Source organism: Agelaius tricolor, unplaced genomic scaffold (assembly GCF_023055355.1).
Source record: "Agelaius tricolor isolate 1412-34295 unplaced genomic scaffold, bAgeTri1.0.p SCAF_3, whole genome shotgun sequence".
Taxonomy (NCBI): domain Eukaryota; kingdom Metazoa; phylum Chordata; class Aves; order Passeriformes; family Icteridae; genus Agelaius; species Agelaius tricolor.
This window is the reverse complement of record NW_027269263.1, coordinates 62,719,829-62,827,727: the sequence shown is the minus strand read 5'-3', so window position 1 is coordinate 62,827,727 and position 107,899 is coordinate 62,719,829. Positions and strand designations below refer to the sequence as shown.

Genomic DNA, 107,899 nt, shown 5'->3' with positions numbered 1-107,899 from the left:
GATGACTGTGAAAATCTATGTTTTAAACTATGATTTTAAAAGGGGAGAGAGAGAGAGAACAACAAGCATCTGACAGCAATGTTAATCATACAACTTGCAGCAACAGGGGTTTTTTTAATGCATCAGGTCTTTGTGTAGATTTCTGATGGATCAGTCTACTCATTGGTATTCTGGAGGGGATCTACAGGAATTCAACTCATATTTCTTCCATCAACACGTTTTTTCAGCAACTTCTTAGCATGTCTGACGTATTATGAATATATTGTGGAATGAAAAATATATCAGGAGTGAGACATACACTTCTGACACTTGCCATATAAGCTGAAGGTATTTTACTCTCATAGGAGTCCCAGCATCCTTTTGAGAAATGTCACTCATAAGAAAAGAGAACCCTCTACCTTCCCTACCAAGCCTTTTAAATATCAAATATAGCACTTAAACATGTAATTAATTTCCTCTCAGTGCCAGTAGCTCATATAATGCTTCTTTTAATTAGCAAAATGTATTATTTTGCTTTATTAATGAGGTTTGCAGTGCTGCAACTATGAACACAACAAAATCTTGTTTGCATTCAGTTTTATTTCCATATAACCACTTTCTACAGAGATGAACCCCAGAAAAACCATGGACTTTTCCCCTATCAGTTTTTATGGGGAATAAAGGTTTTTAAGCAAATTTGCTCTGTGCTTTCCATGGAAATAAAATGACTTCTTAGAACTTAGTGAATTTCCTACTGAAAAACCTGTATATTATCAACACACCCTCACAGATTAGGGAGCAGCAGGGATGGAAGCTGGAGTTAAATGTGATTGCCTGGGTAAAATCTCTTTATAGAAATGCTGAATATGCTGGCTTTATAATGCAGTAGCATCTTCATAAATCCAAGGTACTTTTCAGATAGGCTTCCTCTGCTACAAGGTCTGGTTTAGATCTTGCTGTCAAGTGATTACAGATTTTTGTGCAGCTTGAAAAAATGTCTTTGGTTTGCCCAGAGAAAAACTGTTGAAGGTCCTTCAGGCTCAGTTTGAACAAAATTTCCTTTGTGAAGGAAGGAGGCTGTGCACTGAGTGTTTCAAAGGCAAGCTGGATGGAGGAGGCTGGACCTGTATCAGCTGGAGAGATGACTTAGCTCAGCAGTTCAGCTTAAACTGAAGGCTCAGGCTTCCATTAACACCAGGCTTAGCTTGTTCAGGGAATCAGTCATCCCCAGAGAGCTGTACCTGTGCCAGTGCATCATTTCCCCACCTCATATTTGGGCTGGAGCCCTTCCTCTGAGTCATAAAACCTTGGAGCTGATAAAAGCCTCCATGGGCCCCTGCAGCAATGAGGGCGAAGATAACATTCTTTAATGTGAAATGCAAAAATGTATATTTTTACAACAGATAATGCTGGATATTAAGAGAGGAGATAGGAAACTGAGTTCCTTACCTCCACACCACCAGCAGCACAGTCACTTCCAATCTCTCAATGCCTCTGGGGCATCTTGTCTAATAGCCCAGGATGGGTGTGTTTGCTGTGGATTTGACCAGCTTACTTTCAAACCCAGTTTAACTTTGGATTCCTTAATAACTTGTGCAACTGCCAGACTTTCAGCAGTGTTTTGAGAATATTTCTTTGCATTGCTCATTTAAGATATTCTTCTTATTCACTTTGAAGGTGACCCCTGAGCACTGTGCAATAAAAGCATGAGGTGGATGCAGGAGCCAAGGCCAAAGGAGAGTCCATGAGTTTTCCATGGAAGAGGACAAGGGTAGGACATGGAGAGGGTTATAAATCACCCCTGAGTACTTTCCCAGACCCAGAAATATGAAACTTAAAGGCTTCCTGACTCTGACTCAGTGTTTTTGTGTTATAAGGTTTTTAAGGAATTTTTCTTCCATCAACTTGTCTACTGTCTCTTTGAGCTCCTGAAAATTTTCAACATCATCCTGTAGCAAGGAATCTGACAATTTAAATCTATGCTGTGTGAAAAGCAGCTCAGTCCCTCCAGTGCATTTTGCTGCTGCTCACTCTTAGTGCAGTGGTTTTTCATGTGTCCTTCAGCTGGCTTTCAAAAGCCTGGAACCTGCAGGTCTCTTTTGGTGCAATGCTTGCCACCCAAAGAGAAAACAGCTGTGCCTCAGGCACCTTCTTCTTTCCACTGGGACACTACAGCTTTGCTCACCCCTCTGGCCCCACAGACTCCTCCCTTCCAGCTAAGAACACTCAGTTATTCTGTACCCTAAGCACACCTAAAGAGCTCTGACACACCTGTGGGGAATGATTTCTCTCTACAAAAGTCATGCCTATCCCTTGGATACAGCTATCTTTGTGTCCACTGATTATTTTATATTATAACTTTAAATTATTTTCCTGGTGTGGAAGTCAAACACACTCATCAGGTACACTAGCAAACAAAGATATTTGCACTGGTACAGCAAATAGCTATTTCAGTCCAAGGAATAGTTCTCTGGACTCCCTTGAGTCCTTTTTAATGTAGAACTGATTTTTAACAGAATTTCTCTGCTGATATCCCTGCTGTAACCAGTGATAGGTTACACACCCCTGCAGGTAGTTCAGCAATTTGCTATTGGAATTCCTTTAAACTGAAATCTTCCTTTGGCTCTCTTCCATCCACATACCCTTCAGAAGGGCTGTAAACCAGGAGTTTGGGGCTCACTGAAGGTGAGCTTGTGCAAATCACAGGGTCCTTTCTGTTTCTAGACAGAATCAGTGGTGGTGGCAGAGCTTGTGTGTCCTCCAAAAGGAACCCAAACTTTGCACACCAAATCCAATATGAAAACCACTGCAAATCCTGCATGGGGGCTGCTGCTGGGGGATTCACTTCCAAATCTCACCAAGGCTTGAGAGCAAATGGGTAATGAAGTTGAAGCTTTAGACTACATGGATGAAGAGTTTTAACTTACCAAAGCAAAGCTCTGACCCTTGCTGGGGTCTCTCCATGCTACTTTGGTACACTTTAAAATACTGAAAATGCCCCTGTGTCCTTTGGAAGCAATGCACATGTCCAGTTTTGATTCTATTGATGTAAACTAAAATAGGAATAACTCAATTTCATTCTCCAAAAAGGGCTACTGGATCTGTGTGGCTGGAGGTTTAAGGGGTTTCTTAAACTGCTTGTAGAAACATTCCCAAAGCTTCTGCCTTCCAACAAGCCATTGCACAATATCTCCTTTATGTTGCCCAGAGCAGTGTGAGTGTGTCTCACAGGGTGTCTGTGTCTCCCATGTCCCCTGTCTGGAAGCTGCTCCTGGTGTGTGGCTGCTCCTTTGCTGGCTGGGAAAGGCAGTGGTGACTCCCTGGAGAAATGGCTTTGGAAAGGAAGCTGGAGAGACTCCAGGGCACAGCCCTGTCCCTGCCCTGCAGCACAGCAGCACTGGCAAGAGTCAGAAGCCCAGTTTTGTTCTTCCCCAAGGCCTGTGCTCCTGCAGCTGTGGCCATCTGGGTGGCCCTGGCCTCCCTTGTGGAGGGAGAGGTGGGCTCAGCCCATGGCCAGGATGAGTCCTCATGGCTGGCAGATGTCAGGAGTTTGCTATTCTGCTCTTTTGACCAGGCAGGAGGCTTGGGGCAGCAGACTCTGCAAACCCAAACAGGAACATGAGTGGAAGCAGGCTTTCTTTCAGATCTCTTTTGTCCCTACAGATGGGGATGTTTATAACAGACTAAACAGAGCCACAGTTTCCTCAGGGGGCATCCTGGGAAGAGGGACTTGTGTGCCACCACCTATCACTGAACCCCTCACACTAGGGACACATAGGATACAGCTCTGAAGGGTATTTGGCCCCTTTAGCCACTGGATTAAACCCCATTTGCTACCTTTGCAATCACCCATGGCTGCAGCCAGCAAGGCAGGGTACCATGAGCCTCACTCCTCACTCTGCATGGAAATGATAGCCAATCACATAAGAAATAATTACATCTGCACACGTGGGAAAGATCAAATTGGGTTGTACCACCAACCCTGCCCTCTCCTAGTTTGAAGTGCCCAAATTAATGTTCCAAATTTTTATTTGATATGCAGTGTGTGAGAGCCAGATATTCACACATCCACCCTTGTCTCTCCATCTCAAGGGAATAAGTCTCTGTGTGTGTCAGATATTTGGACACTGTCTGGGGTCACAAAGATGCCACACACTGACCCCTCTGACTCCTTTGGAGAAATGCCCTCATCAGGGGAGGAGTGCTGACAATCACCAAGGACAAAGCAGCTCTGCTGCCTCCTTCAGCCCCCACACCACACCGGTGTCCTCTTAAGAGCAAGACATTTGCAGATGACAAATAGGTGAGGGAAAAAGGGAGCATAATGAGGGGAGGAGGTGTGTGAGGGGGAAAAAGCAAGCAGCAGTGCTCATTAGAGGCACGGGGAAATGATGCCTTTCATACCTGCTCTGCTCCCTTTTGCTCTCTCCATTCTTCAGACAGACGAGAGACCCTCGGCGCACGCAGCGCGCCTCCTCAATTATTAATGGCAGCTGCTTTGTTTTATTTAATGCCGTGCTTTTGATTAGTTTGTTCTCCAGGGACAGGCTTTTCCTTCTCCCCTCCCTTATCTCCCTGTTTTCTCCTCCTTTCTTCCATCCACCTCCATTCCATTATTTTTTCCCCCACAGGAATGGTGCTTTGCTCACCGGGCCTCAGGTGAGGCAGGCAGGCACAAAGGGCCCGGCACTGCCACAGCCCCTTCCTGGGAGAGACTGAGCCTTGCTGGAAAATAATGAGAACTGGCAGGTCTGATGATCCAAAGCCGAGAAACATATGCCTGGGCTGCCTCTTTCATCTCTGTAATTGGGTTTTTTCTACTCCTGTCAATTAGGGCCTTTTTCCTCTTCCTCCTGGCCCGGTGAGTCTCCTGGCTCAGTGTGAGTGTCTGAATGGCCGATCACAGGGGTGGCCATGGGGTAACTGGCACCGTGGGATGCACAGGGGTGGGTTTGTGCAGCATCACAGCATCCCACTGGAAAATCCTACAGCTACTTTGACACAAGAGGGAGGACTCTTTCTGCCAGAGAGAGATGAAACACCTCTGGGCTCAAGGAAGCGCAGGTCTTTCCTCTTATCTCCAAATCAGTCTGGGTCCTACAAAGATAAGGCAATGGTTTTTTTTTTTTTCCTTCTTCCACTTCCAGCTATGAAGTTTACTTCCAGTGGAGCATTTACAAAGGATTGGTCTTAGCTACAGCAAAGCCCACTGCTCCTGCACCAATGGTCAGAGGCTGGTTTAAAGGAGGCAGCATCTGTTCAGGGAGAGCAGTGTCTGCAGGGGATGGCTCCTTACCCTCCTCGTTTGACCTGGCACCTTTTCTCAAACCCTGGCCCCATCTCTTGCCACTGGGGCCATGAGGCTGCAGGCAGCAGGCCAGAGCCAGGGAATTCTGCTTTTATCCAGCCTGGACAGCCTGTCTCCTGATGGGAAAATGTCAAACTCAACAGCTCAGGACTTGATGAAAAAAGTTAGGGCTAAGTTTTAAATTCTGCCAAATAACGAATTCATCTCATTCATTTTGTCCTGCTCATCATCTCGTTGTTGAGCAGGACAAAACCTCATGGCTTTTATTTCCAGCACAAACAGCAGCTCATTTCCAAGGGGAATGCAGGGCTGAGAACTTAGGCTGTCAGGCTGGGGCAGTGACTCTGTGCCAGCGTTCACCCTGTGGTCACCAGCACAGTCACCAGTCTGCATGAGCTGGAAAACACAGAGAATTTTTTCCATGAAGTGGATTTGAAGATAACTTTGCCCCACAAAGAAAAAGAGGCAAAAGCTATTAATTTTGTAAATACTTTGAATCTCACATTGCTTAAGACAACCTTCCCCCCCTTTTTTGTTGTAAAGGTGAAGTGGAAAAAAATGAAATATTTTTAGTTTTTATTGGCAACTGCAAAACAAGATTCAAAAAGGGTTACTTGAACATCAGTGTATGCAAAAATTCCTGTTATAAATACAGGTGCAGAAAGCTGATAAAACCCTTCTTTCCTCTTGCTCTCTCCTTGTACTTTTTGATCCAGTGTTCAGAATTCTGTTGAAAGTACCTGATATTTTGTGATTCAGGATAGATGTGAGCAGCCAGAGAGCAGCTGCTCCAGGACCATCCTGGAGACTCTGCATTTCATACCTGTTTGCAGAAATGGAGCAGCCTTCCAATTGGAAGGAAACTGATTTTCCAGAGAATCTATATTACTACAGATTGCAGATACTGCAGCTAAAGCTGTCCTCTCTTAACCATACACAGTGGAGTTACCAATTAGACATAAAATATTGCTATATATATATATATATATATATAAAATATATATATAATATAATTTATATTATATATATTTATAATTATATGAATTTTCCAGCCAGGCTATTCCCAAAAGGGACACATGGGGTAGGTGGCTGTGCATGCAGGAACATGAGGCACATGCTCTTTATCCTTCACCAGTTTTTGACCTGAAAAAAATACTGCAGTGATCAAGTACTGCTGTATTTCATACAATACTGATCTTTGCACAACCAAATAGGTTTATCTGAGTAGCTGTCAGCAGCAGACATCTGGGGGTAGTTATACATCAGCCTTGCTGTTTAAAAAAAATAATAAAATGTGGTCAGATTCAGAGAAGACAAATGATTTCACAAGCCTCAACACCAATTAAATGTGTATTTCATTTTCATATGATGTATTGCAGGTGTCTGAGGGGCCTGATGTGGCTGTCTCCCTGTCTGTGCAGCAGAGGAGCACAGCTCCCTGCCCAGGCTGTGCTCTGAGCAGGGCTGGGATGGTTTTCCAGCCATTCCTGGGCCCTGGGGAGAGGAAGCACATTTGGAGCACATGGGAAAGGGGCTTCCCAGAATCAAGCACTGGAGTAATTAATGCTGCTGAAGAATGAACTCCAAGGAGTCTGTGAGTGAGAACAGAGATGCACTGATGTGTCTGCTCAATCAGGGCACAGTAATGAACAGATCCACAGAGTCTGCATGGATCAAATCCCTCTCGGATGCTGTGACTGAAATTACACCAGACTCTGCTGACTATTGAGGAATTACTCTCATTTAAGTCAAAGTGGCCTGCCTGCAGGGGACTGACACCTCTCCAAATCTCACAGGAGCAGGTGAAAAGAAGAGAAGAAAACTGAATACCACACCTGAAGTCTTCCTTTGACACACAACATTTAGTTAAGATAAAATCTTTAAAGCTACATAAAGGTAAATATGCTGCTGCTCTTGCTGACCACCCTGCTGTGGTGTTTTCAGGGTCCCCCGTCATGGGGAGGAAAGATGAATCTGAGTCCATGTTCTTAAAAGGATTATATTATTATATTATATTATATTATATTATATTATATTATATTATATTATATTATATTATATTATATTATATTATATTATATTATATTATATTATATTATATTATATTATATTATACTAAAGAATAGAGAGAGGATACAGACAGAAAGCTTAACAAGATACTAATGAAAAACTCATGACTCTCCAGAGCCTCAACACACCTGGACCATGATTGGTCATTAAATTAAAACAATTCACATGAAACCAATCAAACAATGACCAGTTGGTAAACAATGTCCAAACCACATTCCAGAGCAGCAAAACACAGGAGAAGCAATCAGATAATTATTGTTTTCATTTTTCTCTGAAGCTTCTCAGCTTCTCAAGAGAAGAGTCCTGCAAAAGGGATTTTTCAGAAAATATGACAGTGACACCTTTCCTAGCCACCAGGAACCCAAGGAGCAAGCCATAAAATCAGCTTTTAACCTGGACCTCTGTATCTGTCAGAGGACAGTGGCCTGAATAATAAGCTCAGCCTTAAAGCTCTAGCTGGTTTCATGCTGCCAACCCATTCATTACAAAGTGATGATCTGCATAATTGTTTTTGAAGAATTGGCAACAAGACAGGCTATGTCATTTTAAAATTTAGCTCTGAATTCTCAGAGGTCATAAATGAGGGCATAATTTTAAGTTTTGAGCCTTTAAATAGTTTACACCTTTTAAAACAAACACAGTATTTGTTTAATGCTTTATGGTTTTTGCCCCTCCCAAGCTTTCTCATTTTTTCCTCTTCTTCCATCATCTCAATTACCACAGAAAGTGGATAAATGCCAGTGAAGACAGACACAGCTTAGACATCTCTGAATGCCCAGGAGGAATGCAGGTCCCTGGTGGGGCAGGAGCCTGAGTTCAATGCAAATTTCAGGCAAAGGAGAGGAGGGACCAGCACCTGGCTCTTTCACACTCCAGAGAATGGTCTAATTGCTGGCTATTAGTCTTCTACATGACTCAAAAACCTGTCTGTGCCTCTTGCTAAATCTTAACCCAGGACACAATCACTGGGAATTGGAATGAGATGCTGAAATTATTTGGTGCTGTAAAACTGGCAGTAGGCAAAGTCAGGGGAAGAAAAGTCACTCTGTCCTTTATCTTGTAGATTGGTTGTCTACAGGAAGCACAGTGACACAGCTTAAGCTTGTTTGGGCACAACAGCCTCTTGATTTTTGGCCCAAATTTTCAGGCACCTCAGACTCTGCTTTTGCAATTAGACCTGTTATCCAGAAGTCCCTGTTACTCCAGAAATGCAAACATCAGTTTCAGAATTAGATTCCTGCTTCTCAAGGCTGTGATGCTTATCTGAGAAATGTCCCCAGAAGCCCAGGTCACATTCTGTTCTTTTAGCCAGTCTCAAACAGCTCCCTTGATCTTACTTGTCTGAGTGTGGACGCTAAACAAATTCTGACCCTTAGGAACCACCTTTGGCAAAATGAAAGAGATCAAAACCACAGGACACACAGCTTTTGTAGAAATTAAGGGCTTTGCCATCTCCTGCAACCTCCACCAACTCTTGCTGAATAATACTCAACGTTCTATAGCCATAAAAAACAGCAGAGATGTTGATTTCTCACTGTAGATATTTTTTTTTTTAATCTTTCCAGCTTGTCTCAAATCCTCTGATCTGCTTCACTACACCTTGACAGCTCCACCCTGTCACTGGCAGGAGAAGGAGCCTGCTGAGAAACAGCTGATCCCTCCCTGTGTCCAAGGCTGCCCTCCCAGGCCCCCAGTGCCACCTGGTGTGTCCCATCTGGGTGGGGGCACGGGGCAGCTGTGCTGGGGAAGGGCAGCAGTGTCTGAGCAGAGCCAAGGGCTGAGCCTGGCCTGGGCCAGCAGCCTGTGGCACAGTCCCAGGGCTGTGGTGGCAGGGTGCTGGTCAGAGCGCCACAACATTCCTAAAAAAGTGTCCTTAGGAATAAGAGTCCTGGGGGCACAGCAATGCCCTTAGGAAAACTCCTGGGGGCACAGCAATGTCCTTAGGAAAACTCCTGGGGGCACAGGCACACCCTTAGAAAGACATCCTTGGGGCACAAGGCACACCCTTAGAAAGACATCCTGGGGGCACAGGCATGTCCTTAGGAAGATGTTCTGGGGGCACAGGAATGTCCTTAGAAAGAGTCCTGGGGGCACAGGCATGTCCTTAGGAAGATGTCCTGGGGGCACAGGCACACCCTTAGAAAGACATCCTGGGGGCACAGGCACGCCTGCGCTCTCCCCAGGTGATCTCAGCTCCTTTAGGATCCACGTGATTCAGAAGAAGAGATGGGGTCTTCACATGGAGATCCAAGGAAAGGATCCCTCTTTATTGAGCCTCTTCTTCCAAGGGGGTCCAGGGATGAAGAGCCAAACAGGCAGGGAAACCAGGGGTTTATGTGGCATTCACGCTCCCTGAACATGATTCCTGCACTCAGGGTTTTTCTTCTGGGAAGCTGAAAGGCAGAGAGAGGTCTCAGAGAAAGGAAAACAATTCTTATCTCATTTGCTTCTCCTGGGTTGTGCTCATGTGGAATGTGTTTGGAGATTGTTCACCCACAGGTGATTGTTTCATTGGATTCTGCTGTGAGCTGTTTTGACTCATTGGCCAATCAGGGCCAAGCTGTGTCAGGACTCTGGAGACTCTGGAGAGAGTTTTCCTTACTATCAGTAAGTATCTTTTCTGCATTCTTTAGTATAGTTTAGTATAGTATTCTTTAATATAATATAGTATCATAAAGTAATAAATTAACCCTCTGATGGAGTCAGATGCATCATTCCCTCTCCTCATTGGTGGACCCACATTTACAATAAGTTTATAAGGGATAGTGAGGGGCGGGGCAGAGCATGAGGATGAGGGCACAGGGGTGGGACAAAGGGGAAGGACCAATGAGGTACAAAGAACAACAGAGAGTAACAAAACATGCTGAGGGAAACCCTTTTGCTCACCATAACCAGAGGTCATGGCTTAAGGGCTGGTTCTCCAAGGTGTGTGGCAAGCTTGTCTTTGTCGCTATAGGACACGAAATAAAACAATGTGGACACTGGAACCTTCAAGGTAAAAGAAGGGCAGTTTAATTTCTGACTCCAATATTTATAGATTTTCCAGTGACAGCAGATTGGAGAATCACAGTGCCACCTCTCCAATGACACTGGACAAACCAACAGTCCATCAAATTTTGCCTCCTCCAGAAAAGAATGCAAAACAATAATTATTTACAGAAAAGTGTGTGAGAAAGTTTATTACAAGAATGTAAACATCAGAGGGCTTAGAAGAACTTAGAAGAACACAGAGACGGATCTTCAGCTGGTTTTGTGATCTCCAGCCATGGCCAGGCTGGGTCTCCTTTACCTGCTCTCCATTGTGCTCCCTTGAGAGGCAGATTCCTCTTTCATCCCAAATAAAGATGGGAGGTCCTGCTGTGCTGGTGGCAGCAAGTTAAATGGAGCACTGGTGTTCCATAACTGAGAGATGTGGAGTCACAGGAGGCAGCAGGGAAGGAATGGCTTTGAAGTTTAGCTTCAGTGCATCCCTCGGGGTTTTTCCAGTTTCTTTTTTCTCCTTACGCTCATTTTTGCTTTTAAATATATGTATTTTAAATGGTCATGTAAATAAATGAGGATCTGGGAGAGGATCTGCCACAGCACAGCAAGGAAGAAAGTTTCTATGCACCAGACAAAGAAATAAAAGATGAGAGAAATAAAAGATGAGGTACAGCCCCTTCCCTTGGTAGCAGTCTTTAGCAATACCAGGCTGCAGCAGTGGATGTTCACACCTTTCCATGGTGCACCCTCGTGTGTTTGCTATTTGCAGCTCATAATTGAAAATTTTCTCCTGCTTAAAAGCCCCAGGGAGGAAATATCAAAAAAGGAAAAATCTACAACTTGCAACCAATCCCAAATTCAGGGGGAGCCACCCAAAACCCTTCCAGTCCTTCCTATGAGCTGTAGGGTGAAACATTAGGTGTTCCTCCACCTAATCTGGAGTCCAGGCAGGTAATAGATACTCTGCAATAATTTGTCATAAAAGAAAAATAATCAGGAAGAAAAGCAGTGAAAGAGGAGGGAAGAGGTTCTTGCTTGAATTCCATAAGATTATATTTGTTTCCTGACTGAATTAAAAATCAAAGCAGAATATATTCTCTTCAAATGAAAGCAATTTTTAAAAGTTATCTTTTCAAATTTGTGTGCATTAAAAAAAAAAATCAAAAACAAAGGAAAGTGTTGAATTGCTTAAAGCAAACTGAGCAAGGTGTGGCTGAGATCGCTCAGTGCTGCGGTAGGCACAGTACTTATTCTTTTATATCTTCTCCTTTCAGACTGGAGACCAGAGAAGGAAAAAAATATACTCATTAGATGACGAAGACCAAATCAGAACTGCTTCAACACTGGAGCTCAACACATTCTGAGAGATTTTAAGGTCATCTTGCTTGACAGAAAAGGAAATGATTACAGGAAATATTACACTTCATGCTTCTGCAGCTGGATTAAGTGTTTTATTACTTACCACTGAGGACACTTCTGTTTGACACAAATATATTTGTTAGAGTATTTTATTAAATTACAGCAAACATCTGAATTCAGAGTGGGGCTATTGAGAAGCTAAATGTAAGAAGAATTGACATTACAGTGTCTCAGCAGCAGTAAAGCTGTAATCAGTGTTGACAGATATTACTCATGTGCTTCAGGCTCAACAAGAAGCTGTTCAGATACCACCATGGAGAAGAAAAGGATGAATTATCAGAGTTCCCTACGAACACAGCACCATGGAGAAAGGCTCTCCAGAGATACTTCTCCCCATTTTTCACCAAAAGCTCTACAAAACTGAGGGCTGTCTGTAAATAATTGGTAAATCCTTTGGTATTCAGAAAGATTTGGCATATTTGTTAATAGTTCTGCCTCCTTACCATCCATGACTGCATAGACAGCTTATCCATCACTTTCCAAGTGTCTGGCCCCTGGAGCTGTAGACAAATTGTAGGCAGAAAATGAAACTATCCCACTGAGTCTTTTTCAAGCAAATTTTTAAAGCTTGCTTCATGAATTTTTTAATTACCATTTGATTTTTTTTTTTGAATGTTTGGAAACAGTCATTTTAGATCCTTGATTTTGCTGCTTCTGGCAGGGGAATTAGATTAGGAAGGGCTGGTTGCTGGTGCCTGCTGCACCCTAAGACATCCTGCAACAGCTTGGCAGGACCAAATCCCATGTCAGGGCAGCTGAAGGGCAGCAACCCATTCCTTCTTTCTCCCTTGGACATGGGAGGCAGGAGGAGGGATATAAAACAGTATCAACAGTGGGGGATCCCCAGGGATCCTCTCATTTAAGTAATCGTTAATTCCAGGCCAGAAGGAAATTCTATTCAGCAACAATTAAACCAGTGCTCTGTAACAATGTGGGTGCAATGTGAGCCATTTTTTTGTTAGCTGTCACATGAGAACTGCTGTGCAGGGAGCATTTTTCACTTCTCCAATATGACAGAGGCATTTTCAAAGGGTTGAAGGCCTCTTGTTCATCACAGGCCAATGAATTTCCCAGAGGAACATTCTTAAGCTTATCCCTCATTTCTTTCACTCTGCTTTGTAGTCCTGGGAGTCATTAGTGCACAGGTACATCTCAAGACATTTTTGCAATACCTTAGGAATTGCACAACTGAGATTACTTGCTCTCTCCAGCATGCAAATCATCCCTAAAAGAGTTTTCTTGGAAAACAATTCCTTACATTCTTTCCCAGGGGTATGCATTCTTTTATTTGTCAGGGATCAAAATGCTTATGTGGGGATGCACAAGGAGATATTTAAACCCAGAGTACTTTGAGGTGGCAGCAGCTTTTTCTTCCCTTCATTTTTTCTCCTTCTTTTCCCTCTTTATCTGCTGAGCCAGAAGCCACATTTAAATGGTTATTCAGTGCCATAATGTGCTGAAACTAGCCAGTTTCTCTGCAAAATTCACTTAGACATCAGATGTTTACCTGTAAATTCTTGTTTGGACAAGTTTTTTTCCTTTCTAGTGTGATAGATGAGTAATGCGATGATTGACTCTCACAATTAACAGACAAATATTATGGATATAGGTTAAAAATGTTTTATAGATTTATAGTTATGTTTTACCCCCTCACATGGTTATCAAGGGACACCTGGAGCTGGGACATCTGGGAGGGCTGGCTTGTCACTGTGGTGACACCTGACCTCCAATCAGGGTTTGAGGAAGAGATCTCCAGCACTGGTCAGAGAAGAAGGGGTTGATGGACAGAACTTTGGGAGGGGTTAAAGGGTGAAAAATGGAAAACCTCCATTGTGAGGGGGCTGAGCACATGGCAGGGAAAATCTTTTGCTCCCTTTTTTCTCTCTTCAGTCTTCTGTTGTATTTTTGATAAGGTTTAATAAACCTTCCTAAACTATGAAAAGTGAGGAGCTGTTTCTCACAATACACTCCTTGGACTTTTATTTTCCTTCCTCAAAGTTTGCATGCAGTCAGGAGTGCCCCTTGCAGTGAGCTCCATCCCATGCAGGTCAGTGGGGCAGGATTACCCTCAGATGTCTGCAGAACTTCTGCTCAAGTCTTTTGACCACAACCTGCCTGTCCTTCAAGTCTCCAGCCTGCAATGAGCAGCAGGTGCCACGTGTACGAAACAAGGTACTACATATTTGCTCCTAATTAAAAAATCCTCATGAAGTAGCCAAATCCCTCAAGGATTTCCAGGGATCAAACCCAACTGAGGACCCTGATTTAATTGCATCTCTCTGAAGACAGACACAGGCAGTATTTCCCAAAGTTGAATGTCCTGGGTGGAGATGTTGGATGCATGCTCATGTTCCAGGGATTTTGTTAGGAATTAAAAGCCAAGACCCAGGTCACTGATAAATTTGCCATCCACATCAGGATTGAGATTTGCATAGCTGGGCATGAGGCAAGAGCTTTGGTGACCAACATGCAGAGCATTTCAAAGTCTCCAGTAGTTTATGAGTTCAGACAGACCACCAGCTCTCTGGGCTGGTCTCTGCTGGCTGCACCAGAGCAGAGGGAGCTGCTCCATTGACCAGCTCCATAGGGAGTCCTCCCTCCAGACTCTGTTTTGCTGCTTCACAAAAATAAAACAGTTACAGCTGAGGTGGGATTTCTAGTTCCTGGAAGTCTCCCTCAAAATGAAGCTGGCTGATAAAACCCTGGATTGTTTTTTCCTGATGTTAGCAGCCCTGAGACAAAGCCACTGGAAATGATAGCACCATGTAGAGAAGTTCAAGGGTCTAATGCAACAAAGGACCTGTGTGTTCAGCTCTTTTTCTGCTTTGCAGGAGAAAAGTCTCTTTCCTTTTTAGTTTCCTCTCTGGAGAGAGCTTTATTTAAAATTCTGTTTGTACATACTTTTTTTTTTTCTTTAGTGCCTTTGGGCCTTGAGAAGTCTGGAAGCTCAAGAATTCAAACTTCAAGGAGGTTGTTTAGAAAAAACCTTCAGTGTGCTACAGCATTTTGTAAACCCCAGATGGAGGCTGGTGCCTTTGATTATTCATACATGCCATTCAGGCTCTGCCTCTGTCAAATATTTTTTATTTCCACACTATTGGATGAAAAATTCCCCATCCAGCAGTTGCCTTGTGAAGCAGAAAATGTTAATGTTTGTGTCTATTGCAATGCACCTCTGGTAGGAAAAACAGAGGCTCTGTGAGGGAAATCTTAGTGCTGTCAACCCCTCCTTTTCAGGTAGAATGTGCACCTACGTAATATTTTTATATAAAAGCTGTAGGTTGGTCTCAGCAGAGAGCAAAGAGCTTAAATTTATGGCTTGCCTGACTGTGGTTGTCCCCTGCAGCTCATTTGACTATTCATCATCAGCCCTTGGTGCAGCTCAGGATGTCACCTATCAGAGGATAAACCCTTTGGTCATGTCATAAATTTAACATTACACATTAAATATCTGTATTATTATGATACTGACATAAGATGTTTTACATGTATTAAATCTTTAGAACTCCATACAAAGAGATTTTGACTGTCATGTCCTCCCCAGGCTGTAGCTCCAGTAATTACACAACATTCCTCTCATAATAGACCAGAGTTTCAAAAGCCAAAATTAATGCAACACCATTGCAGCTCTGCCAACTCACACCAAGATGGACTAGCATCATCTTCCTCCCCTTCATCCCTTGTCCATGTTATCTTATGTATTGCAAGAGTTCAATATCATTGCAGTGCAAGGATTCCATATCACCAGAGTTTCATAGCTCCTCAATGTTCCTCATAGGCAGCTCCTCTAAGCACAGACTATTCCTGATCTGTGCAGTAGCCATCATCTAACTCTTGAGCCCACCAATCCACTCTTTTATATCACTGTTCTTACTGGCTACAGCTGTGGCCTGTTAACATCAGGCCTGCTCCTAATCTTTAGTAACTGGTTCAGCTGCAAATCTTTAGGGGACAAGATTACATTCTACACCATCTTCATTTACCCATACTGTATCCCCCTACATTATTACAATACTGACATAAGATGTTTTACATTTATAAAATCTTTAGAACTCCATGCAAAGAGATTTTGACTGTCATGTCCTCCCCAGGCTGTAGCTCCAGTAATTACACAACATTCCTCTCATAATGGACCAGAGTTTCAAAAGCCAAAATTAATGCAACACCATTGCAGCTCTGCCAGCTCACACCAAGATGGACTCCAGCACCTTCCTCTCTTTCATCCCCTTGTGCAGCTCTCCAGGGACTGAGCCCAGCTCAGCTTTTCCTGTAGCCTTGGGCAGCACAGCTCATCAGGCAGGGCAGGGAGGTTTGATCCTTGCTGGGCTTGCAAAGGTTTGGGCTCCACAGACAGCATGGAGGTTTCTACCAGGAATATTTTCATGGCTTGGGCTGCCATATAATTCCAGCTGTCCCCATTTCTGCTCCCCAGGCAGCCCTGGGAAGGTGACATTCCTCACTGGAACTCAAAATGGGACCAGACAGCAATGTTCAGCCAAGTGAAATCTGCTGATGTCCTTATCTGAGCAAGCCCAAAAGAAGAACCCAGAGAAACAAGAGAGGTACCCAGCTGAAGGGTGAGGAATGTGCTGAGGCACTGGAACAGGCTGATCTGAGAGGCAGTGAAATCTCCTCCTTGGAGATCACAGAATATCCTGCAGCAGAATGGACCCAGAGTGGTCACTGAGGCCACTGACAACAGAAACTCAGCTGGAGGAGGCTGTGAGTGACCTCCCCTAAGGTGGCCTTGGTTTTGGGGTGCATCAGAGACATCCAGAGGTCCCTCCCAACCTGGATTATGCTACAGCTCAGGCTAACAGATGGGATAAGATGAGGCCCACAGGACAGACAAATAAGATTGGGGTTGCCAACAAAAGGTCTTGCTCTTGTCCCTCCAAAGGACAGGGGACAGGGGTTTGCATCTCAGCCAGGGTCATGTTATGGCTTGATTTTCCAGAGAGGAAACACAGCTTGAGAACAAGTGTATTTATTTGATTTTCATTAGCTAGGCACAAAAATAACCCATGTCAGCTGAACTCTCCTCGTGCTTTTCAGTTTTACAGATTTTTCTCAGAAAGCTTCCAAAATTTAGAAATATTCCCAGGCAACCTTCCAAAATTCAGAAAGCACTGAATATTGAACGCTATTTTCCTCCTTCTAGACTCCCTCATTAATTTTAATCAGCAGGGAATACATTTTCAAAGTGGCACTTAGAGGCAGACAAATCATGTTAAAAAGTGAGGGTATTTCCATCCCTAAATCACCATGACCAGCTTTAAATCATACCTGAAGGCAGCTCATTATTCTGCCAGGCACAGAGCAAGGCAGAGGAAAAACTCTGGGTGCCAGAACAAGCCTGAGGATTTTTTGCTTGAGGAACCCACATTCTTTGCACATGCCTGGGAAGGAACCAGGAGCAGGATCCCCATCCTTGGGACCTGTGTCTCACAGGAGCTCTGTGTAATCTTCTTTTTGCTGCCCACTCCACAGAGCATCTCAGAGTCTCTGGTTTTTAACAGGGTGAAAGAGCAGATGTTAACTCCACAGGTCTACACCTATATGAACAATACATCAGCAAAATTGGCATCTCAATCCATGTCTTCTCACTTCACAGACAAGATGTCAGGTTAATTGGTGCTCTGGACTTGTGTTCGCATGCTGCACTTTTGTTTTAATTACACCTCATTAATTTTCACTTTCTAAGCTTACAGAGAGCAGTGAGAAACCCAAATATTCCCATTTTTCATGCACCTTTATTTTTTTCCATTCTGGGTACGTGACATGCACAACACATTGGCACCAGAACACTTGGCACCAGAATTTAAGGTCCAAGCACAAAAGCATTTACTCTGTTACTTCCTGAGCTCAGTGGGATGCTCAGGGTCTCACCAGGAGCAAAGAGCTGAGATGCTTGGCTGAATTGGAGCCTTGAGGAGGAGGCCAGGACCACACAGTGAGCTACAAAGTGCTCCAAGAATAAAACCCAGGAGCTTCCAGGCTCTGTGTGGCCCATTCAAGACACAGGATCAGGCTTCCTCTCCCCACTGATTTCATGTAAGAGCAATAAGGAGGACACAGGAGGCCACATGCATGATTTGGGGATGGGTGTGCATCCCTGCAGTGACTGATGTTCCAGGAAACCAACACAGGAAAAAATTGAGGAGAGGGATGTGACAAATCTGAACATACATAATTGAGACAAAAAAAACCCCTGCACAATTAACTGGCTTGAAAGCTAAGATTAAAAATAATTAAACACATAGGTCACAGTATTATCTGCTACAAAGATATGTGATGAAAATAATGAACTTCAGGGAATGTGACATTTGTAGATTTTCAAGAGCACTGACAACTTTGAATGAGGCTCACCATGTTTCCTCAACCCTCCTTACAAAAAAGGAATGCTAAAACACATAAAAAGGAACACTCAATTTTTTATATAAGAAACTGTTAAAGAGGCCCTTCATGACACAAAGCCCCTCATTAAAGCTTTTTTTTACAACAAAGGAAAAGAACAAACTGCACATATGGGATGACCCCAACAGCTGCCTCTACTTTGTTTTGCTTAATGAGTTATCCTGGGGCATTTTCCCCCTGGCACAGACACAAAACCTCACCCTGCACAAGCTCTGCTCCTCCTGCTGTGGGCTCCAGGCACATTTAAACAGAGTCCTGGAGCTGCTCCCGTGCAGAGCACCCTCTGCAAACATCTCCAGCACCACTCCCAGCCCCTCCTGGAAACCTCTGACATTCACATGCCTGCAATGCAAACATCTCTGAACTTAAATATCAGCAGAGATATTTCTGACCTGCCTTCAGTGCCCTTTCCATGAGATAACCCCCAGCTCAACAGAGCTGAAACACAATCATCAGTCAGTCATGGCTGGAAGAAGGATCAAGCATGTCTGCTAGTCCCTTCCTTCCCATGTTGGAGATAATCATGGCATTTTGGAGACAATGAGTGATTTTTGAAACTTCCTTGCCTGAATACTGGCCTTTATGAAGACAGCTGTTTTGAGGGAGCAGCATATAAAAAATGCCTTTAGTGAACAGCAATAAACTCAATAAACTATTCAGGCATTTTCTTAGATGATTTCCTCTTATTTGGAAGCTTAGCTATTCCAAATATCTTCAATTTTATATTAGCTGAAGTTTAGGGATGTCATCATTGCTGCATATTAACTTACTGGTTAAAAAATCCAATTACAAACTCAGCCTAGAATCCAGAATGAAATGCAGCAGATAGTACTAAAATCTTTAGGAATTAGAATAACTGCTGATAAAAAGGCATTATCTTTTCCTGAATGCTTGGTTGCACAAATCCAACTCAAGGTGAGAACAAACAAGTTTTGGAGAACTTCTTTGGCACAAACTTATTGACAAGGGCCTATAAAAACAGCTTTTCAGAAGCACTGCTCAGGTCTGAAATCTTGCAGCAAGAGGAGGAAAAAGACATTCAAGCTACTGAGCCTTAACTCCCTCTCATGCTCCTCTATGCACAACCCTATGCTCCAGGATGACTTAAAAGCTGGGAATGGAAAAAATACTGAGAAAATCCCAACTTAATGTAGCCTGGCAGGGTTGAAATGCCCCTGAAATGGCAGGTGGAATTTTGGAAGCCAGGAAATTCCTCTGGCTGCCCTGGAGGGCTCGAGCCCCTGCCCAGGGGGTTCAGAGACCTTGGCACAGAGCCCAAGACCCCTGTGCCTTTGATTTAGCCCTTGGAAAAAACAATTAACAACCTTTTATGAAGAATTACAATCCATGACAGTTTAAGTAGAATGATAGTGAATTTATCACAAGGTGAAAAAATAGATTTTTGGGGTTTTTAGAATGGGGGTTCAGGAGGCAAGATGGAGGAATCTGGGCATGTCCAGCCTTTCTCCTTCTTCTTGGCCTCCATCTTCTGCTGTGATGTTGGAAATTTTGGATTGGTTTAGAGTAGAAGCTCAGTGTCTAACATAGGTGATGAGTATTGGAAGTAATTGTAAACATTGTACATGTAGTTTTAGTATAAAAAAACCACTGCCCTAGGGGCAGGCAGAGTGCCTGGACTGTCTTGCTGAATGGACCTCAGCTGGACAGGAGAAAGAATTTTATAGATAAGGAACAATAAACAACCTTGAGACTGAGAACTGAAGAGCTCTGACTCCTTCTTCGAGCGCCAGGCTGGGGAAAGAGACTTTCTAACACATCTTGGGGTCACTCTGACCAGTTAAAGTCCTGAGAGTGGAAAGCCAGGATCCCTCACACATTCCTGTTTGGATGGGATCAGTGAAAGAGTGATGCTCTCCCTGGAGAAAATAGGAGATGCAGGATCTCTGGTACCAAGGTGATCTGCTACTGGAATTTCTTCCATTTCCCTGGATAAGTCCAGGGAAAGGATCAAGGGCTACCTTCTGTGGGCATCCCATGTCACTGCTGGGCAGCTGCTCCTGTCCCTGCCTCTGGAGCCTCCCCACACTGAGGAAGGCACCACTGGAGGTGGATGTTGGGCTGGAAGCAGCAGGTTCCTCAGCCAAGGTGAGGACAAGAACATTGTATTACAGGGTGGCCCCAGTGTCTGGGAAGGATGATGAGGAGGAGTCCAAAATATCAGGAGGCTAAATAATTATTTTATTATACTGTATTATTCTATGTTATATCACACTACATTACATCTATCTAAACTGAAACTGCACAAACACTCAACCAAATCTCGTGACTCTCTGTGACAGTCCTGACACACACACATGGATGCAATTGGTCACCTGGGGTAAACAATCTCCATAAACATTCAACATGAGCACAACAAGAGGAGCAGTAAATGAGATAAGAATTGTTTTTTCTTTCTCTGAGGTTCCTCGCTGCAATTCCCAGAAAATATCCTTGGGAAGTTGTGCCTTGCTTTTCTCTGTGAAGAGAAGTATGGCCACATGTCACAGACATATTTTCTGAAAAATCCTTTAGCCAGGATGTTTTCTCCTGAGAAGCTGAGAGGCCTCAGAAACGAAATGTGAACAATGATTATCTGCTGCTGTGGAATGCAACAGGTGCATCTGTGATTGGTCTCATGTGGTTGTTTTTATTTGATGGCCAATCACAGTCCAGCTGTGTCAGACTCTCTGGTCAGTCACAAGATTTTATTATCATTCCTTTCTAGCTTTCTGATGTCTCCTTTCTCTTTCCTTAGTGTAGTTTTAGTATATAATTTTCTCTTAATATAATATATATCATAAAATAATAAATCAGCCTTCTGAAACACAGAGTCAAGGTTCTCATCTCTTCCCTCATCCTGAGGACCCACAAACACCATCACAGCTACAAAAGAACATCTGGGCCTGCTTGCTGCTGTTGGGATTGCACAGCCTGGAGCTGCAAAGAAAGGCAGCTGGGAGTCTCCACTCATGGGACAAAACCTCTCTTTGGCAGGAGAACCCATACCATTTAGCAGCTTCATTCAAGATATCCTCACTGCTTCCTGGGAGGGTGCAAAGCTCAGCACACAGGGGCACTGTCCCCTGGGGTCACAGGAAGAACATATGTCTCCTCCTGATGGAAGAGTGCCAGTAGCAGCTCAGATTTGTCTTCTGGAGCCTTCTCCCAGTTACCAAAACCAGGTTGTGTGAAAAGTCCATCTGGACACCCAGCCAAAAACATTTTGCACCTGAAAGTCATTTTAAAAGAAGAAGAGATCCGTAGCTCTGGAGTAAGGGAGCTCTTGAACCCAGAAATCCAAGATGAACTGAAAGAACAGGTTTTTAGTCCAAAGCTCCATATATAAAGAAATAAATTTATATTGCTTTTGAGGCCACAAAAGCCCCCAAAATTAACAGTAGCAGATATGTTCCAGCTGCAGCCAAGAGTGCAAAAACAGTTCACTGCTAAAAAGAGCAGAAATTGCCATAAGTATTCTGAAGAGCTTTCCAATTTCCTGGGTTTGAAGTGATTTCACTCCAGTCAGTGAGGGTGAGATATAAATGCCAAGGGGCTGGAGGATTTAAAAATGCACACAAAGGTACTTTTAGGGAACAAACTCTCAGCAGGTCTCTTTGGCCATGTACCTTGCTTGCCAAACAAAAAACATTGGAGGAAAACAGCTCCTCAATCTGGCCAGCCCACTCACTAGAGGAGGCTGCACTGTTTAATACATTTTGGGAAACCCCCAGATTTCCCCTGGCCTCCAGCCTAGGAATGGAAATTGGAAAATGTTCCAGGTAAAGCAACAGCTCGAGCTGTCCTGAGGTGAGAAGAGGCAGAGGATATAGGATAATTGAGGCTGGAAAGGACCTTTAACATCATTGAATCCAAATGCCAAGTCCACCAGTAAACCATGTCCCCAGGTGTCCCATCTACACATCCTTTCAATGCCTCCAGGGATGGTGACTCCCTGGGCAGTTTCTTCCAATGCTGGGAAACCCTTCCAGTGAAGAAATTTTTCCTAATATCTGATCTAAGCCTCCCCTGGTGCAACTTGAGGCCATTTCCTCCTGTTCTACACCTGGAAGAAGAGTCCAAGGGGGCTATAACCTTCTTCCAGAGAGTTGTAGTGATGGAGTCCCTTTCTGAGCCTCCTTTTTTTTCATCCTCCACTCCCTCAGCTGCTCCTCCTCAGCCTTGTGCTCCAGCCCCTTCCCCAGCTCCATTGCCCTTCTCTGACACTCCCCAGCCCCTCAGTGCCCTTCCTGAGCTGAGGGCACAGCACTGGAGGGTGGTTCTTGGTGTCCCTCCATTCTGGCATTATCCCAAGGGGCTGTGCTAGGGTTTTTTTTCAGCAGGGAGGTTAGAAATCCTTGTGGTGAGCCCTGGGACAGCAGCTGGCCCAAGGAAAGGGCAGCACAGGAGCCTTGTGCCACACTCTCTGTGGCAGAGAGGAACTCACCATTTCCACCTGCACCTTCCACTCTGCTGCTGCCAGCCCAGACAGGCTGGGAGAAATCAGTTTTAAGTGGAGCTCATGATCAAGGGTGGAAAAGCCACCATCAATGTCTGCTAGTAGGGCCCTCAAGGACCTCAAAGGTGGCAGGGCTTGTTTGCCTGCTCTCTGCAGGATCAGCAAGCTGTGCCCACAGCACCCCTGCAGTGACAGGGAGGATTTACACAGCACCAGGGGTACTCCCTGGGCTGGATGTGTGCCTTAGGCCACAGGGCAGAGACACAGAAAAAAAATTCTTTCCCCTGCACCTTTGTGCTAGACACAACTTCCAGCTTTCAAACCAGACCAGGATACAACCCTGGGCACATATTTTCTTTATTTCAAGCAATTCTCCCCATCCTCATTCACAATTTAATCTGCATGGGGTTTAGGAGCCACAAGGGTGGTGTTGTATCTCACAGGGTATGTGGGACAGTCAGTGAGCCCAGCTCAGGTGTGTGGGCCTGGCTGGAGGGCTCCAGAGCATGCACAGAGGGGAAAGGAGGCACAAGGGGGGTGCAGAGGGCCAGCAGCCCCCCAAAGGCAGCAATCTCCCCCTTGCAGGCAGATGGCAAAGGCTTGAGGAAGAAGAGAGTGTGTTCACACCTAGGGGGATGATTTGGATGCAGGCAGGGAAATGTGGCAGGGTCTGGCTGATTTGGCTGGGCTGCTGCTCGTTGTTATAGCAACAGGAGGAGTCTGCTGCCAGCGAGGATGGAGCTGAGGATGGGGGACATTTTTAGAAAGCCAAGGAGAGAGTTTGAATGAGTAGAGAGAGAGAAGTTGTAGGTATGGAAGCCAGGATGGCAAATGCAGGCAGATGAGTGGGATATGTGGGAATGGGGGATTCTCCCCACCTGCATTCTGATGGTCCCATTGCTCCTTCCCTGGGGCACAGGGAGGCTCTGCCTGGGGTGTCCCTCCTGCTGGGAAGGGCTGCCAGGCCACAGAGGGCACATCAGTGCTCTGTGGGGTGACAGCAGGAGGAACAGCCCTGCTGGTGGTGTTGGCAGTGGAAGGGGGCACAGGGGGGGTGGCATGGGGATGGGATTGCTGATGGGATTGCAGCAGGAGGTGAATGCTCTGCAGGACCCCAGACTGCAGCAGTGGTGGCTGTCACCACATAAAGCAAAGGATCAGCTGCTGGAGGAGGCTGCTCCAAGCACAACCCTGGCACATTTGGGTTATCACATCCCCAACCTGTGCTGAGAACACCTGGGATCTCTGCAGGGATCTGCCTGGGGATAGCCCCAGAGACTCCACAGGAGCCATCAGAGACCTCTCCATGGTGAACCCTCGTGTTTAGGACACCAAACACCCCTTTGTGAATCCAGCTCCCAAGCTCTTGAAACACACTCAGTCAAGGCTTTTAAACACGGAGAATCAACGATGTCTTAGCGGAAATGTTGATGCCATTTGCATAGAAAAATCACGAAATAATAAGGCATTTCCCCAAGCAAGCAGCAGTCATTCGGTCCCGACAGCTCAGCGCTGCGGTGTTTTTAGAGGAAAGCTTTGGAGGGAAGGACAGGCAAGCCCTGGATCCCTGCTTTGCCCAGGAGAGGGCAGCAGGCGGTGGGAGCTGAGGGGGGGCTGCGGGAGCATCCCCGAGCATCCCTGCTCATCCCGGCAGCGCCGCGCTGCCCCAGGACCCGGGCAAGGAAACGCCCGCACGGCAAATCCTTCCAAGAGGCTTTTCATGGCTTTAAGGAGGGCAAGCTGAGTTTGCCCTCACATTGCTTCTCTGTATTTTGGGCTTCTTGCTAATCACAGAATGGCTTGGGTTGGAAGGGAATTTATTGATCACCTATTTCCATCCCAAGCCATGGGCAGGGATGCACCCCCTAGACCAGACTGCTCAGGGCTCCATCCAAACTGGCCTCAAACACTTTCAGGGATGGAGCATCCACAGCTTCTCTGGGCAACCTGTTCTAGTGACTCACCACCCTGTGAGTAAAGAACTTCTTCCAACATCCAACCTAAATCTCTCCTGTTTTAGTTTAAAACCATCCCCCCTTGTCCTCAGGCTATCTGCCCACAAAAAAAAGTTGCTCTTCCTCAATTTTGTAAGACTCCTTTTGTCACAGACATCTCTTATGAAAAATCCTTTCCTTAGGATTTTTCCTCCTGAGAAGCAGAGAGGCCTCAGGAGCAAAATGTAAACAATGGTTATCTGTTGCTGTGGAATGCAACAGGTGCATCTGGGATTGGTCTCATGTGGTTGTTTCTAATTGATGGCCAATCACAGTCAGCTGGCTTGGACTGTCTCAAGCCTTTGTTATCATTCCTTTTCTATTCTTAGCTAGTCTTCTGATGAAATCCTTTCTTCTATTCTTTTAGTATAGTTTTAATATAATATATATCATAAAATAATAAATCAAGCCTTCTGAAACATGGAGTCAGATCCTCGTCTCTTCCCTCGTGTGACAGTGAACACTGTCACACCCTTCAGGTACTGGAAGGCCACAATGAGTTCTCCTCAGAGCCTTCTCTTCTCCAGGCTGAACAAACCCAGCTCTCTCAGCTTGTCTTCCTAGGAGAGAATGAGGAGAGAATGCTCCTGCCCTTGGATCATCTCTGTGGTCTCTGCACCCACTGTGACAGCTCCATGTCCTCCTTGTGCTGGGAGCCCAGGGCTGCATGCAGCATTCCTGGTGGGGTCTCACCAGGTCAGGGGCAGTGGAGAAGGCATCAAGGAACAAACTTTTGCCACTCTCCTTTTCACCCCCATAGGGTTTTTCTCACCATGGTCCTTTATAAGCAGGGCTCTGAGATAAAAGCTTTGAGATGTCTACATTGGTTTCTTGTTTATGCTCTGACAGCCACTCAGAGTTTTTTATCCCCATCTGCTCCTGGTCCCTGCATACCCAGTATTTCCCATCTCCACTCCCCACAAACCAAGGGCTCAGGCTGGGTTTCCCTCCAAGCTGCAGCAGTCAGCCTCAAACACCCATTTCAGGATCCATCCCAAAGATTCTTCATTAATTAAATGCCTTTCATTACAAACCAGCCCTGGGAAATAATCCAAAGGCAAGGAGGCCTGAATAGGCAGGAAGAGCTTGGGGTGAAAGGAAACAATAGGAAAGGAATCAAAAACACAATGAGGCTTCAGGGGAAATAAAAAGGCACAGGGTACATTAGATGTGAACACAGATGCAGGCTGAGTGCATCATCCTCAGAGCTGCTGCTTAACCTTGGCTGCAAGGTGGAAACCTTCATCAGTCAGGCTCTTGCCTTCCTACTGTTCTTCCTTTTTCCTCCCCAGACAGCAACTCCTGCTTTCCAGCATCAGGACTGAGTGGCTCTAACTGCAGAGGGGCCTGTAGCAAGTTTGCAGCTCACCTCTTGTCTGGTTATCTTAACAATTTCCTAATACATTGGGAATAGAGTTCCCGATATAAAACAGAAAAAACTCCCTTGCAACAAGAAAATTATAAAAAATGCAAGATATCTTTTTGAAGATAATTTACTCCTTGGTATTTAAGAAGTTAATTCTATCTGTACTAGAACAAACCAGAGGTTGTGATGTTTGGGGCCCACGGGGCCCCAAACAAATCCCCAAATCCACTTTGTTGCTGAGCTCAGCTCATGAAGTTGGTTCCCTGAGATTGTATGGAGCAGAATTCACTGAAAGTATTAGCACCAAAACAAAGCTGGATGAAGACAAGAGCTCAAACTGCACATTAGAGAAAATCACCCCTTATGACCCACAACTCCAGTGATGAAGGACCTTTCAGGTTTAACACTGTAAATTTAAGGAGTCTCTCTCTTTTTCTGCTGCTACTGATGAAAGCAAAATCCTCATCAGCTTTTCATCAGAGAATCTTTTAGGCTTCATTTACCAAAGGAAGAGTGAAAGGACTGATAACCAGATGGACACAACCCCTCCTTCAGGGAGACCATTTCAGATGGGCTGGGTTGCCATGTCCTGACTCCACAGGCAGCTCCCTTTGCCTTTCAGTACCAGGCAACACTCACCTTAAATGAACCCCACTCGGGGACTTAGGCTTTCTGGGCACTCTTAATTTTTGAGCACAATAAAGTAGACCTGGCATTTCGATTGCATTATTAAAGATTTGTTTCCGAATAGCTGAAGAGGGGGAAAGAAACATGTTTCTCCTTCCCATCTAATCAGGCTGAAGTTTCCATGTGCCACCTTCAATCTGTGTTAAACTGCTCGTGCTGTCCACCTGAGAGATTGGACTTGGGTGCATAATGGAAGTTAATTCCCAAAATGATGACTTAGATAATTAAGTACTGTGGCTGTAGCAGTGTGTGATTCTGGCTGTGGGAGGTGCTTCCCATCCTCCTTCTTCCCTCACACCACCTCCCCTCCTGCTGGCCAGTGATGAACCACACAGCCATGAAGGGCCAAATCTCCTGAAGGCATCCAGTGCCTCATCTGTCCGGGAGCACAAAACTCCATGAAAAAGAGAGGGGTGGTGTGGAGGTGGCATTTGAACTCCTGGCTTCAGAATCCTTGCAAGGTAGACAATGTTCCCTGTGAGTCAGGCATTGTGAGCTCCTCCACAGTCAAAGGAAGGCAACACACTCCACAGGGCTGATTGCTCTGCTCTGATAGCAAGGAAAAGTGGATGATTAGCTCAAATGCATGTATTTGAGGTTGAGCAAAATCAGCTCAGAGGACAGAAGCAGTCCCTGCTCAGCTCAGAAAGGCACTGCAGGCCATGGGAGGGACCCAGTGCAGCCCTCCCCTAGGTCTGAAGCAAAGCATAAGCTGTGGAACACAAGCACTGGAGTGACAGGCAGGACATCTGTGCTCTGTTACCACCACCAAACATTTCCTCTGGCCAAAATTTCCACCACTTCCATTGAGGAGAGTCATCCTTAATATTGACAGCAGCACAACAAACCTTTACTCTGACAGATGCAAGATTTCAAACAGTTTAAACTGGCAAGGGGAGGGAAAAAACATCTTGTATTTCCACTCCCCCAGATCTCAAGTGTTTGTGCTCTTTCTATTGCAAAGCCTCAAGAATCCAACTTGCCCTCCCATTCTTCCCCCTATAAACATCAGTTCTGATCCTATGGAAACTGCACAGCAGCAATCTCTCTTTGGTCTCCAGTTATTTTCTTAACTGGTCACTGCAAGTGCCACAGGCACTTCAGGTTACAGGCACTACTCACAGACCCTGTAAGAGCAGCTAAGGGACCCCAAGGTACTTCTTTCCACACAGCTATGGCATCACCCAGCCCATCTGCCTGTGGCCACAGGAGCACAGGCAAGGTCCCAAGTGGACTGGTGCTTGCAAAGCCACATGACAGAACCTATTAGCTCACTGCAATCCAAAAAAGCAGACAAAAGGAGGATCATCTTTTCTTCTGGACATGCTACAAAAGCAGCCCTCACCATTTTCCTTCTGGAACTGGAGTGAAATATTGAAGGATAATTCAGAGCACATTTGGCTACACTTGAGGTAGGCAGAGCACAGGGCAGTATCTCCAGCAGGCCATAGAAACTCAGCCCTTATTAACTCTGTTCTTTTTTACCTCCCCCGCATCTCAGAGCTTCGGGAGCGGCTCCAGCACCATTGCATCAGCAGAGCTGCCAGGACCCATTCCACATGCTGAGCAGTTTCTGAAGGAAAAAACCATTTCCTGACATCTGTTCTGAATTCCCTGCTCTCCTCCTCCCCCACCTCATTTCACGCCATGCTCCTCTCCAGCTCTGCCCAGCTGACCAGGGCTCCCCAGTGTGAGCTGAGGATCTTTGTGCAGAACTGATGGCACACACCTCTTCCAGCCCTGTCCATCCCCTGCTACCTTCCCTGTCTGCTGTTGGCACAGGACTTTGCTCTTTGCACTGAGCTGTCTGACCCTAACCCAGCAAATCCTTTGTGCCTGCACCTTCTTTCTCATGCCCAAGTCTTTCCTACTAGAACCACACCTTGGAGCATTGGCTAAATTAAAAGGAGCATTGTAGGACTTGAACCCAGGACCAAGCTTGTTACTCTCTTCTCACTCCCATTTGAAATGGAGCTATTGCAATGCTGATAATTCCAAGGATTGACAGGGAATGATTTCCACAATTACTTGACTCCCATCAGCTTTCCTTCATGCTCTGCCTCACCTTGCATTACCTGAACAGCTGCACAGTCCTGTCAAAAACCTCCTGCATGTAATTTATTTGAAGGATAATACTGTTTAGAGACACAGCAAACTCTTTCTGTCAAATTTTGCACACATAAAGAGGGATGCAGGGTTTTAAGGAACAAAGAATCATCATGATCTTGATATTTCCCCCCACACTGCAGAATTTCAAACAATCTGGATATCTCAGTGCAGCCCCCAAAGTTTTGTTTTTGGCAGGATATGACAGACACCACCACATACACCAAGCATGTAGTAGATTTTATTAAGCATAGCTTTGGTTCTAAGTATTCCACCCTCATTCTTGTAATACCTTTAGTTAAAAACAATTATACAAGAGCAAATACAAAAAATATTAAATTATGAAAACAAATCCATTAAGGCTCCCTTTTTATATTTATATATATTTATATATGTACACTCAAACAAGTGCAGATATTAACAGAATGTTAAAGCCACAAAAATGCTAAAAAATTTACTACTATACTATCAAAAGCAAGAGTTTTTAAAAAAGTACAAAGTGGTAAGTGAGCAATTTTCAGATCACTGAAGGATTCGCTGGATTGCTTCAAAACCCACAGAGCTGAAGGGCAGAGCAGGAATTGCTTACCTCACTGCAAGCAGTTTCTTACTTGAGTAGCTGCACAGGACACTTGTGGTGAGACTGACTGGCCACCCATTGAAGGGCTGCCCAATCCTGACTTCAAATCAAGCTTTTTCCTGTCAAAATTGATATGAAGGTGGCTGGGGTTCCTAGGAGTAGCAGGACTCAAAGCTGTTCTAACACACACGTTGATGTTCTGTTCACACAGAGAGTTAATTCCAATGAAAAACAAAAAAAAAACCAAAAAACCACTTCATGCTGTATGTACAAGGGAGTTTTCTGGCCTCCTGTGCTTCAGAAAGAGAAACTCTACCCTGAATCACAGGCTAACCTGGGGAGAAAGCAGGCTGCCTTAGCCTTGAGGGCCAGAGCCAGCACAGCCACTGAAGCCAAACAGGGGATCTTTGTCCCCCACCACTCCCAGTGCCACTGATTCCATTTCACTGTGAATGAGTGGGAGGATTGCCGTGATCACCAAGGGGAAATGGCTAACACCAAATGGTCTGCTCAAACCAGAGGAAGGTTCCCTCACTCACTTGTAGACTTTTGCATACTGAGCAGAAGGTTAATGTGGAGCTGAAACCAAGAGGCAGGATGTTTGGTAGGCTGGGAACAGCTAAGATGAAGCATGAGTGGGGTGTGGAAGTCTCAGACATAGTGCATGTCTCAACACAGAATCAGTGCAAGCGTTGGAATGATGTATTGCCAGAAAAGATCCTCTCTTGCCAGGAGAAAGGAAGAAGAGAGGGAAGTACCTGCAGCATTCAGGGTGCTCCTTTGTTGAGATAATACATGGAAGAGTCTTACATTTGGCCTTTGTCTTTTGTATGTCCATAATCTGAACAGTCTTAGACCATCTTCACATTTAATCTTCTAGACGTGAGTCACACTGCAAGTCTAAATCAATGGCAATATGCTTATCACAATTCAATTTACCCTCAATCTGATTATGTCCTCACAAAAAAATGCCTGTATCTTAACAAATTGAAGTCTGTATCTAGGAAACATTTCTAATTGTGAGTGTATGGTCCCCAGTGCTAATCTGAAATTGTATTTAAAATGTCCAATACTTATAGGAAAGGCAAAAGGAACTATAAAAACCAAGAAAACAACCCTCCACCACACCTTTACAATACAAACATGCCACTGCTGATATTAATAAAAAGTGTTCTCAAACAGTTATGTCCAATGTAATTACAAAGTAGAAATTATTGTGTTTAGCATCCTAAGGCAAAGGCTAGGGATTAGATCCTCAGCAGGTTATGTATGAACACAGTTTCAGTGAGAGCTAGGACTGGTCTGACCAAGGAAGATCAGGGTTTCTCCCCACGTTGTGAAGATACATCTGCACCCAATCACACCAGGTGAGAATCCAATTCTGTAATTCTTCATGAACAATCTGTTCCCCACTCCTCATCCCAGGCTTTCCTGGATAACTAGTAGTCATAAGCATGAAGGATCAGATTCTGTCATCCCTGTGCAAGCTGAGCAATATTTTATGTAATGGCAAGTCACAGGGGCAACTTGTGGAAAGGCAGAAGATGACAGAATTGGACCCAAAGTCTCAGTGGTAACAAACTTCTTTCTTGAGGCTGAATGAAGGATGGGATAAAATGAATTTCATTTTATGCCTCACTTTAGGGAAAAAAAATCCATTTCAGCAGATTTCAGTAATTGTTTTGGTCTGGTTTAAACACTTCTCTACTGCAGAAACTGCAGCAAGTGTCTGCAAGCAAAGAGTAGGAACTGATGGCAGATCAGTTCCAGCAAATGAGTTCAAACACCATTAAGTGATGTGTTAACACTGTACTCTGTTCAGCATGTCCTTGGAGGAGAAAGGCCACAACACCAAAGTAAGTAGGATTTCAAAACATGAGAAGTAGAAGACAGATAATTTTGCTTTGAGAGGTAAATTCACAGGTAGCACTTCACAGGCCTGTACACAACAGTGTAACTTTACAGACAGAGACAAATCAGCCTCTGGAGTCTCCCTGTGAAAGGATCATCAGATTTTCATTCTTTCATAGCCCAAATTCTACATGCCAAACAGCAAGAAATGGGCTTTAAGGCTGCTTAACTTTTCACTGCTGGTGAATTTTAAGCATTCTCATCTTGCCCACACCTACCTATCCTAGTGGGGATGGGCAGCAGTAATCAGCACACCTCATATTCTCCTAGATTTAATAAAAATTCCAACTAAACACACTTTATTGTGGGATATACACAAGCTGTAGGTCTAGATGGAGGACATCTACCTGCTCAGCAAAGCTTGATATAACAGGAGGATTTTTGTTCTGATTTAAAGCAAAACATAATCTGTGTATCTCCACTAAACGAGGATCACAAGAGTTAAAGCAGTGCAAGACTGAAGGAGTTTCTCTACATCCCTGGTTAAAATCTCTGAGAAAGCATGTCAGCCTGGTCCATGACACTGGACTGACAAAGACACTCCTCATCCATTGATCTCAGGACTCTATTTGGCAAGTCGATCTGTTTACGATATTGTCTTTTTAATCCACATGTCCCAGGAATTAAAAATCTCATCTTCAGTAAGTGTGAGCTGATGCTGTTATTTTGCCTCTTGAGGGGCAAATGTGAGACAACTTGCAAAAGCCTCTCCTTGCAGGAAAGCTGGAAGTCTAAGCAGGCTCTGGCTCTAGGAGTCTGGTGCTTCTGTTGCTTCCTGGACCGTCCTCCTCAAGTTGCCCTTGACTTTGACAAATTCAGGCGCATTTTCCTGCTCTTCCTGTATCTTCTGCTTCTCCAGTTCCAGCTTAAAAGGGGATCACATGTTAAAAAAAAAGTTTAGAAAACACATCATTGAAATACAAGACAAAAAACTAAAGGTTTCAATAACTGGCCAGGCCAAACTCTTTAAATTGCTTCCTTTCTTTGTCTCATGGAAAAGATAAAATTGCTTTTCTTTGGGAGTATCTGTTCTCATAAACAATAAATCTTTTCAAATCCTTGGCTCTAGCTTGTTCCAGATGTCCATCTTTGCCAGACAGACAAAAACTCTGCAAGCCCAGTACAAGAACAAGATGAAGCATTTTTTAAGAAATTCTTGGACATCTTCATTAAAGAAACAACAGTAATTCCCTTCTCTGGCTTTTCCAACAGAACAAGGAAGAATGTGCCTCGTGGGAGAACACATGAACAGCTACTACTGAGCACACCTGCAGAACTGATTTCTGAATGTTTAGCTATGAAGTTCTGCATCTAACTTGAGCCTCTTTAAGAGTATCTGGTTTGTCTATCACAAAAAGCAATAAAACCCCAAAAATCTTCGTTGGACCTTAGCCATTCATTTTTGAGAGGCCATTCACTGCCTTTTTTAACCAAGCTGGAGCTCCTGCCCATGCAGACACTTGAAATTTCCATGTGAGGAATGGAAATGCTCTGTGTGGCAAGGCTCTGCAGTGCCCACAGAATATGGATTGCTTAGCCATCCTTAGGGAAGGCAGATCAGCTGGCAAAAAGGGAGGAAAAAACCCTTTAGAAAACTAACAAGAGTGCCTGAAATGAGCTTTTTTTTTTCTTTTTCATCAGACCAAGGTCTCCCTTATTAATGGGGACCACGTACAGCACACCTTAATAATCTCTCCTTTGTCTCTGGCTCACTGACAAGGGACATGCCTTGTTTCTATAAATCAGAACAATGTCCCTCCATGAGTCATGTTGTCAATTAATGCCATTCCTGTGATGTTTACAAAGTCACAGCACTGTTTGCATGGGCAGGCTTTTCCTCTTCTAACAGAATTTTCTGATCTACATAATCTATGTTGGATGGCTCAGTTTCAAATCAAATCTTCCCACAAGCTGGGCCCTTAAGAGAAATAAGAAAAATGACAGGATGATACACTTAAAAATACAATAACTTTCTCCAAAAATATTTCTAAACCTAATTAAAACAAAACAAAAACCAAAAAAACCTATAATAAAACCCTAAAACCTATAATGATTAGATTACATGTAATTTTTAACAGCAATTGTTTGGCTTAATTGATTTCTTTTGAGAAACACAGGAGGTACTGTTTTAAAGCATTTATTTATAGCATTAATTTATTTTAAAATTGCTCAATGCACAGTGACTTCTCTGATGAGCTGTTTCACTGTAGGAATATTTCCTCTCAGGCACATGAGGTGCAGCCAGAGGCACAGAGATATTTGGCTGGTCCTGTGCCTGGCAAAAAGCTTCACCACAAGGAACTCCAACTCCACATCAGCTCCATGCACAGGGCTGGAGGACTTTTTCTTTCACTAAAAAACATCAATGGGCTCACACATTTTAAGACAGCAAAAGATCTTTTAAAAGTTATCTAGTTTCCTACATAACCCAGGAGAATCAATTGGTTTTAATTCATGAAATGTAATTTTGATGTACTACAGCCTAACAGCCATTCTTAGTGGATCATAGTTAGACTACAAAAATTGACTAAATCACCACAATTTCATTGGTTAAATAGCATCAGTGCTCCACACACATTCATTCCTGTTGGCTAGTGCAGGATGCATTTGACCAAAGGCAGACCCCATAACAGTTCCTATACAGTAAGTGACAACAGGTAATTAAAGAGCATCATTTGACTTATGCTAAGAGACATCTGAATTTAACCAGGGAAAATATGCCAAAAAATTGGCTGCTGCTTCTTTTCTGTCTACAAAGGGAGTCTCAGGTGAGTGGTTCAGATGCAGATGTGTAAATGTCTGTTATTCCTCATCTCACCTGCTCCAGTTTCTGCTGCCGTTTCAGTAGTTCTATTTCCAGGTCTGACTTCTTCTTCTGTGCTTCCTCTTCTTTTTGTTGTTTAATAACCTGATCTCGTTTCCTTTTCTCCATCACCTTCTGTAGCTCTGGTTTGTTCTGAGGTGCAAGACCCCTTCAAGTTACATGGGGTGGGAGAAAAAAAGAGATCAATTTCAATTAGCAGGAATTCACACAGCATTGCAGGCAGCTTCACTAAAATCAAGTAGTTGCCTATTTAGATACATTGAGATATAAATACATAAATAAAAGGAAAAAACATGCAGATATTTGCCTGATTTCTAACCAGTATCCTAAACTAGAATTTAATCCTTTAAAATATTTCCCTTTAATGTGCATGCCAGTATTTCCCCTGTATAATTCATTAACTTTCATCTTTAGCCTTCACTGTATTATCTTGATTGCAGAAGAATGGACTGAAAAAACCATCACAAATGAAGACATTATCAGAACTAGAAAAAAATTTTGGACAAGAAGAATTTGCTTGGTGCCTGAGAACTCTGAAGGACTGGGTTCAGACAGTCCTGTGCAGACTATTCTGCCCAGAGAAGTCTGCACTGACAAAACTAAAAACTGGTCTGTCACACTGCTCCTGGAAATCATGGATTCTCTCCTTGCCTTGAAAATGTGACAGCTTTACCCATGCCTGGTTGTGAAGTTATTTCCAGTGAGAGCTCCCAGGCTACATCACAAAGAGCCTAAGACAACAAAAATCCAGAATAAAAAAGTTGCCATCTCCTTGGAGACCAGACAAAGCCTGGAGGATTCCCCCTCTGAGAAGCCTTTAGGTGCTACATGAACTGAATGTTTTGAGCCTGTTCAGCACAAATTGCTTTCCAATCCAGCTACTCTGGAATGAGAAAGCTCACTCCTTGGGAAGATGCATGACATTATTTATACACATGGATACTCACTCCTACTTATTTTTGTGACTTCAGCTGTTTCTTTTATCTCTGTAACGCTGTGATGGTTTCAAAATTTGTTATAAGATTCAAAACTCTCCCTGTTATTCAGGTATTAGCATCACTTACAGCAGAGCAGGGAGATCTGAAATTTGTCTTTGTTATTGTTGTCTTTCCTGGGAAGATGATTATGTGAAAGCATTTAGCGTTAAGTTTAACATCAACCATTTTTTATTTCAACTTTAAGAAATTCAATAACCTGAATAAGCTTTCAGAAAGTGTTTTTTACCCTTCCTACTTGCAGTACATCTGTGGTTGCCTAATTATTCATTAATATGCATATCTGACAGCATGTCCAATAAAACATTAAAATGCCATTTTATGGTGGCATCTAGGAATGACTCCATATATTATGCAACACTCTATCCCTGTAGATACCCTGACAGCAAAATCAAATATTTAGCAACACCAAATGCTGCTCCCTATTTCTCATAATAGATCTCATGGCCTGAGTGCAACAGAAGCTACAAGGCTGTGTTCATATTTTATGTTTCATGCTATTTTAATTACATTTTAGCACATAAAGCTGAAGTCAGGCAGGAAAAGCTGGAGTCATTTTTTACTACTACTACTACTACTACTACTACTACTACTACTACTACTGGATTGGTATGAGCAGAGTCAGTGGAAGCTTCCACACTGGCAATCTGGAGTCAAAACAGCCACAAACCAGAGAGCAGCTGCTAAACAACATCACTGTTGCCGCTTTTCTCACTGAGGTTGCACCATAACAAAGCAGAGGCACAGACTGGCTCAGATGTGCTGTAACAAAGGGAACCCACAGAAGCTACAAGTATAAAGCCCTCAGTCCAGTCAGGTGGGGGTGGCAGGTCTGTAACAGAACTATAAAGTCAATCCTGTTTCCACTGTTAAGTAAAAAGGAAAAGCAACAAACTGGTGGATACTGGATTAACTGGGGTCTTGTATCTCCTCCTGGTGACTGTTCTGGTTAAATCAAATATCCTAAGGCTTTCATACAGAGCAAGCAAAGTGTGTTACAACACAAGTGAGAGCTGATAGGTCTAAAACCTCTGGAAGGGACAGCATCAATATTCTGCAGAGCTGAGGTTTACTCCTAATAAGGAAAAACAATTTAAGTGACCAGTGCCTTGAGGAAGAACCACCTGAATCTTTTTTTTTTTTTCTTTCTCCCCAAAACAACTACCCTTTCTGTAAGTAAATAACTATACCAGTTCTAGACCTGATAGAGCTCACAGGGGGCATGGAGAATGACTGGACCAGTATTAACATCTTCCAACATCCATTTCTGGCTGTTCAGAGCTGATGGGTCCAAAAAGTGAAGCTGCTGATGTCAACACTGAGTCTTTGCAACAAAATAAGCAGCATGTTAAGCAGACTTCTGTAAGAAAGTTCTCCATACATTTGACTGTTTGGTGTAACAAAGCAGAAAGAGCCTAATATCTACATTACTGAAAAGCCTCCTATCAGAGCTCCTACAGTGACACAAAGCACAGAAGACTAACCCTCCCTAAAAGATACCAATTTTTCTGCTGGTGAAAATCCTCAAAGTATTTATTTCTGCACCAATAAATAAGAATCTAAAATTACCAGCTGCAGCTAATCAAAATTACAATAAGGGAAGAGAGGGTATTGAGGTCTGCACAACTTTTCTGTGTAATAGGATATTTTCCTAGAAGAAAAGAACTCCATACTATTTTAAAGTGCTTTATGCTTTCATAAACTTAAAAGAAAAAAAAAACTAGTCTTAATTTATTGCAGGCTCCACATCCTCTAGATTAAGATCATCAGAAAACTTCAACTATTTTTCTTTCAATGACTATAAACTTCTTGGTGCCAGGAACTGACTTTGATGTTTAATCCCATTAACGAAAAATAGGACAAACACCTATTTAGGCCAGTTTCTTCCAATTCAGTTGGCATTCTGTAAAATACCTCTCCTTCATCACTAAAGAAATGCTATATTGTGTATGCAATTCATTTAGAATTAAGTCTCTAAGCCGAGCATTTGTGAGGATTTTGCTACTACATATAAAAAGACCCCTTCTCCCCTCAAAATACTACAATGCTAAAGGATTAAAAATAAAAAAAAAGAGAGAGAGAGAATAACTGCCATAATGTGACTCTTCCTGCCAAATACACAAATCCACTTGTGCTGGAGTAGCCAAATTCATGGCTTTTTACTCTTCTTTATCAAGGTCCTAAGTATCAAAAAGTCAGATTGGCTGCTACCACCAGCTTTCTGCTCAAATGCACTCTGAAATACTGTTATTCCACTTCTATTTTATAGATCCCCACACTTTGCCTTTGAAAAATCCATTTTGGGTGTCTTCAATGCAACAAATCACCAACTGATATCACAGCTGGCTTCTGTTGGTTTAAACAAAGCAGCATCAACAGGCTTTCTGCCTTCTCCTCCACCCGGTGATCTGGTGGCCATTTTCTTAATGTGCTTTCTAAGTGACTTCTCTGTTGCTGAAGAGATTTATTAAGAGGAGTTCAGCTATTTCTGGGCCAGGTGCTTGTGTCTCTGAAGTTGATGAAATGAAGACATGGTTGCTTACATCTCTAAAAGCAATATACAGAGCAACAGCTGTGCATCCCATCCCAGAGAGGAGCAGGCAGCATTTGCAACACATACAAAGAAACACTTGTGCAGCAGCAGAGCAGGCCCCAGACTATCACACTGCATTGAGACAGATCAAACAGAGAACAGTTGCATGTGAAATAAGCTACATGATTTCTCTGATTTAAGAGAAATGGCCTCATAAACTCAGTGCACTGGTGAAAGCTCACAGATTTTATCATCCCACTGTTAACAGCAAAATTTTGTCAAATACTTGATAACATTAGGAGTACAAGACAATTTACAGTGGCCAAGTAACTCCTATGAAATGTAATAGAGGAGAACTGAACTGCTTCCTCTCAAAACTGACCCTCTGAGTATTTAGAAAAACAAAATGAGAAGCCTTCTAAGGCAAGCTTTTGCACTGAAACTCAAACAGAAATAAATGCCATGGTTCAGAATCAGAGTCTTTCAGTTTACAAGATCTGAATCAACAAAAAGTGCCTGCTGGGTTTTCGGGACAACATCATTTTGATGAAACTAAAATTCCAATTGTGTGTTTGGGGTGGGAGAGTGGCACAAGTGATTTTTAGACTCTTACCTTTTCTGATTCATAAGCAGCTCTCTATGGAGATCTTGATGATTCCGGGATGACTTCACAGGATTAATTAATTTCTGAGGTCTAATTAATTCAGGATTGTCATCATCTATGTAGTCTGGTTCAGCCATAATCTTTCTTGGAATGGGAAATGGATCTTTGGGCTCAGTGTCCTTGTTCACAGTATCTGTAAAATGGGAAAAACTGTAGTGAATCTACATTGAAAGGCCTTTTAAAGATGTCCTAAACAACAAAGGCAGCACATTACACTGGCAACAGTCATGCTTTTGCTGGATTAGTTTTGTCTGTAGAAAGTAAAGGCTCTCAGAGAAATCATCAGTAGCATTTTTTAAATAGGCAGCAATTTTATAACAATGGCATCTCCAACAGCCTTCATGCAGTGACTCGGAGACAAGAGTTTTCCCCTTTTTGAGAAGAACTTGACAAATAATTTAGTTTAGGTGTGTGAAGACCCTTATTGATTTTAATAAGCCTATTCAGATGAAGCATTTTTGGATCAGTAGTACTGAGACTCTAAAGGCATTTTAAATGCTGTCTATATTAAATGCTGTGAATGTGTATCAAAAGCAAAGTCTCATTTTGTGCTGTCAGTGTCATGTCAGCTGTGGGGAAAATGCCTCTGTGGATAAGCAAGGCCTGAACTGTATTGAGCAAAAGCTTCCATATGGAAATGGCCAGATCTGCAATTCTTGTGATGGGGACTGATTTTTGAGGGGCAAAGCTGAGGAGAAAAAAGTTAGGTGAGGTTGTTCTTTGAAGGCTCTATTCCATCCAGTGAAAATCCACAGAAATCCACTGACCTGAAGACAATGAATTCATGATTTATTTAATTTGGAAAAGCGGCACTTTCCTATCCTGCTATAGAAAACTTATCTACTCATCAAATCACAACATTTTTAATCAGCAGCTGGCAAGTAAATGATGGTTTTCAAATAATTCATATGTGACCATTCATACCCCTTTCCATTAAAAAGCATTCACAAGATAACCAGCATCCAAAACAAAGCACATTCAGGGAAATTCTGTCTCTCTTCACTGTTGTGAAAACCTGCATGCAGAATTTGCAATTGTCAGTTTGATGAAATGTTGGCCCCCCAAAAATAATCTCACAGCATGTGGGTTTACAGAGATGAATCAGTGGGACATGAAAGAAAAGGCAAGAGCCTTCCATTCTCCTGACTGGCAGAACAGCTGAATGCTGCACACTGTACCCACAGAGCTAAGGGACAAACCAGAGAATCACTGGGATTTGCTGTGCTGTTTCCAGCAAAAGCTGAATATGGGCTTTAATTCAGATCCCATTGTTACCAGCCCTTCCCTCCCTGTCTTACCCCATGGGCTACAAAACCTATGTTCAGCTGCAGTTTAATCCCTGAACTATTTTCAGGAATCTCATACTGCTGCTCAGGTCTGATCAAATCCACTGGATATGGCAGAAAGATTTTCACTTAATACTTCAGGAGATTAAAACTGGACAGTACCACCACCACCCAGCTGCAGTTGTTTGCAGGTGAGGAAGCAAAACAACATGGAAGTTTTCAGCAGATGCAAGAAGGTCATTCCAGATTTGAATGTGTCCAGCAGACCTGGTAAAGATCTTTCAGCTTCTTTTTTAGATTGGATGATGTTAACTGTGTGTTAGTGGTGTTACATCTCACACACCTAATTTCTGTGGAGCAACTTCAATGAGAAACAGCTCACCAGTGGGAGCTGCTCTCAGGGTGGCTCCTTCATGGGTTCTTCAAGGCAAGTTCATATAAAGAATTTTTGAATTCTGTGGCGGTCTCAGGTCTCACAGACACCTCTGAAACTACTATAAAAATTGTCCACAGTTCAAAACTATGGAAATGTATTGCTGTACATGGCAGAAACCTCTTAATGGCACTGATCATGCAATAAGAAAACCTCTCCTGTCACCCCTTCAGAATCCTCCTTGCTTCAATCAAGCAACCAGCTATCACCACACATGCCAAATACACAGGATCACAGGAAAACAGGTCAGAAGCAGCTTGGAAGACTTCTAATTGAGCCTCCTCCTGAGAGCAGGAACAGCTATGAGATCAGAGCAGGTTGCTCAGGACATTTCCCAGTAAGACCCTGCAGATCCCCAGGGCTGCACAGCCTCTGTGGATGGCCCCTGTCACCTTTCTTCAGTGAGGAAGAACAGTGGTTCTTCCTCACACCTACATGAACCTCTTGTTTCAGCTCCAGCCTGCTGCCTCTCATGCTCCAGCCATGCACTCTGGTGAAGAGCCTGGGTCAATCTCCTTGGAAAGCACCTTGGAAAGGCACAGGGGGCTGCTGCTGCTCCTGCCAAACCTCTGCTCTGGCTGAGCCAGCCCAGGTCCCTCAGCCTCCACCACAGCCCATCTTGGGGGCCCCTTGGCAAAAATCACATCTCAGATCCCTCACTGCTCCATAGCATGCCATATAAAAACCAAAAACAACCCCCCAAAAACCCTCAACACACACCACACAGAGCCATGCTGTTATATGTTATATATACACATAGACAGAACATATGTTATATGTTTCACCAATGAAACATTTGTAGAGGTCTATTCTCTTCAGCACAGTGAGTAAACCAGCTGCAATTCTTTTCTTACATAAGGACATAACATTTCCTTCTTCCTCAGTGTTCACATCAAGCTTATCACATCTAAAATAACTCAAATATTACATATCCAACTGCCACCCAAAATAAACCTTCTCTGTAAATATTTGTTTTGCTTTACTCCTCTATCAGTTCTGTTGCACTGATGGACCTCTGAGCCTTCCAGAAACTATTTATCATCAACAGCTCTCTTTTAAAGTAAATCCAAAAATAGCCTGCTGCTTCTTCAAGATAATTCTTGTTTGCTTAGGTGGAGATGAAAAACACAGAATTACTCTACAACTGCTATAAACAATGTACAATTTTCTTGACACAAGCCCCTGAAAAACAATTTGATTCAATCATTTCTCAAAGTGTGGTGCTGTAATTTGCAGCACATCGATTTGGTTTGAGCAAGCCCTTAAAGGGAAGTTTATTTATTCTTCTTTCTTCTGTCCCATCACTATTTTTAAAACATGTATTCAACTCAGAGGTCAGGAATCGTGGTTTCCCACTGTAACATGAACTCTACTAGCAGCAAACATGAATGAATAAAAACTCTCCTGGGAAGAGAAGAGTCTTTCCATGTGTGATTAAGCTGCAAATGACTTCAACTAGGATTTCCAAACACAGCCAGCAACACAGGGCACCCAGTTCCCACTCAGTGAATTCTCTCACACCCCTGGCAAACCTCAGCCTGGCTGGTGGCCACCAACAAAGTCCTGCATAGTCACTGTGTAATATTATATGCAAACAATACAATTAAGATAAGGTGATCTCTACCCACACCCTGTCAAAGCTAACATTTACAAAGCACAGGCAAGTTGCTCATAAAAAGTAAACTGAGGCACAAAGGATTCACCACTCCAAGAGCAGACAGGAACAGAGCAGTTTATCCCCAGAGTTTCATTCAGAGGTTCAGGATCACACCAATAAACCAGTCCAGCTCGATGACAGAATCCCTTAAAAGTCCTTAAACAAGTTTAATCAATGTTCAAGCAATAACAATTAAAACATTATTAATTCCATGAGTCTCTAGTGCTCATCACCACAAAAGTCACAGCCCATAAAGCTGCTTTCAGATCATCACTAGGTGCTACAGTGGGACATTAATAATCCAAATAATCACTTAGCAGGAATGTGCTGCCTGAAGAGCATCCGAGAGGCTCCTTTTAACCATCTGCTGTTCCATGATCGACTGAGAATGCACAATCCATGGCTGTGTTTCCTCACTACCTCACTCCAAATAAAGGAGATTTGGATTCAGGGGATGTTTTAGCTGAGCTTGGCTCAAGTTTAATACACCCACTAATTTGGCAGGTGCTTTCCCAGTGCATGTGCTGAATCATCTGTTACTGCACAAGCAGCACAAAAGTATTTATCTATCCTTAATTTGTCGTGCCTGAGTAACTAACACAGTCTTTGTCCACATCTTCTTCAGTATATGTGGATTTTGATCCACAGAAAGAATAAACTGGGGATCCTGCATGGAAGAGGAATTTTAACTCCTCAAACAACTGCAAAGCAATTTCAACGTCCCACTAGACCAAAAAAATGCCCCTGCAGAAAAACTGCTTCAAGTATTCTCCCAGACAGAAGTTTAATGTTTCCAGACAAAAAAGATGCTCTTGGAGTAATCAAGAAGTATCTCAGCCTTGATGAGCCAAGACCAAGTGGTCACTACTTGCAACTCCCATTTTAATATCCTTGGAGCACAAGTAAGTTCAGGGAAAACAGAAAAGACCCTTCAAAAACTGGTCCTGCTGAAGAGATACAACCAAAGCAGAGCATGCCAGAAGTGCGAGTCACACCTGGGGGAACAGGTCCAGCAGATACCTTTGCTTCCAATGTTATTTACTTTTTATTCTACCTACAGAGGGTTTTTCCAGCAAAAGTCCCTTAATGGTAGTAACATTGGAAACGTGTACAAAGAGAACTACACACAGATACCAGTGTTTTTAACAGGTATCTTAACAGTGCCAGGTTAAGGATTCAGCAGCTGCCAGAGTTGTTGCTACACAGGGCTCCCATGGCTTCCACAGGAGAAAGAAATTCACAAAAAACCAAAATCAAACAAAAACCAACAACAACAACAACAAAAAAAAAAAAAAAAAAAAAAAAAAAACCAAAAAAAAAAACCAAAAAAACCCCCAAAAAAACTCCAACCAAACAAAAAAACCCCAACCCTCTCATGTTTATATGGCATTCAGGGAATTGCATTTATTTTCTATCTGATATTTTTCATACCAGAAATCACCCTCTACATATGGAATCTGAATATAAAAATTCCTGTGAGACACCATATATTTATATTATTACACATATATATGGCATTTTCACCCTTCAAATGATTCCCACAATTATTTCCAGCTGTGAAAGCAGAGGTAGAGTTGAGGCTCCTTAAAAAGCAGATAAATAAATGCCTAAAAATACCAATGGACATGAAAATAATAGACTATACTAGATCCAAAAGTTACATTAAGACTAAATTCACATGATTTCCTTTTTACCTTAATAAATTCTTGAACTAATATCTTCCACAGGAGCACTAGCTCAAACATTAATACCTCCTGAAGATTTTATTCTTGAAAAAGCTTTAACATCTGTTCTGGGCTGTACTGTAAACCATCAAACACCTTGTTTTAAGACTTACATTTTTAGCTTTTTAAACTACCGTGCAGACTTGCAGTTTGCTACAAGTACCCCAAAGGCATTCTTTGGGAAAAAAAAAAAAATCTTGTTTTACTCTCCCCCTTCCAATTTCAAGAGGAATTGAAATAAAAATTCTTCAGCATGTTTCTGCTCAGATGTTACATGACCAAGCACCACCTTGCATCAGCCAGTTTGGGTAGAAAGCAAAAAGAGCAGCTTAAATGCAGAGTGTGCTTTGCAGGCAGCACCTCAGCACTGTTTGCACATGAAAGCCCACACTGCTATCTCCTTTATCTGCATGCTCTCAGTGCAGCAAGAGGCACTCGACTAGAGAGATTTACTTGATTAATCCTTGATTATAGATATCATTAATAACTTCCCACAGTTCGCCTTTTAATTCAAAGGAAGAGTTCCTGAAAACAGAATACAAAATACTCTTCCCCAGCCAAGATGCTCAGCCAGACACCAACAAAGGAATTTGACTCTTGCTCATACTGTCTTTTGTGGCTGAAAGGGAGGATGGAGTTTGGGCCATGGCAAAACACAGCTACACTGCCTGAGGAGGGAGAGGGGAGGACCAGAGAGGTCCTGGTGGCTGCAATTCCTCCCAGCCCCTGGTTCTTTGTTCAAAAAGGCTGCCACTTGCCAGTGGAAGATCTGAAGAGCAGTGCCTTCACCTGCCTCAAAATCAAACACATTCAGGGCAGCATGTACCTGGGACTGCCCACTGAGTACTATCTTGCCACCAGGTTACTTCCTACATTACTGTTCTTCAAAATTAACATCATGGAGCTTTTAAACCCTTTAGCAGGCATCTGGCCTTTGTTTACAGCTCCACACATGAAAGAGAAGAGCATCTTAGAAACTACCATGTGTTTCTGCAAGGCCAATCTCGCCGCTTCTTGTTGTGCACTTCAAAATCTCACATCCCATCCCAAGGCTGACAAAGTTCTGTCCATGCCATGCCAGGACAGTTTAACTCACAGCACTCCCCTGACACGAGGTATCACGGCTTCATTAGTTCCACAGCTGCCAAAAGACTGGCAGACCACATAGAATTCTCTCAGGAACAAGGCTCACTCGATTAGGGCAGCCCAAAGCAATCTCAGTGATGTCAAGGATATGGAAAGAAGCAGCGCTTGCTGGCTCCTGAAGCTGTTCCTGTTGTCACTTTAGACGATATTAAAATGACCTAACCCACTCAAAATCTGAAGGAAATCCAGTTAACACTCATTTTCTTCCCTTAAGTACTGCTGAGAGTAACATCAACAAAGCAAAGATAAAACATCCAATAAATGAGAAACCAGAAGAAAGAGGGTCATTTTAAAGATGTTTGCATTGGCACTGACACCTAAAGGAAGGCAGAGTGCAAGATCTGGGGCAGTGTTACAATTCTCTCAAATGCAAAGAGCTGCTCATGGCTCTTATTCAATTTAAACAGCACCAGGCAATCTCTGTTCCAGGGCTTTGAAGTTCAGTCAAGTCTTGGGTGTGGAGGGAACAGCCCTGACCCCCAGAGAGGCCAAGGCCCGGAGAGCAGTGCTGGTGAGGACAAACCAGCTCCCTCCTCTTGGTCCATAGTTTACTTGGGAAAGAGATGCAAGAAGATACCAACAGCCTTAAGAATGGACTCACACCTTCCACTAAAAACCCCAATGGGAAGAATTTGTATTAATCCTAAAGAAATTTTCCTTAGGCTGCAAGATCCACAAGGAAGAATTCAAGAAAGAAATGAAACTATTTAGACCTGATCCTTTCAGCTGGTTTGAAAGCCTCTGCCATTGGCTTTCAAACCAGCTGAAAGGATCAGCTCTGAATAGTTGCATTTCTTTCTTCTCTTGTTTGGTTAAAACACTCAGAGGTGTCACTGCAGCTGTGTAATGAGAGGCAGGAGACAGAAAGAAAGAAAGAAAGAAAGAAAGTGCCTGTCCCCTCCTGCTGCAAGAAGAGGTCTGCACATAAGGTGCTTTAAGAATACTGAGAGAGAAAAAGATGGAGACCTGCCAAAAGATCCCCTTTTTGTCAGACACAGGCAAAACTCAGATGTTGATTTCCACTGCAAAAAACTGCTTAATCTAATTTGTGATACAGGCAGTAGAAAGGACAGCCAGAGGATGAAGATCAGCACACTGAACAGCACTCATCTTCCCTAAATCATCATCTGTGATCCACCCACTGTAACACCATGTTCCAGTCTGGGACTAACCACAGTTAACACACACTGTGCATCTTACATCATTTGTCTTTCCTAAATTCCCTGTGTATTCCTTAAAGACTTTATATTCCCCATACTCACTTTGCTCAGGATCTTGTGATTATCTAAATGCCAAGACAGGGCTGTAGGTGTGGAAAGCCATTCTGATGGAGACCCAGTGGTTTGGACACCTCTCATCCAAAAGGCCCTAAGTGACTACAGTGCTTTTGCCCTGCAGAACAATAGCATGTCATGCACACCCTGCTGTCCTCTCCTCTATGCCAGTCCTTTGGAAGGAAAAAATCATGGCTGACAAAGGTATACAACTGAATATACACATAACTTCCACCAAAACACTACACAGGTAATTATAGCACAGTAACATGATTTTCAGGAGATGATAATTGAAATTATGCCTCTTAGGAAAGGCACTCAGCAGCACAGTTTGCCACTAGATTAATCCCCAAAGGTAACAAGCAATTTATTTATACATGGGTCAACAGTGATTCACATGCAATTCTGGAATGACATATTTTTTAAATAGATTTTAAGAGCAGAAAAGCAAATAAAATCAGTTTATACTCCCTTCAGCAACAGTGCACCATCAGTGCTGCAGACCCATCAGTGTGGACCACTAAATTAAAAATCAGGGCAAATTTGTTTGAATCAAATTTTCCTACACTGAAACATGGGATGCTGCATGAAAACTGAGCCTTGATTTAAAATCAGGAGTCCAAAGAGCGAGGGGAGAGTTTCTTCAGGGCTTCACTGAAGCAAATGTTAAGAACTATCAAACAGTGGCACCCAGTGGTAAAGGACTTCCTGCAAATAGGAACATGATAGAAAACCTTGGGAGGGAGAAGGGGGAAGACTGACCCAAATCCATGTTTATATACACAAATGCTGAACTGAAAGAGCAAACATACTAAATCCCCCACAATTTCAGCAGGAAGTCTTACTTCTAAGTCATTCTATTTCTGCAAACATCAACACTAGAGAATAGTGATTATTCAAATACAAAAGGCTTAACATTAAACAGGTATTTCTGAGGGAGAGGGGGAAATCCAGAGCAGCCAGCAGCCTCTTATCAATTGGGAGACTGCAAACATTTCAAACATCTGATTTGAGATACCTAAAAGGAGACTGGTGAACCTCAAAAAAATGCTGTTAAAATCTAGTTCAGCAAGATTCCTCCAGGGAAGAGAGAAACATCTTGGTAGTGGCTGTTTTTCCACTTGTTCTGTATTTTCTTCACATGATCTAGAGAAAAAGATTGAAGACTAATGTGTGTCCCAGTGAGGTAAACAATGTCCAGGACCAAAGGGTGTAGGACATTGTCCTGGAACAGGAATCCTCTTCTGGGTGCTGTGATGATAGTGAGGATGATGATGGAGGGTCCTAGCAAATATCCAACCAGGCAGAAGTTTATATCAGATACAAGCCAAAAAGGTAAAAATTACCTTTTATATATGGGAGAAAATTTGGAGCAAGAGAAGAGGCAGGTTACTTAGCAACCCTGTAAACATGACAAACAACAGCAAACAAAATGCACATCAAACAAAGTTTTCTTTGTTAAAAAGAAATTAGGAATTTAAAAAACAAATTAAAGAGGAACATCTGTAAATGGGAGAATGTGTCCCATATTGAGGCTGTTCTAACAGCTCTGCTCATTTGGTTTTTAAGAAGTGAAGATTAGTAACAGCTTAATAATTGTATAAGCAACAAGTCTGACAATGCTTTGAGAAATTTTGATGACTAGGTATTGAGGCTAGAAAACAAATTCCTAAAATAAGGAGCACACATTTAAAGTGAGGGGAGTAAAGACAGTGATTTAGTAAAAGATTTGTGTTCAGCTGCATGGAGAGACCAAATTACAGGATTATAATTATCCCTTCTAGTTCTACAAATTTAAAATCTATGAGTGCAATTAATAAGTGTTTGCAAGGGGGTCAGAAGATTAAAATCTCTGCATTAATCAGGTAGTTATGCATTCAGGAGCTACAGCATCAAGAATGAGACCAAGAAGCAAAGTATTTCTCATGCTGCCTCAGTTACTCCAGTGCTGTAAATCCCCAAGTCTTGCCAAAGGAGCACGGCAGGGGTACTGAACCAGATTTTGCTCCGTGCCACGTGCTGTTCCTTAGGGCACAGCAGCATCCTGCCTGGAGTTAGGGCACAGCACGATCTGCTGAGCTGTCACAGCTCCCCTCCCCTCTGGGGCTCTCTGAATGACAACTTAAAAGGAATTCGAACCACCCATAAAAGAGGGCCATTTGCAACAAGTTTAAATACACTGCCATAATGAAAACCACACCGTTCACTGCAGCTTGGCAGCTTCCTAAACGGGACTCCTAGGTAGTTATGTAAAAGTTAAGTACTTCTTCAGACCGGGCAGATATGTATCAATTACCTGCCAACTCAACAACTCAAGTTCTTTTCATTTTCAAGGAAGAAACCCTTTTCCTAGGAGGAAAAAAAAAAAAAAATCAGAACTAGCAAAGATTGCTTTTCTCCCTTCTCTTTGGTGACAAATGGCTCAGAGCAAGAATTCAGCCTCTGTTTTGATTTCTTAACACAGGGAGATTTCCTAGAAACAGACAAAAGGAAACAAAAAGAAATAATTTCCTTAAACCTATTGCTACTCCAAACACACACACTCCCAGCTTAATCACAGGAAAGAAATAAAACCTTCACCTCAAGGAGTTAGTTTTGGCTCAGGCAACGACATCCACATTCCAGCCTGCACTGTGTCCACAAAGAACACCCTTCCTTGCCCAGACCTGTTTTATCCACTCTCAGCTGGCACAGATAAATTTTAGATTGAGGCTCTGCACTGCAACTCCGTGGAAAAAGAAACCACTACAAAGGAGGGAAGACAGAATCTGAAGGAAAAATCAAAAATGAGGACACCAGTAAAACTGATGACCAATCTTCCAAAAGATTGGTAGTGAGGTAGAGTAAGAAATTCTTTAAAAAGGCTGTTCCACACCCTATTCATGACCTTAAGCAAGAGCACGATGCTCTAATGGTTTAAAAGGATTGAGTGGGTGTAAGAATGTATGGTAGTCAGCACAAGCCTCCTGGAAGCTACAAGTGGGCTTAGAACAGCCAAGCCCAATACACATGACTATCAAAATACAACAGTGAACAACACAACATGCCACAGGGCATGGAGAGGAACATCATCTGCTCACTGCTTGATGGGAAGAATGAGAGGTCTGAAACCCAGGAATTTACAGAAAATAAATATGGAGGAAAATGTCTGTCAAATCTGGTGACTTTTCACTGGTGCTCTTGATGAGCAGCTACAATCAGCAGCTTCTCCTGCAAGCCCATAAATCAGGAAGTTGTGGCACCAGGGCAGGGCTGAGTATCAGCCAGAAGGCTGCACATGAAAGGGCAGCGGAGGAAGGGCGTTGTTCTCTTAAAGAAACAAGCCTCCATCTGAACAGGATTGATGTGTTGTGCACACAACTGAGCTGCCTTTGCTTCTCAGCCTCCCTGCAATGAAGATCCCAGAATGTCAATACCTAAAGCAAAAGCAGTCACACAAGCTTAGCATGAACACAAGGGAGATTTGAGCATATAATCTGGCAGAATAATTTGCTGTGTATGGTGACATGGGACTGTTTCCAGGATGTTTACTGTCAACTTTTTCTCTTTCTTGTCTTTTTAGAAAGACTTGAAAAGGTTCAGGAAGGGAGAAACAGACCACCACTCCCTAATGCCTCCAGAAAGGAACTGTTTAACAAATTCCAAGTAGTCAGCAAAGAAGAGTAAGAAACAAGAAGGATGACCCCAATGCCTCCACAAAGGGTTTGTTTGTTGAGCTTGTGAACTGGTGGCAGGAAAGGAATTTCCTACAATTGTTACCTTTCTGCTTGAGAGACCACCTGGAGGAAAGTCTCAGGCTGTCCTTCCTCAGCAGCACTTGTGAAGAGGGTGAACTGGAGTTTGTAGGACTCCCCATTCTGCTCCTCACATCCTTCTCCAGGGCTTTAGACAGGGCAGCTCACTTGCTTTATGTGCCACAGAAGTGGAACTGAACTGTACCTAAACTTGAAATGCAAGAACTCTGAATTATGTAATTTGAACAAGAAAAAACCACTGAGTAGTCCTAAGAGGCACTACAAGGATCTCCAGCAAATGGTTAAAACAAACTACCTGCATCCCAAAAAGTCATATACTAGTTTACACTGGTCTCATAATGGAAAATAAGATGTGCAAGTAGGCTTAGAACATGCTTGCTTCTTCATGCTCAAAAATAAAGAAAAACCTTAAAGAAGCCAAAAACCAAAGGGCTGCAAAACAAGACTTCAGTAGAGCCAAGAAAGGGGCTGAAACTCTTTATCATAACTTGCCTACAGCTGAGGAACAAAAGCAGTGTGAGGTCACAGCTTGGCTCCTGCTAGTCAAGGTTCACAAAAGCAGCACACAGAGCTTCCAGAGAAGTGAGTGCCATTTGTCGTTCACAGAGAGCCTGGAAGCCACGTCCCTGAAAGAGGCTGCTACCAGCCCCAGGAGAAGAGGGCTTGAAAAAAGCCTCCTCACAAGCCTTGGAGCCCTCTTATTAACATCATTTCACAGGTGACTCAGCTTACTCTGCAACAGGCAGGCTGAAAAGCTGTCCTCTAGCTGGGTTTACAGCAGCAGCTTAATTAATAGGATGAGTACCTATTGATAGGCAATCACAGCCTCCACTGCCAGCTGCACCTCTTCATGCCTGAAGCCAGTCCTGCTCTTTGTTCTGCTGCTGAAAACACAACTTGGAGGGCTCTGAGCACCTGCTGGGCCTGCAACCAAAGAGGGGAAACTTTCAGGCAAGCAAACTTTCTTTGTTGGCAACAAACTGCATGTTAAAAATGCATCCTTAAAAATGTCACCACGCAGTGTCCTCAGCAGGATATCACCTCACTGTCTCAAACATTTGTAGAAGAAAGGAAGAAATGGCAAGAGGTGTTTCTGTCATCCTTTTCCTGATCTCCTTCAATAACTAAATGGGCTATTAAAGAATAAAACACAAAAAAAAGTACACAGAAAAATTGTAATTAAAATTCCAGTGAGCCCATGTGGCATCCATGACTTTTAAAAAAGCACACTCCTGTTTTACAAGGAGAAACATTCCAACAAATGGTCACAGGTGAATAGTCAGCACTCCAAGTGGAAACATTGTGCCATGTCACATTGCACAAGTACTGCCTCTCATGCTTCCTATCACTAAATTAATTACTAGTTTTCTCTCTGGCTAACCTACAAAGATATTATGGACTTAGTAGAGGAACTTTCTTTATGACTAAGGATGAAAGATGAATTGATATTTATGTAGCCATCCCATACATTGCTAATTCCTGGGGTTGCATTCACTGAGGGAAAGGTGATCTGCATATGTGAGCACAGTTTCTTAAAAAATAAAAGGAAGTGGAAGCCCTTTACTGTAAAATCTTGACCTGTTACTAGTCCCATAAACCTGAGTAAGCCAGACCAAACTGCCACAACACTTTCAAACATTTTAACACAAGTTGCTCAAGTTCCTGCATGCAGCACAGTTGTCTCTCATCTTACAACACAATCACTTTCTCAACCTGCTTGCTTAACAAGCAGTGGAGAACTCCAGACTGCAAAGTAGAATATTTAACATCTGCTTCTTTTTTTAATTAGACAATCATATTTTGCAATGATTCACTGAAGAACTGTATTTTAAAACTGCAAAAAATTACTGAACTAGGGGAATTCATCAAAATTTGAAGTAGCACTGTTCATTATAACAGGCTTGGTCACATCAGAGACTCAGTCAGTAGGAAAGCTGCCCCACAATTACAGTGAGGAACTGAGCCATGACAGAAGAGAGGCTCTATTCTCAGCTTCACCAAAAACTGGATTTGTGATGCTGAGCAAGTTGCTGAGCCTTAAATTACTCTGGAACAAGCTGTGGTTGTCAGTGCAAGACAACATTTTGGATACTGAATGCAGAAAGAGCAAGACAGGCTTTTTTGGATGAGCAAATCAATAAGAAACATCATAAATTACAACAACACTATGCTTTGTTCTATTATAGGCAGCATTTTGTCAGACATTTTGAAGCCATTTCATGTTAACCACTCTTTTTTTTTTAGGATTGAACAAAGACTTGCTTTAGAATCAAGAGGCAAAATCCAAACAGGTAATTTGCTGAAAGAAGTTTAGAAAATTAAATTGATGATGTTTAAAATAAGGCACAGAGTTATAGATTAAGATATACACAGAATAAAATTTAGAAAGATGTTAAGAATTAATAATACAGAGGCTGTGAACTTCTTGGTGCTGCAAAACAAACGCCAGGGATTTAGAAGTCTCATGCCTAAAGGATTGACGCTATTTTCACCCCAAGCCTTTTTTATGAATTTCTTCCTTCCCAAGTTATTACCAAAATCCCCAGTGATTTTTTTTTTTTTTTTGTTATTTGTCTGTGGATTTCTCATCTCAACGACAAAAAGAGACACATTAAACACATGCTTTTTTAAGCTGCACTGGTAGATATGTTCTCAGAAATGACTCCAAGACAAAAATCCACATTGAAAAGCTGGAATGAGAGCTGGGAGCCTGAGGGCCTTCCTATCCCACTGGTGAATACAGCATGTTCTTTTTGAGCATGTTTGTAGTAAGACAGAGAGCCATTTGTCAAAATCTGTCCTCTTTAAAACAGCATGTATTCCTCAACAGCCTCAGTGCTCAGCAGGGTGTAAATACTGCACCTTCACCACTTCCCCAATGGGAGTTCAACATGTACATTAGTGTTTAAGATTGAAGCAAATGCTTGCTATAATTAAGTCCCATTTCATCTAGGAATGTTAATAGTCATCCTTTAATGTGAATTTTAACAAACCAGCCATAACTTTTTTCATATCATGGAGATATGTGATGTTGAACACAGGATTCTGACCTGATAAAATGAACCCAGCAGCCTGCCTGCACAGAGGATGTGGTTCCACTGATGCCCACAAAAGATCAGAAAAGTTGCACAGAAACACAACAAAGGCAGCAACAGGATCCACTTCCAGTTTAGAAAGGCATTCATTTATGAAAGCTAGGCTATCAGATGTAATAATCCAGGAGCCTTCCCCTGCACAGATTTGTCTTTAATACTTCTTGTTTTCTCACCTGCACCTTTCCAGCACTGCTGAGAGCAGCAACACCACAGGTGCCAATGGCAGCACACTGCAACTGGCAATGAAGATGGTGGATATGGGCTGAACACAGTGTCTGCTCATCCAGGTGTGCATCTTAAATATCTTTCCAGCAGACAGCACTCTGCTCCAGCCAGTCCCAGCTCCTCTCACTAGAGAAACTCTAGAGCAGTTCCTGCTGTACCTGCATGAGCAAACAGCCCTCAAGGAAGCAAAACCCTCAGAAGAGACAGGCACAGTCAGCTGTGCAGGGACTGCAGCTTCTGTGCAATGTACTTGTGAAAATCAGCACAGGGATCTGTCTGTACCAGGATCAAGCAAAGTTACTCCAGATTGTACCAGTTTCAAGCAAAGTTACTCCAGAGTGGGAACAGCTGTACCAGCAAAAACACAACTGTCTAGTGCAGAGACTCAGATCCCTTGAACCCTACAGAACACTTTGTATGAAAAAGATTAGAATCCCAGTAAGTCTGAAATGAGAAAATATCAATCCTATTCCAGTTTCATTAGACCCTATGTTACACATTTATTTTACAAATGGCAATTGGAACAAAATTAGAGCAACCTCACTGTTCACACATACTTGAGGGAGTCACTATGACTGAATCATTATCCCCATTTTATATACTCTATCTTCCTGGAAGCCAAAGGCCTTTGGGACTTAAAAATAGTAGAGCTTTTGCAAATTTTACTGACTGGGCTCAGCCAACATTGTGTCCTTACAGGGAGACTTACAGTCAGCTCACCCTTCACACAAAGGTAACATCCTGCTCACATTTTAACTAACTGTTCAGTTGATTTCCCAGATAGAAAAGATGTTGGTTGCCACCTTCATCCCCAAATCTGACCTTGCCAGCACTACTAACCTGTTTGCTGCAAATTGGGCTGCATGAGATACAGTATTATGTGCCTTTGAGCAGGGTGGCTGCCACCCCATGAGAGCCCAGCAGCATGGCACTATCTCATATGTAGCTAAGCCATCAGCCCTATAGTTTTGGGTGAAACATCCTCTTTTCAAGAGCTATTTCCCCCTTACCAACACACTTAATTACACAAACACCTCAGGGCCTGGGGAAATAAACAGCAAGTCTTTGTGGCTGGGCAGGGGTGCAGGTTTTGATTCAGGAAGTGTATGTCTACAAATTAATTTTGATCTGCACCCTACTGTGCTCAGTGCTTTCCTATGGCTTCCATTCAACATAAACATTAACTACCATTGAAAACACAGTGTTTCCAGGAAAACAATGTTTAGTTAAATTCACACAGTGATAAAAAATTACAATAAGAACATTAAAAGTTTGAAATCAATGGAAGAACTTTCCCACACATAACAGCAGCTTTAGTAAAGTGCATGCCAGCAAATGTGCCTGTGCATCCTCAGAAGTCCTATTCTCACTACTAGGGAGGTAACAAATTTGTAATTTTATAGTAGAGCCAAGATGGGTAAGTTTGTAAAGGCTACAGCACAGACTCTTTAGCAGGAAAAGAGATCTATGCAGATTTCGAAGATTTTTATCCCATCCAGGGTTTTTTTCCTATTGCTAGAAAGTGCTGACATCCCTTTAGCAGAAAACCTCTGAACATGTCTTTTAAACATCCCTTTCCAAAAACCTCCCATGGGACAGCTTCATTACTTCAACAAGTGACTCGAGAAGCAGGAGGAGACAGCATATTAAATGAGCAAGGCAGACACAGAAGGCCAAGGCAACAAGAATTTCATCCAATTTCTCACTCCTCATTCTAACCTTCCTTACATCAGATGAATCAGCGTTGTTCAGCTGCAACTGCCGGCTCTAAATCTTACCCAATACCTCAGCTAAAAACTAAAGACATCAACCACTTGTCTCTCTCTTGCTTAAGACCCTTTATGCATCTCACTCTAACCCTTATTTACACCATTATGATTATTATCTAATTATAAACAATGGCTTGATTAAAACATACATATTTATAGAAGCATTCATGTCACCTACCTTTAGGCCTTGAACTGCTGCAGCTAAAATGGGAAAGCAAGCTCCTTATGGCATTAGCATGGTTATCCAGAGGGCAAATCAAAGCAGCTATGTTCAGCACTAAAGTCAAATATCATCACTCTCAAGCAGCTTCCAGACACTCTCACCTTCCTCCATTGGGCTTATGAGAACTCCAGAAAATCTAGATTCCCAAATGGCTTTTTTAAAGCAATGGGCAAAGTTCCTTCAAAAATCAAACTAGTTAGAAACTGCAGCTCAAATTTCATAAACCACAGCAATACTGAACAAATCCAACCTGCCACTGCTTTTTACATGATTTCCAGCATGCCCATTACTTCCAGATTCACATACAGTATGATGTAAACCCAGGGAAAATACTCAGTTTAATCATTTCCTGTATTATTCACCACATTGTGTGCAATACCTTGTGGATTAATTATCCAGATAACAAAATGACTGCAAGTGCCTTTAATGCTGTTGATCTGAAGTAGTGATCTAAATAATGAGAGCTGTGTGCTCCTGTGATCTACAGCATGAGAGCTGAACTGCAGAACAACCCCCTCCTACCTGCCACACAAGAGTGATAAAAGACCCTTCCTCCCTGCAAAGGAAGGTGAGTAAACCATGAAGCAGCTGTGGAAAGTCCCAAAGATTGGGAAAATTAAAGACAGAAAAGGCCTTTCACACCTAGAAGCCAAACTGTTTAAAGGAATGGAGAGAAGGGTCACCAAGGAAGAAATGTTTTATGACGAAGGTGGTGAGTGAGACACTGGCACAGGTGCACATCCACAGAAGCCCTGGATGCCCCATCACTGGAAGTGTTCCAAGTCAGGATGGATGGAGTTTTGAGAAACACAATCAAGTGAAAGATGTCCCTACCCACTGCAGGGGGGGTTGGAAAAGATGAACTTCAAAGGTCTCTTCCAGCTCAAAGCCTTCCATGACTCTGACTGCTGACATTTATATGAGGAGGAGATAAACACATTTTGGGGGAGCCTGTGCACAGAAGCACTCCCAACAGTGAGAGAGATGCTGCTCCCCTCGTGGAGCCAGGACATCCACACCGGTGAAGGAAGCCCTTGAGCACAATTACTGCTCTCCCCAGCCACAGATATGGCTACACACCACTCCCCATAACACAGCTGGAAACATCTCATTTCTGTGTGTCCTGGTTAAGCAAGAGGCACAAATTTCTGTTTGAAAGCAATCTAAACCACACCACTGGAAATACCCCTAGAAATATTTCTGTTATTTCCAGGCCACCAAACACAAGTAGCACTCACTAGTTTACTACTCTGGTTTCCAATTTAAGAAATGCCTTTAATGGAAGCACTTATTTGAACACATACCAAATGCCACTGAACATAATTGTGCCTAAACTGCACCTCCTAGAGAGCTCCATTTTAAAATTAAGTCTGAGTATGTTGTAACCTAAAAAGGGAGGAGAGGAGGGAATAAAAAAACCAAACAGGAAAAGAGGAAGAAGCTTTCTCTGTGGCATTTTTCTTTCTCTGAACACAGGAAGAAACAGGTGTTGGTATAAGCACAAAGGAAGACATCTCAGAGATTCAAAACCAAGAGCTCTCAGCAAAAATATTAGATTATTGAGGCAGAGAGAGAGAGGAAGTTGCAAAACTGCTTAACATTTCAAGAAGGTCTGAAGCTTTTTACTCAGTGTTGTAGCTGGGGAAGACAGATACACACTCTGAGTATCATACAGGGGTTTGGACTGGAAGGGAGCTCAAAAGATCATCGAGTTCCAACAGCCCTGCCATGGGCAGGGACACCTTCCACGAGGCCAGGTTGCTCAAAACCCTGTTTAACCTGACTTGGAACATTTCCAGGGATGGAAAGAGACACCACTTCTCTGGGCAACTTATTCCACCCTCACAGTAAAGAATTTCTTCCTACTACCTGATCTAAACCTGCCCTCCTTCAGTCTAAAGCCATTCCACCTTCTCCAATGTCCTTCTCCAGCTCTCTTGTAGCCACTTCAGGCACTGGAAGGGGCTCTAAGGGTCCCCAGAGCCTTCCCTTCTCAGGCTCAACAAGCCCAAATCTCTGAGCTGTCTCCACACCAGAGGTGCTCCAGCCCTTTGAGCATCTTTGGGCCTCTGGATTCACTCCAACAGGTCTCTGTTCTTCTTACCTTGTGGGCCCCAGAGCTGGAATAGCAACTCAGTAACAACAGTCAAATAAATGAAATGCTGCATCTGTTGTTCCAATTAAATTAACAAAGCACTGAAAGAACCATGCATGTTTTCCCCTTGTGTACCATGCCCTGGGTAAAGATGTTCTGTAGCTGTACATATTTCCTGTGCTATAAATTAAATACAAGCCAAATGTACCCTTCCTGCAATGCTATTAAAAATCAAGGGCAATTACTCCAGGGATAAATCTGGCCCAGTAATGTTTTTTCAACAAAAATGAGTTTCAGAATAAATTTTACTAAAATAAATCTGGGTGGAAATACTTGAAACATTTTCATTTGTGTTCCCAGAGCACTTGTTTAAAAATAAATTGGAACAGAGAGTTCCCAGTATTAAATAGATGGAAAATGTCAAGACAGTGTTTCAGAATACTCAGTTTTCAGGTGATCAACCTCATATTCTTACTGTCTGGTTCTATGGGAGGTAGTTTTGCTGTGATTGATATTTTATTTTTTTCATTTGTTTTCTGTGTGATTTTTTTGGGCTGGGGAGGGATTGTGGGGGTTTTTGATTGGTTTGGGTATTTATTTTGGTTTTTTCTTAATACCTAAGTATTTGCAGTCTTAAATAAAGGCCACCTTATATATGCAACTTGGGTTGTGTACCATGAATTAAGAAGCTCAGAAATTAGATGTACATGGAAAATCAGACCCATGGATTCAAGATTTCAAATTTTTTCATTGAGATGACACAATCAGACAAAATACAGCTACAAACAGCATCAGGTTCGACTCTCAGCTGGCATGAGTTGGAGCCAGCCTCCTAAAATCAATTTATCTTGCTCAGCTTATCTGACTCCTGAGGGAATGTGGGCAGTATTGATACTGCAGCTCTGCACAAAGTCACAGATGCAGAAGTGCTGGTGAGAGCAGTGGCTGGGGAGCCTCACACGACGCTGCAGTCCTGCACGGATGCACCTGTAACGCTCTCCCACGGAACACTGCATCAGCTGCAGTGATGGAGACAGCCATAAACCACACACAAGTTGCCAAAAGCAATTTATCTACAATAATTTGCACAGCCAGCAACCACTGTAATCATATTTTTGTTGAAACATGGAAAATCTGGAAGGGACTTCAAGAGGCCACTCAGCCCTTCCTTGCCCCAGGGCGAGCTGTAGCACACCTACACACCCCTGAAGTCTTCTCCTGCCAAAGACGTTTTTGAGCCAAAATTTTTCATTCTTGATCTTAATCCAAAACAAGATGTGACTTAAACCCAGTTGTTCATCTGATTTTAAGCCCCAGGCATTGATATTTAATGCTAATGAACATACAGAACATCTGGCTGGTTAAGATCCAATGTGAACAGAGCTGAGTATTCACCAATGTGGGGACAGCAGAAGATATAAACAGGTAGATTAAAAATTGCTTTAAAGCAGGAGTCAAACATAGCAGAAATTTACAAAGCTGTTCAACAGATTTTTTTTTAATCTCCATTGCAGTAGATATTTTTAGCACATCTGGAAGAGACCACAGAGTTCATGAGAAAACCTGCAATGCTCTCATTGAAGCCATCATCTCCACAGCAGGCACTGAGAGGACAAGTATTCCCACTGCCATACAGAAGAGGCCACTCTGTTCCCAGAGAGGTCTCCTCTCCTGCACTGACCAAGTCTGGTTTTAACCTCCCCAGCTTTTCCAAGCTTGCCATGGAATCCCCTTGCAGTGGCACAGGGGCATGTACCTGTCCTTCCCTCTGTTTTCCCACCAGAAAGTCACAGGGTCAGAAGAGAGTTCCAAGGAGGAGAGAACTCATGGATCCTCTGCCTTCCAAACCTCCTGGGCCACAAATTCAGAGATAAAGAGTCTGTGGAGGGAAGAAATGGGAGGCTGGTGGGGAAAGCCATTCAATAAACCATTTTGCAAAAATAGTACTTGGATGGCTCGCAGGAGCACAGAAGAATCCAGGACTAACAGCTACTGATGACACTTCAGTGGTAAAGGAGAAGGGTCTGAACATAAGATCCAAGTCTTAAAGTTTTAAATTATTAAAGCAAGGCCTCAATTCTTGTAACAAGGCACTGCAGCTTATTTAAAGAAAATAAGGCACTAATAAGAACATTTATTTCCTTCCTCATCTTCCAGGCATGGAATCACTAGGATCTGTTTGGAAGTGTTTCCATTGCTTCTGCCAGTCCTGAAAACAACCATGTGCTCATGTTCAGATGCAACCCAGCTTTCTCATTGTGATTCTAAACCAGAATATATATTGCTTCTATTTTTTCCCCTATATGTTTTTTTTTTCATGCAATTATTTAAACAACTCCTGAGTCCCCTGGGACTCAGTCTCTGGCAATAACTGAGAGGGCTTTTTTCTTCTCAGATGTTCTGTTTTTTAGGGCAAGATTCCTTTTTGTGTGTATGATCCTTTTTTAATTATGCAAAACCCAAGGCAAAAGTGTAATAAAAAAACGCAGTGACTGTGTTGATTATTTTTATACTCTGACATTTTAATTTCATGTCATTAATGAGTCTAATCAATCTCTCTTGCATTACACACATATCACATTCCTAACCAGTAGCAATTAGAAATAGATAGCCATTTGCTTTCTTATAGAATTGTAGAAAATTCATGCCACTTGTCACAAAAAGGGTTCAGACTACAAAGAGCAACACACAAAAAATTAAGCACTTTAATTTGACACCATTCTTCATGTATTGTAATTTGACACCATTCTTCAAATCAAAAGAAACAGTGTTAAATTCTATTTTTAGTCTCCTGCTTGGATCTGCACTTTGAATAAAGCATTAATGAGATGGAGACCTGCAAAGCATTTTCTTAGAAACCAGAGAATCACTAAATTAAACAATTTGGATGTTAGCATTAAAAATCCCCAGTAAATTGTGCATTCACCAAGAAAAGGCAAAAGTATTGAACAAGAAGCATCTGTGGTGCCTCTGTCCCTTTCTGTACAAGTGACAGGCTGGGTATCTCCCTTGACCCATAACAGACATTGTACCCACTGTGGTCAGGGGCTGCACTGGCAGATTTCCATCCCAGAGCACAAACTCTCACAGCTGCCCATGCACAGGACTTCCCCCCAACACACTTCCCCTTGTTTTTGGAAAGGCAACAAGCACAGTTGTCCCAGTTAAGCCCGAGGTGTCCTGCACCGGTTCATGCCCTCCTGAAGACCCCACCAGCCCCACTTTGGCAGCTGCTATAAAAACAACTGCTCCCCATGTACAAGGAGCATCCAGTTGCTGCAACAGCCAGCTCTGTCCCAGCTGATGGAAAGGGGAATGGCAATGTGTCCTTATATTGGTTACAGAAGTCTGCCTTTAATTCCATTTGAGAGCTCGTCCCTATCTGTTGGAATTCAGGACATCCCTCTGGCTGTCCTGGAATGCCAAGACCCCTGCCAGGGGGCTCAGAGACCCTGGCACAGAGCCCAGGATGCCCCTGTGGTTTTGATTATGACCCATGGAGCAAGTTACCAGCCTTGGATGAAGATCTGCAGGCCACGACAGTTTAGGTAGAATAATAGTGAATTTATCATGGGGTGGAAAAGTCGATTTTGGGGTTTTCTAGAATAGGGGTTCAGGAGGCAAGATGGAGGAATCTGGGCATGTCCAGTCTTTCTCCTTCTTCTTCTTCTTGGCCTCCTTCTTCTGCTGTGATGTTGGCACTTTTAGATTGGTTTAGAGTAGAAGCTCACTGTCTAACATAGGTGATAGGTGTTGGAAAGTAATTGTAAACATTGTATATGTAGTTTTAGTATAAAGACATAAAACCCCCCCCGGGGGCAGGCAGAGTGCCTGGAACTGTCCTGCTGGATGGACCTCAGCTGGACAAGAGAAAATATTTTATAGATAAGGAACAATAAAAAACCTTGAGACTGAGAACTGAAGAGCTCTGACTCCTTCTTCAAGTGCCAGGCTGAGAAAAGAGACTTTCTAACATTTTCTCTGAGTCACTCTGACCAGTGAGAGGCCCCCAAAACACTTTTTTTATTTGGTGCATCAAGCTACTTACTCCTAAAAAGTTTAAACACATGAAAGAAAAGGATGTAGAAGCTGGAGTAACACTGATCTCTTCAATATCTGTATCACTAGAAGTAGCTGTATCACATGCAGAGTCAGAAGGCTGCCCCAGTTCCATTCCCATTGGTGCCTGTTGCTCATCCATGTGCTGTGACACACAGACTGTGACAACAGCAAAGATGGACACAGAGCACTGAAGATCCTGTGATTCAGTCTCAGGTCTCAACCACCTACACAGATGTCACAACCATTTCATAAAAACATCTGCCTGTTCTGCATCTGTGGTAACGGGGAGAGAAAAAGCTGAGTCTCACAGATGTGCAGAGCTCAGACAACAATAAAACAGGTCACTGATCACAGAAACTCTCCAGGCATGTTCACTGTGAAAGACAGCACAAATGTTGCTCCCTCTCGAGGTAACCAGACAGACAGAGTGATGCCTCCTCTAGAACTGGCTCACAAAAAGCAAGTGACACCATGTGGGATCCAGGGCTTTTGCATACAAACCCATTTAAGCTGAATCCCATAGAGCACAGGCAGGAGTGGGTGTACAAGAACTGCACAACTGTTAGCTGCCACATTACCTGAATCTTGCATAAAACACCCATCAGGGCCAGCTCAGGGCCAGCCATCCCTGAGCTTTCCAGGGCTGACTTAGGAAAGTCTAACAACCCACCAGCTGCTACTAAAACCTATGCTCCATGAGAAGTTAAGAAAATACCAGGTGATTTCTTCTTATTAGGTTTCTTCAATTTACCATTGAAGAAAGCAACAAAACAAGGATCCAAGGAGTCTCCTTTATTCCAGAGATCCCTTAAGGCCCAGTCCATCCAAGAGGGAAGGAAAGCTTTCAGTACTGAGCAATTCACCTCACAGTCACCAAAATGTGAAGTTTCATTTAGCAATTGAAACCTTTTATGCCTTTTTAAATTCTTTACATAATCTATGCATTAACAAGTGTGGCTTATAGTTTTTTGCTTTCATAAAGTAAACTAAATATAAAACCAACAGATAAGACTGAAATTAAAAAAAATCAGATTTTGAATACTGATGGTTATGCCTCAACCATATTTGTATTATCTTCCAAGTGTTGAGTAGATCAAAACCCAGGGAAAAAATACATACTGTAGGCCAGATCTTTCAGCAGGTGTACAGACTGAACAACTCTTCGTATATAATTACACTGCCAAATCCTTGATGAAAAGATTTGGGTGGATGTCAGCATATGCTTCTTGTAAAACAGACAAGAGGACCTTTGTCAGACAAAAAAGTAAATTAGGATTCACTATAGGAACTGTATCATACAGTTTAAAATAAAACCACAAACACATGTGCAGGCCTGAAAATGGGGGTAAAAAAACTTGAGAAGAAACGTCAGCTGAGGTCTGTTCCTTGCACAGAAGGAGACTGAACAGCAAGGGATACTATTATCCATGGCATCCAGAGAGCTGGCAGGCTTGCTGCTCAAAAGCAGCTGCTTGAATATTTAGCTTGAAAGGCAGACTATTCCTTGCATTTTCTCTGGTGTGGCTTTCAGCTGCACAGCAGTGCCAAATGGCATCGTGCTTCCTGCAGAACCAGAGTGCCTCTGGGCTGGGTTCAAACTGCACATGGTTTATAGGGCACCCTGAAGGGGAGAGCACAGCACTGCACTGATGCCAGAGGGGCCTGGAAGCTGGGGAGGAATTTCTGAGCATGAGGGCTCAGTATGTTCAGATCAGCAGGGTGGTTGACATGAGCTATTCTCAGTGCTGGCTGTTTTGTCACAGAGAAAGACAAAGAAGGAAGGAAGCAGTGAGAGACAGCAAAAGACTCCTACACTGAGAGATGCACACAATATTGGTCCATGCTTGTCAGAGCTGGGTATGACAGATAATAACTCCAACAGCCTGCATTAAACAGATACTGGGTGTGCAGCCTACACATCTGCCAGTTTTCTTGCTAGGTACTGAAAGACAGCATCCATCTAATCACTCACCAGCAGTAACTCCCTCTCCTGCTTCAATCTTCTGTTACATGCTGTCACCCAGTCCCAGAGACTTAAAATACATGAATTAACAATATCTGACTTTTGTGTTGGAACAGGAGACCAAATAAATGATAAATTGAAACTTTAAGAAAAAGGGGAACAAATTTAAGTTCAAGAACTGAAAATTATTTTCAAAGCAGTAATTTAGCTTAGTGTGCAATTTTACATACATGCAGAGACACAGGTTTTCCACACATTAAAATAATGCTTCTAATTAAATGTTACTAATGCACAAAAGATGTGCTCAGCTCTCCTTTGAAAAGCCTACCACGCAAATAGACACCTAATAAATACAGAGACAACTGTAGTCAGACACAATATGGCAATTTCATTCTAACACAAATCTCTGGCACAGAGGCTGAAGTCACACATTTTCAAGAAGAGCTTCCACACTTTTCCTTGTGTGAATATTTAATGTTTTGAGAGAAGCAAGAGGATTTTGTATTCAGAAGTTACTCCACCAGAAGCACTCTCTGTTATCTTTAGTGTTTTGCTTTAAATTATGAATAATCAACTTGTAAGATTTCTCACAAAATCTCCAGCCCCTGAAGAAGCAAACAAGAACTTAATCAGAAAAGCTGTGGGCAAACAGGATTACCAGTCTGACTTGCAAGGGAGAATTGCCTGTTAAAAAAAGGCAGAATCATGTTTCCATGTGGAAAATGTTAAAGTTATTGTAACTAAATATAACAACCCAAATTTTCCCTCTCTATTTTATTTCCAATAATGCACACACTCATCTCTGCTTGTTCCATTAGACAGCAATGGGTAGCAGAGCCAGTCATGTTCAAAATCCCCTGGGATCTGAGCCTTCCTTCCCAGGTTCCCCCAGAGGGGAGCAGCAATGCCAGGACTACAAGGAAACAGGCAGGCATGTGCCAGAGAAAGAGGAATAGGAAATATCTGCATGTGGCTTTCAGACCCTTTTCACAGGCCTCAAAATATCCACAAAATAGCCAAAATTCCCATACAAATCTGAATGAGAGAGGAGGGAGGGAAAGACTCAAGTATCAGGATGTTCCAATTTGGAAATGTCATTAAGAATGATAATTTTGAGCTAATTAAATGGGAGAGGGGAAGAGGGGGGGTGATGGGGAACATAACAATCAAGCAAAGACTATCCATGTCAGATGTCACCTAGATGGCAAGAAGGAGCATTTATTCTGCCACACTGAGACATTCTATAATCACAGTCATTGCCACAGTGCTGAATGATGTGCAGGAAGTGTTGCTGCTTCATCCTTGTACCATTCTCTGTTACTGCACCCTCTGCCATCCAAATTCCCAGTTCCTCTCACACTTTACAAAATGTCAGTGCAGAGACTTTCTAGGAATTTGGGCCAAGTTCAAAAATCCCCATCTGCTCCTGTTGGAGAGGGATGAGATCAGACTGTAAATGAGTGGCAGACTCCTAGCAAGGAGACACGTGAATACCATTTGGACACGTATGAAAGTCACTCCCAGCCTTCTTAATTTAAATTAAAAACTTTAGACTCTCCTCTGTCTCTCTGTAATGAAACATTCATATAATCAGTTATTCATCCATTTAGGTTAAGTGCATGTATAGGCAAGTACTCTCAAGACATTTCATTAATCTACATTTATCTTAAAGCTGTTTAGAATTGCAGACGTGCATCCACAAGATGAGTTCTTCAAGACTTGAAAGCAATTAGGTCTTGAGAAAAGTGGCTTTGGTAGCACATGTTCTCACAGTTATTTAAATAAATTCAAATCAAATATAGGCTTAAATCCACATGAGACTTCTCATTAGACACCAGTGTTTTTTCAAGTTTCCAGAGCTTTTTTTGTAGTGCTTTCCACCATGGTATGTAGGAGCATGCACCTGTGCTGGTAGTCAGCTTGCAGGAGGGCTCCCCTTGCAAGCCTACACACACAACATGGGTTCATAAACTGAATTTCTAACACTTTCTTGTCATAGCTGTGGCAATATGAAAATTGCCATATTCTACAGCAATATGGAAATATATATATATATAAAAAAAAGGTGTCACTTTCTGCAAGTGCTTCTCCTCACCTGACTGGTTATCATGGTAGCCCAGGTCTAAAGTCAGGAGCAGAAACATGGTGTTCATCCACTAACATGCTCCAATTTACCTTCATGACACTCTGGAGAGCTGAGATCAAGCTTCCTTATTTTGTAAGAAGGTGAACATTAAAATAAAATTTAAAATCCAAATCAGAAATCAACTTACTTGAGGAATTAGGTAGAGCAGGAAACTCAAGGTGGACCATGAAAGTCCAAAGTCAGCTCTGTAAAACAAGCCTTTCTGCATTTAACTAATTCTTACACTTCTAGATGTGCAGTAATTTCAAATCCTGCCTACTTAAACTGTAACATATGACTCGTGAATTTTACATCCTTGGAAAAAGATGACCCCAACTCTGGCAGAGAGTATTAGAATTCCTTATAATCTCAAGTGTCAGTCTTGCTTACATATATTTGTTTTCCTTTAAAGTCCACAAATGGACTTAAAAGGAGACTAAACAGCCCATTTCTTGGCCCCAAATGTGCTCAATAAACCACAATGTGATTACATTCTGTGTGTGGGTAAGGCCTGCTGGCTTAAAACACACACATAAACACACAGATACATATGCACATACATAGGCACACATACTGCCTTTATAAATAATCAGAATGGATCTTGATGAATCACCTCTATTTGATTTTTTTTTACAGTGTTTCTTGTAAAAAACCTTCCCTGAATGTGCAAACTATTAAGAAAATATGTGAAAAACAAAGTCTGATTGGCAGACTAAAGTTGGAGGCTGAGTAACATGTAAGCCTGTTTAGCATTAGTGCCAGAAATCCCTTCTCACTCGAAAAATCTGACATATCATTTGCTTTATTAGTTCTAGATCAACTCTTCATTTAATTTACATTAAAATATGAAATTAAAAATTAATGCAGATGATTTAGAATTAAAGTCATGCAAAGACAGTACTTCTTTTTTAACAGACTTTCATTTGGGAAGTGAGTATCACTGCAACACTGCTGAATTCCTACAACAGTCCACAAGGCCAACACTGGAATCTCTCAATACAACCATTAAGATTTCATTCACTAGGAGCTGATTAACTCAAGTCTTCCTTTTCCACTAATTAATACCACAAACTGCCTCCAACAATTGTGTGTTTAGATCTGAGTGTATGAGCAAGGAATGACCATACAGACACCACACAGAAATACAATTTCACAGATTCGTGAAACCTTTTTAAATTGGGAAAAGAAAAAGACAGGCAAGATAGGCTTTACCCTAGTCAAAAGGTCATTCAACTCACATTAACTTAGAATTCATTAAACTTCAGTCAAGAAAGTAAAAATGAAAGTCTGACCCTTACAAAGGCCAGATGTCCCACTCATTTCCTCTTACATTTCAGTCAAGCACATGGTTCACAGTCACAGAAAAGTCTATTACAAGTCACAAATATGCCACCAGTAGAGATCCAAGAGTTTCCCTTCCAAACTAGAGACAATTCCCAACAAACAGAAGACAGCATTCCAGCATCAAGCCACATGAAGTGAGCCAGAGGCCATCAGCAATCCCATCTCATGGAAATGGTGATGCAGAGAAACAGCTCTGCAGGCAGATCCTGTGGCTGGAACAGCTCCCAGCACATGGGGGTGGTGAACTCCAGCAGAGCAGCATTTACAGTCACTCCAGCCCCTGCTCACTGCAGGAGCCTTGCTAACATTTGTGTTTACTACTCCAGGTCAGTGCCAACAGCTTCACAGTCCTCACTGCATGAAAAATGCTGTCCCACTCTACCTTTAACCCCCTCCACGTTCCCACTCTACTACAGACATGTCTCTTACTCCAAACACCTCAAATTCCATCTAAGACCATTTTAATCACACACACAGAGGATTTATTTCCTTTCAATATTTTTACTCTACATAACTTTAAAAGGAGTTGCAAATTTTCCCTTTCTTAATCTTGACAAAATCCTTCCCCACTAAGTCCTCTGTAACCAGGCTGCTGCACAGCACCATACCTTGAAATCAGGGGCTTATAATGGAAATGCTGAGGTAAACCTTAGACACAGCATCAAGCTGCATGAAAACCCTGTCACAGTACTGGAAATAAAGTGCATTTAAAGCCAAAGAGGCTCTGTCAACACCATAAAATGCACACACTGCTGCTGCATGCTTTCAAACTTTATTAAATGGGCCTGGGCACAGCAGCAATGAAGTGCTGACTTTGAAGTGCTGACTTTCCCTGACTTTGGACAGTGCTTGGGCTCATTGCCACCTCCATGCTAACAAGGATAGAGAAGAGAATGCACTAAATCAGAATCAAGTTTTGTGATCACAGAAAGAATAGGGCAACAAAATGTGTCTGAATAGAAGTCAGTGCTGGAGGGTCACTCTCAGTCTCACACACTTTGCTGGTTTTGCCCAGCATTAACACCTGCCCATTCCTCCAGCCCCGTGGCTCTCGTTATCATCCTCATTCCTCTGCTGTTACTGAACCAGCCTTCCTCTGGGGAAGGTCTGTCAGCTGCACTGAGCACTGGCCACTGTACTTAGCATAAAATCTGGGACTTTGAAATTAAGACAGTAAATCACCTCTACCTTCCACACATAAGAGACAAGTCCAGATGTGACAAAGATCTAATGAGGCTATTTTATTAAAAGACTAAAAGAAAACTGAAGAGAAGTGAATGAAACATGGCTTTAGTGAACATCTGAAAGTTAATAACTCTACATTAATAACCCCAATGAGGAATGCTGATAGAAAGACAAAAATCTCCAGGAATTCAACACAGGGTAAGTTTTATTAAAACTATTCTTCCACCTAAAGTTCTTTGGATTATTTAAGATTTAGCTGAGTGAGAGCAAGGAGACCTCATCTAATCAGGATAATGCTGTAATAGCCTCTGATTCAGAAGCCATCGATTTACTTTGTGTTCACAGACTATGTAAGACACTGTAAAATGAAATAATAAAAAGCAGTAAAATAGAAGAGATGATATGGCAAAAAAAAAACCCAAGTAGTAGCAAGGGGAAGGAAAAAAAATATGTTTTAAGGACAAACTGCCTGCATGCACAGTTCTGAAATTGTAACTCCCAATGTCCCTATCACATTACTGTGTGAGCTGCAGATGAAACAAAGCAATGGAGAATAACAGGGCCACATTGCCTCTTTTGAAAAGAAAACTTTCCCATCATGGAAAGCTAATAAAGAGAATGAAAGCAACAGGCAAGATTAAGAAAGCAGAGAATTACAAGTAATAGTCTTGATTTAAGTGGTTCATTTTTTATTCATGGATATTCTTTCCAGTGAATATCTCAGAAGCGTTTTATGTTTAATAGGCACCATCATTGTGAAAATGTTTTCTAAGCAAAAAGCCCTCACTTACTACCAAGGCAATAAATGGCTTCATAGCAGACAGTCCTATGAAGAATTCAAGAACCAAAATGAACTGTGGATCATGCAAAACATAAGAAAACTTATCCTCAGTGGAAGCCCTTTGATGTTGAAACAGTTTAATGGAAGGTGGGTGCTACAGATGATATGTTTTCATTTGGTAACCCTGGTTAAGTTGTCTGTCAGAGATCCTTGACTTCTCAGAAGAGAAGGTGTGTATTACTGACTGAAAAAGCTTCAAAAGCTTCAACAAAACCAAAACAAACCCCTCCATTAAATACACAAGTCCTAGTCTCAGAGCCTTACAGATAGTTGCTTCCTCCTTGTCACCATTTTTTCCCCTTCTCACTTCTGGTTTAAATGCTTACAAATAATTATGTTTTGAATATTTATCCCAAATGCAGTCTATTCCACAGACTAACTATAAAATCTGATTCAGCTAAGAAATTAAATCTCACTGCTTAAACTACAAATTTTAATCCATAATTAATATGTAAAAAAAAGGCCTCTATTTATTTTGCATAAATTGTTCTCCTCCTTCCCTAGTCTCCATGACAGAAAATGTTGTTTGCCAGTACTTCACTTCATAATCTCATTAACAGCCTCTTCCCTCTCCCATCAGTCAGATTTTGTATTCAGATAGAAATGGCTTAAGATACTGCCTGGTAACATCCTGGAAGCAATCACATCCAGTTGGAATTGAAAATGTTATTTAGTCTTCTGTGATTTTGTTAATATCAAATATTTGGGTTAACAGTAAAGATGGTGGTGGTAGGGAAATTGTAACAGCTTTAGAAAGATGTACCCATTTCCTTCATTACTGAGCAAACATGCAGCCCCTGGGCAAAGGAGTGTCAGATGGCTAATAGTCTCTGTGCTGGAGGGAGCCAGCAAGCAGACTGTTAATGAAGCCCAAAGGTACTGGAAAGAGGCACTGGGACAGGACTGGCAATCTCCTTTCAGAACCCAGGGCCTCACGGTGCAGCTGACCTACATTCACCAGCTCAGAGTTGAAGGCCAAGTGAAAACATGCATAAATAAAATAATGGCTCAGTTTCAGTGGGATCTCCAAGCATCCCATGCTGGTGGATGAACAAGCCATCTCCTCCTAGGTACTATTCCAGCACAAGCCACAGATGCTAAATTTGATCCCAAATCACTCAGTTTTAACTTGCAAAACTTACATACCAGACCATACTTTGCCAGAACCTTGTGTTAGGTTGCTATTTATTGACTCTGGTGGTGGTGAGAAATCCAAGGCTTTAAATGACCAACATAACCCTTGCCTTTGAAATCTAATTCAAACCAGTTTTATGACTTCCTTCTTATGAGTAATTCCCTCTATCCAGGCATCTATTAGATTTAAGAAAGAAGTCATAGCAAGCTTCAATTTTCAAACTCATTTTTACCCAATATAATCTTTCCTTAAAAGACCAGGAATTTTCTTCATGATCTGCCATCTAAACATCTTCTTGCACAGCCAGGGGCAACATCTGCATATTGAAAGCTTGCAGTCTGTGAGTTTCACTGTTTTACATCAAGAGCAAAGCATATGCAGGCTCAAAATAATGCCATGCCTCCATTTTTCTCTTCAGCTAAAAAGGATTCAAAGAAGACATATCAGAGGAGAATGCACTGGTGTTGATTTGTATTCTAGAAGTGAACAGATGCTAAAAGATGAAAATCATTTAAGCAGAAATCTTGATTGCTATTCTCTGCAGAAGGGTTGTTGTAACATGAGCCTTTTGTTTGCTGAAGAAGCAAATAAACTGCACCACTAATTAGTCACATACAACACACACTTACCCAAATTCTTCATTACACATGGAAAATTACTCAGTTCTAATGTTCTACATGAACACACTTTCAACTGATATTCCTATCAGTGTTGCAATAAGAGAGGGAAGTGAAGGCAGAGTAGGTCCACAAAAAGCATCAAAGCAAAACTGATTTTATTTACTTAGCTAAAACCCCCTGAAGCAGGCTGGGCACAAAGTGGAACAGACATCTTATTTATAGATAAAATTTATGAAAGTAATTATTATCTCAAGTTCACAAATTGATTATTTTTGGTCCTGATTCCAGATTTTAGAACTACTAGAGCTGTCTTTTTCTATTTTAGTCACATTCATGACTTTTCATCACTTTCTCAGCTTTGGAGCAGCTATTTATTGAATTAAAATAGCTAGTTGCAGAATTCATTGAATGTAATAAAAATCAAGAAAATATCTCTGAATTTGAAAGATTACTGAGACATTATGCTTGTTTCTAAAAAAAAAAAAAACCCTGGTTCTGACCTCTTAACCAGTAAATTTCAAGATGTAATAGAAGGGGAAGCCTGAAGCTTCTTAGAACAGGGCAGGCAAGGAAGGCTGTTAGATTTAATTATTTCACTATGGCTAAACTACAGATTTATTTAAAAATAATTTACAAATAAAAATTTCACCATTACTTTTATCTATTTCTAGTCCAGTTAAAATTAACATTTTGACCTGCAGAATCCTAAAGACCTACCCCCATTTATACATTCAACAAAATACTTGGAAGGTCCCAAGACAAACCAAGCCATTCCACCCTACAACAGGTTTTTGTCAATCCTGAATTCACAGCAAGCTAACTTTTACCTAACTTTTACCACCCCAACTGAGATGTTAAGAACCCTCCCCTGACCTCACTCCTGTACCACAATAATGGCAGAATTCCTGCATGGAGACAAAGGCACAAATGTAGTGGATGCTCCCATTCATCTCCTGGTGCCACCAGTTGAGCAGCAGAGCAGAGAAGACCACAGTGGCACAGCTCTACCAGTCACAGGTATCCAGAGCAGGATCAGAGGCACCTCAGCATTAGGTCTTGAAAAAGCCTTCAGGTTCTGCTCACCTGTATTTTTCTGGTCTGGAGAAGCAGAAAACAAATATTTGAGGCACAAGGTCCCAAGAGCTAAAGTCTTCTTGCTACAGCTGATCTACCTGCACTGGAGCAATGGATGCAGGTACAGGATGGCCCCTCTTTCCTGCCCACTTTTTATCCTCCCCACCCTTACTGGCAACAAACAGAAACCACCTGGCTCCCTGTATCAGATAGCACAAGCTGTCCTAATCACCCCACAGCAGCTGTCACCTACTCTCTTTACCATGTCCCTGCACCAGCCCTGCTCTGTCCCCAGGGTGTGAGGGACACACAGCTCTGGCTTGGGAGATTGTGATTCTCAGTGTCCAGAGCAGTCCTGCAAGGAGAGGTGGAACCACCTTGTAATCTCAGCCTGTGCTGGCTCAAAAATACCAAGCAAACATTGGATTGTGCACTTTTGTGTGCACATCTGGGTACAAGGAGGCAAAGATGGTCAAAAAGATATGGCTGCCTAAGTGACTGCAGAGCTTTTGGCACAACTGCAGGTGTGCCAAAGAGACACAGCAGAGGCTTGGGAAGCACAGCAGATGGACAGCCAAGACAGATTTGTTACAATGAGAGCAAGCATTAGCACTGCAACAGAGAAACCTGAACTGGTTTAACTGGGTCCTTCTCCTTATAAAATAGTTATAAAAAGAAATGTGAGATTGCACGACCAGCTGAAATTGCTGTGCTAATAAAACACAGGAAACCATTGATCTCAATAATGTTGGCTGAATGCTTACAGAGAAACAAGTCTGCAGGGCTAAAATATTTTACTAGTTCTCATTAAATGTTTTTAGATATGTACTGATCCTTGTGAAAGTCAAATACAGCAAGCAGAGAGAACCCACACCCAAATGATTCTGCAGTGATAGTGGGTTTGCTGAAATTCTGACTGCAGAAGATAGCAAAGGTTTTCCTGCATAAATACAAGACTGATAATTTTAAAAAGCTGTCCACACCCTGCTATAGTAACTTCATATCACCCATCTCAAAAAAAAAACAAAAGCAATACAAGGAGTTCAGAGAAAAAACTCAGAAGTAAATACAATTTATTGTTTTCTTCACATGACTGACTCTGCAACTTAGATCCCCTTAAACTTAAGTATCACTAACAGGTTAGCCAATAGCACAGAAACCCAAAGAGCAGCACTAGAACACAGAAGGAGAGATGGAATTTACTTAACAAGGTTAACAATAGATCCTGGCACATCTTTGCCTCAGGAAAAAATTTCAAAAATGGAAAAGACACATACCACAGTTTTTGTAAATATGGGCTGATGCTCACACACCACTACTCAGCATAACATGCAAAAATTCACCCTTGTCTCATGAGCTCAGACACACACACACACCCAAAGTCATACATTTATGGCAGCTTTTGCAGAAGCAGACAGAAGTTGTCCTGTATGTCCACAGCTGATGAAGAACTATTGCATAGGTACCTACCCTGTCGTGTCTGAATTCTCCTGGGTTTTGAAATGATCCACACTTCCTTCTTGGAGCTGGAGTAGAATGGATGGCTAACTCATTTCACAAAGAGTTTGGTTATACATCTCCCTTGATAAAAAATTTAAATTGTTCAGCTAAGAAGCAGTGTCTTTTTACCCCAAGACGCTGCTCCAGCAGGAGCTCAGTAAATAATGTGAAACAAAACAGAGAAAGGAATCAAAGTGTTTTGTAACTAGAACAGAGAGGGTTTGGGGTTTGTTTTCACTAAGTTCAAACAGAAGAAGTTTTATGACTCAAGTAAAAGGAGTGTGAAAGGGTTTGGAGAAGGAAGGTTTCCATTAAACAGACCTGAACTGGTTCAACAGTAACTTGAGCTCTGTATGATCTCACTTTTTGCTGTGCCACTCTCAGCAGTGAAGCAAAAACTTCACAAAACACAGGAGGGAGCTGATGACAGATGAGAGGGCAAGAGGCAATGCAAGGCCAGCTCAGAAATAGTTACTTGGACTGTATTACAGCCTGCCACGACAGAACCTTTCCCACATTTTAAAGCTGAAAATGTAAACACCACTTAAGAGGAAATGTACGTGAATGGCGAACCAGGGAATGAAAAAAATGGGCTGGAAGAAAACAATGACTTTTCCTGTGCCCCAAAGAGCAACCCTGGGAAGTCCTGGCTCTCAAAAGAATAATGGCTACCAGGGCTCTCCATTTGTAGGGATTGGGATTTCAGGATGTTTTCTTTCCCCCACCCTTTGCAGGCTGTCAGGACAGGCTGCTGTCAGGTGTGGCAAACCCCACTCAGGGACATGGAGATGATGTGAGGCAGCTCAGGACACGGGCAGAAAGCTCAACTGCTTTTGGGGTCTGCTAGAGACACCCCAGCTTAGGGAGTCATCCTTCACCTGCATTTAAGTCAGCTCTGATTCACAGCAGAATAATCATTTTGATGGTGAAAAGCAGCTACTAAAAATGCTTTCTTACAACAACACTGCCAAGAAAAGAGCCAGGAGACTCTGACAGCATCTGCAATTAATGGGAAATGGGCAAGCCATGTGGGGAGGCTCAGTGGTGGGAAGTGCTGCCTGAGGTCACCCCTGTGTGCCAGCACCTGCACTGCTCAAGGGCCACCTGGGCACAGTGCCACAGTTCCTGCAGCAGGTGATGCAGGTGACCCTTTGGAAAGAGGGACCCACAATCCCACAGCACCAACCCACAAGTGGGTAACTGGGGGAGAGTCACACCAAATCTGAAGCTGATGGAGCCCCAGCTCCTGCCTGGTGCCAGGGCTGCCCTAACAATGGTGTGGATGCTGGCCCTGCATTCTCCCCTCCTGTGGTACACACAGGATGGCACCCAGGGACTGCTGGGCTCTGGAAAAGCACACTGACCTGTGGTTTGTCTGTTGGGGATCTAACAAAACACCACTTCATCGTGGGCAGCACAGCAAGTCTTCCTTCTGACAGCTCAATGTTTGATCCACAGATCTGCACCTAATCAGCTCAGTGTTAGGATCCACAGTTAAACCCCATTTATTGTCTGAGCCTGAAGATTAAGAGACAAAAACCAGAAGATTCAGGAATAAAAAGTAAAGCAAGGCAGTCAGAGTTGTTTTCCTCCTCATTCAAGTGACTGTAAATGCAGCCAAAGGACATCCACATGCAGGCAAAACTGATACTGGCTCAATCCCTTCTGGACAGGTGAGCAGACTGTTACTGCTCTCCAGCAGGAAAAGTTGGGAATTATTAAAAACCTCACAGAAGTTTGGAGCAGGGAGGTTGATTCCTCCTAGGGGAGGCAGATGAGTCACACCATCTGCAGTGGCAGCCCAGCTGCCCAATTCCTGCTCAGACAGTTTAAATCCTGACTGAGTGGTGAACAGCACTTGCAGCAAGACATCACATCAAGAGAAACCAGGTTAATGGCACAGGAGGAGGCAAGGCCCAGGCTTTGCTCACCAGGAGCTCTCCTCTCCCAGGATTCCTGCAGATGGAACCCCTCATACTGGATGGGGCACTGACCAAACCTGCTCTAGTGGGAGGTGTCCCTGCCCATGGCAGGGGTTGCAAATAGATCATCTTTAAAGCCCCTTCCAACCCAAACCCTTCTGTGATGCTACAAACCCTGGGCAGACCTTACAAGAATGTCAACAGGGATCCTGCTATGGGACTCACACTTTGCATATATGAAGGCAATTTTAAATATGGATTGGAATGATAATGCTGCACTGTGCAGCACACCAGTGCAAACATGCAAATGTAGGGAAATGCATAACCTGAATAATCAAGTTTTCTTTGCATATTGAGACTTGTCAGCCAATTATTCTTCAGGCTTTACTGTAAATGGAAACATAAGTATTTTTGATAACCAGTAATAATGACTTAGGAGAATCTCTCTGATTTTTATATATTACATGGGCAAGAAGCCAGACAGAGCATTTAGTTAATTAAAGTTTTATTGATAGTGGTAAGTGGTGCATTTCTGACATCTTTCTTTGTTCCTCCCCTGTAGAATGTGACCCTCACCTTCCTTGATGTAGAAAGAAAACAAGAAAAAATAACTGTAACTTCGTGAAAGAGGCAAGTAAAAAAGCTACCACAAAAATTAATAAATATCAACCAAGTTCATCATTCAACATAGCCATACCCATAAAAAGACTAATTTGCAGATGAAATAGGAAAGAACCTTGCCTAGGCTGCTAAAAAGAAATTAGATAGATACATTTCAAGTAAAAAAAAAAAGGCAGGAAGTAGGAAAAAATAATGAGATACTTAAACTCTCTAAGTTGGCCAAATGTATCAACCCTTGTTATATTTGGTTTTCATGTGTTACTCACTAGGCATGTCCCTGCACTGGGAAGAAAACCAGATAAAACATGTGGTTATTGGCCCACAGAGATATCACAGCTAGAATGCAAGCTCAGGTCTGCAGTAGCTTTCCTTAATAAGTATTCTCTATTTAAGGAAAGATTGATCCTCCATGATGTGACAGGCCACTGATACAAATAAATTGCTTTATGATATGATCTGTGAGCAGCCAACATATATTCACTGTGGGCTTACTGAGCTCCATACTAGCGTGTCTAAGTTTCCTCTTCCTGTAAAATCAACTTTTATCTCCTCTGTGATACAAGCCAATGCTTAGTCTTTCAACCCAAAGGCCTGCAGCCAGTTTACAACTACATAATTTGAAATAACAGGAGTTTCCCATCCATTCCAGATTTCAAGCCTTTGTGATGCACATGTCACTGAAGTGCAGGAATAGCTCATGCAGTTACAGAAAGCTTCTAGAAGGAAGTGATAAATGAATAATACCCTTTACAGCTGTAACCTAATAACGTGACTGAAACACACTGGGGTTTTTCCCCACCTCCAGCTTTACAAAATTTCATGTGGTTCACTGGTCAGAAAGTCAGAAAGAACAAAATCTTTATCTGCTGTTCCTCACTTGCTGCCCACAAACTGCCAGTTAGATAATGCTGAAGGAAATCAGTGTGGTTTGCTTGCACAACAGCCTTTCTAAAGAGGGAGCAAGCATGTAGCAAAGCATTTACACTTGAGATAGGACAACTCTAGGATGCCATTCTGATGCCCACATCTTAATGAAATCAGTATGGCTCTGGCAAAACCCACAGGGAGTTCCCTGGGAACAAAGCAAGGCTGCAAAACCACATTGAGGGAAATTGTTCCATAACCCAGAAGCAAATACAGGATCAGGTCAGGAATTTACATTAAACAACCTTCTTAGATTTCTTGTATGATAACATAAGGGTGCACATGCAACCTGCCCCATAACTTTTGGCCAGTATCAGCCAAATTTTTAAGAGGTTTGAAGCCTCTATGAAATTCCCCTAAACTTCATGTAAACTGGTGGCTGAGCAATGAAAGGAGTCCAGGCTCTGACAAGCTTCAGTCAGTGCTGCCAGACAACAATTTCAAGTAACAGCTTTTGGCAGAATGTTAAAAACAACAACAAACAAACAAAGAATTTGAATCAACAGGAACTGAATTGTCAGAAAAACAAAACCAAGGTTTATAGAAGGCAAAACTGGAGGATCACCACACTGACCACATGTGGACTGTATGAAAACAGTTATGTGACACAGAAGAGGTCAAGTTTGTCATGATGGAGTGAAAGATTCACACAAGCTTATCTCATGCAGCTCAGACAGAAAGTGTAAATGCATATGGTACAAACAGATATACTTTGTTTTTTAAGTTATCTCATATTTCACTTTCTTTACAGTCTAATGTTACAGTCTGACCCATTTTCTTTCAAAATTTATCAAACATGATGAAAAGATCAACTCTAAGGTACCTACCTTCCTCAATCTTTCTGAAAGTAATTGTCCTGTAAGATAGCTCTGGCTTCTGGGGCACATTTAAGGAAAAAAATCAAAACCAAATACACACACAAAAAACCCACAAAACAAAACAAAACCCCAAAAAACCCAACCCAAACCAAAACAACTAACCCCCCCCCAAAACAAAAAAAATCCCCAGAAGCCAAAATTATTCAGGTTTAAAATACAAATATGTCTTCTACTAGGAAGAACATACCTACATCAATGTGATGAACATGATTAATATTTCAGAACCTTTCAAAAACCACATCCCATCATTTTACAAACTTCCTGTTGTTAATTACAGAACTGGCATCTAAATTCTAAAGCATCTTTCACTTTAAGGAAAAAAAACTCCAACCCATTGACCTTTAAAAAAATGCCATATATGGGAGTACACTGTAACTCTGGTGCAATGAGAATAAACGCAGTTTAATCCTCCAAACCCTAGATTAAATTATAAATCCTGAGCAGAGGTAATGAAAGCCCTTCTCAGAATGCCCTATAGTCCCTTTTAAGAACTTCAAAGTAATAACACTTAAATTTAGACTAGACTCCCAGTGTCCCAAACTTGAATGATTCAGCCTTTTCAGCTTCCATTCAACCACTCTTCATTCAACAGTTTGTTTGTAACAGAAAGATATTTAAATTGTTCTAAAGAGCACCACAGCTCACTGTAGAACCTTTTGATTCTCTAGCAGGCACTATCACTTATTTACTTTAGGTTTTCCATTATTCAAGTGCTGGCTAGTGCACATTCAGATGAATCACAAACACCAGAACAAACAAGACAGTTCAGGCAAAGGAATGCAATTCAAACAACATCCAGTACAGAAGGCATTTAGAAGCTTAGAAAACTAGGAAATGTTTGGTCTGCTTTTAACTTAACATGTTTAGAAAAAAAAAATATTACTATGAAAGTCTGAAATTGCTTAAAGTTATACAGAAATGCCACTAAAAACTCCCTATCTTTCAATTCCCAACAGTGACACAAAGGCATTCACCAAAACCACTGCAATGAATTCTTTCCAAAATTCCTTCCAAAATAACGTCCAGAAAAAGAGGAAAGAAATCCCAAACCCTGTTACAGGACTACACTGTTCTCCCAAAATGCACAGACACTGGAGTGGTGCAGTGACCATGTCTGTGCTATCACCTCCAGGGCATGCAATTTAGAGAAATAAGAGTTGTGCTTGAAGATGCACCATCGTTTCCATTAAAAAAACAACAATCATGGATGGCCCCTGTGATCCAGGGAACTCACCAAAAGCCAAAAAAAAAAAAGAATTCCTGCTATGTTCAGTCAAAATTGCAATGAAAATTAACATTTAACCAAGACAGATGAAAAACTGACATTTATTGAAGCTGCAGTTGATGACATCCCATAAAATGATGCCAATCACTTGTCTCTGAGTCAGCTCCATTCCCACATTTAGTACAAGTGCTCTGGCTGACTCACACCAACCATCTACCTAGGAGATAAGTAAAAGAAATTTCAAGCATCATTTTGCTGCAGCTATTCCTGATGAAGTTTAAATTTGCCTGATTCTCTTCATTTGAACTCAAATTATTTGAAAATTTAATTTAAATTCCAGTTTGTCTTCAGGAATTTTCTCAGAAGCAACAAGCTTAATGCTAGATGCACAAAATTGGCAAGTAAAGAAATGATCTGGTCTAAACAGATTCTGTTTTCAGTGAGAAACAGCTTTTCAGGCTGCTTATTTGCCTAAAGGCATTTATGGGAGGATGATTTGTACATTGGAGTAGTGAGTTTATGCTTGAAATATAAAGTTTATATTATCTTTTCATTATGCTTCCATTTGCAGTGTTTCATCTTGTTTGTTCTCTCGGTTCAAAGTCCCAAGTTCACATTCTATCCTTGCATTAATTAGTTATAGCTTTAGGCAAGTCAATTCAGCCTTTATTTCTTAATCTGTAAAAGAAGGACAATAATAAATATTTATGTACTTTAAATAGATATTGGAAAGATGTGTTTACCCTGACACAGTTTTTAAAATACACCATTTTATAGAATTCTGTGTAAAAATTACCCAGTTTACCCACATTAACTAGAATAGTTGTAATTTTTGCAAATGGCTTGAGGAACTCCCTATCCTTTCCTTCCTCAAGGAGACAATTTCCTACAGTTCTTGAAAAGCCTCCCATGTAGCAAACCATGCTACCCTGAGCTGAGTTCATGGCATCCTAACTATAACAGTCTAACACAAAATTAAAAAAAAAAAGAAAGAGTGCATTGATTACAGAGACATTTAATCTTAGGAATCTGAATGACTGAATATTATAGTACAGAATTTTTTTTCCACTCCTCTTCCTGGGGGAAAATACAGAGAAGCAAGAGCTCCTTATGTCATTGCTTTTATAGCAGTAAGTTTTTTGTGATATTCAGTGTTTTGTTGGCTGGTGTCTGTTTATCTGGGCCTTTCTAAATCCAATCTTTGCCCGACTTCCTCGCACGCAAAACATCTGCACTTACAAAATAAATGAACTACATCTGTGTCTGTTTTACCAGTCAATTAAGCAGCTTCCTATTAGGGGGGAAAAATACTCTAAACCAAAATGAGATTCTGGAAATAAAATAAAGGTGAACCTCAAGCCTTGTGAATCATCAAATCTGAGCAGGAAATCAGCTGAGGATTCTTCATCATTAGAGATAAAACAGGAATAAATACCACTGGCTCAAACTTTAATTCTTAATTCTACTAGTGCTGATGTTACTTGCAATAAAGAGATTAAGATCCAATACTAAAATGGGAGGAAAGGGTTGAAACAATCCCTTAGAGCAGTCATTTAACAAAGCACCACTTTATCAATGCATGCCATGCCCAATTTGATTTATTACTCCAATTTCAGTATTGGAAGGAATAAAGTCTTCAAAAGCACACACTCCTCTACTTTAAAGCTCTTTCTAAACTCTTGCCTTTTAGTGCACAGAACAGGCCTTACACATGCAGCACTCCCCTGTATGCCACCAGATGCTGTCAGTCAAAAGAATTAAGCATCAAAACAAAGCCTTCCATCAACACAAAAAAATCCACAGGAGAGTAGAACAGGTGACACCACTTGTTCTCCAGCAACCAGTCACCTTTTTCTTTCATAATTCTGTGGTGGGGAATGAAAAATAAAATGCTTTGGAAAACAACTTTGCTGAAAGCTGATATGAGGATGCTTCAGCAATTAAGAATTTTGTACACCAGACACCAAGATCTTAATTGGCACAGCAATATAATAAACCTGGGCATCCTTCTGGGGCAAAGCTGCTGTACATGACACACTGAGGCACCTCAGCCTCAGCAGCACAGGAACAGGAGCCTCCCCCTGGCAGCTGCTGCCTACAGTTATCCCATGCTAGCAGTACTGGGAGAAGGAAGAACTACTTAGCCACAGGAAACCATGGCAGGGGATTAGGAAGAGACCAGACAGACACAGGAATTCCAATTTGAGCAAAAAATTTAGCTACTTAGGTATCCATATGGCCCACTGCCACAACATGCAAGTCCCCCAGGACTCAGATCCTTCCCCATCCTGAAGTTCTTCTCCCAGTTCCTTTCAAAAGTTATCCCAGTATCACTGACCTGCCTGACCCTGACTGCATTTTGAGCTGGCTCCCAGTTTTAGTCTTCTGCTCTAAAATTGCACAATTAAAGTGACAGTTTTGGAAATTTTCTGGGAAAAAAAGTACTGGTCTAACTTGTATTAAGCCCTGCTTTTTTTGAAAATTCAATTTACTATATAGACGAGTGTATCTCCTCCCTGCAGTATTTTAGGCTGAAGCTGGCAAATGGATTACATTTAGCTAAAGGAACACATTGTCTTGGATCTGTTGATCCTATTAGTTACCTGGAAATAGGTACCAAGGTTGAGGAGATGCTTTTTTAGTGCTTCTATAGAGGAAAAGTAGGCCCTAGCTAGCTGAAAATTATATAGGACCCTCTGGAACAGCTTACAATGCTAAATTTTTTTCCTGTAGTGCAACAAACATGAGCAATGAAGCAGCTTTATACAGATGCATAATGCTACAGAGGAAGTTTAAGTAAAAATCTTAATCCCTCCATCAAAGCAGCTGTATTCATTGCAAGAAAATTTTTTCCACTTCAACCCTCACACCAACATGCTTCAGCTTTTTGTGTCTCTAATATCCACTCCCACACTCTTCCTTACTTAAACTGTAAATTCTTCAGGGCAGAGACTGTCTCTTTACAACAGTGATAAGTGGGAAGGACCCTCAGGCCACTGGAAAACAAAACAATAGTTGGCACACTTACTTTCTAACTTCATGTGCTAACTTGTCCTCTAATCCTCAAGAAAAGAAATTTATTTTATTTTGCTTACATGCTACACTGAAAAAGACCCCAACCAACAAACCAGAACCAAAGCAGCCATTGCACAAGCAGTAAGTTAGATTTATAGAGGAAACTTTGAAGGTACTGCACTTTTGCCCAATTAGGAAAAGGATGTAGAATATAACATGGCCAGGTGATGCCTCCAACCTCTCCCTCTTTATGCCCAGATGAATCAGTCATTAACTGCAGACAAAGCAAGACAGGCCCAAGAACTCAGACTGGAGCTTCCTCAAAAGAGAGTTTTGATACAATGGCATCTATAACACTGTTGTGACTTTTTAAACTAAATCCTCCAGTTAAGACTCACAGGCACAGACATTCACAAACTCCAATCTTCATGACAAGCTTCAAGGTTGGCTTTCTAGTTGCTATACTTCCAAAAATATTTTTAAATCTTTTCAGCAGGATTTAGTTTCACACCAAGAGGTAAATGCTTTCTGCTCTTCAGAGACATTATTTTCTTGAATTCCAAAGTTTGCATTCAATGTAGTTTTTGAAAAAGGAAAAATATATTTGCTCATATTTTGTGTAAGAAGTTTATGACTTGCTCAGCCTTCTTGTACTTGAAAGAACAAACAGATAAATAGAGAGTAATGGGCAGGCTAACATTGCCTCTGGAGAGTCACTGGCTCCCACAGCTGCCATCTGTGGTAACAAACCACTCACAGACAGCCCGTGTACAGCCAGGGCTCCCTTCCAGAACACACCAGACTCGCTGTGCCTGAGCCCTTCTGATCAGGTGCTGTGTCACTGGCTGCTCACCATGACAAAGGACACAGGAGGGTGGTGGGACAGTGCCAAGGCAAGCCATGCTTACCTCCCAAAGGTCACCTCTTTGTGTGGCAAAGCCCACTGCCCACACCCTCAACACCCTGGGTACAACCCCCAGAACTTGTTTGCTTCTGCATGTTAGACAGGGATGGCCTCAAATGTACTTGAGGCTTAGAAGAAAAGATTGGTTTACTTTTAGATACCAAAAAACAATCCCAGACAATGAAAATAGCAAAACTACCATGATTCTTTCCCTATCCTTTCCTCCATTCCCATCCAGACTTGTGTATAAATTTCTGACAGACTGTTTTCAGGGAGCAGCAGTGATGTGCCAGGTATTATGAGAGTTAAGCAAGTGTAATACAGCTTGCCTAATATGTCATAGATCTTCTTCAAGGACAAGTAACCTCAAAAAGCTCTAGGATGAAAAAAAAAAAACCTAAGCACAGAACCATCAAAGAAATCATAACCGAATCAAACTCCTCCTCCCTATTCTCTCCAAAAATAAACTCAACAAATCCCAGTGGCTTCAGACGAAAATAGGTTTTCTTCTTCTACCAGCAGCCAAGCCCCAAACTGCATCTCAGGGTGAGGCCAGGCACCCACTCTTCCTTGAAGGGCACCAAGGAGCTCAACCACTGCAGCAAGTCTGAAGGATGTGGCAGCAATGCAATGAGACATTCAGCAAGTCATCTTTGTCCCCAGTGACACTTCAGAGGAAACTGAGGTAGCAGAGACATATTTCAGTGAAATAGCAGGGCAGTGCACATGTTCAAAGGGTTGCTCAGCAAGTCATCCTGCCAGGAAGAGGAAAGTTTACTTAGCCTTAAACTCCTCACTCTTCAGAGGCACTAAACAGTGAAGCTGTAGCTCTGTGGTCCTTCTAACATGCAAAGCTACTCCAGACCATTCCCTCTGAGCCCTGTCCTTAAGTGCTCCAGTCAGCTAGAGGTGCACTTCACCCAGCTGACAGCATGAACTCCAGCTTCCCTGAAATCTTTTCAGCTTGTTTAGAAGCATCCAGCACAGGCACTGGCCTGGATGAGGAATGCAGTTATGCACACACGACTGGCCTTGACCCACTTCTCGCCACATCGTCCTGGCCACTCGGAGCTGTGAACTCAATTTATTATTAGCACCAGAACAAAAAAAAGCCTGTGTATGTACATGAGGTCTGACAAATGCCCACCCACTGCACAGGCAAGGAATGAAAGGAATTGTTCTATTATTTGCCATCATCATCCTCCTCTGGCCAGCCCACTGAATGCCATGACTATTGAAATACCTTTGATGGGCAGAGCTTGCCTCCCCTTCAGGGCAGACACTGCTGACCTGGTGAGGCACTCAGCACCAGTGGGCACAAGCACAGTGAACTGGACACACTCCAAGGGGCACAGGAGAACTCTAAATAATCAAGTAAGGAAAAGAAGCTCAAAAGGAGTTCCCCTTTATAAAGTAACACTTTCAAGACTGAGTTTCTCCTGCCTAAAATATACTGTACTACAAAGCAGGGGGACTGCTTCAAATGAATCCAAACATGAGGGCAGTTTCTCCTTCAGAAGCATTCCTGGGTTTCAGCTCTATAGCTTAGAAGAAAGGTAAGTAATTCCCCAGTACAAGATAAAACACAAGATCTATCCCACCACAACAAGCAACAAGGTTGTTCTGCAGGCTATTAAATACCCCTCATAGCACCAGCACTGTTCATGCTTTGTCATCACAAGTTCTCTACAGGACTCTAATGCAGCTCACACAGAGAGGCTGTAAATGTAAATGCTGAGATTTGCTAAAGGACAGCACAGAGGTTTTACAGTTCATCCTGAAAGCACACATGCTGCCAAAAATCGTGGTAAAAATGTAAAAATAAAGAAATTGAGCTCATCTAAGTGAAAGGGATTTGTCTCACTGTTCCTAAATGACTGCACTGTTTCTTTCTTGATGAGGACCATGTATGTGCACAAAAGGCAACCTTCTGCCTTCATGATGTCCAAGACATTTTAAAAATGTAAGCAAATCCAGGAGTTTTGCTTCTAGGATAAATAAAGCTAAACAAGGCAAAGGTTATTGCATTTGTGCTCCCTGCTGATATCATAAAACTAGGATTCTTGTCCCAGCTAAGCAAGCTGAAGACCTGCTAAAGACTCAGTAAACTCCACTGCAGACCAGATCTATGCTACAAGCAAACTGCACCAAGTCACCACAAAACTGGCCCTTTCAGCTACACACCCAAGCTAAACCCGTGGAGGAAATACTGATTTCAAAAGTTATTTTAAAACATGACACAGACCAGCAGACAGCACTAGCCCTAAATGCTCCAAAATCTTTGCAAGTTATTCTTTAATAGACATGGCTTGGAAACACTGTTCTCCCACCTGTGAGAGTCCCACCCTTCATTGCACAAAACTTACAGCACTGGCCTAAGCACAAGAAGTAGGCTGTCAGCACAAAAGTTGTTTTGAAACCAAAGTGACAAACAGAACTGACTTCACAATTACAACCATCAAGCACCAAACACAGTACTGTAAGGAAAAGCTTTACTTCAGTTTTTCCAAAGTGACAGAGCACAGGGGTAGCAGGTAAGCTCCAGTGCTTCGAGTTACACAGAAAAGGGAAGAAAAGACCACATCCTTCCTTTTTCTGCAGACACCTGCAAAAAAGTGCTCCCTGCTCATACAGCCATGTAAGATTTCTGCCACAGGAGAACTGCCACAGGCTACCCCCTCTGTCATGCAACACCCACAGCCCTTCACACCAACAAGCCAAAGCAGAAAAGCAGCCAGGTGAGAAGAGCAGCTACGTGAGTGTCTGTGCATATCACAATGAAGAGCAGCCACCCCTTTAGAAAACAGTTTAAAAAAAAACCAGCCCACAAGCCTGGTCTCTCAGGGTGGAGATCTATACTCAAACCACCTCACCCAGCTGCTGGGGTCACAGAAAAGGCAGTCTGGCCTTGCCTTGACCCACCTGGCTCTGCAAAGTCTCCTCTGCCCTTCTGCTGGCACCTCCTCACACACAACTGTACAGTGGGACAGATGCAGGACCTCCCCAAAGACCCAGCCAGAGACCATCTGTAAAAACAGCACCCACTGAAGGAGAAGAAAAAGGTCCCTTTCCTTTTTCTCTTCTCTCCTGTGTATGCTGACTCTCTTTGTTTAAATACTCATCACTACAAAACCTTCTGTTCTGCACAGTCTAACAAAGACCAGCATAGTTGTGATGGAAGAGCAGTCAACCACTGAGTGCATCACAGCCAGGTAACCCAACCAGTTTTCACACTGTGCCTTTTGGGCTGTGCCTCTTCTCTTCTCCCACTCCTTCTGGCAGGGGCAATACTTTCATTTCAACACCAGCCAACAGCTCAGGACACATGACTTTAAGTTCTTACACCCCTACACAGTTCCTGTGTGGTCACAGACAACCCATTTTCTTGCTTGGAATCCTGTTCCCCGTCTGCAAAGGGAAGGTGTCTTCCCCACAGCTGGAACACATGGTATTCCACTTCAGCATGGTTTTAGAAGGATTAATATAAATGAAGCATTTGAAGAGATAAGCCTGGCAAGAGCATGCAAGACATGGGAAGTGGAAGTATCACTGATAAATGCAGTTCTAAACAGATAATTGATCCTTCTTGTAAAAATATGTTTTTCCTATCAAATTTGCAGCTTTATGTTCAGGTTAGCATGTGAAACTATTCTCTTTCCACATCTGAATCTTTCCACTGTTTTATGTCAAAATGAAACATCAAAACCCTGACTTACATGCCTTTTAAGTAAACACAGAAGAGTTGCAGGCTCTTTGCAACATTATGTTGTGCTGCAAACCATACTTCCCTGACAGTGAAAAACACTCCAGGTCTGCCCAAACCAGAGCAAACTTTAGACTACTAACTGAGTTGAAGAAGCATTCAGAATTTTCTTTCCCCTCACAGTGAGATGTGCATGTATCTTGCTCTTTGATACTGTGTCAGAGGGGAATCAGCTCTGAGCTGTGTCAGACATGCTCTCTTGGGGTTCTTGTGAGACACAAATAGATCCAAAGTTGTACAGCACAGAGATGTCAGACACAGAACGGCTCAGCAGAAGCTGAGCACTGAAACTGGCTCTGTTTACAATTACCACAGTCCCAGAACAGATTAAGAGTTGGCCACATGTATTTAATACTGTTAACCGCATACAAAGATAACATAGCTTTATTCAATAAAATATTTTCTTTGAAACTTTGATAGAGCCAAAGCTCTGTTAGAGCCAACTGCTTGTTAAACAGTTCCACTCTTCTTCCCACAGCTTGCAAACATGATTATTTCCTTCTCTCTTCCCCCATTTTTCCTTCTGCCCCAATTTTTAGGTAATTTCCCTGTCCTTACTGAAGTTATGAAGGAATGTTCTAAAAACCAGTTTCTCAATGCCCTAAGTATGGGCAGCTGTGCAAAAATTGAGAGACTCCCCCACCCCCAGGCCAGTCTATCACTCTGTATCAAGCCAGGCTGTTCCACTGTGTGACTCTGACAAATAATCTGCCACTTCAGCAAATGCAATGACCAGAGGCACCAGACAAATCAGGTTGTGAAGGAGAGTATGAGAAAGATCTCCCAGCTGCAGCTGCCACGGAGCTCCTCACTTACCCAGTGGTGCAGGCGTGGTGCACGGGTCAACACAGTCTCAAAGCCTTGAAATGCTTGGAGATGAACTGGACTTCAGAGAAACGTCTTAATTTTGAAGAGAGAAAAAAGATGCTGAAAAAAGACTGAAAAAGAAGGAAGAGAATAAATTAAGGGATATGAGATGTGAAACAGAAAGGAGAAAGCAAGCGGGAAAGTATTGTGAGAACCTCATGAGATTATTCTCCCTCTTCTAACTTTCAGGAACATCAGCATGCCATTTTAATTAACAATACTTAAGTGCTGAAGACAATATAGTGACACTACTCTTGAGCATTATGGACACAGAAGTGACATTTCACCTGCCAAAATCATCCCTGGCAAAACTCCACCATCATCAGTGGAACTACACCAAGCATGAAATTGGCCCACGGCTGCACTGAGACAAAAAAGGCTTTGTTTCAGGAGATATAGGGAATTTCTGGTTCTTTATAATAAAGCTCAGCAATTGTTTACTGTCCCTAAGCAAATATCCCTGACAGCAAACAAGCAGCCTCACATTCATAGCACACACTGTCTGTCCAGAGGAAAACATCCATCAATAAAGCAACAGTTTCCCAGTGTCCTGTCCATATCACAAGGAAATTAAAGACAGTTTAAATGCCTCCGAAATTGCCTACCAGATCCACAAGCAATCATTCTCATTTTCAGCAACATCCTTCCACCCTCCTCTGGCAAGTCAAGGAAAGTTGAATGTCCTGACTGGTGCTACAGGACTCAGCACACACACAGATGTACCACAACCCTGAGCAGCTCCACTGCCAAAGTTATTCAACAATACTCCCACCACAAACTATACCCTGCGACCACACTGTGCTCACACAGAAACATCTTTTTCCTCCTTTTGTTATATGTTGGTTTGGCCATGTGAATTCCCAACGAAATCCCACAAGTTCACATGTTTCTGCCGTTCCTTCGAGTTTGCCACAAGCATGTCCTGGGCTTACAGGGCCAGACTCTGCTCCAATGCCAGCCACAGCCGTACACCACATTTGCATAGTATCGATTTATGCCAGAACTCATTAAGCTATGACAAAATCCAGAAGCAAACAAGTAGTTCGGGCACACAGAGCTCCTGCACTGCACCCCTTCCCCTTATGCACCCCCACAAAGCGTTTCTCCGTGCAGTTTCCCTGGCCAGCTTCGCAGCCTTTAAACCCAATGCCCAGGAAACCCTGGACATTTGAATTTCCAGGGTCCTTGAGGGAAAGTTTGACAGACCCAGGTGGGATTGGTGGGAGCACAGGAGAGGAACTCCTCGGGGCTTGTCCCGCTCCCAGCTTCTACTTGGTTTAAAGATTTGTAAGAAGACATCCACTGTCCACACCAGAAGTTCAGCTGCTCTGAACGCTCACTTTACAGAGCACCACGTATAGGAAAAAAACATTTATCATTTTTATTTGCTTTTCCAGCCCCTCTTCCCGACCACCACCACCCACTGCCCCAGTCCCGCACCCACGGATCCCGCGGTTCTATGGGGGTGCCCCACGGCTGCAAGAGGCACCCAAGGATCAAAGCTGCCCCGAAGAACACCCGAACACCCCACGGACACACCGAACACCCGGCGGGAGAGCCGGGGACACCCACGGGGGGCGGCGGGACCGGCAGCACCTCGGAGCCCCGCACACCCGGGCACCCTCCTGCTTGCTCCCCTTTTAATTTATGCAGAGCCACGACGAACTCCCCGTGTTTCCCTTCACGAAGGAAGGCGCGGGTGCCCCCCCAGCAGGGACCCGCCGCTCCCGCCTGTCTTCCCCGGGAGCCGCCGTCCCTCAGCCCCCCCTGGGCTGGGATATCCCGTCCCTCCGCGCCAGCGCCTTTGTGTGCGGAGCAGACACAGAACCTACCTCGGCGGGGCGGCTCTGCCCGCCCGGCAGCGCGGGGGACGAGGGCAGGGGAAGCCGAGGAGGGAGGGACGGAGAGGAGCGGCCGCTGCCCGCCCGCCCGATGCCTGCCGAGTGTCCGCCCGGCCCCGCCACACGCGCGGAGCCGGCCCGGCCGCGCCTGAGGGGAGCGGCGGGGCGGGCCGGGGGCGGGCCCGGCGCTGAGTCACCGCCGCGGCCGCCCCGCCGCCTCCTTTGTTGTCAGGCGTGGAAAAATCCGGGGTGGCGGGGATGGCTGGGGGGAAATCCCGAGAAAAAAGGGGGAAAAACTGGGCCTGTGTGGCGGCCTGGGCCGGGCTCCACGGGCTCAGCGCCGCCTCGGGAGGGACAACGCGCGTGGGGCAGCCACGGGTGTTCTCAAACTCCTGCCGGGGCTCACCCTCGGGAGACACCTCTCCTTCCATGGAAAAGAATTTTTTCTGCAACTTTCCCAGTGGTTCCTTCCCGTATTCCGGAGCCCTGTCCCTGTGGATGCTCTCGCCGTTCATTCTGTAGGAATTAAGGTCCCCATCCAAGTCAAAGGTCAGGAGTGTACCCAAAATCTGTCTCCTTGCGAGCACTACACGATGGGGACATGAGAAAGAATCGGGGACACGGCATAGCGTGCACAGACTTGGGAATGAACCCAAACAAAGACATTTGGGGATGAAATGTATGTTTACACTGGGGTACACACTGGGATTAAATAGATTTCTTTTGTGTGTTTATCACTGGGATTATTTTGCGTTTCTTCAAAACAGATGCCTTGAATCACAGCGCAGCGACTGGAGTCACCTCAGGGATGGAAAGCTTCAGCCTGGTCTGGGGAGCTCAGTGATTTGAGGACCTGAACATTCAGCATCCCTTGGGCTGTGGAGACCCTTCCCCTGCAAAACCCCATGCCCAGAGGTCCCAGCAGGAAGAGTGTTGGGTGCTCAGTAGATGGTGCTATTTCCACCGAATTTATCCTAAATAACCCTCTGCCCCAGGATGGGAAGGGCAGTGAGCCAGTTGGAGAAACAAGTTTTCTGTGTGGCAGAGCTGAAATCCGGAGTGCTGGTGTGGACTAAAAGACTGCTCAGGTCTTTGTGTGCAGCTGTTCTTCCACTAGGAATAAACGGCAGCCGGGTTGAAACCTAGGAAATGGATGAAATCCAGGGCACCAGTGGCCATTGGCACATCTGGTTCAATTCAAGCCCGCTGCCAAGCACCTGCATACACAATCAGAGCTGTCTTGTGAACAGATGAAATGTTAAAAAATACAAAATGCTCCTCCAAAAGTCCCTTGTGACATGGCAATCTGGCCAGCTATTTGTGTTGTCCATGTCCACAGTGTCAGCCCTGGTGATGGGCAGCCTCGTTCCTCAGCACTCTTTCCTTGTGTTGTGAGATATGATTGCTCTGTATGTGGTGCTCATGGACACTGTATGGAGAAAACCTCATAAAAATTGATTCTTTTAAAATAAATATGGTAAAATGATGTGCCTGGATGAATGAGGCACTATAAATATTGGTTAGTTCCCTGGTCTGGGAGCAACCCTCGGTCTGAAGCATGGGAGGGGGAAATAGTTTATGGCCAGAAATTTGCAACGAAATACAATCAACTGCCAGGCCAGCAGAATGCTGGATTTCCCTATCTTTTGCATTCTTGACCTTACAGACCTCTCCATATCATTTCTGTATGCAAACATTAACAATTTGTTTTCTAAAGGCTTTTTGTAGTAGCCCTGATCAAGATGTTTTATCTCTGTTGCCTTAGACACTGCACAGGCAGTTGTCCCTGCTCTGAAATCTGACATGTTACATCAGTGTTTCCCAACCCTTCCCCAGCTCAGACAGCTATTTTGTTGTGATACGTATGGTTCTTCCCAGCAGGTCCTGCACATCCACACCTTTAAATGGAATGTAACACTTTTTTGAGGCAAAATGACAAAAAAACTCTGGGTCTCTTGCCATGGCTTGTCAAAGGAGCACGGGCATTTTTCTTGGGGTTTTGTTCCAGAGTTACATTCAGTTTAAGTGTGTGGCAGGTGCAGATTTAGCAAAGTCCACACACATACAGAATTATCTTGTGCTTTGTGAAATTGCTGTAATGCTGTGCAGCCCCTAAGCTGCCATGGCTGTATCCAGACTGAAAAATATTGCTGGACAGAAGCAAGAAAGGGGAAGATTTGTGAGGGGCAGAAAGTTGAAAGGACTCACCAAGGCCACACCTGAAGACCAGCAATGGCTGAAACCAACCTGTTATCCTGTTGTCTTAATTCCTCATAAAAGACAGTGGTCAAATGAAAGCTCTGAGTCAAGCATCTCATGAGCAATTTAAGGGATAATTTGAGTCATCACATTGCCTGGCTTTGGTGCAAGAGCTGCCTGGTACCTCAGGCCCCTGGCAGGGGAATGAGTCAGTCCAGCTCAGCTGCAGCCCCTGAAAGAGGAACACATCAGTGGTCAGCACTGTATCCCATCTGTGAGCCACTCAGATTCCTGGAATTCCTATTATTTCTTTAAGGCACTTCATATGTGCCTTTTGCCTTTTGACCACATGGAAATTACAGTCCATGGTTCACGTGATGAAGAAATTTGGCCACAACTGCATTCTACTCATGACAAGCATTCTCCCCCCAGCACTGTGGGTACTGAAACTCTAGAAAGCACTGGAAAAAGCCTCAGGGATCTTTCTAGATGAAAAATAATATATAAATGTAAAACATTACCATTTTATTTTAACTTAAAGCAGTGTATTGGAATTTAAAAAAAAATAATAAACTGGCTGCACTTTAAACAGAATGATTTACTGGAAATACTTAATATGAAAAATTCCCTTCTTGTTAATATAATAGCCAAAAGTGCATAGACATTCTATCATATGATCATCACTGGACATTTGTAATATGTACTTTGGCGTTTTGATATCTCATTAATCAAGTATTATGTATTTTAATTGCCTGTTGCTGTTTGTAATTTTTTTAGTCAAACTGCAAAATGAAAAGCAAAATCATTCTTTAATTTAAATCCCTCTTTGTGAGGCAGGGAATTGCATTTTATGCTGTGCCTGCACCATACCTGGCCTTTGAGTGTTACCACATTATGACCTTAAATAATAGCAATAACAATTTTACTGTAGCAGAAACAAAGTGGAGTATTTTACAAGGGCAGACACAAGTGGAGTCAGCTGCTGTGGGATTCCCCTTGCTTAGTTTTGGCTGTCTGCAAGCAGACATCTCATCTAAGCAGGTCATGAGGTGGGTACCCTCAGAGAGAGATTTGTGCCTCCTACCCTGAATGTCTGTGTTAGAACTGGACTGACTGCCTTGGAAGTGCTTCTGGTGGGTGTACAAGGCAGCACCTGACCAGCTTCAGCTGGATGCCCTCCTCAAAATTTCTTTAGCTTTGTGTAATTTCTTCAGAGTGGCAAAATGCCTCCCTCTGTCCTGCTCCCCTTTGCAAACAGGAGTTAAGTGCTGCCTGCACACCAGGATTTTAATTCCATATAATGTGGGGAAGCCCTGACTTGAATCACAGGAGACTGTGGTTTTCTTTATTCCTCTGTAGCCACTTTAAATGTAATTTTTTCCCTAGATTTTTAATTTAATAGAAGTAAATCAACGGGAATGCAGGTTGCTATGAATGTTTTTCCATACCATAATTCTGCAGAAACATCAGTTCAGTATTTGAAGAAACATCTGCTATGCACATAGATGAACATATATATATAGGAGCTGACTTCAGAGCTTGCAGGGTTTTGTTTACACAAAGCCAGGGGCATAAAAGGGATTTCCTCCAAGTTTTCCTGTGTATTAATAATGAAGATCAGGATGCCACCTTTGCTTCCTCCCCTTCTGAGCATACAGTGAAAGGAAATGGTTCTGGATGGAATCACAAAGAACAGTGGAAAAAAACAAACTACACTCCACGCTGGCACTCAGAAGTTTAATTATCCAGCACACTGCATCTTTATGGAAGAAGTAGACAGATAAATCCTATATGTTAATAGTTGGCCCCCTGTGGGTGACCTTTGGCTCAAATATTCCATATAGTGATTAATGTCACACAGTTGGATCCAAAACATGCTCATTCCTCAGGCTGCAGGAAAAAAAAAAAAATTGGGGGGGGGGGTTTAATTTACCTTCCAAAAACAGAATATCATTTGATAACTTTTTTCAAGGCTAATTTTATCCCTGCCTTTAGTCTGTGCTCTGAAGAGCTGTTCTGCACTCCCTCTGCTAAGACTTAAGACCAAGCTTCTCATATTGCCTCCACTACTGACTCTCTGGGCAACCTGAAATAAGTCATTTTGCCTCAGGTTCTGGTCTAGTAGAATAGAGAAAATAACTCTGACTTCCTTACTGACACCATTTGAACTTGCAGATAGAAGACACTAAGTGAGGTTCATCTTCAGATAAAACTCGATATTGACCTCTAGAACCTCAAGGTGTCATAAGATTAGGTCAGAAAATTATAGTTATGGTTGGATTGTAGTTTTCTGACCACCTTCTCCCCAAATCTTGCCATTTTTATGTGCCTTTGCTTGCCTTTTCATGTCATTATAGTGATCTTACATCATTCTAGAAACACAAACTGTACCCCTGGCACAGGCACAGGGAAGCAGGTACCAAGATCTCTGAGCCTATGTGTCAGTTTGATCCAGGATCTGTGGAAAGGATACACATCCTATGTAAAATACAGATATACAGTGCCTAGCATTCCATGGCACTTTTCTGGGGAGATCAGATCCTCAGACATACATTTACAGGTGGGCTCAGGGTTGTAATGCAGAACATTTTAACAGACTCAGCTGACATATCACTGGCATCCTCTGAAAGGCCAAAGCCTTGAGGTGCTGCAAGTAATGATACCAGAATTCCTTCCCATTTGACTTCTCTAGAGTCATGTCTGACACAGAAAGCCTCATTCAGCTAATTAAGCCATTGCAAAGATTGCCACAGCCCTCAAGTAAGTTTAGACTGAACCTGTATTTCTGTCAGCCTCTTAGATGAGATGAAGCAACAAAGCCTGATGAAGGCTTGGAAGCTGCTCCTGCTCCTGTGGAGATCACGAGGAATTTTGCTTTTTCTGGGCCTAAAAAGACATGGCCAGCTGTCTTCCCAGGGATGACACAGGAAAGTCTGTGGAAATACAGCTGTAATAGCTGGAGACAGAAAACGTGAGACAAAGCCTCTGAGGAGGTCTGTCCCTGCCTCCAGCCAGGACACATCTGCACTGTTGTGCAGGCTGGGCAAATTTTTCCATTCCCAAGCTGGTTTATTTACCCAGCATGACAGGCTGTTAGCAGGCTGTACTTGGGGTGGCCCTACAGCAATTGGAACAGACAATCTCATAGCATTTCCCACTACCAGAAACAATCAAGTGCTCTTTCCTCCATGAAAGGAAAGATGGGCAGATATTCTCTGTGCTCTAAACCATAAAGTACATGCAAATTTCAAGGGACAAGTAGCTTTATTTCTGTCTTTTGTGCAGTAATGATGGCACTCTGGGAACTTTCAATGGGCCATGTACACACTTGCAGAGGATCATGCACATGGATCAAGACTCTACATCATCTTCCATCACAGGATCTCAATGTGCTGGTTAAACCTAACAACTTGTCCTGGTTTTGGCTAGGATAAAGTTAATTTTCCTTCTAGTAGCTGATACTGTAAGATGTCAATAACCATAGTGTTTGCAGCATGCCCATCACCAGAATTTATAAGCATGTCTAATTTAGAAATGATAAACTAGATTTTCAACTCTCAACCCTAGTTGAAGTTGAAGGGAGAATTAGAAATCACCATGCCTAAAAATAAAGTGAAAAAAAGAAAAAAACCCACACCTGCTCACCTTTGATATCTAAAGCAAAAAGTTGAATCTCTAGGTTTTCAGTTCCCTATATTTCTATGTGGGATTCCCTATGCAGAATTCCATGAATATGGGTTATGCTGTGCCAAGCAGAGAGTCTTGAGCAAGCTCAGTATCTCAGACCTTCTGTGCAGGCTCTGCAGAACTGGTGGGTCCATGCAGAAAGAGTTTTGAATGTATGCAAACCCCTTTGCATGGACAGGTTAGCCCAATTTATCATACCACAACAGTTGCTGAGCACCTAGAAATCCTTAATATAGCCAAGCTGCTCTGGTTTTCCATAATTTCCATAAATACCAAAAAAAAGCCACAGGATGGGAGATGATTTAGAGGAGTGGTAGGGGTGACAGAGACTTCCAACCTAACACACTGGGCTAGTAGCAGTTCTTGGAACAGGAGTCAGAGCTCCAGGTTCTCACTGTCCCAGCAACAGGCAGGTGGCACACTGGAGTGCGTGCCCACCCCAGAACTGGGTCTCTGATCACCTCATGGCATCTCCAACTGGCTCAGGCCCATCTTAGGCAGTCACACCACAAAATTCTGCCTGGATTATCTCCAGTCCTGCATGCAATTGGGACTTCTGGGGTCATTCTTCCTATGGGGGGAAGTTGTGCTAAAATAAGTTCAAAGTCTCTCTGATTCTTTCTCAGTGAGTCATTCATCATGGGAGTGCTTGTCTTGGTCCTCTAGACACATGGGGAGAACTGTGGGAAGAAGTTGAAGAGACAAAGTAAATGGGATAGAATCCCAGGGGAAAGCAGAGCTGAGCTTCCAGCATGGCTGGGAAGCTGGGTTGTGTATTAGTGTATTGTGTAAATCAAGAGAGGAAATATGGGGAATGCTGTATCAGAGCCTTCAGCAATGGGCAGTGAAGGCACAGTGTGAGCACAATAGGTCCAGTTCAGCTTGATCAGTTTAGAATTTCAGCTGAGTCTCTTGTCACCAATTCTGCTACAAATAGTAATGGAGTAATGACAGCAAAGCAAGCCATTAACTGATATAGGTTTCAAATTATTTTCCTGCTTTCTCACTTGAAATAAATCATTATTCTAACTCTTAATTTTTATTGTCTGCCCCCTGTGGTTTAGTAACCAGCTGGTATTCCTTATGAAGAAATCAGCAGGTTGATTGACGCTGTGGCTACCCTGACATCCTCTGAGGCTTTCTTATTGACTGACCATATCTTAGATAAGGTTGCCAGTAAATTATAGCTCTGCTTAAGAGCATCTGCCTCAGGGCTGCTCTCCCCTCATTATAAATCCTGATCTAATCCTGCACGTCTCCTCAATTATTGGAGAGTACAATTCAAGAAGTGGCTTCCCCAGTGAACATGAAATGAGATAAACTATTCCTGCATAAGGTAAACATGACTACTCAAGAGTGAAGCTAAGCATTTTCAGGCCAGTCTCCTGATTTTCATGTGGTTTCCAAAGGAAAAACATATCACCACTCCTATTAATGTTGACTGTTATTTCACCATAATCAGTTCTAAAACTCAGTTTGAAAGTTCTACCTGTCAGTAGAACTACTTGTAAGCATTTCTATCTACAAGAACAACATGTATGACAATTCAGGTGACAACCTAAGGAAAGGTACTGGGTAAGTCACTTTAGAGTCCCCAGCCTGCCACAGAAACCCTTGGGAGATGCTTCATGGCCAAGCCAAAATACAGGAAAGACATTTAATTTATAAGGTCAATGAATGTGAGAGAGCAAATGGAAAAGGGACAAGCTTATCTTAACATATTTTTGTGTTAGGCAGACAAATTATGTACTGGATTGCTGGATGAGTTTCAGCATATCAATGCTGATGGAAATAGTCCATCTTACATCTCCATGAACAAAAGTATCTCATTTCTGGAGTCATCCTATTATGGTGAATAAAGGGTGAGTAAAGGAGCCTGTTGGTGCTCCTGCTGGATCAGCACCTGCTCCAAGTTCCAGTTACTGAGACACCCCTGCTGTCACTTTCTGTGGTCTTACACACACACACCACAGCAGCCAAGTCCAGCTTTGCAGGTCCTGCCTGAGCTCTGGTCTGTCTTGAAACTCACCTTTTGTGAGAACCCTTCCTCTGGAAAAAGCTTTACATTGCATGTTGATTTTATGCAAATATTAAAAAAATGTTTGAGCACTATTAAATGGGTGACTTATTTACAGCTTTGTATTTTCACCAAGATAAATAGGAAGAAACAGGATTTATTCCATTCAGGAGAAAATGTGCATTTAGGAATTAAATTAATGGAATCTGTAAACCCACACCAAGGTTACATGGCAGTTTGACTCAACATAACATTAATGACTTATTCTAATTATGCATTAATGTCTCAGATTATGTTTATTCCTCAGCATTTCCTTTTGTCAAAGAGAAGTTTATTGTTCACCCAGCTCCAAATACAGAGTAAATTTTGACATCTCTGGTGGGAAATCAACAATCTGTCTCATTGCTGCTGTCAGCTATATGAGCTGTTTGCTAGATCATTAATTTGTGCTAGATTGGGATGTCAGATGATAAAAGAGGAGCTCTCATCCTAGGGCATGGTGGGACTACACACAGATCCTCCTTCCTCAGCCTGCATTGCCAGCCCAAGGAAACACTGCCTGTCCTGGGACAGGCTCACAGGATCCTCTTGGGAACCTTTCTTGTGCTTCCCCCTGATCAATCATAGTATAAAGGCATAAAAAGTCTGTAAAGAGTGGCTGTAGTGTTCAGGAAAAAATCTGTCACAAGCCATGCACAAAAGTAAATTCCCAAGGAGTACCACAAGAAAAGGACAAACATACATTATAGTCCACTCACAGTCTCTGGATGCTCACTACCTCTTGAACTGACTGCAGATTTCTACTTATTTCTACAAATAGATGAGGATTTCTAGACACAACCCTCCATCGATTTTTTTTCCCCTGGACCTGTCCAGGCTCCCCTTAAATTCATGTGAGACTCTGGTAGTGTCTTTTGGCAAGGAATTTCAAAGCTCAATAACCTTCTCATTCTACACTGGTTAGTAAGGGTTTTGTAAATGTTAATCACTGTTGCTTAGTACAATTCTTCTTAAAGGAAACATTATCCTATGGCTATTGGAGGCAAACTTCTATAGGCTTCTCTGGTGTTAGATCTCAGCAGTATTGTTTAACTCAAGCCCCCTCAAAATAAGCAAGAGATTCTAAATTTTAGTTAGGTCTACAATTCCTGGCTGACTGGAAAAAAATAGTCCAAATTACAATTTAGTCAAAGTCAGGTTTCACCTCTCCCTAAGTACCCAGTATCCTTTATTGCAGTTCTGGTTTTGTAATCCTGCTTTAGATTCTAGCAGTGTTCATCAAAACAACAATTTCACTTCAAAAAAAGCTACAGAGTGTTTTTTAAGGAGAAATGAAAGGCTGAATGGTGAGTGGAGCTGCTCCATGACAAACAATTACTGAAACAAATAGGTCCAACAAAAAGCTCTGCTCTCATTTACATGGCTACAGAACTCATCTTGCTAAATTGTGGCCCCTTTTATCAAAGGATTTAAATCTGAATTATCTCCTTGTAATTCCCTCAAATTTATGCCATTTGAATTCTGGTTTCAATCAGCTGTTTCTTCTGTGTTATTAACTAAGGCAGAGGCACCCTGCAAATCGAGCATACTTCAGTGCACTCCCTTATTTATGTACTTACAGATAACTTCAATATTTCCCCAAACAAGATGTGCCACTGTGACCCATAGAGTCAATACATATTGCATTTGCATTCTTTTATAATGCAAGGCAGTTGGAGAATTACGTACAAATAGACCTCTAGGGGCCTGACCTCCCAGCTGCATTAAATAAATCCCCTTAGCACAAAGGAGAAAGAAAGGGAAACAAAGGGCTTCCTGCTGCCTTTTCCTGGAAGCACAGAAGTGAAATAATTCACTTTGGTGTCCTGTGGAAATAAAGGATGGTTAGAAAACATCAGAAATCAATCTTTAGAAAAATCCAGCCCTAGAAGAGAGAGAATGAGCAACTTGGCTGTAGAGAAGAGGGGAGTTTTCCCAGTGTATTCACTCACCATCATGGCCCTGCAGAAAACATTTAGTCTTTACTCAGACTAAATGTCCTTGAGATGTGGAAATCATAAGGGGAAAGTGCACCACTTGGATGGACATATTTACAGGGTGGGTTTTGGCAGGAGTTTATATAAACTCCTCTGAGAGGACTTATACTGAGTTGCAAATTTGTCTTTATTGGTAGACATACAATACTCAAGCTGACTCTGATCTGATAAAAACAGCTGTTCAGACATAATTTCTGGCTTTCTTGCAAAATATTTAAATGAAAACTTGAAAACAATTTTGTTTCAGTTTAAAATCAAACATTTTTTTCAGGATTTGTTCATGTATTAAGCAAAACCCACATGCCTTCCTAAAACGTTAACAAATTTAGTCCATTTAGTCTAAAAACCTGTTTCTGGGGGGAAAAAAATCTTCTTTTGGAAATGCCAGTTCTCCTAGCAAAACTGATGTTAGACTTTGGGTGATCCTGGGCAGACCCTGTAATGTGGGTGATTCTGTTTGTTTTGCCTTATGGGAGTTTCCTATGCATTAAAACCTGGATAAATGGCATTTCCATTGCCTGCAACACCAAGTTCTCCCCTGTGTGTCTCTCATTGTCTGTATTCCCTGGACTTAATGGCAGTGGAGGGGTATTTCCTTCACCTCCTATGATGAGTGGTGTTTTTCCATATGTTCATTCCCAGAAAGAGACAGAATGGAAAATCAGTGTTTTTTTCCTAATTTATGTATGTGTTAACAGAATGAATTTTGGAGAGGGAAGCTCAGTAGTGCTTACTCATGGCCCCTTGGTTTTGTCATTGTCCTGGTCTCACAGCATCCAGATTGGAGACACACATTTTGTTAGCAATTAAGTGAATGGAAAAAGGCTGGCAGAAGCGTTCCCTGTGGCACGTTCCATTTCAGAGACCACTGAGATCAAGGGATCAGAGGGAGCAAGCTAAAGCTTAGCATGTGTCACCAGCCCTCCTAGGACCTGCCACATCTTGCATACAAACATGGTTTTACCAGCCCAAGCACTGAACCCGAGGCCCTGTTTGCATATGACAGCATATGGCAGATTTTTGCTTGCAAAATCCAAAGTGGGAATGACAGGGATATAATCAAAAGCCCCTGACTGGGAAGTGTTAGACAAATGGTTCTGGTTCTGGTTTCAATCTATCTCCTTTGTTAATCTTATTATTCAGGGACTACTTAGAGCCATGTCATGCTCATTTAAACTAAATACATAACCCAATTAAAACAATCCTGAGCTATTTAGATCTATGGAATTAGACTAAATTTCAGTGCTTCTGATATTTTAGATCGTTCAGGGCTCTAGAGCATGAATATCTCTATATCATCAGTTTATCTTCTCCCATCTCAACCATCATTAATAAATTGTACATATGGGTTAGGAGATTGTCATATTTCATATATGACACAACAGTTCCAGCCAATTTTAGATTACTGGATACTGAAATCCCCTGGTACAGCTCTGTGTCTGACTACAGGATACAGGACTTGGGTCTGCAAATCCACTTGGGTGCCTGGGATCATGGGAATGTGCTGAGGTGATGGCAAGAAAGGACAGAGGAAAAGGGTGGAACTGGAAGCATTTGGTCCATCAGCACAAGAGCTTTCCTAGCAGAGCTGGAGTCTGACCAAAGGCCTCATGGCTTTTTTCTGCTGTAGGAAATATTCTGCTAACTAGAGAGTTCACAGTGGAAGGAAACAAGGAGAAGGGGTAGTTTGATGAACAATGAAATGCTTTTCTCATCAACTGTACTTAAATCCAGCTGCAAGTTGATCTGTTTTGTTAGGAACAGACAAAAAAGGTATTTCCAGGGGATTTTTGCAAGGTTGTGATTAAAAACAAAGAAAGTGCAAGAAGTTAGAGTGACAATTTAACAAAAACAAGGGCAAGAAACTCATGGCAAAGGGAGCTCAGCAGGTAATTCCATGCACAATTTGTTCCCTGGATTTTGTGCTATTTATATTCACAAACTATTCATGAACAGATTGCAGAAATTAAACAAATGAGGAAACATTTATTAATTATGGAATAATTGATATACAATATGTTATGAGTTAGGGAGAATTCTAGGTCTCCAAATTGTAGCAGCCAGGGTTGTGTGACTCATAATTTGCAGTGTCCCTTTGTCACATGTGTCCAAAGGCTCTGCAGGACAAATCCAGCACAATTCATCTCAGCTTTGATGTATCAGAGGGGGGACCTGGTAGAGCTGGAGAAGGTGCAGAGGAAGACAGCTGAAGGCAAGGGGATGGAGCAGCTGCCTCACAAAGAGAGGCAGAAAAGGCTGAAGCTCAGTTTCACTTTGAGAAAAGGCAGCTGAGAAGGGATTTGACTGATGTCTGCCTGTTCACAAAGGTTCTGGGTTAAAGGACAAAGTTATCCATGCATCCCTCAATACTGTAACAAGTACAGCAGCACAAGAGCTGCTTCCTGGGGGGATCCATGAGCTGAAGCACTGCTGCCAAGGGTGCTGTGCCTGGGGACATGACAGCACCAGGGAGGCAGCCAGGCCCCCCAGGCCATTCCATGATTCTGTGACACCAGCATAGATTGGCTCACCTTGGTTTTGCTTGGAACAATCCATGTCAGATCCCACATCCCTGCTCATGGTGTAGACTGCCACATGGATTCTTTGGCACTCACACAGGAGCTGGGCTTTCCAACATCAGCAGTGCCATGAATTAAAAGTGGTAGGATGAGTAGAATTTTTTCTACTTTTAATATTATAATGAAAGAACCTCACAAAGGCAGTAAATCTGATTTAATTTCTGTAGGCTCAGCTGTAGGACATTCTTGTGCCCATCTCTTTGGTCAGTAGCATGTCAAGGGCAGGGAGTTCATTAAATATCACACAGCCCTCCCAGTGCCTTGCTTTCCTGCTTTTCTGACACAGCTTTAAATTGCTTGAAGATACTTCTCTTTCTCACCCATGCCTTCTCCTTTCACTCCTCTGTGCCCTTTCACACTCTGAATATGCATTTGAACCTGACAGATCCCTGCTATGCAACAGGGCCTTGACTTTTTTCTTCCTTTTAAAACACATTTTCTTCTTTTGTACCTACAAATTACTGTAAGTGTGGTTTTCTGTCCTCAGTCATAGGGGAGGATAATTTGTGCCTCTTAAGGGCACTGGTTTCTTTGTGCCTAGTTCTGAAAAACAAAATGCACCTGCAGTTGTGTGTCCATGGGTGCAAATTATAAGGATAATGCTAAGACAAGACTTGGAATTTTGCAATGAGATGGATTTTTACTGGAAAACAAAGAAAACTCATGCACCTGAGCTGAGGAGTTTCTGGGGGAATTTTCACACCAGTTTCAGCAACAATGGCATTCCTGGGAAAATCTACAGAATGTGATATAATCAGCTTGTCCTTCCTCAGAATAGTAAGAATTCAGAATTTAGTGCATTTTCTTAAGATGAGGGAGCCAAGGTCAAATCCTGCTGTGCCTGATTGAGTTCTCACATCTCCAGTGCATGTCCAGTGAGGCTACCAATGCCTCCTTCTCAATGTCTTCACTTGAAATTGTCTCATTCAGCACTCAGAGGACTTGGTAAGACTGAGGTTCACAGCTGGGCTTTCATTCAGACAGGGAAAAGTCAGGCTTCCCTTTAGACTGAAAGTGGTGTAAAACTTTTCAAGTTCCAAACACATTATGCATCACCCTGTGCATCCCATCTTATTGAGGCAAAGCCAAAATAAGCTTTGCTGGTGTTGTTTCTTTTTCCAAAGTATTTTAATAACTATAAATAACTTTGAAATTCAGGCAGGGTTGGCTCAGATGGGTCGAGGTGCTCCATGAGAATGCTGTGGGCCTTTTTTGCAGTAAGAGGATCCACACAAGCATTATTTTTCCCCATGTGAGAAAACAGTGTACACATTTTACAATCCATTTCCCTCTTTAAGGCTGTAATCATGTGAGAAGAAACCAGCTGGTCTATGCCCCAACAAATAGCCCAGGCCAGCTGTAGTGGAAGGAAAGCTGGCAGTGGAGCCATGTGAAGAGATGTCTGTGGCTCCCACTTCCCTTTCCATGCTCTGCAACACAGCTGAGGCCAAGGCAGGCAGTGAGAGCTATCTCTCACAGAGCTGCTCCTTCATCATGAATGGCCTTTCTCAGATTTAAAAGTTATCATCCACATCCAGGACCAGGACCAGAGCACTTTCCCCCACTGATGCTGCAAACTAATCCTGGCCTACTTGTAAATATAGCAGTGAAAAGCTTTGGTGAAAGGCATGAGGAGCTTGGAAGGACCTTTTTTTGTTGTTGTTTTTGGAGCCTCTTGCTTTAAAGAACTGATCTGAACAGGAAGAATCTTAGCTGAGTCCTCTGAGCTTCATTGCTCAGTGACAGATGACATTTGTCAGCCTTGTCAGGAAAGAACACCACTAAATTGAAGCTCTGTCCCATTTCTGCTTCATTAGAACATAATGAGGCAAAATTACAGGGTTTTCTGGCCCTACTGGGGGATTCAGCACCATGATGTCCTCAAAGCCAGCCAGGTAAGAGCCACCAGCTCCTCCTGCAGCCCCTGGCTCTGGAGCAGGGCAGAAAATCCACTCAGGCTTTTTCTGGAATACTGAAGAAATCCTCAGTAGCCCCAAAGGGAGCAGGGGCAAACAGAGTGGATGTGGCAGCTGAAGGGCACTGGAGCAGAGCTGCCCTTCCTGAGGGCTGGGAGGGGCCTTAGTGGGCCCCATGTGCTGCAGGAATGCAAAGCTCTGCGTGGGCTGGGAGATTTATGCTCTTGACACTGGGGGGATTTCCTGGCTCAGAGCTGATTGCTTTGGACTGTATCTCTGCTCTGAATTACTGGGACTTTATTGAACAGCAAAGCTGAGGAAGCAGCAGAGCTAGAGATGGACACTTGTCCTGTGTAGGATTCTGCTGGTTTAACCTCACATTTCTGAGGATGTGGAGCAAGAATTGTCTCTGTTTAATGAAGTCTGAATTTAGTTGTCATTTAAGTGTCATTAAAAGATGGGACTGACCTCATTATGGTTGTCTTCTATTTTATGTTTTCCACAAGGCCCAGTAGTGAAGGTATGTAGGAACAGAATAAAATTATAATGGTTTATATTCCAGTCCTCAATGAGGTATGGGATGTGCTGAGCCACAGATGGTATCTTTATGTTTTACCAACCTTCAGTCATTTCAGTGATTTTTATGAATTGTTGCATTAATGAACTCATGTAAACTGCTGGTAGCCCAGACATCCCATAACTCAACAAAACATTGTGGTGAACTCTCTACTTTCCTTTGATTTGTACCTGCTGTTTGGCAACACTCCACCTCCTATACAGCATTCAGGTGTTGTGTGGGCTGTAGGGTAGTTTAATGGACAGAATGTTATACTTGAGACCAACATCAGAGATGCAACTGTTCCATTTTTTGTTCATCTTGGACTGCTGACCAGCACTCCTGAAGTAGAGCTCCCCATGGGAAAAGCACCAATGTGTTTGAAGGACCTGCCTGAGGTGAGATCCCCTGAACACACAGACATTCAGTCATCAGCTCAAGAACTTTGCTTTTATCTGTGTCACCCAGTGAGACACTCAGCAAAGGTTTGGATGCTCAAACAGAGAGAGGAAACATGAAAGCAGGTGGACTGCCATAATCCAAAAGGAAAGGAAAACTGTGAGAAGAAAATAAGTGGCTCTGGAAAGATCTGGGGAAGACCTACACACAGAGGTGTTGGTGACAGGTGGAGATGACAGTGGGATGGAGGGAGGAAAAAGAAGCATAAGGTTCAGTGATTTGGTTTCTGCCTGTGATTTAGGTCTGTGCTTAGCTTGCAATAGTTTGGTTCGAATGTGTTCACAAAATGAAGAAAATCCCAGATCAGAAGAAAACAAAACCTGAGGAAAACAAAGCCCCTTCTGAAAGGACCTCCCACTCTGGCCACCACATGGTTAACAGAACCTTTATTAACACAGAGTTGTCAGGCTCCAATGTGAACACCTGTAGTTCATTCCTGTGGTTCTCTGAACATTCAAACAAGACAGAAATTCAGTTCAGTAACTTAGTTAGGAAAGCCTTCTCCTCTTTCCCATACTGCTCACATTGCAGTATATTTCTGGCATTGTTTAAAGTGTTACTGGCAAATAATATTGCTTTGTGCATTATAAATAGAAATCAGGCAGCAAATGGAATTAAATGTGGACTGAAAGGCATGAATTCCTGAGCAGAACAGTCTGTGTGTCTGACAGGAAATAGACAAACTTTGTTAAGTTTGCCCAGGACCAGCCTAATTTGATCTTGGAGGTTTTATTTTTTTTTTAAATGTGGTTTTACATTACTACAAAATGTAACAGCTACTTGAAACTGAAAACAAAGCCAGCAAAATAAGATCTCTCCAGGGCATTCCAAGTTATTTAAACCTGAGCTTTTCCAGCATTCCTGTGCAACAGATAACAGTAAACAGTAGGTTAAAAATATACAGCATTAGGATCATACAGGCAAAAAATAGCAGCAGATATTTGTGAAGGACAAATTAGCAAAAAATCCCTGACCTGGAAGATGGGATTGAGTGTACCTTAATAAAATTTGCCAACAACACCAAAGTGAGTGGGGAATTGGACACTTTGGAAGGGAGAGCCACCCTGCAGGAAGACCTGGATAGGCTGAAAGGATGTGCTAGCAAGAACCTTGTGAAGTCCAGCAAGGACAAGTGTGAGGTCTTGAGCATGGGAAAACACACTCCAGGAGTGCAGGAAAGGCTGGGAGCAGCCCAGCTGGGGAGCAGCTCTGTGGGAAGGGACCTGGGGGTCCTGGGGGCAGCCAGCTCAGGATGAGTGAGCTCTGTGCTGCTGCTCAAAGAGAGAACAGGATGCTGAGCTGCATCCACAAGGGAGAGAGGATAAAGTCATTGTCCCACTCAGAACTTGTCAGGCCACACCTGGAATTGTGTGTTCTGTTTTGGTGCCCCCATCAAAAAGAGGTGTGGGCACCCAGAGAGGGTGCAGAGAGGGGCCACAGAGATGATCCAAGGATTGGGAAGCCTGTTGAGTGAGGAAAGGCTGAGAGAGCTGGGTTTGTTCAGCCTTGAGAAGAAAAGGATTAGGGAAAACACCCTATCAGCATGTCCCAGTACTCAAAGGATGGCTACAAAGAAGATATTCCCTTTTTACAAGGAGTCTCATAGAAAAGATGAGACATAGACAAGTTATTCCTGGGGAGATTCCAGTTGAACACAAGAGGAAAATTTTTCATAATGAAAACAATCAGCCACTAAAGAAATCATCTCCTCAGGGAAGTGGTTGGTTCCTCAACATTAGACACTTACAAGGTTTAACTGGACAGGGTCCTGGGCCATCTAGACCATGCTTTTGCCAAGACAAGTTGGATGACATGATCCTTGAGGTCTTTTCCAACCGGGTGTTCTGTGATTCTAGCTTCCTATGAAATTCCAATTCTTTAAATTATGTAAAACATCAGCTGTGCTGCAGTTCTGCAGTGTGCTGGTGGGGAAATGGTGGCACCCATCTTTCAGGATTTTCCATCAGGTTCTGTACTACAGAGGCATCTATCACATAAAATATGGAGCAGATGAACTTCTTAGCGTCTTCAGTTATTTTTTTTATATGTTGATTAATTCTACAGGGTTTTTTTTTTAGTTTTGCTTCCAGTTGCAACTTTCATAAGAACATTGTGGACATTTTTGGTGACAATTAGAGTGAAGAATGTAGAGTTTCCACAGCATCTGTCATTTTCTGCTGGGGTAGCAAGGTCTTTTGGAAGATTAGGATTAATCTTTCCTGCTTCCTGGCTAAAGATAGCACCCAAGCTCTACCCTGACTGCACTGCAAGTTCATTCCACAGCTAAAAGCTCTCCTTATCAAAGATCTCTTCATGCCCCTCCCTCTCTTCTTCCTCAGCTTGCTTCCTCTTTGGTATTTTAGAACAAGATTAAGCCACCCTGACACTTTCCATGTCAATACTCAGCATTACTGAGTTGCAAGAATCCAGTCTGGTAACTGCTAACTGGAGGTTCCCCCCAAAGCATCTTTGGGGCTTTTTGTAAATCCCCAAATCAAAAAATGTTGGCTTAGAATCATAAAATTTTCAGTTTTGTATTGCAAACCTTGTAACATTTTCATTTTCTTCATGAGGTGCACATCAGAGGTGTCTTGGAGAATGTATTTCCTCTGAAAACACATTTTGGTTTTGGAGAAGCCCCTCTTTTCTTTCCAGTTCTGCTGGAAATTCAGGAGGAGCCAATGTCACCTTTGCTTTGCTGGAAAAATCTATTGCAAACTCTGCTAGAGGAGGAAGAGCTGGGTGTACACCCAGGGAGGTACAGAGATCTGAGCTCTTTAATGGAGCTGGGCATGGACCTGCCCTGATCTGAAAGCTGAGCATTCCCAAACTCCTCTTTACAAGCAAGGTGCTGCCATTTTCCCACAAACAAGGACTGAGCCTGCTCTGGGCTCTGCTGAAGTCAAAGAGGGCCCTGTGCACACCCAGACACCTGGAACTTATTCCATGATCACAGCCCAGACTGATGTACTGATCCCACACTGAGGCAAAGCTCCCATTGATCTTCATTATGCAGGATATGAGTGAGATGGGACTGAGGAAACACCTAAAGAACAAGAGACTTTTAAAAGTATTTTAATTCCAATCCCTTGTTTTAAAGCTGTAACTGTGATTTACAGTGATAATTTATGCAGCACATTGGTAGTAAAAGTATTGTGCAGTCAGTGTGATATTGCAAATGAGAATTTAATAATTGCTGATTATTTTAGAAATGTTGTCTTGTAAAAAAAAGACATAGGAATAAGTGATAATCAAGGGTGAAGGGATTACTGCTGTTGATTTAAAAGCTTGCTGAGGCAGATTTTAAATCCCAAAGCCAGAGCATTTCTTTTAGCAAATAAAAATGCAAAGAGGAACAGACTGGTGGAGTCTTGTTTGAACAACTGGCAGGCAAGTAGCAGTAAATCATGCAAAAAACATTTCCTAAACTTTCCCTTTTAATAAATTAGGTGTTGTTTGTAAAATAGCTTGGGAGAACATGTTAACACAGAACTGCTAGCTAGATAACAAGCCAAACCCATCTCTGCATTTCAGCCCAATTGCACCAGGGATGAATTTGGCTCTGTGTCTCTACAAACATGAATCAAGCTGTTTGCATTTTGTCATTACACTATCCCTGACCCAAGTGTATACATTTCCTTGGCAACAGCAATTAAAAGCCTGACAAA

The 107,899-nt window shown here is 42.6% G+C and overlaps 1 protein-coding gene across 3 annotated transcripts; it reads right to left on the bottom strand.

Annotated features, from left to right (window-relative positions):
* Nucleotides 1-29,003: 29,003 nt before the first annotated feature.
* On the bottom strand, nt 29,004-88,956 carry FAM107B (family with sequence similarity 107 member B). Of its 3 annotated transcripts, XM_071424063.1 has the most exons (5): nt 88,774-88,931; nt 86,891-87,012; nt 38,241-38,424; nt 34,094-34,247; nt 29,004-32,140 (listed from the first exon to the last, which is right to left on the bottom strand). In XM_071424063.1, exons 3-5 carry the CDS (start codon nt 38,366-38,368, stop codon nt 32,024-32,026), a joined length of 399 nt encoding a protein of 132 aa, XP_071280164.1. In that variant the 5' UTR covers nt 38,369-38,424; nt 86,891-87,012; nt 88,774-88,931; the 3' UTR covers nt 29,004-32,023. The 3 variants fall into 3 exon arrangements, with proteins under 3 accessions (XP_071280164.1, XP_071280167.1, XP_071280166.1); XM_071424066.1 differs by lacking the exon at nt 86,891-87,012 and having other exon boundaries at nt 88,774-88,956; XM_071424065.1 differs by lacking the exons at nt 86,891-87,012; nt 88,774-88,931 and adding an exon at nt 71,332-71,354.
* Nucleotides 88,957-107,899: the final 18,943 nt, after the last annotated feature.

Coding starts and splice junctions, on each gene's coding strand:
- FAM107B (XM_071424066.1), bottom strand. CDS start 38,368: ATGGCTGAACCAGACTACATAGATGATGACAATCCTGAATTAATTAGA. Junction 34,248..38,240: donor CTGCTTATGAATCAGAAAAG/GTAAGAGTCTAA, acceptor TGTAACTTGAAG/GGGTCTTGCACCTCAGAACA. Junction 32,141..34,093: donor GGCAGCAGAAACTGGAGCAG/GTGAGATGAGGA, acceptor TCCCCTTTTAAG/CTGGAACTGGAGAAGCAGAA.